The 143778-nt window shown below is 41.3% G+C and overlaps 7 protein-coding genes across 8 annotated transcripts; 4 read left to right on the top strand and 3 right to left on the bottom strand.

Moving 5' to 3' along the window:
• Nucleotides 1-14284: 14284 nt before the first annotated feature.
• Nucleotides 14285-18149, top strand: LOC139657230 (actin CyI, cytoplasmic). Its single transcript, XM_071534996.1, has 8 exons — nucleotides 14285-14386; nucleotides 14782-14904; nucleotides 15018-15146; nucleotides 15226-15418; nucleotides 15828-15952; nucleotides 16482-16672; nucleotides 17213-17346; nucleotides 17917-18149. The coding sequence occupies exons 1-8, from the start codon at nucleotides 14330-14332 to the stop codon at nucleotides 18147-18149; spliced, it is 1185 nt and encodes a 394-aa protein (XP_071391097.1). The 5' UTR covers nucleotides 14285-14329.
• A 3254-nt stretch (nucleotides 18150-21403) lies between these two features.
• Nucleotides 21404-29406, top strand: cfap206 (cilia and flagella associated protein 206). Its single transcript, XM_071535001.1, has 12 exons — nucleotides 21404-21511; nucleotides 22006-22089; nucleotides 22538-22628; nucleotides 23238-23426; nucleotides 23548-23706; nucleotides 23942-24156; nucleotides 24454-24573; nucleotides 25725-25923; nucleotides 26617-26757; nucleotides 27284-27477; nucleotides 28158-28301; nucleotides 29185-29406. Exons 1-12 carry the CDS (start codon nucleotides 21404-21406, stop codon nucleotides 29404-29406), a joined length of 1866 nt encoding a protein of 621 aa, XP_071391102.1.
• Nucleotides 29407-39067: 9661 nt separating this feature from the next.
• LOC139657225 (xaa-Arg dipeptidase-like) lies at nucleotides 39068-44461 on the top strand. The gene is made up of 7 exons (XM_071534989.1): nucleotides 39068-39472; nucleotides 40656-40804; nucleotides 41582-41724; nucleotides 41837-41991; nucleotides 42332-42467; nucleotides 43149-43256; nucleotides 44292-44461. The coding sequence occupies exons 1-7, from the start codon at nucleotides 39068-39070 to the stop codon at nucleotides 44459-44461; spliced, it is 1266 nt and encodes a 421-aa protein (XP_071391090.1).
• A 1371-nt stretch (nucleotides 44462-45832) lies between these two features.
• LOC139657232 (xaa-Arg dipeptidase-like) lies at nucleotides 45833-52054 on the top strand. Its single transcript, XM_071534998.1, has 7 exons — nucleotides 45833-46362; nucleotides 47527-47675; nucleotides 48519-48661; nucleotides 48774-48928; nucleotides 49262-49397; nucleotides 49575-49682; nucleotides 51033-52054. The coding sequence occupies exons 1-7, from the start codon at nucleotides 45958-45960 to the stop codon at nucleotides 51215-51217; spliced, it is 1281 nt and encodes a 426-aa protein (XP_071391099.1). The 5' UTR covers nucleotides 45833-45957; the 3' UTR covers nucleotides 51218-52054.
• Nucleotides 52055-53429: 1375 nt separating this feature from the next.
• Nucleotides 53430-68780, bottom strand: LOC139657228 (gamma-aminobutyric acid receptor subunit rho-1-like). Its single transcript, XM_071534993.1, has 10 exons — nucleotides 68677-68780; nucleotides 61768-61818; nucleotides 60928-61034; nucleotides 59407-59474; nucleotides 59001-59224; nucleotides 56709-56791; nucleotides 56044-56184; nucleotides 55066-55218; nucleotides 54225-54421; nucleotides 53430-53717 (listed from the first exon to the last, which is right to left on the bottom strand). The coding sequence occupies exons 1-10, from the start codon at nucleotides 68778-68780 to the stop codon at nucleotides 53430-53432; spliced, it is 1416 nt and encodes a 471-aa protein (XP_071391094.1).
• An 11379-nt stretch (nucleotides 68781-80159) lies between these two features.
• Nucleotides 80160-93063, bottom strand: LOC139657237 (gamma-aminobutyric acid receptor subunit rho-2-like). Its single transcript, XM_071535003.1, has 9 exons — nucleotides 92942-93063; nucleotides 91621-91727; nucleotides 85565-85632; nucleotides 83596-83819; nucleotides 83278-83360; nucleotides 82705-82845; nucleotides 81787-81939; nucleotides 81057-81265; nucleotides 80160-80474 (listed from the first exon to the last, which is right to left on the bottom strand). Exons 1-9 carry the CDS (start codon nucleotides 93061-93063, stop codon nucleotides 80160-80162), a joined length of 1422 nt encoding a protein of 473 aa, XP_071391104.1.
• Nucleotides 93064-95140: 2077 nt separating this feature from the next.
• Nucleotides 95141-119673, bottom strand: ube2j1 (ubiquitin-conjugating enzyme E2, J1). Of its 2 annotated transcripts, XM_071534995.1 has the most exons (8): nucleotides 119308-119673; nucleotides 108952-109025; nucleotides 107982-108113; nucleotides 107368-107452; nucleotides 104819-104924; nucleotides 100771-100900; nucleotides 100414-100542; nucleotides 95141-97223 (listed from the first exon to the last, which is right to left on the bottom strand). In XM_071534995.1, the coding sequence occupies exons 1-8, from the start codon at nucleotides 119336-119338 to the stop codon at nucleotides 96915-96917; spliced, it is 996 nt and encodes a 331-aa protein (XP_071391096.1). In that variant the 5' UTR covers nucleotides 119339-119673; the 3' UTR covers nucleotides 95141-96914. The 2 variants fall into 2 exon arrangements, with proteins under 2 accessions (XP_071391096.1, XP_071391095.1); XM_071534994.1 differs by lacking the exon at nucleotides 107982-108113.
• Nucleotides 119674-143778: the final 24105 nt, after the last annotated feature.

Below are 143778 nucleotides of genomic sequence, written 5' to 3'. Positions count from 1 at the left end.
GAAGTTATATTGACATTTAATAAAGTGAAATGTATTGAATTGGTCTCTTAGTGCAGTTTTAGACTAAAATAATGAAGTGAAATGTACTGAATTAATCTGCCAGTGCAGTTTTTAGGCTAAAATTATAAAGTGAAATGTATTGAATTAGTCTGCCAGTGCAGTTTGGACTAAAACAATAAAGTGAAATGTACTGAATTAGCAGTTTTGGACTAAAATCATAAAATGAAATGTGTTGAATTAGTCTGCCAGTGCAGTTTTTGGACTAAAACATCCAGAACTAAGGTTGGTAAGGCTGAATTCAAGATAAAACAGCTTGCCAAACGTGTCATTTTTTGCAGTGTGGACTATAAATGTTAGATAACCTGTGTGTTTTGTGTGTGTGTTCAGGTGCTTTTGATCAGCACGGCTGCCCTCTGATCGTGTTCCCAGCGGACGCACAAGCCAAACTCTCCTCCGATCTCAGCAAAGCAGAAGTGGTGGACTTCATAAACTACTTTCTGTATCTGCACAAGTAAGTTTTTGAGTCAAAGAGGCTTATTGTCTGCGGGGGTATGAGAGCGAGAGAGAATGTGAAATGCTTACATAATGTTATATAAGCACGAGATGTATCGACCGGGGCCGATAACTGTTCCTCTCCTCATGACAGTAAGAAGCAGGAGAAGGCCGGCCTGGTCTCGGTCGTGGCCGATTTGAGGAACGCCTCGCTCTCCGCCTCCAGGTTCATCGCCGAGACTCTTCTTCTCCTGGAGGTATCATGTCATTTTACACTGCCTGGTTCTGCTCTGGATAACTGGCCTGTGGCAAGTTCCCATGATTCTCCTGAAACTAAATATCCAGAAAGTGACACCCAGATTTCCAAAATACTGGCACAAAACAAATTGTGGGGCTTTGTAAGGGACTGTGGGTAATTTATGCCCTTTAAGGAAATGGAAACACTTTAACAGGCTGGATCCTCAATATCTGAGAGACTGGATGATGAACTAGTGGGTTTTTTTTCTTTGGAAATTAACTCCTCCTATTCAGTCCTGTTGCTGTCTTTGTCTTCTAGTATTAGGGGGGCGAAACAGTATACGATTTTTTGGGGGAATATATATGGACAACACTCCAGCAACAAGCAACAAAATGAGACATCTTGTTAGCAGAAACATTTGGATAGATTTCTAAGTGATTAAAGTGATAATGTCCAGGCAACTCCTTTGGGTGCTGATGTCCACTAAAATTGTGTCACTACCCTTTTTTGAAGTACCTTTCTTTAAAGCTGCACTAGGTAACTTTGCATGTTGGCAGCCCCAAAATGGCAGCAAGAGGTAACGGTTTGAAAAATTGGCACTTCAATATCCAGAAATCGAGTGATGCAAAGTCTGTAAACTGCACACATCAATGTCATCTTTCACCAACCCGGCCGGTCTGTGACTCTTTATACCAAAGGAAACCAAAGAGACGAGAGAGGAAAGCTTTTCTATTGCAGCCCCACTTTGTGGTTATTTAGGCAGATAGGACGGGTGTATTTTTACATAAGTCTTGCTCAGTGCTGCTTTAACTGTAAGTTGAGCTGTAAACTGTAGCTGTAAGTTTCTGTAAGTTCAGTTTAGAAACATTTGGTTACCGAACTGTCTGCTTGTCATAGTTTGATGTATGGCTTTAGCTGCAGCACCTGGCCATTTCTGCAGCTGGTTATTCTTCAAGGTAGTGAAATGAACAAGAGACACAACGTTTGGCTTGTGATTGGCCTCTCGGCTACCAAAGCTCTTTTCTTTCAACATAACGCTATGCAGCTTTCACATTAGCCATTTAAAGCGCTCACGTCAGAGTTGATCTTCAAAGTATAATGCCACATGCGTCACTTCCTGGGTCCGCGGCGGTCATAGTGGAATTCCTCACGGGGGGAGAAAATAGCGGAGCTGTCAAGAGAGAGGCGGTCACATGGGTTGTCGGTCACACGCTTACAGTTATTCAATAGATCAGCCTCAGCGAAATTACATTAAATGAGCAGAATTATCTTGATGGATTTTGGCATTCAAATCAATTCTTTGCTTCTCAGAAATGAGCTTTTACAGTTTTTGTGGTTCGAATTGCTGGCTGATGACAGCAAGTATGCAGAGAGTTTATACATTTCATTTTGTAATTGGAAACTGCTGTGATGGAAAAAGTTCAATTCAAAATGTACACCCTCTCTTCTTATTCAGGCTGCTGGTGCTGCATTTAAACTTGAAATGATCTTTGGTGTCATTTGACTGAATTTGACTTGGAAGGATGGTTCATTTTTGGAAGGATTCTGCTTAATTTTTTTGTCACTATCTCTCTCTCTCTAGCTGCATAAGCGGACTGTCCACACCGTTTACATGATTCAACCCAAAAAGAAAGACGTGGTCAAGCTCCTGCTGAAACTCCTGGCTCCATCCAAGTCGTACACCGCTTCTTTCAAGGTGAACGAAACACCACATGCATAAAATATTTCATTTAGACGTCACTTGTTTCCATAAGTAACACGGCTCTCTCGCTCTGCAGAAAGTTCTTCTGAAAGAAGTGTCGGAGCTCTGCAACTACATCGACCGCAGCCAGCTCACTGCGTCTCTGGGCGGATACTTCATTTACTGTCATCAGAGCTGGGTTGCTTTCATTAAGGTACTTTTTTTTTAATACATACACATAATATGTCCGTACATCCACACGTGTACAAATCAACAAATCCTGACCAGTTCTGTGTATCCAAGTCAGCAGAGTGTGTGATATTATTGTAAAGGATTTGTTGATTTTGTCTTGTTGGCTGCAGTGTGATTCAAAGGGCAATTTATGAAAGAGTCTTATGATCAGCCATATCTCCGGTAGAGGGTTTAACACAAAGTAACATTGTCCTGCTCTCCTTAGCAGCAACACACACACACACACACACACACACACACACACACCCACACCCACACCCACACACACACACTGTGGCTCTTCCTCATCTCCGCACTAGTACACAAACACATGTTCTGCTCATCTGTGACGTACGTTACTGAGGGAACATTGCACCGAAAATATTTATTCCAACCAAATATTGTCATGGGCGATTGTGATGGAAAGCGTGCTGCTGTTGAGCCGAGCAGTCGGCGAGGAGATGTTTTCATTTGTGAATCCATTCATGAGATCCGTCGAAGCGGCCTGCGTCTATTGTTCGTTACCTTGGTGAAGCTTGTGCAAATGCCTCGCGTAATCAGCTGACCTTATTAGCAAGTGAAAGGGGCCCCACTTTCCATTAGATTATATCCAGTCATGTTCAACTGGGGCATTCGGCCATGTTGACAGTATTCATTAACCCCGGAGCTCTGATGGGAGCGTTGTAGTAAAGCTGTTTAGGATGCAGAGTTGGCAGCAGAAGCTTCTATAGACCTAGATCTAGATTGTGGGCATTTGGCAATCGCCGCAACTTCAAATGAGTTGCTTTGTGTTTTGTTGAGCACTATTCAGAGCAACCTTACAATGAGTGCAACAGAATGAGCTTAAATTGATCATGAAACATTACAATTAGAGCAAGGAACAGTGCCTGGTTAGAGAAGCAAAAAAGAAGCAAATTCTGGTCCTGAAATATCTACTTTATTGTCAATAATTAAAGACTGCTAGAAATGAAAGGTGAGCAGAAAGTTTTTCTGAATGATGATGTAAGAAACCTGTAGGTTAAAGTTAGTTTTCCTCAGCCAAAAAAAAACAAACTTGTTTAGCAAAGACAGAAATCCAAGCTGTTTTTCATAATCCTTTACTTTCAGACTTTAATTTCTCAATTTTTAAGTTGAGCCGAACTTGTTTATATGAATTCTGAGAGAATACATATCTGAGAGCGGACATATTTGTTTAAACAAATATTTGTCAAGTAATATGAAAATTTGTCAAATAAATAATACATGGAAAATATATCTATATGACATTTTGATACAATTCCATATCTTCATAACTAAAAGTTTGAATGAGTTTCTAGAGGATAAAACAAATTCTTACTTTTTAAAATATATTTTTGAATCCTTATTCAGCACTAACCTACAGTATTTGTAAAGTGATCTGTCATATGCTGTACACTGTTGCTTCACATGTGATGCCCTGTTGTACCACGTGTCTCAGTGTGTGTTGTTGTTGTTTGGTTGATACAGTCAGGCTGGTGGACTGGGTTTCAGTGTATCAGAAAACTTGCTTTTTACTTTTACAACACAACCAAACGTCAGTGTAACAGTATATGTAAACGCAAAAGATGCAGCACCATACATACATACATATATTATACAAACAGCTTCACTGAATCACACATGTATATATTCAGTTACTCTACAGTTTAAAGTGACTCTGGTTCTGTCTCTCTGTAGGAGATCGATGCGTTCGTCCAGGACTTCCTCTCTGTGGTGCAGCGGCTGCCGTCCTGCATCTCCACCCTGCAGGCTCTGTCCCGGCTGCCGCTGCCCGCCTCCCGCCCCGAGCTGCAGCTCTTCTGCTCCACCAACGAAGCCAAGTTCCAGCAGCTCAGGAGGTCAGGCTTTCCCGCTCTGGAGTATTTCAACTGAGTTTACTCTAGCCAAAATGACAATCTTGATTTATATTTTTTAGCCACATATCATCAGGACTAGTAATTGTAATCACAATATCTAGTGAAATAATCAAGATCATTTTGCCTCCCAGTTTAAGGAATGTAAATTATGTAATTATGGCTAAAATTATAGTCTTGATTATTTCTCTAGATATTATGATTACAGTTATTAGTCTTGGCGATTTGAGGATCAAAATTATTTTACTGCTCTTTTTGCACTTTCCATTAATATCTTGACCATTTTCAGCAACAGCAAACATACTTTTTATTTTTTTAAATTGTGGAAACTAAAATTGCAATATTACAAAAAATGATTATGTGACTAATTGTGCAGTCCTTACATTCCTTTATTTGCTTTGACAAACCTTTTCAATTTCAACATTCAAAGATGACACAACCCTAATTTTCTGCATTTTTCTCCTTTGCTCCAAAGTTGTTTTTTTCACCCCAGGTTTTAAGAGTGTGTGACCTTATAATTCCCATTCATTTCTGGAGGGGATGTCCTACTTTTTAATGTTATGAGAGCATTTCCCCTGAGTTTTTGTCCAAGATGAGCCTCCCCTTGAGCAAACAGGATTTCAGTTTCAGGTAGAGCAGCATTCTTACTGTAGGGATTAAATTACTTCCATCTAACTTCCAAGCCAGGTCTGTCCACATTGGCGCTCACCCTAAATAACAAAAGATGAATCCTGTCCTGTGTATTGGAAAATGTCTCAAGTTTTAGAGTGTATTGAAAAACCTTATCCTGAAGTCTTCCTTGAATCTTGTGATTTTTGTGGGTGTGAAGATGTGTGGGGTGTCATGTGAACAAATGGCCTTAGAGTATAAACTTTTGCTTGTTGCTTGCAGTCAGTTTTGCTTATTCTGTCTACGTAAGCATACTTTGTATTTCTCCAGGGTAATGAATCCTGTCCTAGTTGATAAATGCCTTGTGAATAAAGTTATCTTCTGTTTGTCCACTGGGGATCTTGGTTTTATAGGAGTGTAGCTAAACCACTCCTCCTTTAGTATTTTTTTTCTTTACTGAGACAGTAGAAATGGAGAGAGGGATACAACAGAGGAGAAACAGGAGAGAGGATTCAGATGGGCTTTGTTCCCATGCCAACAGGGAATACAGGACATTTTTCCAGAGGCAGTTACAGACCTTAAAGGAAAAATCCACTCTTGGATACTCTTACAAGTGTTGTAATTTAACTTTTTTGGTGAACCCACTTTCCCTCAACCTGCCTCGTCTGCTTCTACTTCAGTTAGTGGTTTCCTACATTTCCCAGAATGCCTTTTGACAACCTCAGAACAGGCGTGAGCTTGTAGCTTTCAGTCAAAGGTGGACATATGTTCGCTAGCTATCTAGCTCAAACACTGGGGCATGTCTATGATCGCAGCCACGCCCCTTACTCAAAACACATGTCTTGTTGCTGCATTGCATTCTGGTCTATTGAGGCTCCTGTGGGTGGAGAAATTGGTCTCTCTCCTCTTCTACGATGGAGTTCTCCCTGTATGATTGTTGAATGTTGGTACAAAATGGTGGCTCTAGAAAGAAGCCCTCGCTGAACCTGATGTTTACCACTGATATTTTAGATGGCTGGAAAAAAAAAATAGATCAAACTCCATTGAACCTGCACTGTAAATACCTTAACGTAATGTCACATTGTCTACATTTGGCCAGTTATCCTTGGGAATAAGAAAAATAAACCACTAAACAACAAAATAGGTTAAAATGTTTTAGGGGTGGACTTCTCCTTTTAACCTCTACACCATCTCTGAACACAATGTTATTTATATATGTTATACCTGTTCTCTGCAGGGAGCTGGGCCTGGACGAGCTGCTGAGGCACTGTGAGTGTGTGGTGGGGAAACTCCGGCACCCGGAGCAGGAGCCGTGCTACCAGGCGATGGCCGGCACCGCCCTCTTCACACACACCGCCTTCGACATGCTGCAGAACTACAGCAGGTACCGGGGGGTCGCCGACATAGAAAGAAACATTGTGCTCAAATATGTTTTTCTTAAACCTCTAATAATTCACGGTATGTCTGAAAGTGTGATTAGAGTTATGTTGCAATGATCCTGTGTTGCACAACAGGTAGAGCATGGTGCTAATACTAGGGTTTGAACAATATGGGTTTTTGAAGACATTTATGTATTGAAATGATGGCCAATATTTTGTGCTGATCAATATCTTTTAAATTTGTCAATTTTTATGGCCAAAAATTATTAAGTATTCAGGGTTAGGGTTTCCTCTAGAATTTTGTCAGGGTGGAAAAGCCTCTGAAACACCATTTAGACTATAATGGGACACTAAAACTCTCCATTGAAATAATAAATGTAATTGCATTTTTAACTATTTTTATGTAGCTGTGGTCAGGGCGGAGCGACACCAACTGGCAAACATCCAATATTTAACAAAAAAAAGCCCAATATTGACCACCCTATATTGGTCTAATCGTAGCTGCCAGGATACTAAAAATTGCTGTGTTTATATTACTGAAACACATTTTGAATAAAAGTATCCACTAAATAGCACATGTTGTAAAATGACAATTGATGATTCCAGTTCTGTAGTTCCAAGTCTTTTTTTTTCTTATTTAAAGGATAACTGCAGCTGTGGAGAAGGTGGAGCTGCTGTGGCAGCAGGCCTTCTCTAAGGCCCGTGTCCAGCTGCAGGTCTTCCAGCTGCGTGAGGAAGCGCTGCAGGTGGGTCAGAGGGGAACGGCTGGGGAATGTGAGCAGTCTGCCCAAGCAGATCTGTTTCCAAATTGGGGATACTGTGACAGAGGAAACGTCCTTATCTTTAGTGCCTTCTCTTTAGCCCTTTGGTCCTTGTGTCTACTCCAAAGCTCTGCGAGTTGTAGCTTGAGAAGAGTCAACGCAATTTACTGAAACACAGCTGCTGCGCAAATCAGATGTATTGACAACAAAACGGTGATGGTTGTTGTTTAGAAATGTAGAACTTGTTCACATTTCCTCTTGTGGACAAAAGTGTTGAAATGTTTACCTCTGCTTACAGATCACAGAACAGATTGACACTCTTCTAAAAGAAAAGCTCCAGCCTTACAGAATGGAGATCGCCAAGGATGCTGCAAAGGCGGGAATGCTGGCATCAGAATTTGAGGCGTCCATTTACACCCCTGCTATGGTACTTGTTTATGTTTTATTGTACTCCTTTCACAGATAGGCACAGTGCATTGGTGAGGAATACAAATTTGATGAATTCATTATGTGCATTGAATTTGATTTCCCTTATTTGTCATTCGGGCATTTTGTTTGCTTTTGCACACTTTACCTCCTTGTTGGGTTGTGATGTCATTGTCCAATTCACTTGTCTTTTGATTTCTTTCTTTCTTTCTTTGTGGCAAGAAGCTACCTTTGCACACCTGTACAGTTCATTTGTACCTGCAAATAACCTCAACCACAGCTGAACTATAGCCTGTGTAATGGTAAAATGTTTCCTGTCAACCCCAACCCCCCTCTCCAGGCGCTGGTCCGCTGTGCTGAGGATGTGATCCACACACTGGTGGAGATTCTGCCGTTTGGTGACGGTCAGACCAGAGAGAGCTGGGTCCTGGATTTGGAGAGGCTGAAGGAGAAGCTCCACTCTGCGGTGAAGTTCCCTCAACAAACCCTCAGAGCCGTTTCCAACTACTATCACTACTACAACAAGGCAAGTTCTGGGCATTTGAGGAAATTTAAAGTAGATTACCTCGTCTCTCTTGTTAAAATTTTGGTGATATCTTTTTAATTAAAACAAATCAGGACAAACAATTTTAATTGAAAGTTCCATTCCAAACAAGTGCTATCTTATCTTATCTTACAAATGAGAAATGTACCTTTGAGGGGGAGTCATCTACAGGGATTAAACGATATGCTTATCTCCCGTTATGATGCGATATGGTGTTCACAATTCGATGAATTAGATTCAATGACAACAAAGTATGACTGTGCATAATAATGTTAATGTCTGAGTCACAAATCTTTTGTATTGTGAATTTATAGAATTTTGATATATATTGTCCCATCCCTAGTAATCTACTATTACAAAATAAATGATAATACAAAGTTAAAACAAATTATATTGCCTTTTTTAAAGAACAAATAAAGAATTTAAAGAATGTAATTTGTTTGAATGGTTGACCAAATTGCACTTAAACAGTCTCCATTCTCTACTTGTGTACTGCCCCCCCTCTCCCACACACAAACACACAGGCCAACAGCTGGTACAATCTCGTCCTGTGTGAGAACGTCCTCCAGCAGCTCCTGTCAGGTGTTAAAGGAGACGTCGCCCCCAGGCAGCGGCAGGGGAGGAGCGGTGGGACGATCCCAGTGTGGAGGCAGAAACTGTCCGCCTTCCTGAAGAGGAATCCCTCCCCAGATATGGAGGAGCTGGTTCATCTGACTCATCTCTCTAACGTCATCCCAGACGGCCGGGCTCAGCAGGCAGGCAAGCAGCTGTCCCACCGGTGAGGAAGCAGTGGCGAAGGTTGCATTTCACAAAGAACTTAAAAACTGAAACCATGAGCATTTTTGGAATGGTCTCAATTATATGTAAAACATTAGTACCATTTTAAAAGCACAATACATCTTCAATGGATCGCTGAAACTTTAACTACAACAGGTTTTTGTCAGGCTTTACTCTTTATTTTCATTTTGGGTATTCCATCATGCTCTAAACCTTTTACTGACCACTGTCCTAATAAAGAAATAACAAATCCTTTACTTTCAGTTGATGAAAAAGGCCCTTCCTACAGCTAATTTATGCCCCTACTATTAAACATTTGATTTAATTCATTTGGAGATGGTGTCATGTAGAGCTGCAACTAACGATTATTTTCATTGTCGATTTAATCTGTTGATTATTTTCTCAATTAACCGATTAGTTGTTTGGTCTATAAAATGTCAGAAAATGGTGAAAAATGTGGATCAGTGTTTCCCAAAGCTCAAGATGACGTCCTCAAATGTCTTGTTTTGTCCACAACCCAAAGATATTCAGTTTACTGTCATAGAGGAGTAAAGAAACCAGAAAATATTCACATTTAAGAAGCTGGAATCAGAGAATTTTGATTTATTTCTCGTAAAAAATTACTCAAACCAATTAATCGATTATCAAAATAGTTGGCGTTTAATTTAATAGTTGACAATTAATTGATTAATCATTGCAGCTCTAGTGTCATGAGTGAATGCAACACATTGCCACCATGTTGGCTGCATCATCTTCAAGTTTCAACTTCTACTACAGACACAGAGAGATTAAGCTAGGCAGGATCTATTATTAGCAGGGTAAATACTACTTGCCCAACACTCATAGACACATTCCTGTCCAAACAATGTATTTTTAGATGATAGGTGAACCAAATATTGTTGTGCAGCCATTTTTACAGTAGCTTTGCTTTCCCACCAGGTGCATGACCCTCAGGAACCTTCTCAGCTCATCGGGGTCCGTGGCTGTCGGTGACCTCCAGCTGGCTTTACAGTGGCAGTATGAGCTGCTGAGGAGCAGCCACGTAAATCGGTCCCACGCTGACAAGGCCGCAAGCAGAGCAACCGAGAACGTTCAGGACGGCCCTGATCCCTCCACAAAACCTGCTCCCAGATCAGAGCACCACATTAAGGATAACGCAAATGGCCACGGTTCTGTTTCTAACCTCACTAAATGGGGAACTGGAAAGGAAGCGACCCACCAGCAAGCCCTTCTTGGAACGTCCCCTTCCGCTGCAGTACCTGGGACGGTGTCGGCTGAGGGCAAGCCCCCCTCGCTCAGCTCATTCGACTCGGGATTCGACGGAGCGGGGAGCAGCCACCTGGAGGCTGGGGGAGGCAGAGAGGGATGGGAAGGACTGTCCAGATCAGCCGGGACCAGGGACTCGGTCAGACCTGCCGCCAGCCAGCCTCAGATCCACGAAGAAAACATCTCTAGCGTTTCCGATTCCGAAGACCACAGAGAGGAGTTTGACTTCGGCTCGGTGGGAAACTCCTCCAGGGCCAGCATCCAGATAATCCCCAAAGTAACTGTGGATTCCCTCAACTTCGAGATCAAAGTAAAGCGATCCGCTACGCTACCCACAAATCCATGGCTTAGCCTGCCGGTGGATGATCTGGAAAACTCGTACACTGTTACCATCACGCCGAACCCACCAACACAACAGAAAGACCCAAAATGCTCTGATCCGTCAGACCCGTACCTAAACATCGACCAGTCCAACCGGTCTCGAGACCAGCCCACGCAAACGGAGGGATCGACCAAAGGGCCACGGACCAGGGACTGGATATTGCAGTCACAAAGCAGCTTTGAGGATCCAGAATTGAGCCCCATATGTCACGTCCTGTCCAGCACTATTACCGATGGAAGAGACAAGTCCATCTGCACCACAGAGGGGATTCCCACTCTTCTCTGGGACTCTTACGACCTCCATGATCAAAATCAGGATGCTTGTGATGGGTAATGTATTATCTGTTTCAGGGCTGGGTTTAATACAATTAGGCTTCAAATCAAATTACTTTAAACTGCATTGTGTCACAGTCAGGGTAGGAAACCTTTTTTCCTTGAAGCCACATTAGTTCATGGATTCCAAAAAATCAGACACTTGATTTTCCTTGAGAATGTAGTAGCCACAGCCAGAATATACCAGTATACTGCTGGTGTATTATGTTAACATCTTCTTGTTTTTGATTTCCATGTTTTAACTTTAACTGGAGGATCACATGGTGAAAAAATTCTATAACCTCTTATGAAACCTTTTCAAAACCTACTGGACTCAAAAACTCAAAAATGCAATCTGAAAGTAAGGCTGTTTTTCTTAGTTTCTGAAAAGTTTACATTTGGGAGATACAAGGTTTTCACTCGACAGCGACAATCTAGAAAGCAAGCAGAGATTAAAAGTATTATCAGTCACAAAACCACAAGTGAGTACCAAGCACCACGCAAGAACACTTAACGCTGCAAAAAAAATGCAGCAACAGCATTCACACAAGTAGGAGAGTGTTGGAAGTGTTTTTATATTTTTACAAATTCTCTTCCCTCTTTCCAGCATGAGCAGTTCGATGATGGATGTCTCCCTAAAGGACTGGGATCTAAAGGAGCAGGAGGGTTTGAGGGAGGTGGAGGAGATCCTGGACAGGGCTGATGTAATACTGGAGGTGAGATATCAGCCATTTGAGTGGGCGAAAAAACGACTATTCTGGTGAAATAATTGCTGGCATGACAGGAAAACACATTATGGAAACACATGTATTGGCAGTTTCAAGACTTGTGTTTAGAAAATGGTAACTTTGTTTGAGAATGGCATCATCTATGTTTGTTAAATATCGAGTGATTAAGTTGAGGTAAGTTCTCAAAATGGGTATAAATTAAAGACTAAAGACTTCACTTATTGCCAAATGTTTACGGCAGTTTTGACGTTCTATTCTTTGATATTCTGTTTAGTTCTAGACTAATCTCATTGTGGTTTAGTGTACAACCTCCACCATGACGGTCATCCCCTTTTCCTGTTGTGTCCTTTGTTGCAATTTTATGAGTCTTTGTTGTTATTTTTATGATTTATCAAAAGGGCTTTATTAATTTAACTTGTTCTTTTGTCTTTTGTACTCCAGGAAGAAGAGAATGTTCTGGCTCAGGAGGCCATGCTGGATGTTCTCATGAGGTCAGAGGGAAGGCAGAACCAGTGGGCATTGTGGGACAGCGAAGACCAGCTTGGTGCGGTACGTTAAGCATTATGTATAGATTTTTATTCTTCTTCTTCTTCTGTGGTGTTTTTGCACTGCACTTCCCAGAGATCTTTTGGCAATACAGCAATGTGGCCAGTACTGTTACATCTTTTTCCCTGGATTTTCTGTTGATGAAGTTTGACTTTCGGAGAACTACCCAGTTCTTCTTCTGTTTATTCCAAAGTAGACACACAATGCACTTCCTGTGTTACATAATACACTGCCCTACAAACCTCTGGTTTCATTTCACACAAGGCCAGTGCAATAACTGAACATACCTGTTTTAGCACAGAGGAACTATTGTTTGACTTTGGGTGAGGAGTTGCCAAATGGGAGTAAATATTGACTGGCTGGTAGGTTAGTCTATTGTGGGTAGGAAACCAACAATCATTCAGGAGTCCTAGTGTAAAAATTAGTGTAATTTGTAAAATAGTGGAAGTGGTTGAGCTTTGTTATTTACCAGCCAGTGTGACCAGCCGACGAAAAATTTCCTGCCCTTGTTAAACTACACAGTTTGTTCATACATACAGTTGAAACCTTTTACCTTGACTATGTCCATTATCCTTGTCTTTTCTGTTTGTTTTTTTGTTTTAAAGATGTCATCCAGTGAATTGGCTGAAGCTGGTGTACTTGGCCTTGAAGACTGTCTCGTCTCAGCAGAGTCGGAGAACATCATTGAACGGAAATCACCGGGTTCTGCAAGTGAAACCAAGGCCTCTGATGACAACGAGCGCTACGTTGAAGGTGTGACTGCGGCAAGTACGGTGGTACCCTCCAGCAGGCCAGACCTGCTGACTGAGCTAAGGAAAGTCAACATCCTGGACGAGCTGATCATGGAGGAGAACCTGAAGATCCATGAGCTCAGACGGTGCGACGAAAACCCGGAGGAGGATCTCCCAGCGAAGAAACCTCCTGACGCAAACGGGTCGCCAAGTACAAGCAAGGAGAGGCAGGTTTTCCGGCTACAGCTGGAAAAGGAGAAAAGGGAGGTGGAGAGGATGGAAAAGAGTTTGAATAAAGAGCGCAAAGTCAAGAAGCACGGGAGCAGAGTCAGGAAGGTTGTGAAATGTTCTGTAATGGACAAGACGAGAACTGAGAACCTGGAGGACCGAGCGCTCTGGGATGAGCTTTTATCCGGAAGTCGGAACCGAAGCCAGAGCGCACAGCATTTGACATCGATGGTCCAGCATGATTCTCTGGCTCAGGATACATCTAAAACCAGCAACACTCAAGCAGAATTGGGTCCAGACATTGCCGAAGAGACTGTGCCACCAGATTTGGGTCCATCTGTAGATTCCCAGTGTCAAGAAGATACTGGAACAAACTGTAATCTGAAGGATGGTTCTGTTGCTAAACCCACGGTTCCCACTATAACTCCACTAAGTACTACCTCTGATCTTAAGGAACCTTCTGAAGAGGCGGGAATCCAACCTCAGGGATGTATGGATGAGAAGGAATTAGATGGAGAATCTGAGGAAAACTCTAGAACTTGTAAACCAGAACCTTCCTTGACTCTTGAAATGAGGCCGGACGATGGAGCGTTTGACCCAGGTGGTAAGTCGAACCTTCCTCCTGTGCCTAAACCAAGAAAGGCCTCGCTTTCCGTGAACGGCAGCCTCGCAGAACACAAAACTCCTCATTCCACAGAGTTGATGAACGCAGCAGTATCCTCAGTCGCTCGAGATCCAGATCTAGCACAACTTGATCCACAAGATGCTCCGCCAAAGCCCAAAGAGCGAAAAAACAAGACCCTGGCCAACGGTCACACCTGCAGTATCAGTCCGAATGTCAGTGAACACAGCAGCAGCAACAACAACAACAACCACTCCCTACTTGAGAAGTGCATGGTGTCACCTGATGACCGCAATGACTCTTCTGAAATATCTACAGAAAACAGAGAGAACTCAACAGATTTACAACAAGAAGAAATCCAGACTCAGTCTCCTGCAGATGAATCCCCAAATCTACAGTCACCACCCCAAGTGCCTCCTGACTTGCCTGTAGCATGTGACCCATGTGGAGCAGATGAGATGTGTGAATTTGTGCCTGATGGTCTTCATTGCTTTGAAGCCACAAGGATGTCTGCCTCTAGGTCACCTGTAAACCAGGTCCAGCTTAACATCGACACCAGACAGGTATCTAATGTAATATACCCAGTGTTTTAGTTTTTCAGTTGTGTTCTTGTAAACCCCTTGAGTTTAGCTCACTTAACCAAATTAAATGAATTATTAATTCTTAAAGTAAAAACAAAAAGTGTAAAAAATCTAAGTAAAAAATATCAAAAGCAAGTTTTTTGAGGAATACCTTGAATATGAAAAGATGATATGTTTTTATTGTGAAAATATTGCATAAAAAAAACACCCAGGTCATTTGCATCTAAGCGTTAAATGAAGGATTTTAGCCTTGACACAATTGAGATATGTGTTGGTGGTGCAAAAAGGGCTGTTATCCAATATTGGTTAATATTCACAGTGTTCTTGTTCTTTTGGTTCATTAGGATTTGTTTCTTTTTTCACAATTTTGCTTGCAGATGACAGACTTTAAGACCCCCATCGTCTTGGACACGGGGTCTGGTTTGATGAAAGCAGGATTTGCAGATCAAGACCTCCCATCAATTATATTCCCAACCATTATTGGGCTGCCCAAATATGAGGTAACAGCCTAGCTGGACTTTAGTATGCCAGGTTTCTACAAAAAATACAGTCAAAATAGTAACACCGCTTTCCTTTCGGGAATGCCTTTCTGATCAGCAGTTTGTCTTGGTAGGAAATAATGAATGGCAGCCTTGAAAGGGAGAGCTACATCGGACATGAAGCTCAACACATGAGAGGCGTTCTGGCTCTGAAGCATCCCATGAAGAACGGAATAATTCGTAACTGGGATGAAATGGAAAAGGTAAGCAGATATGCAAATGCAACCTTCCAGTCACAAGCCGACTTCTCCACACAACCTAATGAGATTCAGTTGTTTTCAGATTTGGCATCACACCTTCCAGCAGCTGAGTGTGGATCCAGAGGATCACCCAGTTCTGCTGACGGAGGCAGCCATGAACCCCCTGGAGAACCGGTCCCGAATGGTGGAGGTCATGTTCGAGTGCTTCAACGTTCCCTTCGCCTATGTGGCCATGCAGGCAGTGCTGGCTCTCTACGCATCAGGCAGATCCACTGGTAATGTTGTCATTTTATGCATTGTTTTATGCATTATTTACACCATTTTTGGTAGTTCATTGATGGTCCAAGTCTTATCAACACCTGGAGAAAGGCTGGGACATATGAGATTGATTTAAAGGTTTTCATAATTTACTTTTTATTGAGGTTAAATTGGTGGATAGCTTCATAGAGGTATGACAATGGATCGATTGTTTCATAGATATATTCACATGGATGAATGAATAATTTGTTATAATCCCTATGAGACTTAACACTTTTTTATGGCTTGGACTTCTGTCTCATCTTTTCATGTACTGTATATTTACTAGCTGCTGTGACAACCACGTTTTCCCTCAGATCAATGTCTTTTTCTTCTATTCAATCTAAGATTTTATTATTTTATTCTAATCACTGTATCTCACTGTAGGTGTGGTGTTTGACTCTGGGGACGGAGTGAGCCACAGTGTGCCTGTGTTTGAGGGATACTGTCTACCTCATGCTGTGCAGCGCTTTCCTCTGGCTGGGGTTGATGTTACCATGCATCTTAAAAAGGTATTCAGCGATGCATTACTTGTTCTTTAGATGGGAGTTTATAGGCCGTGATGTGAATTTTTTGGGCAATGTAGATGAATAATGCTTCCACCAACAGGCAACACAAGGCCAAATCTTCTATTAAAATATTTTCTGGTAACTAGATGTTTCTATATGACTAAAGCAGTAATGCTGAGGGAACACCTTATGCACTGTTCCACAAATTTATCAAAATGATCTTATCGTATATCACTGCCTTAGGTTACTTGTCCACTGGCAACCTCTCTTCACAGCAATGGCTTCTTTTTCTTATTTTGAGTGTAAAGGAAACATTGTACATTCCTGACAACGCTGAGAGCTTAACATGTTCTTAGCGTGTCCTGTTTTGCTGTGAAATGTAGGTAAAAAAAAAGATGAAACATGTCTAATTTATGCAGTGAACCCTGTATGTGCCGTGTCTATTTTTGTGCACTCTTATGTGCAAGCTTTTATTCTATAGGTATAGGTGCACTAAATTGAACATTTGGTCTTCCTGTGTGTCTTTTGAAAGCTTCTTCAGGAGCAGGGGGTCTGCATGCGCACCACTGCAGAGATGGAGATTGTAAGGGAGATGAAGGAGAAGTGCTGCTGTGTGGCTCTGAACTACGAAGCGGAGCTGGCGCAGGGGGGCCCGTCCAGCAGGGAGATGGGTTACAGCATGCCTGACGGCCAGTTTGTCTGCCTGGGCACCGAGAGGTTCAGGTAACAGTCTGCCCATCACATGCTGCTTTAAATGGACACTTAACCTAATGAGCAGGGGCCATCGAGGGCTGCATTACCACTGGAACTGTAATGAACTTGAGGTTTAGTTTGCATGTTTTTGAATAAATCTCACTTGCTGCTCTCAGGATGGGAAATTAACACTAACCACCAGCTAAATGGCAGTGTATTTTAGCTGTAGGTGGTAAGTCTGCCTACTCTACTTGGCTGGTAAATTATTAAGCATTATACTTCTTTCTCAGTATCTACCTGTTTGGTTTTTGTCCTATGCACCTGTCACTCAGACTTTTAGATGTGCAAAAGTTTATTTTTCTAAATTTTGAATCTGCCAGCCACCATGACCAAAGGACAAAAGAAGTTAATTTCCTGCCCTCCTGGCTGTGTACAACTAGATATAGAGTGACTCTTTATTATGTTGTACCATGTCTAAATACTGCTTGTTTAAAGCCATCTAGTACCAAACAACCCTGATTCATAGCAGACTGTTCAGACGGGCCAACTGCTCCCCTCTCTTTCATCCAGGGCCCCTGAGATTCTCTTTAAACCTGAGCTGATTGGACGAGACCATTACGGGATGCACGAGAGCGTTTTCAAGTCGATCCTCAGCTCAGACATCGACCTGCGGCGGGGCTTCCTGGGGAACATCGTCCTGTCAGGTAACAGTTGGTTTTGGTTAAGGTGTTACGCAACGGGTTGTTCTCTGCCAAGCGGTCTGATTGGTCAGAGACGCACTGCAGCTGTGCCAATAAACCCCAGAAGAAAAGAAAATGTCCAGAATCACTTGGTGGTAGAATATGGAGTCCTTTTATTATGATAAATAATATGATTGTTTTTTTTATTACTTGCAATTTTTATTTATTTTTGTATATTTTCAACATCAAAAACACCAATATAAAAAGATTACGACATTAATAAAGATCACATACCAAAAAATTAACTAAATGAATAAATAAAGGGAAAAAAAATTATAAATAATGACTTATGATGAATCCCATAAAGCACTGCTTCCCTGCTTTATCTAAACAGAACTTCTGGCAACCAGGGAACTAGTTGATCTTGTTTCTCCTGTTTTTCGTTTTATTTCCAAGAAAGCGTTTCAGACAGTACACACGCATTCATAAGTATTGCGTAAAAGCCATAACACAATAGCATTTCTGCAATATTACATTCTGTTCCAGTTAATTTGATAAACCGCCCTGAATGAGTTTTTCATTTCCTTTGCGGAGGTGGAAACACCCTGCTGCCCGGCCTGCCCGAGCGGCTGCAGGCTGAGATCGAGGGCATGGTGCCCCCCGACATGGCGGAGTGCGTCCGGGTCACCAGCCCCAGAGACAGAGACTTCTCGGTGTGGAGCGGAGGAGCGGTGCTGGCCAACCTGCCCACCTTCACCTCCGCCTGGATCGCTCGAGAAGAGTACGAGGAGTTCGGACCACAGATCGTCTTCAGGAAGTGCTTCTGAGCTGGACTCGGGTCTGCGGCGCTGGACTGGACTCTGTGTGACGCGCGGCTTAAGTTCTCACACCCAAGTGCAATATACATACAGCTCTTCTACAGTGCCATGCTTCTGTTCTGAGCCGTTATAATCTTTTATCAGTGTTTGTCTTTGTCTTCTATGGAAGCCGATTTCTGCCAGTGTGATGAAAAAAAAAAAGATCCTGTAAGTCATTATGAGAAACTTTCTCAAAATAATGAGTTAGTATCTCAAAATAATGACTTAGTATCTCAAAGATACTAACTCATTATTTTGAGAAGGTTTCTCATTATTTTGAGATACTAACTCATTATTTTGAGATACTAACTCATTATTTTGAGAAAGTTTCTCATTATAATGACTTACAGGACCGTTTTTTTTCATCACACTGGCGGAAATGGGCTTCCATAGTCTTCTTTTTAAGTATTGGTCATTTTTTTTCTGTGGAGTTAATTTTATCCTCGTCATCCCGCTGCATCTTGACTTGTGCTCTCCAGATGGAAGCTCTTACTTGACACTAGCGGGTGAATCTTGACCCGCCGCTGAGTTTACACCTTGACATTTTCTTTATCAAGATCTGCCAGCTTGGCAAGGATGAAATTGCTGTTTTTGTTGTCAAATCCTGGTCAGTTTGATGGCATCGTCCTCAATAATCTCTGGCTGCGTTTCCTTAAATTTCCCATCTTGGGAATGTATTCCTGTGTCCCAATTCTTGATCCTTTTTATGCTGGATCACAGGGTTACTAATCTGTATTTAAATGTTTCTGGAGTATTCCCTACCGATTAGTGTGATTTTAAGGCACTAGAACTATTATAAGTAGGTAAATTGGAGCTGCGAAGGTGGCCTTAATTTAATATTTTATGGTTGCCTGCTATCTTCTCATTTCCAGAATACCCAGTTTAGAGACATACAGAAGAAACACAGTCAGTGTACTGACCCAAATTAAATTTAAATATAATTCTAATATGAAGTTATATGAAATTTTTAAGTAAATTTTGGAAAAACAAATTCTAATCTTGTCTTTTCCATGTAGACGTGGTGAAAGTTGCAGCAACTTTGAAACTTGCATCAGTACAGATAGTGCAGTGTGTTTACCACACTGGATTTTTTTGTTTTTATTTAGAGTTGAAAGATCCGGACTCACAATTTAAAAAAATAAAATAAAAAAAATCACTTAAAATGGACAAGTCATCTGTGGTTTACATCACTTCAAATCACTGCAAATAGAGCTGTAATGCATGCAGTATGAATTCTGTATTTGAGAAAACCCCTAATAGTCATGTTATCTCGCCTTCAGTTTTCCCTCTTAATCACTGATTCTCTACTTGAACCGATCTAGTTTTTGTAAAGGTTTGTATATAGTCGGTAAAAAAAAAAAGTAAAAGTGTAGTATTGGCCTGGTAATGCCTGTCACTTTGATTCAGTCTGGTATGTAAACAGACGATGCCAACTACAACTGCTGCAGGTTCAATATTTGTCCACTGAATTCTGAGTTTTGTCTTTTTGTTTTGTTAATATTTGCTATAATTTTGAGTGCAGTTTCTTTCAGACTAATTTCATTCTTTTTTTTTTCCTTACACCGCTGAATCTCAGAGTATTGTGTGTGTGTGTGGATTTTTTTTAAATACCTGTACAGTAGTGTTTGTTGCTCAGCATTGTGAAAGGTGTTCAATGGTGCCAAAACTGCTGCATTTGCCTTGTTACCTTGAAATGAGAGAATTTGGAAAAAAAAACCTTTGTCAACCCCATGCATTTCCTCTTAGCCTAAATTTTTGAACTCACGTTTCCTTTGTATGAAGTTTATTTTGTTGCACCTTTTTGCATGTTCTCATTTGTTTGTGTGTGTGTGTGTGTGTGTGTGTGTGTGTGTGTATGGGGTTTTTGTCTTTTTTTGTAAACTGACACTCTAAAGGCGTGGGATTGTCATGTGATCCAAACCTCAGGTCTTAAGTGGAAATCGCCATGCAATATGAATATGAGGAACTGTGAGCCTTATGTAAGGGCAGAAATAAGAAACCGCTCAGTAAAAGTCGCCTATTAACTGGTAATTTGAAGTGAAAAGGCTCCCTGCCTTGTCCTCCTCCTCTAAATGTACTGTACCAGTCTGGACTGAGTCTTGCAATGTTTCACCTAAACCATGCTATTTATGTCATGTCTGTTTTTATAATAAATATTTTAATCTACAGTTTGTTGTTGTTCCCTTAGTTCAAAAGTCACATATTTTTGGATGTAAGGGGGTTAAGTATTCGGGAACTCCAGTGGCAGACAAGTAAATTCTTTACTTAAGCATGAAGTAAAGAAGAAATGCAACAGTTGGGACAAAATGTCTTCAGTCCACTGGCCAATTTTTATGTGAGTAACAGTATTAAAGTAGTTGATATGCATCTGCTATCAAACTCAAAGTTTAAAATGCAAAACTGCACATTCATTGCAGTGTTCAAGACTTAATCTGCTCTCCACCTTCAGTGCATTCAAACTGCTGTATATGGATTAAGCCAAAATTGTCAGAGGTCTAGATCAGATGAAAAACTGTTCTTAAGTACTGTGCTTGAGTAAAATAAAAGTACTTAGTTACTACTGTTCGTAGCCTATACATGCACTCAAGATGTCCCAAGTAAGAATAGAGTGGTGAAGTTAAAATGGAAAACCTAAATTTAGCATTTTACTGCATATTTTGTCAAGACAAAAAAAGTTGAGGTACATTGCAGGATAATAGCAGGTATTTTTGACCCCCCAAAATGTATGGCTATTGATCTTACTGTATTCAAGACTAAGCAACTTACTTTTCAAAGAAAAAGTTAAAAAAAAAAAAAAAGCAGGGAGAATTTATCTCCATGGTCATAACATGAATTATACATTGTTTCTGACCAGGCATTGTTATTAGACGCGAGGCAACCGCAGTACACTAACTTTCACCTACAGTATCACTCCGCCTTGTTTGTATCGAAATGAAATGAAGTAAGCAAAGATTACTGCTTGGCAATGGCGGACCAAAATAAAATTATTAAATGAAAACCCAAAGCTCGTTTCTTTGTTTTAATGTTTGTTATTGTTGTAAAAATGCTTTTAGTTTGTATCCAAAGAGTTACAGCACACTCTAGCGGACAGAGTATGAAGTGTTACTATGGCAACCGGTTATCAACAAGGTGATGGGGTGCCGTGGTGAATGCAGCTCTGTCCTAACGTTAACTAAGTAGGTTAACTAACTGTGGCTAAATTAGCATACTAGCTATCGTTAGAAATGTCCCGGGCTCAAGCAGAAGGTGTGATTAAAAACATTATCCGTGAGATAGTCCAAGAATGTGCAGTGAAGGGCAATGCTGTGTCGGAGACACTGGTGGCGTTTATGGTAAGTTAACGTAACTAACGCTAATGTGTTGCTTGCTAAGATAGTTAGCTAGGTTAGCTGTTTACGTTGATGAGTCATGTTTAGTGAATGCATGGTTTAGGTTAGTGATTCCCCAACTTATTCATGTCTAATAACCCCAAATAGACGCCTTAGACCAAGGACACACATTTGATTAAATTTGGATAAAATCCCATTTGATAAAATCCTGAGGAACCCCATCTGAGAGGAGATTTGTTGTTAGTTTATATATTTATATGTTAGATATGACTTGGCATACTAAAACAGGGAGGTAACTGTGGGATAGTGAAACCAATGACCAAAACAGCCAGCCTTCTGTCATTGGGTTACCTTCTAGGGACTGTAATAACAGTGAAATTATAGGCTACTATTCCTCATTTTTGCTGGGGGATCTTCCTGGAACCCCCTCAAGGACTCCAGAGGTCCCCAGACCTCGCTTTGGGAACCACTGCTCCAGGTTTCTGTTTTGCTCTCAGGTGAAAGCTGTTGTGCTGGACCCAACAAATGAGTTCAACGTTGATCGGACACTGACCAAGCAAGATGTCCAAAAACTTGAGGAGGTGAGTTAGTCTGCTGGATTTTTAAACTGGGATAAACCCCACTAACCCCCCTCAACTCAGTTTACCCACCATTTTACTTTTGGAAATTTACCCATCCTTTCAAGCTGATATAAATCTTTATGATATGCATTCATATACTGAGGTAAGATATTGAAAATATGATCTTTAAAACAAGTTAATACTATACTGATGATATTTTGTTATTTGAGTTATCCAATACAGTTATCATTATTTTGTATTCAGTTATTATTCATTTAGTTTGGAGATTGTTCAGTCTCATCGTTATCACCGACTGGAGTTATAGTTGAATGTTTCCCACATTTTTATTTACCACTCACTGATTTTATTTGTCTCTTCAAACCAACACAGTATGAACATTGTCCTTGAAAACCTCAAATTATTCATGTTTATGTTTATGTCTCTCTCCAATATTTCCTTTTCTTTACAGCTGTGTGTGGATAAACTTATGGAAAAGTGTAGCCCGACCCTTGACACTATCAAAATGCAAGTCTATTTTGATATGAATTACACATCTCGACGTAAGTGAATCTTTATGAAATGACATACTAATATCTTCTGTTTATAATAGACTGTTTGTCAGCCTGGGACCCAAATTGAGTAAATTGACTCTCACATCAATTAAAGCATGTTCGTACTCTTTCCATTTGGGGACCCGCCAGAAACGGCAGCTTTATTTGGGGTCCTGAAAAGTTAGTTCATATGGGTGCTATGACTCTGACTCTTGCACTCCTTACTGTTGTTGGTGATCTAGGAATTTAAGCCTATTCTACTGTTGCATGCATTGTTAGTCACCTAAATGCCTAAAATGTAATAGTTTTTAGGATTTCTGCTCTATGAGCTACTAAATGCCTGAGTGTCTGTCTTGTGCCTGCTTTCAATTAAACTGCATTCATCAGGGTAAAAAATTACCCTTTAATTCACCAGCTGCTTTACCTTTTTTTCACTAGCCAGCTACATTTCTAGAACAGAACAGGACCTCTAAAAAACCCAAACAGTTGCCAAAGTGGCTGGTAGTTGGCAAGCTTACTGTAGCAGCCAGAGCCAAAATTAGCCAACATTCATCTGGTTGCTGATGCTATCGTCCCAATCTGTACTATGGCTTGTGCTACTTTGTTTATTTGACACAGGCGAGTTCATCGAGGAGCACCGCCGGGTGCTTCAGTCCAGGCTGAGCCCAGTGAGCAGAGAGATCACTGACAGCAGGGCGAAGACACGGGACGAGGTGGAGGCTGTTTATCGCAAGGTCATCGATTATGTCCTGCTGCGCTCCGGCATAGGCTCGCCCACTGATGTCAGCACATTGCGAGAGGCTACAGGTTTGACATTAACTGATTCTTTCACTGTTTTCAGTCGTTCAGCTCAACGGTCTCTAGGCTAGCAGCACCCCAGGTTATGAGTGAGTTGTGACCTGCTTCTCCTCCTCCTTCCCTCTCCCAGCTGCCTTACAGAGCGTCTTCCCTCCGCCTGAACTGGGAGCCTTCATGTCGCTCATGAGGAAGGAGAAGGAGCAGCAGCTCAGTGAGCTGACCATGGTCGTTACAGGGATCCGACTCTTCAACAAATTCACCAAGAAGGGAGGAGAGGGCATTGATGACTGTGAGTTCTCCACGCACCACATATAGCTGCTGACTGACATTCACAGCACCTGGTCTTCATCATCCAATATCTCAAAATATAAAGATCCAGTCCACAGAGGTGGTATCTTTTTTTCTAACCACAGGCTTTAGGTTTTTATTTTGTGTTATCAGTTACTTTGTCAGAGTAGGTTTCACTCCTTCACAAATGATGGATATCAACTATGACACTCCCTTTTCCATTCTCCCTTGTACAGTACCTGCGATTCTTAATAAAGCTCTTCCAGCCGCCAGTGAAGGCATAGAAAATGAACTGAGTCTATCGCAGAGTTTGGCGTGGAAATACACGGCTCTACTGGAGAAGCTAACGGACTCTGACAGACAGACCGGGGAAAGAGACGTGTCCCTCGACTTGCTGAGACAGGCTCTCTACAATGTCAGACAGCATGAAGTTTTCCTGAAAGTCATATTGGTGAGTTAAGAGGAAAAAATAGTAATTGTTTGTGGTTGTATTTCTCAGTACATGACTGATGAAATTGTAAATTAGTAGGCAGCGATACAGCTTGTTGTTGTCCAAATAATTTTTTATTTAGCTTTCCCTTGAAATGACCATACTTTTATGACCATTATGTATACTATGAATTTATGTCATAAAGATTTGGATCAGCTTAAAATGGTGGGCAAAATATTTTACAAAATACCCTCCATTATGTCCCTGAATGAAATGTTTGGAAAAATAAATTTCCCAGTGTCTCCCATTTGTTGCCAGGCTGATGTATGTTTGTGTGCCAAGCAAGTTGAACTGCTGCAGACTCAGCTGGTGTTGCAGATGAAGCTGCTGAAAGAAACGGTGCATTCAAAGACAGCTGTACCCACTTCACAGGTTTTTGTAAGTGTCTTGGTTTTTGTAATATCTTGGTTGCTGCTTCTACAGTATATATATATATGTACTTTTTGTATTACTTAAACGCACCTACTGTACAGTACATTACACATGTTGACAGAAAATCCCACAAGTTATGGACAGGTTTATGACACAAGGGCAGCGAAGAGGAGAGGGAGAAGACAAAGAAAGAAATATACAGGGAGAAAATCAGTGTTGAATGAGTCTATGGAGGCGTAATGTGGAGAGGAAGGAGGAGAAAAATTTGGGAGGATGAGATCATGGCGACGAAAAAAAGGTTGCTTTATATGATAATGATGAGAAGTGGTTTTGCATTTTGTTTTTTTGGTTGAATAATATGACAGCGACATCATTTATTTTACAGTGTTTAAAAAAAGTGTTAACTTGTGCTTATCAGGGTTCCCACTGGTCATGGAATTTCTGGAATATCATGAAATTCTGAGAGGTTGTATCCGAGACAGGGAAAGTCAGGGAATTTGATGAATTCTGTGGGGAAGTCAGGGAATGAACATGGAGACGAGGCACGACTCTTGCTCAGTCTAAAAATAGTGTACTGTAGCTTTATAAAACTTTCATTACAAGGTTCTCCTGTTGTGTCCTTGTTTCTCCCTTTTCCACCCACTGCCCTACATAAAAAGGGGAGTCAGGGAATATCAGGGAATTTTACAAATGGATCACTTGTATTCACTTTAAAGGAAATACATTGTATATAAATAGAGGTTTTACAGCTTGATTGCATTACATGGTGGTTTCAGCTGTTTTTCTCCACAGCAAACACAGTTGTAGTGGAAACGTGATCATTCACCCTTATAGAGCTTTTCTGAGTTGAAAAACAAATTTAATAAACTACGAAGGAATACAATTTTTAGGTCATGGAAGTGCTCTGACTTAGTTATGGGAAGTCATGGTAAAGTCATGGAATTTTACATGATGGCCATGGTAGGATCTCTGCCTCACGGTTAAGACCAGGATACCTTGTTTAGCAGGTTATCTGAAACACTCTTCCCCTAAAGAAAATGCAGTTTCTTGCAAATTGGAAATTGTATTAGTCAATATCGCAATATTCAACACTTTGAGTACTTTTTCTGATTTGTACGGCTTTACTCATCTCTCATTCCACACATATTTTCTCTCAGCCACACTTCACGGCTCTAGCAGAGCTGTGGTCTGGACTCCAGGATGAGATGGGGCTGCTGAACATCCTTGACAGCATGGTGGTGAACCTGCAGCCCTTCCTCGCTGCTCAGTCGGAGATTTTCACCGAGGCCCAGCTGGACGAGCTGCTGGACGGGGCGGAGGTGAAGACGGACGAACAGAGAATGGCCGAGTCTGCAGGTACGGCTGAACATCTCCATCAGAAATTATTATTTGGGGGTTCACGATTCGATACAACCACGATACGATGTAATAAATAAAAGTTCAGTGACAGCAAAGTCTGACTGTGCAGAATTATGTTTATTTCTGAGACACAGATCTTTCTAGCGATGACATGGGCTTACTAGAATGTAAACAACAATTTAGAAATGTCATTACAAAGTGCAAATAATATATTTCGATGGAGAGTTTGTGAAACTGTAATGGGCAAGCCGTCTCATTTGTGATTACTACAGCAGAATGAAATATAACTAATTTCGTGATTCATTTTTCTGCCCCACGATATGTATTGTCACATTTTTGTATTGCGATATATTGAATTTCGATATATCGTCCCATCCCTAATAGAGGATGGCATTAACGCTGACAGAGGTGGGTTTTCTGGACTCCAACAAACTGAACCACACTCAGGCTCATTCCATTCAATCAGGTTTAATTTATTTCACCGTGTCAAAGTGAGGAACTGATGCCATAGCTTGATGTTTCGGCCACTATATTACATGCCAGATAAGGTTACTTTTCAGTCACGCATCTCGATATGAAAGAAACCATGTTGGATGAGCTGAGTTGTCTGGTTTTCTTGAACTGAGTTTTTAGAAATAAATGAGTGTTGTAGCTTAAAACGCGGTCATTGTGCTTTATCGTGCGTTTCAGACGACCGTATCGATCCGTTTGAGATTAAGACTCAGGAGTGGCTTCTGCCTGAAACAACAGCCAACTTTGAGAAGCTGCCGCTGCAGTATAACGGAGTCTGTGGCTTTACGCTTGTGAATAAGGATGGACTGTTACTGCCAGGTACTGTATGTAATCTGAGGGTACAGGAGCACACTGTTCTCATGCTTGTCTTCGGACCTATATTGAAATGAGAAGTATGTAGGCTAGATGTTCCTTTTATGTCAAGTATGGGAATATATACTATGTAAAAATGTGCAAATGTGTGCCATATATGTCAGAGTTTTAAATTCATTCTACCACAAATATTTATCTATTTCCACTTCATTATACTGGTGTCTGGTCTGATTGTGTCTGCACGTTATAGAGTGGCAAAATAAAAATGTATTGAAACCTGCCACTTCAATCTATTTCAGTTTTTTTTTCAAATAATAGCCTCCAGATATTAAAAGTGGAAATAATGTTGCATTCCTCCAAACGAATGTCAATATTTTTCAATCAGTACATTCTGTTTAGGAAGATATGATCATCACAAAGATTGTATTTGCGATGATTTCTACAAACTGAGGACCACTGGTGCCTCAAGTCCTGACTGGCCTGCATTTGTCCATTTCAAATTGTGGGAATATTTTTACCTTTCTTGCGACAGCTAATCCGAGCATCGGAGTCTTGAAGCACAGGGAGAGGTTCTACATTTTTAGCTCCAAAGAAGCCGCCTTGAAATTTGCCTCCGCTGCAGACGAGTTCATTGCGCAAGTGGCAGAGAAAACCAAGCGCTCCCCTGAGCTGATTCAACTCCTCGAACTCCACCAGCAGTTTGCCTGTGTCACTCCGTACTCTGAGGTCAGTAGCCTCTTCTGGTTGACATTAGTCCATGTTGATTATACTCAAAGCACATACTTAAGTGATATAGCAATGGCTTTATCACATCTGAACTGACTTTTTGGATTCATACTGCTTGAATAGATATTGTTTATCTCTCTCCATATGTGTAAATAGGGGAAAGTACACACTCAAAATTATAATAAAAAATTGAAGCTTGCTTTCTCTTATCTACACATATCAGTCGCTCAGTTTTGGGATTTTAGTACCGCAGAAATAATAATGTTTTTTTGGCTGCAAAGACTCAATTAATCTCTCTCTCTCTCGCTCTCTCTCTCTCTCTCTCGCTCTCTCCCTCCCTCTCTCTCTCTCTCTCTCTCTCTGTCTCTCTCTATACACACACAAACAGAGTGTATCAGAGGTGTGTTGATGTCTGTGACAATAGAAATGTATGGATCGGGTAGGCCTAAGATAGTGAAGTGTGTGAGCGCATATGTGTGTATCTGTGAGTGTGTGTGTGTGTGTGTGTGTGTGTGTGTGTATGCCCAACACTTCTACAGCTGATTTTTCCCTTTTGGCTTAGCACCATAATTTAGCTGTTTCTGTCTGTTTTTTCTTGGTGCTGGAACTCTTGTTTTCATGACATTCAAAGCTCAAAGGGAGTTTCGTCCAAACTAATTTTTTGCGTTCTGACTTTGCAGATGCAGTCAGGAGAGCGTTTCCTGGTGAAGCCCATCACCAAGTGTGACAGCTGCACCCAGACTGAGACCCACCCGCTGGAGACAAACATCGTCAAGTCGTACGAGTGGAACGAGTGGGAGCTCAGGCGGAAAGCAATCAAACTGGTCAGCGAGATGATTTTTGTTGGTTAAACCAGAATCACTATGTAGTTTAGGGAAGAAAAAAAAATGATTTCAAGGGTTAGGCTTTTCACGCGGATTTATTGGCACATACACAATACTGCTGATGCGTTTCGGCTTTTATCAGAGAATATAGGCCGAAACCTGTCAGCAGTATTGTGTATGTGCCAATTAATTCAAGTGAAAAGTGAGTACTCTGCCATACTACGTTTATTTTTATTTTTTTCTCTACAGTTTAATGTTTTTGGTTAAGCACTCCAATCAAGTCTTTTGGTTGACGCGCACTTCTACCTCCACTCTCCCTTCTTAAATTATTCTTTTCCTCAACGTTTTGTCTTAAATTCACAGTAGCAGATTAAATATTGAAGCTATATATAGCTAGATTGTATGACTGTTGTTTTTAAAAATGCACTGCTTAGGTGCTAGATGTTGGGTTTTGGACACATATGACAATACAATGACTGCCATAAGGTTTAGAAAATCACAGGAAAGTCAAGTTAGTATTCTATATTTATTTAACTTATCTGACACTACCAGAATTCCCCTGATGCAGAAAACCTCGACCATTTATCACTCCATGCAGATTAGCCTGAGCACAAAGAACGATTTACAAATGAATAAGACAAGATATGCATCTTACAGTATGATGGACAGAACAGAATTGAAACAAATTATAGTACTCTTTAAAGAACAGTAGATAACATCCTTGGTTGACAAAATAATAACCCTCAAGTTATGATTTTGTTTTACAAAATGGATCTATCTGGAAAATTGATCTATTCAAAAACTGCTTGTCCTGGGTCTGACACAGAGAAACTTGTTATTATAATGCCAAATATAGACATTTCTTTTTGTTTAATAATTCCAGGCCAATCTTCGGACCAAAGTGACGCACTCGATGCAGACTGATCTGAGTCATATGAGACGGGACAACGCCACTCAGACCTTCCTCCCCAGGGACGCCGCTTGTCAAAGCAAGAGGGACGGCGAGACAAACGTGCCGCGGCCTCAGGTCTACCTGGCCGGTCTGCGAGGAGACAAAACTGGACATGTGATCAAAACAAACCTGACCAGGTCTATTGATGAATAATTAAGTGTTACTGTTGATGAGAAGTTTGCCTCAAAATTAAAGTTGAATCAAACTATTTTGCTTTTGAGTTACTGCACACAAATTTAGATGAAAGACCATGAAACAAAGAAGAATGTAAGAGGAGGCTGGATAATGCATTGATTTAAAGGATAGTTTCACACAAATATACAGTATGTTTTCAACAACATTTCTTTAATTGAATGAATATGTACAGTTTACAGTCTGTTTTTCCTTCAGATCTTTCTCAGTTTTCCTACTGAAAGTATACATTCCCATTAACAGCTTAGAAAGTTATTCTGGCTGGAAAATAAGTAAATCACATTGTTGCTGTTGGCCTTCTAGAAACGCTGAATATAATATTCAATATCCTCTTCCTGGCAGTAATGACAGTGCTGGCCTTGAGATACACAGAACTCATTTCATCAGCATATCTGTCAGCGTTAAAAGCTCCAGATGAAGACTAAATTTACAATCGTCATTTCCAAGTGGCTCCAAATGGCAGGGTGGGTAAGTGGTTGGATAGCCTGTCTCATCCCTGAAAGGTCAGAGGTTAAATCCCCACAACCACCAATGTGTCCATCAACAGACATTTGCCCTGACAAAGTATTTTCTAGGACAGGCGATCAACATGAAACAAGCCTACTAATTATTATTTTGAATTAATGATTTTGGTAGTAAAATGTATGAATGGGCTTATGGGGCAAAACTGCTGCTTTGGGAGCAAGACTGGAGTTTAATGAAAAATTACTATAATATTCCTATAATATTCTTATAGGGGCTTAGTGTGTCTGTGGTACTCAATACTGCAGCTTATAACATATGGTGTCACTATAGTAAACCTATAATATACCTATATGGACTGATAGGTTCGCTGTTGTATTTATATAGTATCCTTCTAAGATTTATTATAGGATTATTATGGTTCTAGTGTTTTCCATTACTGCTATGTTGATCAGAGGTAGGGCTGACTTTCTGTGCTTGTAGTTACCCTGTAACTAAATGTAACAAGGGGGGAACTAATTGTGCTTTAGATTACAGCCCACACACCCTGTAGGTACCCTGTAAGTACATGTAACTAGGGGAGAACTACCACCGCATATATATAACTTACTCTGTAACTACAGAGAACAATGTGAGAACAGTTTGTTTCGATTTTACTTGCCTCAAAACATGGAAGAACAAACTAAATTAACTGCACAGTTTGCTGTCAGAAGAGCATATTAACCATATATAGCCTATGCGTTGTGATTCATACGTTGTGTTTTATCTTGCTATATTTGTATTTATTTCCTGGCATGAAAGGAGGCCATGCACAGAGCTGAAAAAAAGGTAAGCTTGCACCTTGAGGAGCCGTAATGCCGGTCGACCACAATTGTCAAGCATGGGCAGCATAGTACAGAATTAGCAAAACAAAACATTGGCGTGCTCTCATAATTGAACTTGCCCTGTTTAAGAATTTATATATATATTGGCCTATTTACAAAGGAGCTAAGGGAAGTGGAGGAGAGGAGAGGTGAAAAAAAGGAAATAAAGGGAATAAAAAAGGAAAGTTCGGGGAGATAACTATGCCAGAAATCTATATACATCTCTTCCAGAAGGTTTTGAGCAGAAATAAATACTTAATAAATAATAATAAAAGATAGTTTGTTCCTTGTATTTCTCTCTTGTGCACGCATATAATCCTAAAAGCATGAAGTTTCTTGGGACTGCCAACTCCCATACACTGAAGCGGGAGGCCAACACCAGCCTTATAATCAGCAAGGCCCATCACAGACTTTTCTTCCTGCGTCAGCTCAGTAAATTTGCTGTGACCCTGGAAGCTATGGTTCACTTCTACAGGACTGTCACTGAGAGTGTGCTAACCCTCTCCATCACAATACATGGTATGTCAGTACAACAGGTCAAGAGAGGAAGCAGCTGGAGAGAGTTACAAGCACATCATCTAAGATCACTGGCTGTGAGCTCCATATGCCTCCTGTATTCACAGGGAGAAACTGTCCACCAACCCATCACACCCTGCCAGGTCTTTCCTCAAACCCCTTCCTTCTAGGAAGAGGTACCAGAGCATTAGCTGTCCAACCTCATGCCTCCATATGGCTCCTACACAGAGACTGTTTGTCACCTGAATGTGCAGGCTAGGTGATTTTTAATGGAAGCATTAGAAGTCAGGTAAATGAAGGGCCTTTGTGAAGGGCATTAGGTCACTTTATTAAAGGGTGGGCGCTCTTATTTTACTCAGTGGTTCATATGTTTTTGTATGTATAGTATGCTGTATGACTGTTATCTCATGTACTTAATTGTCATCTGTGTCTGTGTCTTTGTTTTTAATGGAGCGGCATCAAGGCAAATCCTCTGCCTCCACTGACCCCACCTATTGTTTTCCCTGTTCCTCCAAGCTGCCAGCATGGACTGGCCCAGAAATAAAATAAAATACAATAAAATACAATAAAATAAATACACTGAGCAATAAAAAATAGAGCATTTCCATTTTAGCAGCATCTCTTCACCATTGAACTGTGATGTCACAGGGCACAATGGAGAGTTGTAGAGTTTAGAATCTATGGAATCAGAGTTTCAGGTCCAAGATGCGCCTTGTGTGTCAGTTTACACGGATTCCCTCTGCGTACACACCACGTCTTCACGACTGCGATTGACTGTGTTTTCACCTTGTTGTCTGCTGTTGCTTTGAGCGTGCATTCACCACTGACTTATCAGTAACCACCTTCTCCAAGACCCTGCAAAGGTATGATTTTTTTCACTCACTTATCTAATTTCACTGCTTAAACTGTAGCATCCTAAGTGTCAGTGAAATGTTACATGTTACAGTTTGTTATATTGTCACCAAATGAAACACGATGGCTAGACTTACACTACAAAGCTCAAATTTTACACTTTTCCCTCTTGTAACACAAATTTGATGTTGTAAGAGGGAAAAACAGGTGAAATCGGATAATTCTCTGTGTAGATAGCAATGTGTTGGGATCAGGATCCCAAAAGGATCCTAGCAGCAAGATGCTCTTGGTTAATACTAAAATGCTTTTGGGAAACCAGGCCCTGATCAGCCTCACATGGGGGAGTTAAATATGAGTCTGTCTGCTGTCAAGGCTCCTGCTGCATTTCTTTAATTTCTACAAACATTTCACTGAGCTATTGGTGTCTTTGTCTGTAGTGATATTGTACTATAAATGAATAACTTGAATAAATGCTGTATCATACCATGCTGTATGTTATTTTCCATGGTGTTCAGGTTGCCTTGTCGAGATCATGGACTCCTGTCCCTCTGAGGTGGAGAAAGCTGAGGCCCAGACCCACACCAGGATCCAGACCTGGACGGAGCTGGTCCACAGCTACTCCCTCAAACAGGTCATCTCCCAGCTGGCAGTTCAGGTACATTATCATGGATGTGTGCTCAATGTGATATGAAATGAGAACCTTTGAATCCAAAGATAATCACAAGATGCTCCAGTAGTTACAGTTCAGGCTTCTGCAGAATTATTTTATTACGTTATTCTCCAACTATTAAAGTTATTGACTTATATTACATGTATAGTTGATCAAATCTCACCTTATGTTTTTGCTCCCTCCCTTGGTGAGTTACACAGTACATGCATGCTTCCCCTTCATTAAATCTTCATGGTTGAAACTCAAGTTGTCTCATGTTGGTCTTCTGTGCTCTCCAGATCAGCCCTTGTGCCCCTGAGCCTGTGGATTGTCTGCAGGCCCATGGCTCTCTGAACACACAGCGCCTCCTCTCTCCCTCCTTCCCCTGGGTCCAGGTGACGGAGGAGAAGCAGGAGGCCAACTGTCTGCTCCAGCCCACTGCGCACTACCAGGTGACTACTATACTGCCAACATGTTTAAATGCTGCAAGTGCAGGAGGAATCCCCTTTAATGTGTTGAAAATATTATGTCAAAATACATTGAATGACTTGTTAACACAAAAATAAAATGCATTGCAGTGTAAGATCAGCAGTAGGCCTATATGTTACCATCATATTATATCTAAGGTGTATATTTGCAGGTGGCCAAGTGCGTCCTGGGCAGCTTGGAGGAGGTTTTAGGGCCCAGAGCCGTGCTGGAGAAAGCTCTGTTGGTCTCTTCACCCATCCTCCAGCAGTATGTTGCTCACCTGGTGGCTCTGAACATAGCCCAGCTGGTCCCAGATCAGCTGTCACCTAACCAGGACAGACTGGTGAGTGAGACGAGTTAAACTTACTTTCAATTAAACTTAATCCTGTCTAGATTCGTTTATGTTTTTATTGTGTTCTATTTTCATTTTAAAATGCATGACATGAATAACATAAAACGGTCAAGTATGATGACAAAAATGATTCAGAATTGTTTTCAGAGTGACAGTTTTGCAGTGGAAGCACTGTGTTTGCAGTCACGTATAATTTCAGTAAAGTTCATATACAAAAAAAAAACAGTAGGTAACATTTACATTTTTAGACATTTTCAAGACTTAAAGTGTTTGCAACAGTAACATAAGCTTAAATTCCTACATCACCAACAAGCAACCAATAGTGAGAGTTCAAAGGTCAGAGCCTTGGTGTCCTGACAATGGCTATCAAACTATTCCTGTGATCTTAGAATGATGATCTAAGACAGAGAAGAGGGAGGAAAGCTATGAAAAGAAATCAGAGAAATGCAAGCTGAGGAGAAAAGTTGAAAAGATTTTGAAGTCAGTTAGTTCTAACATAAAAGCTGATGAATTAAATGCAAACACTTACCAGCTTGTGATTTGACAGAGTCTGTCAGCAGCAGACTGCCTCCCTCTCCCTGCTACACTCACTGTCAGCAGTGAGCTAGTGGAGGATCTGCTCATCCAGCTGATGCTGAAGCTCCACCCACTGAACGGCTTTGGTGTCAGACGGCTGGATCAGCAACAACTGCTGGCCTTGTGCCTCCATGTAGGTGTACTACTAATACTACTATTATTACTACTACCACTAATACTGCTGCTGCTACTGCTACTACTACTAGCCTTACTACAACTACTACTATCTAACTTTTCTCTTCTCTTCTCTTCTCTTCTCTTCTCTTCTCTTCTCTTCTCTTCTCTTCTTCATTGTGATCACCTCTCCTCTCCTTGTCCAGATGAGTGCTGTGACTCTGGAGACCCTGCGGAGAGTTCCAGGCGTTGCCGTGGATACCACTCTCCCTCCTCCACTGGGTAACACCAGGAGAGCCGCTGTGTTGCTCCAGAGCCGCCTCATGAAAAGTTTTGGATCATCTATTCAGGTACAACTGGATATCAGTGACAATCGCATCCCATTTGTTGAATATGTTTTTCATGCAGTACTGTGAGCACATGCATTTTCAGAATGGATTGTCCCAGTGGGAGTTGAACCCCTAACGCCCTATCTTGACAAAATACTCCTAAAAATTGTCTTTGGTTCAAATCTTTCTGGACTGCCTCTCACAAAAATGCCTGGTCTGTTGATGTAGGTGAAGAAACTGCTGGCGATGAGAGACCCTGCTCTCCTCTGCTCAATCCCGCATGTCATCATCGAGGCCGTCCTGACTATGTACCAGCCAGCCAGGCAGGCCGAGCTGTCAGGTGCTTCGAACCAAGGTGATGAAATGGAAGAAGCTATGGTCATTTATTGCTGTACATCCCACAATACCTTGCACTTCATGCAATAGGTGTTCTCGACACTACCAGATTCATGTTGCGGGGAGTAATGGAGGTCTGGCCGGTCCCATGATTTTTTTTTTACTTTAGAAATACTCTCTACTATGACACTGCTTCACCCCTCCTTGTTCTCTGCTCCCAGTATTATGACACTGCTTTACTGATCCTTCTTTTCTGCTCTTAGCACCCAGGGAGAGAGATGAGATGGAGACCAGGCTGTTCTCTCAGCTTCTCCCTGAATCTCTGCGGGAGAAAATGTTCCAGCAGTATGGAACGTGGATCCGGCGCTCCAAGGTCTTCCAGAAGGCTCTGCACAGGATCACTGACCAGGACATCCTGGAATACAGGAGCAGAGTCACCAAGCCCCGCTCGTCCAACAGGGATGTGGTGTGGGTGGACGGCACCTTCTTTGTTGGTGACGACTATGAGGAGGTGAAGACGCCGACCAGCTCGCTAGCCAAGAACCCTCTGGCCCTCGACTGCAGCCTGGCTGCCTTCATGAAGCAGTTCCCTGAGACAGAACTGTTTGCAGAGACCAAGCCTGTCACTGACGGGCTAGACGGTCGGTCTTTGCTCAGTGTCCAGGGAACTGCAGGAGGGAGAGGACACCAGGGGGTTGTGTACGGCTTCAGAGCTCTCCAGTCTTCTCCTCCCCAACCACGGGCTGGTGACTCTGCTGCTGTCCAACCACTTCTGACTACAGTAGGTTTACTTCAGCTAAATAAAACAGTGTGTAAGAAAGTGTTTGTGAAACTATAGGTTGGGACCCCAAACTTGAACCCTTAAATTACAGGCCTGTTTCTACTGGCTCCTCACATGCCAACAGTACCAGCAAATTTATATTAGTCCAGGTCAAAGATTACAAACCCCTAACTACCTAAGCTCCATCTGCACTGGGTTCAGGTGAGCCAACCAAAATCTTATGTTCTAACACAGGAAATAGCTGTGGTGCAGGAGTCTACCATCAGATGCATCCTGGTGGAACTTCTCCGAGGCAAAGACAAGACTCTGTACCGGCCGCAGCACCTGCAGAACCGGACCTTCGAGAAGGAGCTGGTGCAGCACATCCACTCCCTGCTGCAGAAGGATGCGGCCAAGTACCAACGCAACAGAGTCTTCCTCCGAAACCTCGAACGCCTCACCGACCCCGAGCAGGAGGTTTGTTTTGATTTCATTTGGGGTTAAAACAAAAACATCAAATTTTAAAAGGAACATGAATTCACTTCAAACTCACTTCACTGACATAACGCAACTCAATATCAGGAAGATGTCCCCAATATTTTGTACATTCAGTGTATAAATTCAGTGTATAAACTCACTCACTTTCTCCTCTCGCAGATCAAACTGAGCCTGGATCTGTCCTGGCCCCTAAAAGTCGCTCTGAATCAGGCCCTTCCTTACGTCTGGCTGAGCAGACAGGGGCTGATGGAGGATCCTCAGATCGCCTTGCTGGCCTGCAGCCTCATAGCCACAGAGATCCTCAACCACCTCAAGCCCTCTGTGAGCTTTGCTGAAGGCACCAAGAGCGGAGATGAAACCCCGTTCAGTGTCAACATCCCAGTCCGGCGAGAGGAGGGGGAGACAGAGAGAGCCCAGACCCTGCTGGAGCTGCGTCTGCAGAAGGAGCGCAAGGAGAGCAGGGAGGAGTTCTGGAGCACAGAGCTGGAGGTGAGCCGCCATTCAAAGCAACATGTTTTCAAAGTCACAGTCTGCAGCACATGGTTAGTGTTAAACCTAAGGCATGGTGAAAGCCATTATCCCTTATTGATTTCCATCATTAAATCTATAGCAAGCACAAATTGACGTGTGGATTGTGGGGCTGCAACTCAATATCAGGAAGATGTCCCTAATATTTCCTACATTCAGTGCAGTTTTACTGCAAAGTTAAAACTCCTTAACCATGGTACTGTATAAACTGTAACTTTCCTGAAACACAGGCCATTTCCTACTGCTATGGTATGAACATGATGCTCAGAAACAATGCAAAAGGAAATATCAGTTTTAGCTTTTCATATCATTTTACCTCAGAGGAGAACAGGTACAAATAAGATCTGACATTTTGTTTTACTCCACAGGTTGCTCCAGCGACAACAGAGCTGAAAGAGAAGAAGAAGAAGAAAAAGTGGGTCTCTTGGCTCTGTGGCCTCTTCAGGCGCAAGAGGACATAGACAGACACACAGACACATCTTATTGTTTTATTATTGTATTGTAACGTTGTATCCCAACGATTCCCTTGGCCAACTGAGAAACCTCGCAGGATGAGGAGCCATGATTTGCCTCCATATAGTGCTTGGCTGTGGCATATCACCATATCACCAGCTGGATGGCTGTTTTGTGTATTCTGACAGATGACTTATTATGCAGAATAAGCCTGATTTGCTGATGCTGCTAATTGCTGGTGATATATCAGTAGAACATTGTTTTTTTATTCTTGTAATATTGTATTGTATAATTGTGTAATTGTTCACAAGATTGTAAACATTATCAGTGAATATACTTCCACCTTAACATGTCAAGTGATATGATGATTCTTCTTTTTTATATACTTCTTCAATTCAAAGCTTTATTTCTTTAAATAAAATGATTCCTGAATATCTGCTGTGCCTTCAACTTTTCTGTGATGTTTTGGTCAAATTGGACCATTTTCATGTTTACTGTGTAATAACTACCAGATTATTTATCATGTTTACAAAAGGCTTCATGATAGTTTCAGCATAGGGTTTTTAAACACAAAAACCCACTGTCACCATTCTGCTTGGGTTTAGAAAATAAATAAGCCACATTCCATATATACATGAGTCTCTATCACTCAACTTTGACCCAGAGCTTTTATTTGCAATGCAATAAGGGGGGGGGCAATCTTTCGAAACTTAAAAACGCATTGTTTTGCGTCTATAATTTGCACAAGTGATTTCAATGCATATTATTTAAAATTATATAGTTATGTTTACAATGATATATTGAGGGGGACAACTCTCTGTTTTTCCCAGGAAGGGGGTTCCGGACCCCCCTGTCCCCCCAGTAATTTCCGCCCATGACTTGATTAGGTTTTGAGAACTAAGCTCATCCAATGAAAATAAATGTTATGGAGTTGATTATGTTAAAATATGGATGAAGGTATTTTTATTTTATTTTAGGTTAAGTCAATCTGCTTTCAGAGTTGTTTTCTTTGTCACTTTTCAGTTTGAGTTTGAATAAGACTACCTTCTATTTTTGTAAATATTGGCTATGGTGAGAAGTCTGACTGGATTAGGTTTTAATTTTATTTGACAACTAAACTCATCCAATGAAAATAAATGTTATGGAGTTGATTATGTTAAAATCTGGACGATGGAATTTTTTTTATTTTAGGGTAAGTCAATCTGCCCTCCACTGACTCAAATCATAGGGTAGCAGCAAACTTAGAAATGCTGCTTCACTACCTCCCAATTTCCCTGCTTCAAATTGTTCTTTATAGATTAGAATAGAATACTACTTTATTAATCCCCATGGGGAAATTAATCTTCTGCATTTAACCTATCCAATCACACAGCCATAAACTGGAGAGGCCTGAGGGCACAATGGCAGGAGCTTGCTTCTGATCTTGACTCCCTGACAACGCTCCGGTTGCCATCTGTCATTTTGCCAGATTTTTGTGCCATCGGGCCAGGGATTCAAACCGGCAACCTTCGGACTACTAGTCTGCTTCAGCCCACCCTAATATAGTAGGCTAAAACCGGCCCTGCAACAGTTTACATTTAAACAAGATTAATTGACTGATTTGAAAACATGTACTGTTCATGAACAGTACATAATAGCCAGTATTTAGCCTATATATAAATAACATTTTCCCCTATATTTATTTTACCTTAACTGTCGCTGGAGGCGCTATTGCTGCAGAACAACAACATAACTGTAAACCTTTTTTTTTTTTTTTACAGTCTATGATTTAAACAAGAAGAAAAGCTGGAGCATATATCTTCACGTCCCATCAAGCTGAACAGAAGTGAAAACTTTTCAGAACAACAACATAACTGCATGTAAACAATGTCGCAGCGAACAGACCCGCTGGTGGAGCTGAAGCAGAAAGTTGGCCGCTGCATTGACGAAGCCAAAGAAAAGCTGCACCGCCTCAGTCAGGACATATGGAGCTGTCCGGAGCTGGCTTACGAGGAGAGGAAGGCTCATGACCGGCTGGTAGCGTTTTTCTCTCAGGAGGAAGGCTGGAAGGTCGACGGTCACTTCAAACTTGAGACCGCGTTTCGTGCCACATGGGGACCCGGCGGCGGGCAGGGCGCCGTGGTCAGCGTCGGGTTCCTGTGCGAGTATGACGCCTTGCCCGGTATCGGACACGCATGTGGACACAACCTGATCGCTGAGGTTGGAGCGGCTTCGGCTCTCGGGCTGAAAGCTTTGGTGGAGAGCACGGCCAACTTCCCTGGCCGGGTGCAGGTAGGACAGGATCTTATAAGACATCAGTACAGGCTCTGTCATAGGGGAGACCGGGGCTGGTTGTCACACCTTTTACGGGCGTCATGTTTGGAGTGGTTTATTCAAACTCTGGGGTGTAATTTGGTTTGTTTGGGCAGGTGAGAATGATGCTATTTAAACGCAAGTGGCACCAATAACCAATCGCATCATAAAAAAGAAAAAGATTCTCAGATATTACACTATCATCCTGCCTTATTCCCCATGCTTTACAAATGAAGCCAGCAATATAGCTACCCTTCCCAAAACTTAAGGTTTTTCATAATCATCATCCAAAGAAATTCATAAAGACAAAAGTCATTTTGTTATACAACAAATTTCTTCTTTGGTTCATCTCATTCTCAATTTCTCCCAAATCACAAAGTAGACATTCTTTCATCTCCAGGAGTATTTCTGAACCTACCAAACTGCAGTCCAGTTTAAGATTGAGAAGTGATTGTACCAACTACAGGAAATGACCCCAAAACATGTTATTGGTAAAAAGAGACAGATATTGACATCTGATAGCCAGCAGTTACATGCTTGGAAAGTCATAACAAAATGAACTGAGGGCAAAACGCAGTCTTGACTGATCAATGCTCATATTCAGCTATTTATTCATGTGTTCTTAACTGATATGAACATCAAAGAAGGTACATTTCAGCAAAAAGTGCAGAGAAGTCCATCTTGCTTAGCTAAAGATACAGGAACTGGAACTGTATTTAGTTTAACCCCCACCCCACTGCCAAAATCAACCTGGCAGGATGACAGGTTACCAAAACTCTGTTCAGTAAATTAGCTTCTTCTGAGTCCATGTGACTTGTTTACAAGCCCTGGCTTGTAATCGGATAGTGTGAGCCGCAACGAACAAACACAAAAATTCAACAAACTTTTCCACTATGATTTAAATACCAAAGAAAATGACCTGTAGGTGTGATCACACCCTTACCGTCAACAACCCTGAGCAATAGTTTTTTTTTATATGTACAGAAAGCAGGATATATTGGGTCGAATTCATTCATTGTCAAATACCGGTTGTGTACTTTTAATTTGTCCACGTTGCTTGCGGTGTTACACACAACCCATGTGACAATCATCCCTGTTCTCCCCTTCTATTCTTCTATCCTAAGGTGACATGACATTAATGAGTTAATAATTGTCTCCACAGGTGACGGTGCTGGGGACCCCAGCCGAGGAGGATGGTGGAGGTAAAATCGACATGGTGAGGGAGGGTGCGTTTGAGGGCCTGGATGTGGTGTTCATGGCCCACCCCTCTCAGGAGGACGCCCCCTACCTGCCCTGTGTGGCTGAACATGAGTAAGGTTTATCTGAGCTCACACATCTTGTATATATGAGTAAGTTTGGTTTCCAGTGCTTGTTGTTGTGTTCTTGGAAATGCACAAGATCCTTTACTGGAGGCCAGGTAATGTGATACAGCACATTGTGCCAGCTAATATAAGGTTACTGCATATGTCATTAGTTTGGTGCCCCAGTCCCAGAATAGATAAAATGGAAGAGGCTCTGAGTACCAACACTCTCCAAAACAACATTGTTTATTGGGCTATAAACAATCCCAACCTATAGGTCAATAAAAATGCACTTTTGAAATTAGAAATTGTTGTACCGTTTTGGACTCTTTCATATTTTATTTATAAGGTACCCCTTCTCCTCAACAGATTAGCTTTTCTCTATTGTCAGAATAGACCAGAATAATATTTGTCTGTGGTTTCTGATTTAGTTTCCAGTGTCACTATATAAACAATGAACACTGTGTTTCATATACAGCTTCTTCAGGTTCACTCTACAGGGAATCTCAGCCTCCTTGTCTGCAGTGAATAATGAGTACGGTTTATTTTGGCTCACACAGGCTTAGTTTAAATGTCATTTTTGCAGTAAATGGTGTACTTGGAAAAGCTTTGGTCTAAGCCCTTTGGGGTTTCTTACCTCTCCTGCACAATCCCTGCTATGTTTGTTTTTGTATACTTTTGTTTTATCACTTCCTTTGTGCTAATAAGTAAACTAAAAAAAAAAACGAACTTACTTCCAGAGCATACCAGAGTGATATGTGACTGTGGTTTCTCTCATCATTTCCAGTGTTATTGTAAAGTACCACGGCAAGGCCTCTCATGCCTCAGCTTACCCCTGGGAGGGAGTCAATGCGCTCGATGCAGCGGTGCTTTGCTACAACAACCTGTCTGTCCTCAGACAGCAGATCAAGCCAGACTGGAGGATCCATGGTGAGGAACAACACTTGAACAGCTGATACACCTAACACTGATCTGTTATTCTGAGGAGCTGAGCGAGCCCATATGCATAAGTCACAGTGTTTCGTCCTGTGGTCTTGTGCAGGTGTCATAAAGCATGGTGGAGTGAAACCAAACATCATCCCTGCCTACACTGAGCTGGAGTACTACCTGCGGACCCCCACACGCTCCGAGCTTCCCATCATCAAGGCAAAAGCTGAGATGTGTTTTAGATCGGCCGCCATGGCAACTGGCTGTGAGGTAAGACAAGTCACAAAGGCACAATGGAGGGAAATAGGGACATGCTTGTGATGTTTGAAGTGGCAATAAGTAGTTATGATCTTTGTCAACCTCTATTGGCGACCAGTAGGAATTGTAACAACATTGACTCTAACCCAATAGAAAGGAGTAAGCTAGCTAATAAAAGCATAGATCCAACAGAAATACCTAGTGAAGAAGTATTATATCACCATGCAAAATATGTAATAATAATACTGCTTTGTTATGTACTATTTTGGCTTACTTATTGCCCCTTTAAATGATCAGTTTAGTTTATATTTTATTCAAAAGGCAGGTCAACCTAAAACAATCTCCTCCTCAGGTTGAAGTTGAGTTTGCGAGAAATACATTTGACAACATCTTGCGAAATGCCAGACTGGAGGAGCTGTACGAGAAAAACGGCAAAACACTGGGGATGGAGTTCACCACAGATGAAGAAGTTCTCACTAACGGATCCGGTAAGAGAACATCCTCTCTGTGGTTTGTTAAAACAGCAACCTTCTTATGGACATAAGAGAGCAGATGCAGGAGATTTTCATTTCTGCTCATGAGGTATCTAATCCGGACAAATTGAGGAGGGAAGCTAGGGAGTTTCAGGCTTGTTATACACAAATTTACACAGTCCCTCCCTTGCCCAGCAAACATTTGACAGATGGTGACATGCAGGAGGAGGCCAAGTTCAACATCAGTCCTAACAAGCTCAAAATTATCACAATATGATGTTATGGCACAGTAAATAATCATATTAAAAAAGATTTGGAAACTGTTTTGAAGTGATGTCAGAAAGATATTTAGATCCCAGTTTCACGAAACGATGCAGGTAGCAGCTATGGGCGACTACAGACGTCTCAACTTTCATTTTGATGCTATATTTACACAGTTTTTATGGTCGGTGGAGGTCGGGCTGGGTGTTGTTTACGTTGGGACACCCTCTTCTGCAACCACATGTCCCCAGCTGGCCTCCTCTGTCTCCCTCTGTCTGTACTACCACCCACTCTCCTATGAAATAATAATGAAAAAAGCATAGGGAAGCAGCACTTCCCCTCTAGCACCAATCTAACCAGATTACAAACCAGCAACTCTACAGCTGTGTAATATGTCATCAAATTAAGATAGTGTGTTGTCTCTGATATCCACAGGCTCCACAGACTTTGGCAATGTGTCTTTTGTAGTTCCTGGGATCCATCCTTACTTCTACATTGGCTCTAACGCTCTGAACCACACTGAAGAATACACTGTCGCTGCCGGTAAGACCCCCCACACCCCCCCAAAAAATATAAATGCTACTGCTCATACTACATATTTGTGACATTGTCACTTTGGATCCAGCTCTCATTTGCTTTCAGTTACATTCAGTCTCCTGTTATTTCTGTTTTTCCTCTGCTGCTGTTTCATAAAGCAGAAATGCCACAAAGATCATGTTAAGTGTCAGTGTCATCCACTTCTGATGTGATGGATATGATGCAGTTTGTTTGATTACATATTATAGAATTTATCAATTCTACACTATTTGTCTATGGGGAGCTCTTAACCCGAATTGATTCTAATGCAACATTTTGATTTCATTTCACACAAGTATCCATGAATATGTTATCATTATTGTGATTATTATTAGTAGTATTAGTATCATTCTGGGTTTCAGTGGAGAATTTTAGTGTCCCATGGTCTAAAAATATTGTTTCGGAGGCTTTTACACTCCGCTAGGGCTGAACAATTAATCGTAATTTTATCGAAATCGCAATATGGCCTTCTGCAATTTTCAAATCGCAGTAAGCGCAATATTTGTTAAAGGCGAAATGTGTGTCAAAATACCATTTTTATTAAATATTGTCGTGCTGCAGAGATGTCCTGGCCTACAAATCATATTCTACAGACTTAAGAAAACATCTTTGTTTGGTACAGATCCCTGCAAAAATCACACTATAATCATTTTAATACGTTTTTCAATAAAATTGAGAATAATGATGTAAAAATTATCATTCCCTCTAATATCGCAAATCATATCGCAATTGCAATATCAGTCAAAATAATCGCAATTAGATATTTTTTCAAAATCGTTCAGCCCTACACTCTGCCAAGAATAAAAATCTAGGGGAAACACTGAATTTTTTGGCTTGAAAATCAGTCAGATTTAAAGATATTGAAAATCAGCACAGAATATTACCTGTTGGTGGTTTTAGTTCAAAAATATACGTATTGGCCTTAAACCAATATGGGTTTTTGAAGGCTGACACCAATATTTTGATGTGTGTGTGTGTGTGTGTGTGTCTAACTCCCTGCAGGCGATGAGAAAGCCCAGTCTTACACCCTGCGGGCAGCAAAGGCTCTGGCCATGACGGCCCTGGATGTGCTGCTGTGTCCGGAGCTGCTGCAGAGGGTGAAGGAGGAGTTCGCTGAGGCCAAACTGAAGGAGGACAGGATGCTGAAGACAGGAACTTCAAAAAACATTTAAAAAAGACAGACAGGTGGAGGAGCTGCTGCACACAAACTGCATACTAGCCTCCAAAAGACTGAATCTGTGTAGTCAAATGCAACAAGTGGTGAGAAATACTTTCCTGTATTTGAGCAATGAAATGTTTACCAAAGGTATGATAGTTGATTTATCCATGGATGATGTCATTTGGCACTATGCACTATACATTTATAATTTGTATGTGTTGTGATGGCAGACAGCTGCTTTTGACATTATTATATTACACTTGCAAAAAAATGTATTCATTTTGTTGCCATGTTTGAAATGTATTTTTCACTTACAGGTGTAACGTGTTAAAGAATACACCCCCATGCTGCAATATTTTATGAAGACTTTCCTATCTGGATTGAATATTATATTGAAATATTGCTTAACTGTGTGTTGTCTGCCTGTTTATTAGCCATGATGAGGTTGTTTGAATGATATGCTCATGACGTTTTATGGGCACTAACACTGTCCGGGTCAGAGGTTCAGTTCCCATTTGAACCACCCATACTAAAAATGTACGCACTTTGAAGTACCGCAAGATACTTTGGATACAAGCAACCACCCAAATATATGTTAGGTGAAAGGTGTGAAGATAGGCAGGGAGAAGGAATGAAAAACATCAGATGACTTTTTTAAACATCTTATCTGTCAGGACAGTCCAGACTGCTCGCTCCCTGTCTTTCAGTGCCTATAAGAGGATTCTGCTGATTCAGGGAAGCTGGAGGTGTTTGTGAGGCTCGGAGATTGCCGTGTCACATGACCAGAATGAAAAATGAGAAAGTAAATTAAAGTAACAGTTGCTAATGTAAATATTTACCTGAGTAAAACAAGTCGTCTTGCTTGCATATGACGGTGGTAATCGTCATGGAAACATAACATAACATAACATAACATAACATAACATAACATAACATAACATAACAGAGAATAGATAAGGGGATATAGCAGGTCGAAACGAAAAAGAACTATGGTAAAATCTAAATTTTAGAGTTATTAAACAGATATAGGAGCAAAACTATGAATCCCTATACACTGTTAATATTATAGTGATGCTGGAGGAGATAGAAAAATACCTTAAAGCATGATAAGGTCACTATAAACTCATGATTTAGTACCACAGAAGCACAGCAAGCCTCTATAGGAATATATAAAGGGTTTTTTTTCGTTAGGGTTATTTTCATTTTGAATAAGGGATTCATATCATTTTAGACCCAGATGTCTAAATTCTTGTATGTTTTTGCCCCCTTTATTTTAATAAGTCAATTTACAAAACATGCACTAGGTGGCAGTAATGCAGTACCATTGGATAGCAACTATTGGAAAAGACATCAGAAGAGGAAGAAGAAAAGCAGGAGGAACAACAACAAATGACAGTTTGTCAAGTCGTGATTTTGCGCCAGGCAAACAGCTGGAGCATATCTTCACGTCCTATCAAGCTGAACAGAAGTGAAAACTTTGCAGAACAACAGCATAACTGCATGTAAACAATGTCGCAGCGAACAGACTCGCTGGTGGAGCTGAAGCAGAAAGTTGGCCGCTGCATTGATGAAGCCAAAGAAAAGCTGCACCGCCTCAGTCAGGACATATGGAGCTGTCCGGAGCTGGCTTACGAGGAGAGGAAGGCTCATGACCGGCTGGTAGCGTTTTTCTCTCAGGAGGAAGGCTGGAAGGTCGACGGTCACTTCAAACTTGAGACTGCGTTTCGTGCCACATGGGGACCCGGCGGCGGGCAGGGCGCCGTGGTCAGCGTCGGGTTCCTGTGCGAGTATGACGCCTTGCCCGGTATCGGACACGCATGTGGACACAACCTGATCGCTGAGGTTGGAGCGGCTTCGGCTCTGGGGCTGAAAGCTTTGGTGGAGAGCACGGCCGACTTCCCAGTCCGGGTGCAGGTATAAAATCACCGGTGTCAATGCTTAAACTGCACAGCCTCTGCAGTACGGGAGGCCGGGGCTGGTTGTCACACTTTTTGCTCTCAGCAAAATTCCTGAAAACATACTATACAGCAGTCACAGTGAAATCAAAAATCACTTTTTCACTTGTTAGGTAATTCTCAATATCATTTCCTCCACATAGAAATGCCCCCAAAATACAAACTTTAACAGCTTTCAAGGTGACACAAGTGGCAACATCCATATAGGTGCACTTTTGGGTGTTCACCCCAAAAACCCTGCTTCCTTAGACCTGCTAGCTGGATTTTTTTCATTTTGGCGAATCAGAGATTTCTGGCAGCTCAAGATCAGGTGTGGGAGGAGCTGAGCTGTCCAGTACAATATAAGCTACTGCAAGCATCCAGTTCTTCTGCATAACTTACCGTTTGTTATGGTCCAACATGCCCACTTTTGAACATTCGATCCCTGCGTTATGTCCTATTTCAACCAGAAAATGAAATCATTGAAATGCTGTTTCCTTTAATTTTGATATGTATAAAAAGCTTAAGATGTTGGGTTTAAATTTAACTCCCTTTCACTCATTTATTCTGATAAAAAAAAGGTTATTACAAATACAGGTTTGGGATTTGTGACAATCTCATGACAAAGTAGGTTGTGACAGTGTAGAATTGGTTGCTTCCAATTCTTTTAGCATGATGAATAAGCAGAATAAAATAGCGTAACTCAAGGTTAATTTGAACGTTAGGTGGAGCTAACATCATTCAATCAATCAGCCTTAAAAAAACAAAATCAGAAATTATTGCAGATTCTTAAAGTAGATTTACTCTCATATCATTTAGTCATATTCAAAATCAAGAATTGCTAAATCTAAAAATGGCTGTGAACTTAAGACAGCTCTTTGAAAACATGAATTAACATGAAACCTTTTAAAAACTCTTTTAAACATCTTTGCTTAGCAAAACTGCAGTGAACATACATGAAAAGACACGATGAATGGCCTCTGACCCCAAATGACAATATTTTGACATTCATTTTTTTAGACGGCACAGAGCAAGATATAAGCAGTGTGACAACCAACACATTTTACAACCAGCCCCGGTCTCCCCTTCTATTCATCTATCCTAAGGTTACATTACATTGATGAGTTGATTATTGTCTCCACAGGTGACGGTGCTGGGGACTCCAGCTGAGGAGGATGGTGGAGGTAAAATAGACATGATAAGGGAGGGTGCGTTCGAGGGTCTGGATGTGGTGTTCATGGCCCACCCCCTGCAGGACGACGCTCCATATCTGCCAGATGTGGCTGAACATGAGTAAGGTTTAAGGCCAGTGCGTACTTTCCTCAAAACAGGAGATATCCGGTATTCAGCAGAAGAAACCACCACACACATGGAGGCGGAGATGATTGGTTCTGTAATTAATTATGTGTACAAACACAATAAAACAGTAAATAACACGTTAGGCTATATGTACAACTTCAGGTTTGCTCTACAGAGCTCAGCCTCCTTGTCTGCAGCAGTTGTTGTCTCAGGCTGAATAATGAGTACGGTTTATTTTAGCTGACAAAGGCTTAGTTTAAATGTGATGACTGTCCCAGCTCGAGGTGGCAGTAATCCAATGGCAGATTGAACTTTTATTTGTACAAATAGGCAGAGCTGATCTGGAGGCAGAAATAATCCCATTTGTTGAGTTAAGGCAGAGTCAAAAACACAGTACAAGTTAACTGCAAACTAAATAGCAAAGAAAGACCTCTGGCCAAAAAACTGTATGTAAAATAAATAAAAGTGATAGCGACTTCTTTTTTCATTAATTCATGATCATGATATTCATGATCTTGGAAGGCCAGCAGCTTACTAGTTTACCTAGATAACTTAGTATGACTAGATTCCTTTTTTTTCAGTTAGTGCTAGGCCTCACAATATTACCTAACTCCTCTCTTACCCCTCTTGCCTTTGGGCTTCAATCTGAAGTTATTCAGCCAGTGAAACTAGTTCTTTGGATCCACCCATCAATATTTAACTCAACCAATGAGATTGTTTCTGCCGCTAAGAAATGTTTAACTAAAACTCCTATCTGCAGGGCTATTTAAGTTAAAGGCTTTATGAGTTTCCAGAGCAATAGTAATATGTGACTGTGGTTTCTCTCATCATTTCCAGTGTTACTATAAAGTACCACGGCAAGGCCTCTCATGCCTCAGCTTACCCCTGGGAGGGAGTCAATGCGCTCGATGCAGCGGTGCTTTGCTACAACAACCTGTCTGTCCTCAGACAGCAGATCAAGCCAGACTGGAGGATCCATGGTGAGGAACAACACTTGAACAGCTGATACACCTAACACTGATCTGTTATTCTGAGGAGCTGACCAAGCCCATATGCATAAGTCACGGTGTTTCGTCCTGTGGTCTTGTGCAGGTGTCATAAAGCATGGTGGAGTGAAACCAAACATCATCCCTGCCTACACTGAGTTGGAGTACTACCTGCGGACCCCCACACGCTCCGAGCTTCCCATCATCAAGGCAAAAGCTGAGATGTGTTTTAGATCGGCCGCCATGGCAACTGGCTGTGAGGTAAGAAGAATCACAGAACCACAATTAAGAAGAAAATTGGGACATTTGCTGAGACTGTTTTTTGATGTTTAAATTAACCAGTGGAGTTGTCGGCTTTATCCAGAAGTCTTGCAGGTCAACATTTGAACTTTTTAACATTTTAACAAGACAATTTCCCCCTCAGGTTGAAGTCGAGTTTGCGAGAAATGCTTTTGACAACATCTTGCGAAACAAGACACTTGAGACTGTTTTTTGATGTTTAAATTAACCAGTGGAGTTGTCGGCTTTATCCAGAATTCTTGCAGGTCAACATTTTAACTTTTTAACATTTTAACAAGACAATTTCCCCCTCAGGTTGAAGTCGAGTTTGCGAGAAATGCTTTTGACAACATCTTGCGAAACAAGACACTTGAGGATCTGTATGAGGAAAATGGCAAAGCTTTGGGGATTGAATTCACGACAGATGAAGAAGTGCTTACCAATGCTTCCGGTAAGAGTACACCCTCTTTGGCACCTCTATACACACAAATCTGCAACATATTCCTGTGTGTTAATAGTTTGCATTGACGTATGAGTAAACGGCACCCTGTTTGTTTAGTATAACCAGAATTACACTCTGACCACTCTATATATAACCCTGTGATTGTCTTGTGGTTTATATCCACAGGCTCCACAGATTTCGGTAATGTGTCTTTTGTGGTTCCTGGGATCCATCCTTACTTCTACATTGGCTCAAAGGCTCTTAACCACACTGAAGAATACACCGTCGCTTCCGGTAAGTCAAACAGGCAAACCCTTACTTCTTGTTTGTGTAAACTAAAATCTCATTATTAAATAGGGGGAAGCCACCACTATAGGGTTACACTGACATCAGTTTGCCAGTATATCAACCTTTTATTAAATATCGATATCAGCCATTGAGGCTCCTCCCTGACTACAACTACATAAAATCAGTCTGTGAAATCTAGACTGAGATTTTATTGTTGTTGCGTGTTATTTTTCATTAAGGGCAGTAAGTATCCCCTGCCATTGAATAGGGTGGGTCACCCTGCCTTAAAGCTGCAATAAGTGAGATTTTCTGACCACTAGAGGGTGACTGTTACAACCTGGCTCAAGGTTAGCAACAAAGTGGGAGACCACACACAGAATCAAAACGCAAAAGACGTTAAATCCAAATTAACCAAACCCAACACATAAGGATGAGGTATGAATATGTATATATATGGGCATTGCATGTAATGTGTGGATCAGTGAGAATATAGTGTGGGGGTGTTGAATGGAATAAAAGTAAAATAATAGAAGGAACCACAGGGGGGTTGGTTGGACAAGCACCAGCGGGCTGAGTGGTAGAGAGAGACTGACTGCCAGGTAGACCAGCCCTTTATACCCTGGCAGCTCTAGCCCAGGTGCTACCAACTAAAGGAAACGACCCACTCAGCCTATCAGCAACCTGTAAAAGAAAGCACAGCAGAACAGCAAGACAGGCCTACAGAGTGGATGGATTTGTCACAGTGACAGAAACCGCAACACATTTGTAAATAAAACGCAGCAAAGCCACTGCACTACGGAGGCCTAAAGGCTAATAACTAAGGTAACTCTCGCCGGTTACCAGTCTCGCTTTGACAGATCATTCTCCCGCTGAAGGTTACATGTTCCACAATGACTAGTGAAGAGGTAGGTAGCAAGTTTAGTAGTTTAACAAGTTTACTCGCTCACTCTCGCCCCCTCCCATTCCTTTTCAGGAATGGGAGGGGGTGAGAGCCGTTTTTAAACAGCGAGGGAGGAGACAAGCTAGTGTTAAAGGAATGAAAAGCTACTGAATGGACCAGAAGGAGTTTAGGAGCGGAATTTGACTTTAGAAAAGACGTGAAAACAGCAACACAGCTGGTCTGTGTGTGTGGATATTGGTTTATATTGTTATGTCTCAATGAAATCTCCACATAGCACACATTAGTTTCAGGATTGGTTATAAGGTCTGAAATCACTTATTGCAGGTTTATAACACAAAAAAATTGGTTGGTGGTTTCAATTAAAAAATATCAGTATTTTACTTTACAACTGATGCAGGTTTTTGAAGGCTGATACCAATATTTTGATTCGTGCATGTGTGTCTGACTCCCCGCAGGCGATGAGAAAGCCCAGTTCTACACCCTGCGGGCAGCGAAGGCTCTGGCCATGACGGCCCTGGATGTGCTGCTGTGTCCGGAGCTGCTGCAGAGGGTGAAGGAGGAGTTCGCTGAGGCCAAACTGAAGGAGGACAGGATGCTGAAGGGCGGACAGCCTGACAACACTCCAAAAAACAACAAATAAGGCAGGTGGAGGAGCTGCTGCCCAGCACTGAGCTCCCTTCACACAAACTAAACAAATTTTACAATAAATCCTCAAATGGTGCTACTCCCAAAAACACTACTTCACTATCTCTGGCGTGCCCAGGGATAGTGAGGTGGTTCAAGTCCACCGCTGCTGAAACCCTACTGGCCTAGGATTGAATCCTGCTAGAGGTTTCTCACCTGTACCTCCCTCACTCTTTCTCCCTATTGAAACTAAATGGACCACCCACTCGCCTTTCAAAAAAAAAAAAGCCTCAGTTATGTCAGATTTTCATTGATAGCCAAATCAGTCTGATGCTTTTTGGCAAAAGTATTCATCAGATCATCATAAGCAAGATTTTTAGTGTTTGTAGATAATTACAGATTACTCATGCGAGTGTAGGCAATGTTGTGCATTTAAAATCAGTTACATCATAATTATACCTAATTATACTATGGCTTTTGCATGTTTTTCATGATCTACTTATGATTTAATCTGTAGTTCTTGGCTGATTACAAGGCCTGAAAACTTTAAGAACAAATACCCACATGTGCTATATGTTCTTCACAGATACTTGAGTCACTTTGGTCAAATGAATCAATGTTTAATTTGAGATGCTGTACTGTACTGGAATATTTAAAAAAAAATGTTCACATGCTGATAGGGGCATCTAATAGGAGGAAGATCTTGTTAAAATAGATTTTCAGATGTTATCATCACTTTTATATGCAGAACTGTGAAAAGATATTGCTTGTGCACTATAACTGTCATGTTTCCAAGTCATATTTCCGCTTCCTTCATGACTGCGTCTTAAATACATGAACAGTTTTTTATGTTATGGTCACATGATTTATCCATTCTTTGTATTAGAAGCATGTTAATGTGTAATTCTCAGTATTTTGTCAAAATTAGTTTGTCTACTGTGAAAAAATCATCAAATTTTGCAAAGCTCTGTTTTTGTCCACTACTTTGGCTTTGTCACAAATTTGGTGTAATCCACAACAGATGTTGCATCGACATTGCATAAGAATAAAAGCAACAGAAGGACACATTTCAAAGCTACACTCAGAGTAAAACCTCCTGAAATGTATTGATGCTGATCTCGAGAGATACGCTTCCTTTTATCTGTTGATCAAGCAGATTTAATTTTACCCAGACATTTCAGATGTGTTTTGATGTAAGTTGTGTACCCCAGTGACAATATTTCAAGGTTGCACATTTCCCAAAATAATTCAGAGATGTTTTTGCAGAAAAGAGTTTGAGAACAATCTCTAGAAGAAAAACATTTTAATCAAGAAACCTGTACGTCAAAGACTGACCACAGACAGTGTTAATAAAGAATGTCAATATGCAACTATGTGGGTAGATGAGGATAGTTAAAAGAAATGTAGAAGGTGAAAGTAAAAAAAGGTCCTGTTTCATTTGAGGTGTACACTAATGTCTGTGACAATTACCATACAAGTACTAGTTCAAGCATATCCAGAAACCGGTCAAATGATCAAACGGTGACATTAAACCATGAATGTTGCCCTGAAGTTTTGACTCAGCACATACAGTTCATTGCACACTTAGCTGCTCTTTAACTGCAAACTCCCCATGGACAAAATCTGAACATGATCAAGTCCAATCTATGTATTTGTCACTGCATTGACTGAATTCTAAATCTAATGATATTGTACATTTTTGTACAATTGTATATAAATAATTACAGTTTACAAAAAACGGTTTAACACAATAACCAACACAATGTCCTACCCCCCCCCCACTCCCCCCCCCCCCAAAAAAAAATCTTTTGGTATAGCTTTATCCACACCTACACAAGTTCACAAAAACAGAATCCAGATGCTCTCAATGTCCATCAGACACCTTGTGTCAAAATATAGGATTTTCTGACAAGAGTCATACATAATTACCTACTTTGAATGCCCTTTTCCCATTAAACATAAAGATAGCCCTATGAAACGGCATGGTTTCAAAATGTCATATGTTCCTACATCGAGTATGATCAGAAGTATCACTGCAACTTATGACTTCTATCTGTTAACATACAATTTGAGGACAGAAAACCTCTGAATCTGTGAGTTCAGTGCATGGTTTCCCCTCTACTGCAGTACATCTCGTCACTACTTTGATGAGCGAGGCGGCAGATTTTTCACACTTCTTGAAGCGTTCAAACCTCGGTTACTCTTTTAGTCTGTTTCAGTCCCATGCGTTAGCAGTAGATAGACCAGTAGATGATGTTGAAGAGTATGTACGCCGCAGGAAAGATGACCCGCGAGTATTTGTCTATGGCGTGCGTGTCGATCCAGACGTTGCTGTAGGCGCTGGAGCCAACGTGGCCGGTGATCTGGTCGCTCTCCATTGCCAGCTGCACCAGCATCCTCTCTCTTTTCACCCCGTTCTCCTCCGGCAAGCCGTAGGTCCCCGTGGTGTTGAAGTCCACCTCGCTGTAGCTGTCCGACATCATGCCAGGATGGGCCATACCGCAGGTACAGGGCAGCTGCAGATGGACAAAAGTACTTGAAGCGTTTCATTCTAAAACACTGTATATCCATCCTGGAGAAAAAACAATTGTGCCCTGCATTTGAAATATAAACCTAAAGATGTATTGTGCAATGCAAATCAATCAATTTCTTGACTGGATTTGTCATTTTCTTGATACTAGTAGAGCGATTTGTCTAGTGATTCTACCTTGTTTATAGTGATAGTGACACTTGTTTCTAGAGAATTCCTGAAACAAGTGAAACTGCATTGGAAACAAATGTAGAATTATTTCACCCCATTGTTGGAATTAAAAAAACAAGAGACTATTTTGTCAAGATAGCTAACTTCAATAATATTCAGTCTTCAGCTTTACTTTCATGCCAGCAATTTGTCAACTCTTCTTCACTTATTTTAGAACAGTTTCACTTCTCACACATCAATGGGAAGTCAGTTTCAAGTTCAAAATATAAATTACACCATATACAGTGCTTGAGAAGTGTTGAGTGAACTGATTGGCACCAACCCGTTCTCGTAGTTTCCTCTCCTTGCGTTCTTGTAGCGTAGACAGGTAGTTCACAGCGGCGTACTCTATCACCGATAGGAACACAAAGACAAAACTGACCCAGAGGTAAATGTCCACAGCTTTGATGTAGGAGACCCTGGGCATGGAGGCGTTAACTCCAGTGATGATGGTGGACATGGTGAGCACCGTAGTTATACCTGAAGCACAGACACACAGGACAGCTGGTGAGAGCTGTTAAAACCAGGCCTAAAATCAGATGCTTAGGTCATGTGCTGCACTTGGCAAGATTTCTATGTAAAAATACACCCATCTTATCAGCTTCAATCACAAAGTGATGCTGCAATTGAGAAGAGCATTGAATCCTCTCTAATTGAGACCCCAAAGATTTACCCTGTTTGAAATTCTGGTGTAAGGTATGAACATTTCTCCGCCCACATGAGATGACAAATCAAAACTGTGAAATCCAAACTCCTAAACAGCAGTGAGCAGCGCTCCGTCCAGCGAAAGCTGGACTCACCAACATTAGATCTTTTTCCTATCTCGTCTTTTTGGTTTCCTTTGGTGTAAAGCATCACAGACCGGCCGGGTTGGTAAACATGAGCGTGCTGTGTGCAGTTTACTGACATCAACTTTCATGATATCTGGGTATTGAAGTTCAAACAGTTACCTCTCACTGCCATTTGGAACTGGCAACGTGCAAAATTGTCTGGTGCAGCTTTAACTAACAATCTGTCAAGCTATCTAACTAACCAACCCACATACAAACCAACTAGCTAACCAGGCAATCAGCTAACTAACCATCCTGCAATCAGCTAACTAGCAACAAGCCAAGGACTCTCACCGAGTGGCACTCTGGCGGGGACGGCCCTGCGGTCAATCCAGAAGGACACCCAGGACAGCATGACCATCAGAGTAGCAGGGAAGTAGGTCTGTAGCAGGAAAAAGAAGATGTGACGCCGCAGGGTGAAGTTGATGTACAGACGGTTGTACCAGCCTGGAAAGGAGATGGAATCAGATGTTGACATCAAAGTTGCATCAGAAATATGCAAGATTTTATAAGGTTTTACCCTTTGTTGTCTTTTATATTCTGTCTCCATTTTTATTTGATTATTTGATTTGATTATTTATTTGATTTATTTATTAAAGGTCAGGTTTGGCATAATGTTTTCAAAAGGCCATAAAAGTTCAGAGCGGTTCGTATAGACATTGCACCGAGACATCTGAAAATGTCTTGATCCTCCTCAAAGTCAACTGCAGTGCTGTTCATTAGGAGTAAGAACATAATCCAAACCAACTGCAGGAAACAACCCCAAAATCCAAGGATTTATGGGTATAAGGAGATGGATGTTGCCATCTGATATCCAGCACACATGCTTGGAAAGCCTAGCATAACAACTTCGCCCTGGGCTCAGTTGAGTCAAGATGATACTCTTCTTCAGTTTCCATACCTTATTTTGGTACCTTGGAATGACATGAAGCTGCACTCTTGATGCTCATATTCAGCTATTTCTTCATGTGTTCTTAACTAGTATGAACACCAGAGAAGGTTAATTACGGCAAAGAGCGCAGACAAGTCCATCATGCCTAGCTAAAGTTACAGTCAGATTTTTTCTGATTGTCTGAATCTCTAACCTGACCTGCAGGATGACAAGTTACCAAAACTCTGTCCAATAAACAAGCTTCTTGTGAGTCCATGTGACTTAAGCCCTGGACACTTGGACGAATTTGAAATTGCAACAAAGTAAACTTTTCCACTATGGTTCGGACCAAAGAAAACAAGGTGTGATCGCACCCTATAACTGAAACTGCCTATCAGTACCTGTGCTGCTGTAGAAGGCCAGCTTGGTGGTGGTATGAAACTCCTGGATGAGGAACTGGGAGAGGGAAATTCGTTCATCTGTGTTTAATGACTGGTTCCCTTCCTTCCAATACAGCATCAGGTCATCATCCGTATAAGCATCTGGTAGACAAAGAACATGGACTAACCATCTGCAGGACAAAATCCTAAACCATCACCAAAACTATTTGTATAAGTGATTTAGTACAGAGTTCTAAACCTGTCTGCTGTAGCTGGAGAGAGCAATAACTATGAATTTAACAATCTTTTGTTGGGGACCCCTGGTACCCTTTCAAGGACCCCCTGGGAGTCCTTGTACACTTTTGGAACTCTAGCTAGACTCTAGCAATCATACTTGAGAGCACGGTGTTTACAGTGATTACAGGTAGGCTATAACAGTGAAGCATTTACCAAAACAAGCTCTGAAAAGTTTTCTTTTTCGATGTAGTGTAGGTATATAGAAATAAAAAAGCAGGAAACAAGAAGACTCTCAAACTACTTCCCCAATTACCACAAGAATTTGTATAGCAATGACCATGGGAATTGTCAGATTTATCTTATCTGTCTGAAACTCTCCATCACATAATAGGGTGCAACTGCACAGCAGAGGAAAGACCACATGGGACTTGATCACATCAGTCACTTACAGCTCTCTATCTCCAAGGAGCACGTCTGCGTATCGAGAGGAAAGCGACTCAAGTCCATGCTGCACATGGCGGTGACTGTGACCCTGCATTGCAAGACAAAACAATTAATATAATGCACTGCGTGATGAAAAAACATTGTCATCAGAGGTAGAATTATTTCATTGACATGCAACTGTAGGAATGTGAGAGTGAGCAAAGTCATATTTTTATTTAAAGGTGCAATAAGTATGATTTTCAAAGCTCTCCGGCCCTACTCCAATTTTCTAATTTTCTGACCTCCATTGGCATTTCAAGATACTGCAAATCCCAATGCTTTTGGGGAATGTTCAGTGGGAGCATTGACAGTGGCTCTTGATGGATGGGAGATAATTGCTCATTAACTTCTTAGACCAACATTTTTCTAGTTTGCCTGGGGAGAAATAAAACGTGCCTGGTGATCTTTTAGTGATGAGCATGCTTGTCTAACCTTCAGGATAGCACCACCTCATCATCATATTCACAGGCAAGTACACCGTGGGTCAGGGGTTTTGGCAGAGATTTGGATCCCAGCACAGAGATGATAAATGAAAATAGTGGCCATAATCCTCCAGCTCACTGGAGTAGAGAAGGCTACACGGTCTGCGAGCGAGGTCTACAAACTCATCCTCGCTCGCCAATCTGCCTCAGTCTGGAAACTCTCCAACCAGCGCCAACCCCAGAGAGATTAGCCCATGCCATGTGATGAACCTGTTTGTGTCCTCTGTTTACCATGAACTCTTCTTCCCTACCGCGAATTATATTAATTCACAAACTAGCAAATACTCGCAAAGATCAGGATCTCTGACTGCCATGAGGCACCAACCAGATGACGGTTTAGATTTTGTTGCACAGTTTGCATTTTGTTTGATTTCATTGTGCAGGTATGGCTTTATCTGACCGTTTTGACTGTTCTACTGCACTTTGACCATGAAAGACAGAGTTTGTAGGTATTTCAGTGTAGAGGTTTGGGGCAAATGTTGTCTCCAATAATGTTGTATTTTAAACAGGTTGCGCAGAAGTTGTGTGATCATGATTAATTCTGTCTCTCTGAGACAGGGATTAGGTGTTTCGAGAGGAATTTTTGTTCTTGGACCTACACGCCAGATTTTGAAAGCAAAACAAAATTTCCATTTTAGCCATTTAGCAAGCGCTTTTATTCAGCGACTTACAAACTCTAAGCCGGTCAGAGTCTTCTGTTTTAGGGCAGTCTCTGATCATTAGGCCACCTTATCATCAATCAATTCACTTATCTATCCCTATCTATTAGTGGTAATTTTTTACATATTTCAAAGCAATACTGCTTAAAATAATGACTATGGATGCATTGGTGATGACAATGCATCCATATCTCTATCTGAATTTTGTATATGCCAAGTGTGAAGTTTTTATTTAAGGCAGTGTATGCTAATGGCCACAACAGGAGGCAGATAGCCAGCTGTTACTCACTGCCAAGCTCTCTAATGTGGATTACAAAATCAAGTATCTTGGCATTAGGCCTCCGATTGCTCACCCAAATTACAAGGGTGTTCTCAGTAGGATTAAGGCTCGTAATTGGCAGAACAGTATCTCACTAAACACATATTGATCAGTGGCGGCTGGCGCCACTTTGTCTAGATGGGACAATCAATGGCAATTAGATCCCTGACCACGCACCACCACCACATCCTCCCCAATGCATAACCCAGAAAAACTGATTATATGTAAACAGTACAGTACAGAAGGTCTTCGTTTCTGAGTGTTGTTTAAATCTTCCAGCATTCACAAACATCAATAAAATTTTAAGATTGCAGTGCCTTTATTTGCTAGTTAAAGGTACACACAGCTCAAAGGCATAAGCACATGCTGCCACCTTGTGACCAACAAGCATACAAAGTTTATTTCTGGTAAATCAGTTGTGCTTTCTTTCACTCGTAGCTTATCAGCCAGTGCTTGCCTCTCGACTGTTGTTTGCTTCAGTTATTTCATATAATTTTGTTTCTTCTCTGTCTCATCAGAATATTGTTCAATTGCTGTATGTTGCTGTGCACCAACAGCATTCGACTGTTTGTTTTAATAGACACAAACTGTTTAGTCATTTGCTCACTCACAGGGAAAACAAAATATATGAATTCCGTCCAACTTGGAAGTAATGTGATTTCCTTGTTGAAATCGAGTTGGGACATGGCCAAAATGCTCCCCGTTTGTGTTAAACCGTCCCTAACAAAACAGTCACAGTCGGTAGTTTCATACAGAGATGAGCACTCAGTGTCGGGCTTTGCCAACATAGGGAATTACCTGAGGCTGTAGAGGACTTTGCCATCTGGGTAGACCCGCAGCATGACGTTATCGGTGGTGGTGTCGTGGGTGAAGGACTTTTTAGAGTGGACAAAAAACATGTCCGGTACCCAGATTTTCTTCACCAGGCGGCCATCGAAGGTCATGCTCTGGTTGTTGTTGCTCCGGAAGGACAGGCGATCGTCTTTCCAGTAGTGCCTCAGATACAGGGTCATTGTAAAGTCCTGCAAAAAATCAAAAAGATATGTTTGTTTTCAATACCATCTCAGCTGAGAACATTCTCAGATAGACATAGAAGAAAACATGAAGGGGTTTGGTCCAAAATTAGAAAAAAATGAGACCTACACCTGACAAAATGATTCCTGATAAGACATTAAAAGCATAATAAGAGGAAAAACATACATACCATGTCAACCTCTGAAATTGTATCCAGACTTTCAACCTGAACATCAACTCCAACTGGGACTGCAGGACCTAGAAATATTTAGTGCAGTTTACAGTGATCCATTAACCTCTAATTTACAGTTTACAATTTACAAGCACTGCTGACAGGAGTGTTATCCGGTGGTACAACCAGGACAACAAGAGCACAGATGTATCATTGGCAATGTGTCTTTTTCTGAACTGTCTGGATTATCTATCATTATTCTGAGGTCGCGACTCGTTTTTATTCCAACCTTTCTGTTTCAAACAATGACTTCTGCTCCCCTTAATCCAAATCCCTATAAAAGCAGTTTGGGGGCAGATTTCCCCCAAATGGCACAAGGCCAGTAGAGTGAATACTCTAATCCTAATTGACATTATGGTGCAGGCAGTTGAGGTTTCTTTGTTTTTTTTCAGGGTTCCAGATTTAATAAGAGAAACAAACAGCAAAAATCCTGACTCATAGCTTGGATTTTCTTTAGGCACATACAGACAATTCCTGATGAAGTATTACACATCTAAATGACTTTTCCGTGCAAAGTAAAGGTTTTAGCAGACTTTACTTTGGAAAAGATGCATGGTATTTCTATTTTATGGTACTTTATTATGGAATTTTGTAAATTGGAGAGGTTTGACTGAACAAAGACTAAAGTCGACAAAATTAAACTTACAACAACAAACTTGCAACTCTTTGTTCACTGGATTGAGCCAAAGTTAAAGACTACACATCACTTGCTTAAGAACCAGGAAACCTGCACATTATCAAAAATAAATTGTTGTTTCATTGTATGCACTGAAGAGGGTTGTTTGATTGGAACATTTGTTGCACCACATCTTGCACTTTTGCCCTTTTGCCCTTTCGATAGTGTGCAGGTTTTGTATTGTGTGCTATACTACTACTGCTACACACCTAAAAAAAGAGACACAGTGAGTTTCCGCTAAGTGTTGAGACCCAGTTGCACTTCATTTCCACAGTGTTCTTAAGAGCAACAGAGAATGAGCAAATCTGCTGTTGCAATTCGTTACACTTAACCGAGCAAAGGCTTTTAAAGAAGTCTTAATGCGGTGGGATTCCATGTGAGCTTTCTAACTTGTAGAGGAAATGCAAGCGTCAGAATTTAGAGAGCACACAGATTCGGGCTTTGGGCCTTGCTAATGTTGTAGATTAGACAGGCGTTATTGAAACCTAAAGCTACAGACTGGGGCTGCTTGGTAATTAATCACTGGCCCACAGCAGCATGGCTCAGACATAATCCTAGTCTGGTTATGTCATCTATTCAAGCCAATGTGCTGGACACTCCCGCTTCCCACATTTAGCATATAAATTGGGTGGGAGTTGGTGTAAAGTCTGCAAGATCTCATTGCAACTAATGAACACTGAATTAACACCAAAGTATCTTTGAAAAAAAGGTCTGGGTCTAGATGAACGCTGAAACACTGAAACACTGGCTGCCTGCCTGATTTGTCGCTGCTAGATTCCTTTCAGAAAGTTGAACTCTCTTACCTCCAAAGCCTGGTCGCATTGTAAAGTCATGGTCATCGATCCTCAGGAGCTGCTCCGACTTGGTAACCGAGGCTTTCGTTACATCAGGACTTCTCTTGTATATGGGACTGTTGGAAGGCAGTTGGAGTTAATTTCCAAACCACTACAAAAAAATCATTCAATGTCTCTAAAATATAGATGAACCACTCTGTGTTGGCATTTTGTCAGTTATGGACTTGAGTTACTTAATATTTTTAAATGCTCCATAATTTGTTTTAAATTAGTGCTATTGATCATTTTGTAAAAGTAGCTGTCAGTGTGGATAGGGCATTTTTTAACTAAACTCAAAGTTAGTTAATAATAATACAAAAAAATGATCATCATCATTATAACCAGCGTTTGTCTATCACCCCTATCCTTTGCCGCTGTGTTTTTAATCCTCTTTCAAAGCAGTTTTTAACACTATTTTAATAAATGGTCAATAGAAATGCTTACCAAGGGTAACCAAAATCTTATTGTATTCATCAGCAGCTATTTAAGGGTTAATTGATCATAAGCCTTTCAAACTATACCCGATATTTTATGATAGATTTATGCATTGTAGCTTGTTGACATCTCAAGATGGGTTTATGCAGCACAGGCGAATAATCTTGTGAACTTCCTAATTCTTAAGGTTAAGAATGGATTATATTGGGTTTAGTAAGATACTGAGAAGCAGCCAATCCCCCTAACTGGATACTTAAAACAATGGCATGATTAAAATGTTGACCATGCGCTTCTAAGCTGTTTTAATTTTCACTGTCAGATCCTCCTGTCTGGTCTCTGTTATCATTCTGTTCGGACCAATAACAAAAAACCCACCTGCCAATCTTGCGACTGAATCCCACTGTCAGAGGCATTTCTCTTGTCGTTCTGAAAGAAAAAAAAAAAAAAAACATCATGCGCTTTTACTCAAGGATTATGTAATGTCAGACAGCACTGACTCAGCGTAAGATTATCAAAATCTTCAAGTAAGAGTAACATGTTGAGAAACACAGAATGAAGACTTAATATCATTCAGTGTTGCATTAGCTTTGTGTTTGTGCTGTCATGTCTGCCTTTGATCCCATGTATGGCTTTGACCATAAACTGCTTTCTGTGCTGTGATGTGATTCCTTTCATGCTCGAGAACCCAAACTGTTCAAAACAGTGATCAAACGTGGAAAAATAATCCTGAGAGGGTCATTTCAACAAGAAAACTTCTGAAATGTCTGTGTTTTGTAGATGTAGAGGCAACTGTCAGCTCCATTAAGACCCATTTACATTTGGCTAGCAGAGCTTTTATGCAAATGCTTATAAGCAGAGCAAGCTGATTTTACTTGACCTGAGGAAACTGGCATCTCTCTCTTTTCAACCAAACTAATATTTCCCTTATAGATTTATCTGGTTTTGTGACATACCTACTGACTAGGGCTGGGCGATAATTCAGTACTATCGTTTATCGTCTTTCAGTGGAATTATATTGTGATGATATGTTGATTTTAGAAAATTGTGACACACAATTCTGCTGTCGAAATTGATGCAAGCAAAACAAAAAAACAAGCAAATTTTATTTAAAAACTGACCAAATGAGGTATAAAACATTTTAAGGAAAATTTCAGTCACACCCAACATTACCATCATGCTCAATGAGATAAACATTCATTTGATTATTTAACATGTGATTTTGCCGTTGTCTGCCATATCGTGATATAGTTTGATATCAAAAAGATTCCTTATGATTATCATGATATTGATTTCATCCATATGGCCCAGTCCTACACCTGATCCTTCCTGTGAAATCAGATTCATAGGTGTGTTTTGACTCTAAGGTCATGAAGAGGTAATCTCTACACTTGGACATTATCAATCAACATCAGAGTTTACAGCACTTGAGAAAATCATTTTCTACAAATCATGTCTATTCTTTACTGAGCCGTGTCTGATTCATAAAAGTAAGTTGTATTATTCTCAAAATTTAACTTATGGATCTGCACACCTTAGCTGCAAATTTTCCCACAATTCCTGCAATCCGCTTCTGATATTCAGAAGAATAAGTGAATGCTCTGTAGGACTGTCCAGAGTCTACATGTTCATTAATAGTTTGAAAAAAGAAATTAAAACGTTATAAGGAAGTATGAACAACCTTGGATCCACTTGGACTTTAGTCTCATGATGTGTCTGGTGATTTTAACCAATATCCAACTGAAAACAATCTTGTTTGTGGAGATATTTTGACAAAAGTTTTTGATATCACCATCCACTAAGCCCTGAATTCAAAACTAACGCCACATACACACTTATCAAACAGTCCTTCTAGATTTATGAATCAAAGTATGAGCGGGGACCCATGATGGCAATGGCAGGAGTGACGCTATGGAGAGGTGGCTGACGTTCAAATCTCCTGTCATTACATAAACAGTTACAAAAACACATCAGTGCTGAAAATAAAGATTCTGGGTCATTTTCCTCTCAAAACCAATGTTGACAAAACTCCCCTATCAGTAAGCAAAGAAGGTTGCTCTAAAAATCCACAGAGTAGATGGAGCCAGGTGGTGTGTATGTGTGTGTGGGGGGGGGTTGGGGGGCGGGGGTGATGCTTAAAATAAACCTCAGAAAGAAAGATAAGCTCAAATCTCTCAGCAGATGCCTTTGGGATATTAGATAACATTATCACCATCGTTGTGTTGATTGTTATAGCCAAACACTCGGAGAGTCACATCTCTTGAAAAATAATGGACTGATGAGTAAGGGACGATATATCGAAATTCAATATATCGCAATACAAAAATGTGATAATATGTATCGTGGGGCTGAAAATTTTATTCTGCTGTAGTAATCACAAATGCAACGGCTTGTCCATCAGAATTTCACAAGCTCTCCATCCAAATCACAAGATTTGTGTCTCAGAAACTGCACATAGCTTTTATGTATTACATCGTATCGTGGTTGTATCGAATCGTGAACATATCGTAGATCGGATCCTATCGTGAGATAAGCGTATCGTCCCACATCTACTGTTGAGTTATCATTTCCCTCCACTGAGCTACCTTACCATTCACTTAGTTTTTAGGAGACAGTGTGTATTTTGCTCTTAAGATTTTCGATTCGTCACTGCCTGTGCATGGAGAAGATTTCCTGCCAGTGTACATACCCGACACCAGAATTTAATTTGGGCGAATACGACAAATCTATGGTGTCTCAATTAGGGGGGATGGGACGCATTTCTCTGTTGCAGCCCCACTCTCTGACTTAGGCTGATACGACATGTAGTTTTACATCAAAATCTTTGGTGCACAACTGTACATCCAACTGTCAGACATTTTTCAGATGCTTGACAATACTTCTTCAAGAGAGGACATTCAGAACTTTAGGTCATCAGCCATTACTTCTCAGCTTTTTCGCCCGAAGCAGGAATTTCCCTTTCCAGTCACATTTTGTCCATATGTCCAGTCAGTCATGAGTAGATGGGAACAAATTTCCTATCCAGGAGGAACTCCTGCATTTGATATTTCATTTGCCAAATGCTACATGGATCTGCATGTTCCATATGTTCACTGATAAGCCACAAATGGACTTGCTGGCACCACGCTCTGGCCGACAATCCCCTGCCATGTAGAACAGACTACATGAACGTTGTAGCACACGTGAACACTGAAGCTGATACGAGACAGACAATATTCCTGAAAGCGTCATGTAACCATCATGTAGACACAAGAATTTGTTGATAGGCCAGCTGGGTCTCACATAAAGTGTTACTGCAAAATGACTGCTTTAATAGTACAAAATTACAACAAACAATTAACTTGAAGTATTCAAAAGTAGTTTTGGTCCAGATTGACGCTACTGCATCTGTCCAATGTCCCATAACGTGCACTGAGCTTGCGCAATCTCCGGCAGATGTTGGGCGAGAGTTACGAAGGTTAACTCTTCAGGACCAGACGGGCCGGCTAAATTTAGACCAACCTCTTCTTCGCTATAGTGCATTTACCTTAACTCACCCGCTCGGATGCAGCCAAACTGAGAGTGATTAAGCATCTCATTGAGGATCGAATGCGGAGGGGTCAAAGTGCGTAAGAGCTGTCTGGGCAGCGTCTGGTTTGCTTAACGGCACTTAAACCAAGAGCTAAGCTGACTTGAGGATAGATTATGAGTATTTCAACTGCAGACTGCCTTGACAACATACATGTAACAGGGCGGTTCAGGATTTTCTGAGGGATACCTGATCATCAACAAAGACAGTGTAGTGAAAATGTTTTCACACCATTCTTCTAATTTTGGAGAAAATGACTGCAGCCTCTGGTTAGCACATGTTAACAAATGAGAGATCTTCATTGCCTTCATTACGATTTAAAGCTGCACTAGGCATAACATTTTATGTAAAAACACACCCATCTTACAACTGCCGCAAAGTGCCACAAAGTGGGGCTACAACAGAGAAGAGCGTCCCATCCCCACTAATTGATTCGCTCTATTTGCTCAAATGAAATTCTGCTGTCAAAACTTAAGAGCAAAATACAAAACTGTCTCCTAAATAGCACTTTGTCCAGAGAAAACTGGACTCACCAATGACGACTGAACCTCTTCACCACCTCCACCAGACAATAAGAAGTATAAATTCAGTTTACTGATGCCACATTACATGAATTCTGGGTAATTCTGGGTATATCTCCTGCTGCCACTTGAGTCCACCAAAGTGTGAAGTTGCGTAATGCAGCTTTAAAGAGCAGATTTTATTTATTTCCTGAATCAGATATACAAGTGAACAGCACAGCGTCAGTCTGCAAATGAACTGTTCAAGCACACTAAAGTAGTCATTTCTGCATTCCAGTCCTGTGAAAGTTTTGTCCTTGTGTGCGAGTGCCAGATATTTCCGAGCGTCCATCAATAGTGTTGTACAGTAGAAACCAATGCTCATCTCAGGAATAAAACACTTCCCAAACCCAACCCATTTCTATCAAAATGAAATGTAAACACTTGATGAACATGTCATGAATTAAAAAATTTAAAAGTTATACAGTGATATTTGGCAATACAGGTTCTGCTGCCTGTTTAGCATGCTAAAGATTCAGCAGGGAGCACAATCAACCCCCCCAGGTGTAAACAGAGCAGAACCCAGCAGGCAGATACCACTGAGATATGGAATATACATCATTTCAAGAGACAAGCCTAGAGAAACATACCATTGCGAGTATATTTGGATTAATAAGGAAGCAGGTGGAGGGTTATGGTTAGGGTTAGATAGTTTGATTAACATGATTATCTGTGCAGTCCTGTTGTTTTTTTTATTTATTTTGTCTCCATCTTTGTCTCTAAGCGCTCATTGCTGTGGTGTTTCTGCACTGCACTTCCCACAGATCACCTGTCAATCAAACAGTGTGGGCGGGGCCTTGATTTTCTGTTGATGCAGTTTGAGTTTCTGTAGGTGCCGCTCTTTTCTTTGTCAGCCATGAAAATGTCACTGATTATCACTTTAAATTGTGTTAGATTTGCTAAGAACAGGAAAGCCTGTGCCAAAATGATGAAACCATAACAACAACTTGCCAGGAAATAAGAGGTGACAGGGCTTTTGGATGTGACTTAAAAAAGAGTCTTGAGCAATGACCAATCAGATAGGCTAAGCTTCTCAAATCCCAAATATTACATTTAGAAAGACACACAGCCAAAAGAGAGAACCTGAGGCAAAACAAAACAAAAATCAACTTCAACTGTAATTCAACATGACCTATCTATGTCACCAAAATATATCTGAACAGATAATATTGTAAGTTCAGGTGTATAAAAAAAATACATTTAATCATGTTGTGATTTTGCCAGCCTGTTTTCCGCCCGGATAACCTTTCCCAAAGCCACAACAATAGCAATAATTCAGAAAGCACATTAACACACTCAGATTACAGGTTACGTAATGTGATTTTTTTCTAACCAAGCACATGTCACCTTTTGATGCTGTCAGCTAAACAAAGCCTTTATTACCAAGCATGTAAGCAGAGGCAGGGTGTGTGCTGATTTCAGGTTTGTAGTTTAGACCACTTCAACTAAGAATAAAACGTTTGGAAAAAAAAAGCTTGGAGACCAATACTAGGAACAAGTCAAGTCTTCTCAGACTCAGACAAAAATAATGTGCACAGAAAATATTTTAAATTTACAATAATGTATTTGTTAGTGTCATTGTTCTTGTACTGGAAATTGTTGATGTGCGTTGCGTTGTAAAAGTATAATATTGGCAATATATTTAAATGACATGCATCTCTTAAATTTTCTATTCAAAATGAAGGTGTAACCAGCAATTATTTGGTATTTTTACTTGATAAATGACTAAAACAATTAATCTATTATCAAAATTCAAATCACTTTTCTGTCAATTGACTAATCAGTTAATCAGCTAATTGTTTCAGCACTAATCAAAAGTATCATAAGTAGCAATAACGCTTTCAAGTATTGCACTGCAGCTGTTCAATTATAAATTCTCCGTCTTTGCTAAAAACCTTTTTATTGCTGATATGTTTTACCATGTTTAGTCTACATTTTGCTCGTCATTTGCTCTTTATTTCAATGTACAGAGTTCCTGATGGAGGCTTTTGGGCTGTTAAAAGAGAATCCACCACAACTACAACCACCAAAAACCACACTGTTTCATTCTGATGCAATCCCCAAATCAGAATAAATAGCATTACATCATCATTAAATTGGCTGGTGCACACAAGTGGGAAAATCCTTCTGCTTACACTCACAATGTGCTAATTTCACATCCAGTCCATGAGCTGTCAAAAGGTATTTCTGGATTTTTATTTTTTTTTCAAAATTTTCAGAGTGGCTGACAACTTTTCAGTGAAACAGACTGCTGAACCAATCATCAGGATTATTTTGTTGATGGGAAAATGGAAACAACATGTTGCTGTTACAGGCTGTACAAAAGTAAATTTAGACATGAGAGAATAAGTTCAATTACCAACTAAATGTTAATGGATATCTGAAATGCCCTATTTCAGCATAACCTGTAAAAAGAGAAGGTACTGAGGTGGAGCCATGTTTGTGATAGTGGCAGCATACAGAACAACAGACATTATAGCAGCATCTTGTATTGTGTGCAACACTGATTAATTGGACTGTAGTTACACATGGCATACAGTCAGCAGACTTCTCTCTCTCTCCTCTAGAGTCTTTTATAATCCATATTATGAACACATGCCAGGGGAGTCACTAGTATCAAGCAGAAAATTAAAATACCAAATACAAATAGTATGCCAAATACCAATACTAGAACTTCCAGCAGACCTCATCTCCATTACACAGCAAAAAAAAAAAAAACATTCATCTTAACAAGTCATTTAATACTGTATTTAGTCTTAAAATCCTATTTTCCCTTAAAACAAGTGGGGGGGAAAATCTGTCACTGCGGCGAGATAATTTCAGTTTTTCCCGATACAAATCAGTTTGTTTCAAGAATTATCTTGATACTATAGCGGAGTGATCTGCTCTTTCTGCCTTGTTTCAACACATTGACGGCTGAATCCCTTAAACAAGTGAAGCTGTATTGGAAAGAAATGGCATTATCTCACACCATTGGCAGGATTTGCCATTCGATTTGAGAAAAATTGGATTTTAAAACCCCATACAAGATTTGTTAAGATGTCCTTTTTTTTTGCAGTGTAGCGCGCAATTACGCATGGCGCAATTAGAAGTCAGCCAAGGCTCTAACACTGTGAACATCATATTTCATTTCACACATTTTGTATTTTATAACCTGACCTGATGTGTCTGTATGGCTGGAGCATTTGTCCTCTCGGAGGTGTTTTCCCGGACGCACCGAGCATCCAAAGCAGCAGCGCGAGCAGCACGACATCCGTGTGCATGGTGCCCGAAGTCTCAGCGATTCTCCAAAAGTCTCAAAACTGCAGGCTAAAACCCCCAGACCTTTTTGCGCACAATAGCCATATTCCCGACATGATTCGTGCCAAACAGTGTCAGATACTATACATTTAGCCCGCATCCCACGGTAGTTAATCTCACAGAGGGGGAAAGCAATTTCGCCTAAACCTATAAATCCTCCACGTCAGATGGCTCGGATTTGCTCTCCGTCCGCTCGGTGGAGTATGAACATGAACACGGGGCACGTTTTTCCGGCCGGGAAGAGCGGATTCATTCACTCGCCACATGCACAGGTTAAAGGTGACAGCAAGCAGCCTGCAGGTCGGACAAATGAGAAATCCGCATGCCCACTTATAATGTTTTTTTTTTCTTCCATATATATATATCTAGGTCTGTAATATTGAATCATCGCCTTTCTAAAAGTGGATGAGAAATTAGGCATTACATCAGTCAGTACATCAATAGTTTTCTCACCTGTGTATTAAGTTAATAAATAATTTTGCGCGCTTTTGAATCTGGGGAGTTTGCGATTATTATAGGAGTTGATTTTTAAAAATGTTATATTAAGAGTGACGTTTGGTTAATGAATTTGAATAACGTTATTACACGTTGTTTTTGTTTCTAAAATACACTTTAATGTAGGTGTACAGATATAAATAATAGCCAACACCTTCCCAATTACCAATTATGCATAGGAACTTATGTAACTGTCCCTCTTACCATAATCCAGGGTGAGCACCCACGTATAAACCGTGTTGGGTGTTAGAGGGAGAGGCTGAGTGCAGGCAGGGCATTGGGGTTATAAACTCCCATCACCAAATTCTTTTTTTTTTTTTTTTTTTAAATAGTCCCATAACACTGTATTATTGATCAACAGTGAGACCCAATGTCCTGTAATAGCTCTCTAAGTGACATTAGCATCAGCTTGCTTATCAGTGACATTGATTCCCTCCTTTGGTCCAACAGTTGTTATCATTTCTTTTCCACCTGAGCTGTGAAGCTGACTTTATAACACAACCCTTATTGATTTTGCCACAAATCTGCTTGGCTTGACCGATATATTGGTTAACCAATATATCCAATCGATATTGGCCTTTGACTAAATATTGGATATAGGCCAGTCAGTGTCATTCACCACCGATACTATCTAGGTTCCTCCCTGACCACTGAAAACAGTCTGTAAAACCTACAGTGAAAACGTATTGCCTTTTATTCCCTATTGCAATTTTATTTTTGTAAATGAATTCTTTAGAGTTTGCCCCTTCCATTGAAAGGGTGAGGTGGGCCACTCCTTAACACCTTAAAGAGCTGCTAACACTAAAAGAAATTAATTACTCTGGGTTTCAATGGAGAGTTTTAGTGTCCCATGATGGTCTAAATGCTGCTTCAGAGGAAAGATTTTGAATATCGGCATAAAATATCAGCTCCCGACTGGGTACCTTCAACACAAAAATATCGGCTTCCAAAAACCCATATCAGTCAAACTGTACATCCAACCTCTATGGTCCACACCCAGGCTGTCAACCCTCACACCTCACCACTTATTGGGGTTTGAACATTTAGGCAACAGTATCTGTGTCTACCAGTCAATCATCTCAGCCTGTTTTCTCCTATGAGCCTGTTAAACTGCTGCTCGGGTGCCATTGTGTCCATGGGGCAGTGGGCCTTGGCCTGCTCCGCTTTGTTGTCAGATCTGATTTCAGCAGGATTTTCATTTTCCTTTCCTGCCTAAGATTATTTCTTGAGCCTTTATACTGTTTTGATAGATTAGTAAATATAAGCGTGACAGCAGTGAATGCAGGACAGCGTGGCTATCGTGTTTGTTTTCGAGGCAATCTGTCCAGTCGAAGCTTCATGAGGTGTGGCCTATATCTGACTGACAGCATGTGGCCTACATCTGTCCTCAGATCAGCAGTATAGACACCTACCTGACAAACAAACAGGACGATGTCCAGAGAGAGCTCAGACACGCCTGTCCACTAAGGATACAGAAGTGTCTTCTCCATCCTCATGGCTGATAATTAAACAGTAAGTCACAGTACGTAAAGGTAATTAACAATAATTTCACAGCTTTGTTGAATACTCAGTTCTGATTGGCCGCATTCTGTCTGTTACTGTCTGTTAATTATTACTTTTAATTTGTTCAACAGCACAAAACTTTCAATTGCTGCTTACAGGCTGAACAGCAATCTTACTGGATTTGTTGCTATGGTTACAGTCCTGCTACAGTGTAGCCCATGGATGTTAGCTTGGATGCTAGCTACAGACGTTTCTTTGGTTTTAGCTCTGCTGAACCGTTTTTCTTTTGGTGGAAGTAAATTACTTTAGCTTGTAATAAAGTCATTTTAAATCAATATTACATGTCAAATGGTTGTCTTTGTGTGTGTAACAACAGGGTGTGGGTCGGAATCCAGCCTCCGACCTTTGTCGATGTCATCCCCCTCTCTTTCCCCCAATCTTTGAGTCGAGTTGAGTTTACTATATTCTTGCTCACAGTTAAAAACTGGGTAAAAGCAGAATTAACATAAAAATAGTCTATATAAAATACATGCAGATAAATATGTAAAACTTAAAAACACATTATACATGTCAAGAAATAGTGACCATTTTTGTCGTTTTTTTTTATTTTTTTTTTTTATAGTTGGGCGTTATACAGCCTGACCCCGCTGGCAGGGTTGCTGCTTTAAAGCGGTCTCTCCTGGCCTGGAAGCATGTGAGCTTATTGCTATTCTGCAGCGCGCAGTTTGTGCAGTGAGCTGTGTTTAGTCATGCAGCAGAGCGGGTGTTGTGAGCAGGTCACACCCTTGACCTGCTGTACCGCTGCCACCCTGTAGGGATGAGTGTTGTGGCTGTGCTGTGCCGCCTCTGGTGATGATTTCGAGGACTCTATTTTTTTTTTTTTTTGTACCCGTTCCAGCATCTCCCCCTGCCTCTTATTGCATCCCACCAGCAGGACTCCACTGTATTCCAGACACGGTGTGACCAGGGAGGTGTTGACGGGTACCAGGTCCTCGCAGGGTCAGCCGTGTCTGGCTAGAACAGGCAGGAGGTGCGGTCTTTTAGAGGCTGCTGAGGTCAGAGTAAGTAAGTAAGTGAGTAAGTAAAGTTTATTTATTTAGCACCTTTCACAGAGCAAAGTCACACCGTGCTTCACGAGAGAAAAATAGCTAATAAGACCACATTAATAAGAAACACACAGAGGCTAAACAAAGGCCAGTCTGAACAGATGAGTCTTGAGCTGATTTTTGAAGGTGTCAACAGAGTCTGCAGATCTCAAGTCTAATGGAAGAGCGTTCCACAGTTTAGGAGCCACAGTTTCAGAGGCTTCATCACCTTTAGTTTTAAGTCTTAGTCTTAGTTTTAAGTGAGGGACAACCAGTAAGCCTGGTCAGAAGACCTGAGTGACCTGCTTGTAATGTAGGGATGGAGCACATCACAGGTGACTGACCATGCAGGACTCTATATGTGATTACAAGAACTTTAAATTGAATCCTAAATTTGATGGGAAGCCAGTGTAGAGAAAATGGGTGTGATATATGAGATGTTCTGCTGGACCTGATCAAAAGCCTTGCAGCAGCATTCTGGACCATTTGTAGACTGAGTCTGGATGATGGTGAAGACGAAGCTCTCCATCCAAATTATATTATTTGCACTTTGTAATGACATTTTTAAATTGTTTACATTCTAGCAAGCCAGTGCGATTGCTAGAAAGATTTGTGGCTGAGAAATGAACATAAATTTGCACAGTCAGACTTTGTTGTTATTGAACTTTTATTTATTTCATTCGTATCATGGTTGTATTGAATCGTGAACTGCATATTGCGTATCAAATCGTGTCAAGAGAGAAGCATATTGTCCCATCCCTATCGGTCAGTGTGATGGCCCAGGACAGCCCACGTCATCAGCGGACCATATGTCCAGAGTGTCATCGAAAGTTGTTTTTCGAGCAGACATATGAAGGAGGAGTAGGTATGAGGAGATCACACCGCCTTGACATGACTTCTGCCCAGGTGCCAAAAAGGTATCCAACCAACCAGGTATCCAACCATTAGCCAGGAGCCTTTCCTCTCTTTTTCCACTGTATCTGTCAAATAAAGGCAAAAAGTTCCCCAAAAATGAATGTCGATTAATGTCTTTGATAAGTAGCCGTGTAAAATACGTACAGTACATATAAGACAAAACACTGAGATTGAGTTTTTCCCAACAGTTGTAGACAGGCTCACAGGAGTAAAATAATGTTTTTTCGTTCTTCTCTTTTTCTACCGTATCTGTCAAATAAAGGCAAAAAATGAAGTATCTAATAAAAGATTAATGTCTTTGGTGAGTAGCCGTGTAATAAGTGGGACAATGTACAGGGAGCCGGTCATTGTAATAATAATAATAGTAACTTTATTTGTATAGCACCTTTCATGCAGAGAAGCAACTCAAAGTGTTTCCCAACACACAGTCGACATCGCAGAAGGCAAAGCAATGATGAAACCATAAGATAAAAGAAAATAAAAACAATAGTAGCAGTAATAAATAAATAAAACAGTAGTGACATCATTACTTAATTAAACAAAATAATAAAACTGAGAATAAAAAAAAGTCTTGAATCAGCCTGTTGGGGCTTGCTTTGCAATTATAACCAGCTCACCGTTTATTATCCCTCCCTTAACACTAGCCACAAATATTTTACTGTGCATATAAACCTCTTGTTTTCTTTGTAAGAGATTGTAAAACAGCTGCACGCTGTTGTGACTGGTCGTGACTGGGTATTATGGGTTCAGTCTCTGTTGTGAAAGGTTTGAATCCTATCACTGTATTCAGGTCTGATACCATCAGACGTCCATTTCTGATATTAAAAAACGTATATTAGAATATAGCATGACCTATGCCATTAATCCGGCCAGGATTGTGCTGCTTTTTATCAGATTGCCTATACCTTCATCAGGGCTGACAGCCTATTGAGGCCTACGTCTGTCCATATCAGCACTATACTGACAATCTATAAAGACCCACTGTAGAACAATTACCAACACAACATATAGAAGCCTACACCTTTGACTGTACGGTGTTATCAGCCTCCCTATCTACAAAAAGGATCAATGGTCACCAAATGTCTAAAGCTCAGGGTCCATAATCCTGTATTCCAGACTGAACTGACAGATTACATGTTATATGAGATCCTGCCACTAAAAGGCGAATCAAAAAAACAGGTTTTGTTGATTGGTTGTCAGTATCTCAAAGGTAAATGAAGCTGTATAAATGAAGATACCACTTGATGATATGGTGTAATACTTGATTTATCCTGTAGGGGGAGCTACAGAACAGCTGGTAGGGATTCAGTGTGTTTTTTAACAGACCCTCTTACCCAGAGTGACTTCAGGGACGGTTTTAGTGTCTTGCTCGAGGGCACTTCAACAACCACACGGCTGTTCCAGTGGTCCGATATACAGCAATACTTCCATGGGTCCAGCTGGGAAAAACCAGGGAAGAAACATGGTGTGAGATTGTGTGAGATAGTGGTAAAACCAAATCTGAAGTGCAATCCAGCAGTATAGCTTTAGTTTATTTATTGAGAAAAATAAGTGCATTAGAGGTGTAATCAAGTCAAAATTAAAATGCATACGCAAGTGTTTACCACAATACTAAAGAAAAAGGGTGTCAGGAAAGCAAAATACATAAATTACACAAAAGAAAAAAGTATACTTCCAATTTCTCTCACTGAATAATTCCTGGTATAAGTATAGTTTAAAAGTTAACATTTTCTAATTGTTAACCGTTTGTAAAGAAATTAAGATGTGCAATTCTATTAAAAGATTTTGGTAACTTCTTTAAAACTTCTGCCTTTGAACAAACATTTTAGCACCAAGAATAATACAACTTTTGCATTTCAATGGACTTACTTTCAATAATACCAGATGACAACTTTCAGTGAGAAATATATATGACTAAACACTGAGATTGATTTTTTCCCAAAAGTTGTAGACAGGCTCACAGGAGGAGAGAAATAACTGTTTTAGACTTTTTTTATATTCATAAAAACACATAAATCGTGAATGAAATGCATACAAAATAGCTAGGAGTACTGGTACATAACATAATTACAAGAAAATTCCCAAGGCATATTTATCAATTTCATAGCTGTCTTATTGTCATGTCTGGCTGAGAGTCGACCTGTTACTGAATATTGTCCCTCTCTTTTGTATTTTATCACTCCAACCAGTAGAGGGCAGCACAGACTAAACTGTGATATATGAAGTAACTCAGGCATAATATTAGGTGATGATGATCTACCACATAAAAAAAACCCCCAAAAAACAGCATTTTTAATGACCGAATGATCTGAGCCAGATGTGTAGTGTTGTGAATTTATTCATTTATTGTCATCAAACACAGAGTGGTAACAAATACTCATCACTGATAAATATTTGTATGAAAGAAACATGGTTTGGTTGTCAGCTTAAAGTCAAGACTTAAATCCCACAGTATTGACTAATAATTCGCATAAAACGTCTGGCAGTTTTTCTTTACAAATGACAGATCCACCCCTCCTCGTCCCCAGTTGCCCCCCCCCCCCCTCCCCCCTCCACCCCCACCCCACCCTGCCACCCACGCACATGCACACACACAACCAGAATTAATCTGGATTTGGTGGGTGGAAGATTGCAGCACTTGATGGAGAGCCAACCTCATGACATTACATAAAGCTTTTTTTTTTTTTTTTTTTTTTTTCAATCTCCCTTCATTAGAGGTTAATCTGCACAAACCAACTGTCAGCTGATGATATGGCCTATGTAGACGTGTGAAAATGAAATACCAAAGTCCCTTAAAACGATGCTGCAAAGGTGTTAACGGAGATATTTAAATCATGCGCTCGCAGACTGTTGCGGTATGTGAGGAGCCGTTGAAGTTCATTAAGTTGATTTTCATAACTTTTGTAGATTTATTAATTAAATGAAGTGGCAGAGAGAGCAATCTTCACTGTGAAAGCCTAATTAATGGGACTGGGAGGATGAGCCAAGTCACTGAAAAAAATAATTTTGCTAATTGTAAAAGTAGAGGGAACTTGTCTTTTTTTTTTTTGCCTTTTGTTTATTATTTTGACTGAAAGCTTTGTGCAAAAACAATACTCTTATCGCTACATTATGGCTCGACTAATGGGTTTTTAATTTTAAATTTGAAGTATTCAGTGTTGTCAGCAGATTTTTATTCTTATGAGGGTGGAAAGTTTAGACCATCATGGGACACTAAAAACTCTTCATTAAAACACAAGTCAATGAAATTCTTCAAGGTCGCCCACCACATGTTCAATGGCAGGTGAAAGTCTGGGATACATTAGGCGTTTAAATGAAGAACTAACTTACCAAAACAATATTTGAACAATCAAATGAATAAGTAAAATGTGCAAAAATCATATCAGCAGTGGACAACACTGGCTGTTATACGATTTTTAATAAAAGCTCAATATATTTGAAAATCGATAGATCAGTCTAACTCTACACTACATCAGGAGCTGTGGGTGATCAGCTCACATTTATCAATGATGACAGTGACATTATATCTTTCACATTTTCAGTCAAATCTTCTGTATATTTACCATGGGGAAATATAGATTTGACTTATAGTTTGTGCCGACAAGAGTGTGCTATCCCCATCAATTACCCTTTAATTATGACTGTTGAATATTCAAACTCATTCAAGTAGTAGTCAAATCACGTTTACTTCCCAAAGCACCCACACACCAACCCACACACACACACACACACACACACACACACACCATCAAAAGAAGAAATGAGGTGCTTCTATCATACCTCCTGGGCTAATTGAAGTATCTAATTCCAAAACGACAATGTGCTTCACTTTGATGCCAGTAATAATTTTGTAACAGTTGGCGTGAATTGTTCCAAATGGTGGATATCTCATTTTTGGAATTAAAAAAAAACTCACTTCAATTTCCGAGAAGCGGGCTCACAGGAGGCTTTTGGGTGTATTTATAGTGAGGATTGCCCCGGGTGTCCCTCACCCTCTCTGCCCTATAGGTGACACAGCAGTCTGTGGCTGTGGTGAACATCAACCTGCAGACAGATTATACACTGCTACACTGCTACAGAGCTACAGAGCTGAGCATACTGCATGAAAAAGACAGGGTAACACTTGACTTTACAGTGGCCTTATTGCAGTGTATTAACCTACTGAAAAGTATTGTAAGTACACAATATTACAGTGTAGGTACCTAATGAAAATCTCCCTAATACATAATGTCCTTACAACAGTATAACACACCATTCAAATGGCTTCATTAAAATGTTATACCATACATTATGTATTAGGGAGATTTCCATCAAGTGCATACACTGTAATATTGTGTACTTACAGTACTTTTCCATTGGTTAATACTGGCGGCTGACCGATAGGGTTGAAATCAATATCACGATAATCATATAACGATATCGATATATATATCGCGATATGGCTCACGTATGCAAAATCACATTAAATAATCAAATTGATGTTCATTGCCTTGAATTGCATGGTAATGTTAGGTGTGATGTCTAAACTCGAAACTCGAAAATGAAAATGTTCCATACCTCATTTTGTCAGAGTTTTTAAATAACATTTGCCTGTTATCACCAATTTAGGCAACAGAATTGTGTATCACGATATCGCAATATCATCATATCCTCACCATATGATTGCACTGAAAGACAATAAACGATAACATTGAATTATCGCCCAGCCCTAGTTAATACACAGGTTAATACACAGGAATAAGGCCTTTGTAAACTAGTTACCTGAGCCAGTTATCAGGCAGGGAATGACAGGGATTTTTTGGCAAAGCATATTAAAATTATTTTGTTGACAGACGTGAAGTTGAAGGCTGTCTCTCACTGACACCTTGCTGACGGCTTAATATTCCAGTTGAATTCCCCAGTTGTCGGGGGCTGTATTTGTACGGGGGGCATCAAAAAAGGATTTTTACCTCTGCAGCCCAGATCTGATGCTTTTTTGATGTCTACTGAGCAGTGATATAAAAAAAACGGACTCAAAAACCTAGATCTGGGTCAAATGCGGTTCAAATCAGATCCTTTCCTTCCTGTTCAAATCCAGCCAAAATGCCCACTATCATCGGCTTTGCACACATTTTTTTAGAACTATTTTTTTTCACCATACTGGGCTTTCAAAGAAATGTAAATATTATCAACTATTCTATCATTATCCAAGGCACAGCAAGCCACAGACGTCCTTTTTGGACAATAAATACTGAAGGATGTGCCAGTGGGCATAAATTCATAGCCAAATGCAATTTTATACGGCATGAATCACTGCATTACTTTAAATCAGTGCATGCATTAATAAACAACATAGATGAAAGTATGGGATCAGTTGCCTTATTGCTGTGTATCCTAAGTAGTGGTAGCATAGGCAAATCTGACATGATTTGTTTATTTGGGGATTAGATGTGCCCAGAGTGCTCTCTAAAATCTGGATTAGAGACGGATGTGCGTCACACAGGAAGATTGTGTCTGATAGATAATTCTTGGAAGTTGCGGCTGCGTTTTCAGTAAAGTTGTTCCTCAGCCTTTGCTGTCAGGAAAACGCTGAGTGGAAGAACTCGGCGGCATTGTGGGAATCCTCGCCGCTTTAACTGGTTTTCAGAAATGTAAAATCTTCAAAGGGCATAAATCAGGACTCCTTTAAATGTGTGAAAGAAAGACTTTATTTATTAAATCTGCTCCGAAAGCATACATTCTGAACATTTTGTGAAGATGCAGTTACAACCGATATTGGCTTGGAAGCTGGTGGACCAACATCTGCATGTTTGTTTGTTTTTGTTGTTTTTTTCCCTCTGACTTGCTGATATGAGTTTCATTCCAAAATGAGATATGCACCATTTGGAAAAAATTGACACCTACTCTTGCAATTCATCATTTCACGCTAGCAATTGATTGCTAGCATGAAACTAAAGCACATTATTGGTTGCTGAAAAGATTATGAGTCAGCTGGAGACATTAGCCAGCAAAATGGTTCTGCTTTTGAGGGTAAAATTGCCTTTGTTTTTGAAATATTGACTTGTAAATTTCAGGTTTTTAGGTTTTTTTCCTAAATGGATATCCAGTATTGTGGAATGAAACTGTCCACATGTCGACAGTAATGCTTGTGATGGAGAAACCACATCACAGCCTGGTCAGTCCAAGTCCAAGTCTAGCTTCTGACGGTCTTCAGTTCCCATTATTTAACTTATATGATTTAATGCTAGCTGGATTGAAAACTGCATAGAAAATCCCAACAGAACTATGCAGTCACTCATGGTATCCAAGCAAACAACAACAAAAAAAAAAAAAATACAGCCATGAAACCATGGTGGTATATAAAAAAAAAAAAAGAATGTTCACTTAAGGCGGTTCAAGTTCATTACATCACTGATAAAGCTTTATATGTTTGTTTTTTTTAAATCCCCTTCTAAGAAATATACAACTGGAAACACATCTCTGTCTTGCTGTGTGCGTCAGCAGCTCACGCAAGTGTTCTTCACCGTTTACCACACACACACCATGCTGTCTGTGTCATCCAATAGAAATGTTACCCAATGTCAAGCGGTTTTATACAAGCCCTGTCCTTTCAACATTGCCAACTTAAGGTGTAATGGCATATGGATCTATTGGTGCATCCAAAAAAAAGTAAATAAATACTAAATAAAATAGATTTAATGAGTGAACAAGCCAGTACATACATGAATAAATCAATTCTTTGCTCAGTAACAGTGATGTATTATGCTTTAAAGCATAAAATCATGGTAATTATTTACTGTATAGTCCCGCTTTTGAGTGTTGCTTGATTGAGTCCATGAGTAGCGAGGGGCGGCATTTACTGTCACATTAATTGAAACCTTGCCAGTATCGCCGACGTGTTGTTAAGGGAAGTAAGCCTGGTATTTAGTTCACATGTTGCCTCATTAGCCATCTGCTCAGGACAACATTCATTTGTGTGACTCAGTCAGTTCCAAAGTTTACAACGGCAACAGCAACAAAGTTCATGTCCCCCCATTTGACAGTTTGTTCGTGATGATAGAAAGCTTCAGCGACTACGTTACTTAAGGGAAATCAAGTCAGGACAGATGGATGTTGGATTCGGGGAGGGGGAGAAATGTGGAGCTCATGTGATAAAGTGACAGAAAGGGTGAAAGCTGTACAAGCGGGTTGAGTTCTGCGGTGAGAGAGATGCCAGAGATGCAGATGTTCACACCCAGAAGCCCGTGATATCTTCTGTTGGCTCGGCCGTCTGGTGTAACTTCACCTCGGTGTGCAGGACGGAAACGATTCTCTCTCAGCTCAGGTTCCATAAGTTTGTCCCTTCATCACGAAAAACAGAGACGCTCAGCAGTACACAGACCAGTAGATCAGGTTAAAGAAGATGTAGGCGCCGGGGAAGATCATGCGGGAGTAGGTGTCGATGGCGTGGGTGTTCTGGATGATCCGGAAGCCGCGGATGCCCTTCTTCTTGGTCCCCGTGGACTCGTTGTCCAGGGAGAGGTGCACCACCATCCGCTCCTGTTTCTCCGACGAGTCCTCGGCCACCATGGGGGCCCGGGTGTACCCCGCCAGGCTGTTGGCGTCCGCCTCGCTGTACGTCCCGTCCAGCATCATGGACCTGGCGTGGGACATGCCGCAGGTGCAGGGGAGCGTCTGGGACTGGAGGGAAACAGATCGAGGAAACGAATCAGTTCACAAAACAGTTTCTGAAGAGCAATCAGTCAAGTAGTCATTAGTGACTTTGTCTCTCTCTTTCTTTCTCTATTTCCTTCTTTTCTTTTCTTATACCAGGTTATCTCCTTTTTTTTTTTTTTTGGTACTATCTGTCTTATGTTGACAATGTCCTTTTGTGTGTGTATTCTATCTCTGTTTTATTGTATATCTGTTTTAACAGTGTTTTTTTGTTTTTTTTGTTTTTTTTGTTTTTTTAAACTTATTTTTTATTTGGTTATTTCTCACATCCCCTTTTACATCAAAAATATTTCAACATAGGTTGACAGTTTCCTTTTCAAGAACAGTGTTTTTACAAAAGCCCATCTAGGGACAAACATTGCAAATTAGCTTAGGCTATAAATGTTGCGATATGTGACATCAGACTATTTTCGTTTAAATATTCTATGTCTATGTATCTGTCCCTATTCAAATAAACATTGAAATGAAATGAAATCAAGATCGAGTAAAAGTAAAAAGTTGAAAGAATAGTGTGTGTGTGTGTGTAAGTTCTGGAAGGGTTCCCCATACCTGTTCCCTGACTTTCTCTCTGAGCTTCCGGTCTTTGCCGTCCCTCACGGTCGTCAGGTAGTTGACGGCGGCGTATTCAAGCACCGACAGGAACACAAAGACGAAACTGACCCAGAGGTAAATGTCCACGGCTTTGATGTAGGAGACCCTGGGCATGGAGGCGTTGACTCCAGTGATGATGGTGGACATGGTGAGCACCGTGGTTATACCTGAAGCACAGAAAACATACAACCATGAGTAACCATGGCAGTCATGGAGCCTTTGATAATAATATAATAATAATAATAATAACCTTTAGTTGTATAGCACCTTTCATACACAACATGCAGCTCAAAGTGCTTTACATCAATAGAAGGCAGATAAAAGACAGATAAAAAGATAAAATTCATATAAAAGAACAAACAAAATAGAAAGATAAAAGAACACAACAAATACTCCCACTTTTAGATGCACATTGTGAGTGAATCCATATGTTTCTCTTTAATTTTCTTTTCCCCTGTCCTTCCTGATTCTGATTCATGATTAATGACCTGTTTGAGTGTATTACTGTTTGTATTAAACCCATGGGAAAATAAAGTAAATACACAACAATACTGCTTTGATTCCTTCTGGTTGTCACCCATGCTAAAATCATATGCTGTTATACTGTATGGTGCTTTGGATACAAGTGCCCACTAAATGAAATATTGGCAGACAGGCAGAGCCGTCATTGTGTCGTACGTCCTCTTACCTAATGAGACTCTGGCGGGGACGGCCCGGCGGTCGATCCAGAAGGACACCCAGGACAGCATGACCATCAGAGTAGCAGGGAAGTAGGTCTGCAGCAGGAAAAAGAAGATGTGACGCCGCAGGGTGAAGTTGATGTACAGACGGTTGTACCAGCCTGGAAAGACGAGAAGAAATAAAACACAAGGGATATTTGCAAATAGTTTAGTTGATTTGTGCAGTGATAAAACACAAAAGTGATGTGATAAAGAAGCGCTAAATGGCAATGGTAAACAAAAAGAAGAGATGGAAATTACTAATCTGTGCGGGGGAAATAAAAACAAGCCCAAGGGGCTTAAAAAACCATCTCACCTCAATGCAAACCAATGAATGAACAAAACAACAAACAATCAAAATGAAAAGCAAAGAGAGATCTGAATTGGATCACAAAAATGTAAATGACAACGGAGCACAACATGGTGGAAAACGACTGAGCAGCAATAAGGTGTCTAAAATGAAAAGAGAAATAAAAAAATATATTGTGAAATTGTAGGGGAAATGAGTGTTTTAATGGTTGGGAGCGTGTGTGTGTGTGTGTGTGTGTGTGTGTGTGTGTGTGAGTGTGTAAATAAATAGAACAATGTTTCTTTTCCCTCCTAAACAGTTTCAAAGTGATGAGAATCGTCTTCACTGGAAAGACCTTGTGGATACATTGAAAACATGAACATTTATACTAATCCCTCTAGTTCTGTGTTGTCCATTTATCCAAACAAATGAGTGGACAAATGACTTAAGTTTTAGTTATACAAACTTTTTTTCTCATTGGTTGAGTTAAACCTCAATGGATGGTTCTTCGGCTCCACAGATTGAGATTTAACTCAGTCAATGAGAAGAAATGGTTGTATAGCTAAAACTCCATTCAGCCTCTGTCTTGCCGCTGTACCTGTGCTGCTGTAGAAAGCCAGTCTGGAGGTAGTGTGGAACTTCTGGATGAGGAACTGAGACAGGGAAATCCTGTCGTCGGTGCTCAGGGACTCATCTCCACTTTTCCAATACAGCATCAGGTCCTCATCCGTGTAAGCATCTAAAGGACAGAAAGCATGAATTTACAGGATGAAGATACAGTCCAGAATTGTATTAGTAGAGGCAGTACCATCATCAGCAGTGACAGCATCACTACTATACTGTAGCAGTAGTAGCAGTGGCAGTACTAGTCAGTAGTACTACATTAGTATATTCACAGTACATTAGTAGGAGTACATACTCATCTGAAGTACAAATATAAGTCTGTTTCACAGCAGTGTTTTGTGTCGAGCTGGCCAATAACTTTCAGTGAAAAAAGTCTTGAATCCGATAAATCACAGTATAAACAAAGACATTATAGAAGCAGCAGTGTTTCAGAGGGGGGAATATTGCAATAATGCATTGGACTATTAACAGTTTGTCGCACAGGTTTTTCATACTTTTATTCTCTCCATAGCAAAAGTAGGGAATGCGGGGAAACTTGAGCACTTACAGCTCTCCAGCTCCAACGTGCAAGTCTGCGAATCCAAAGGGAAACGACTGAAATCCATGTTGCAGGCAGCAGTGACTGTAACCCTGGGGAAATAAAAAAAACAGTGTGAACCGTGCCAGCTCTAATATGCTACACCAGGACCTGCCAAGTCTCATCTCGCTGTGATCTACCGCAGGACGGACTTTATGGGGAAAACCCTGTGAGGGCATGATGGTTTCTCTGCTGCCCGGATGTCTCTCGGGCAAATCTTTGTTGTGCATCACCGAGGGGGAAACAGTAAATAAAGAGCTTGTGTGCGGGGAAGCGTTATCTCCTCACCTCAGGCTGTAGAGGACGTGGCCGTCGGGGAACACCCGCAGCATGATGTTGTCGGTGGTGGTGTCGTGGATGAAGGACCTCTTGGAGTGGACGAAGAACACGTCGGGCACCCAGATCTTCTTCACCAGGCGCCCGTCAAAGGTCATGCTCTTGTTGGTGGAGCTCGGGAAGGCCAGCCTCTCGTCCTTCCAGTAGTGCCTCAGATACAGGGTCATGGTGAAGTCCTGAGGGAGCAGGGAGCAGGGAGCAGGGGGCAGGGGGGAGGGGTGATGATGAACAGAAGCAGCCTCTGGATTAGGAGAGAGGGCCTCTACTTGGCCACTGGTTCATTGAATGCTGCTGGGATTACGCTGCTTTGACCCATAGTCGATGGATTATATGGATTGTTTATGATCAAGAGCACGCTGCCAACAGAAGCGAGGAACATATGTTTACTAAGTACAGTCCGGAGCTTGTATTGGTCCTAGATTACCCGCTTCTTCCCGTCTCTTTCCCCCCGTTGCTATGCAAACAGAGCGGCCCTACCGCTGCACTCCTTCCCCTCGCCACAGGAGATCAGCCTCTATCCCGTTCCCCTCCTGGTATTACATAAGACCAGATCAGTTTGGAAATAATGGCGGCGGCAACAACACATTGTACTCTTGGCACCCACCATAAAAGCACCTTTGATGTTGCGTAAGATGAGTTCAGGGGAAAATATTCGAATCCCTCAGATGAGTAACTACTTTAATCTCTTGTAAATTTACTAATGAGAGATGTTTTCAAATCTTGCGATCAAAAGTCTGTATGCTTGAGCGTAGTCTACGCTCATTTTTAAAGACTTTAGTGGTTGTTTACTCCAAACACATCGGCTGCTTAAAAATTTACCAAATGGACTCATATAGTCCTTAAGGCTTCGTCTCTTAAAAGCTCCTTTTTGGTGATCTTGACAACTTCTAAATGGTATAGCGACACCATTTGCTGTATGCCCTTTGATCATCCTGCAGTCCTGTGATATGACATAATGTCATTAAGAACAGCCATCATCTGGAATCATTTATTTTGCCCCCTCTGTTCCAATACAATTAAATACAAAAACCCTGCGATCCAAATGAAATGTAATCCGTGGTTGTCCTCGCACACAGAGCTTACACAACGTCAGGATGGCAGTTTTGAATCCAATTTATGGCTCAGAACAGAAGGCTCATTTAATTACATTACTACACAACATGAATGCAGTCGGAGTTTGAGCAAAATAAATAATTCCTACCACTGAGCTTTCATCATCTTATTCTGCTTATCCAGCTGGAAACAATAGGTAAATGTCTACAACTAAAAGGATGCGTTCGTCTTTGCTGAGGACCTCCCAGAAAATGCCACTGGCAAAAACACACTTCTGCTGATATCTGGTAAGTGCAAATTGACTGCTTGCTCTGGGTACCATGAAAATGGCGGGCAGAGGGAGCGTTAGTCATTTCGAAACTCGTGCGGTGTCCACTTTCATGCTGTTAATGAAGAATGTTCATGTACTGCCTCATTAGCTGCCCGCTCTGTAAAAAGCTGCTTCCCCATGTGTTCGTTAGAGCAGTAGGAGTTTGCAGTCATCAATATCCAAAGGCTCGAGTGCTTCAAAATGTATTCCATCACAGATTGCTGATTGCTTTCTAGTGAAATTTGTAACATAATCCACTGGAATAGTCTCATTACTACTGAGATTATATTACTCCTAGTTGTATAATCTCATTACTTTAAGTTATTTTCGGATGCCTTTGATAGATAGAACATGAAGTTAAAGAGACAGCATAATCCGAGTAATCCCTATTTTTTTTTTTCCAAAGTAAGGCCATTTTAATTAGGTTTTTCAGTAACTGAAACCGATTTCAGTTACTATTTTTGCAGTAAGATTACCGTTATGCTGTTATATATAATTAATTTTTCCCCAACCTTACTGTGTCTACTGTATGGCGTTTGAGATGTTGGAGCCACTTACCATGTCGACCTCTGATATGCTGTCCAGGCTCTCCACCTGCACGTCTACTCCGACAGGGACGGCTGGACCTGCAGATCCATATCGATCAAATATATTAGAGTTTGCATTCATATCTTCATTGAGAAGCTGCATGTAATGGGTTTTAGTGTCTCAGTGTGTATAGGTCACGGCTTCACCCAATAGACTTATGGTTCAAGTGGACAGACCCCATCCTATGTCAGACCTATAAACCTTATTCATACGGCAGCCATTTTGAACATACGTACGTCACAGTCAGGGTGGGAAACTCTATCTGGAAGAACAAGTACAGAAATGTCCTGCTGTTGTATACCAAGATTGAAAAATGCATTAGAAAATGTATTGGAAACAAATGGATCTTAAGAATCTGGAGGGATATAGGTTCACAGTTTACCTCACTTTACCTCACTAACTTTAAATTCAAGTTGTTCCTGAGATTTCCAGCCAATTTGATAACTGTTAGGTCTTACTGATGCCTTGAAGTAAGGCTATCTTTATATGGATGCCATGAATCTGGAGTTTCAAGTTCAAAATAGCTGCAGTGGGAAGGTCAATTAACACAATTTAGTCTCGGTAGATTTATCCTTGAGCTTAATGGATAAATGGGATGAGCAGTTGGTTATTCTTCTCTCCTCCATGAGTGGGAAAGGATTCTTCTACATTTTGTCCTTCAGTTTCTCTCAAATGGTTTATTAGCATGTTTGCCAGTGGCAGAGCTGTCTAATGATGCACAATGTCAACCAACTAAAATTCAAAAGGTGTCCTTTCAGTAGAGATGAGAGTGTGAGTCATTCACTCCTTTCCTTTGTGATCTATTTTCCTTTTATCAGCTCCAATTCTCCACCCAGCCCCCCCCCCCAACCCCCAAAACAAAAACAAAACAAAAAGAAAAAAAAAAACACAAGATGAGGTAGCCTGCTAATCCATGACTAATATCTGAAGTCATTTAGTATGACAACTGGAGTTAAACATAACACAGCATTCTCATATTTGCTGGTCTATGCATTATTCAGCTGATTGAAAGGATTACATTTAAGCTCAGTTTGGGATTTAGAAAGGATATGGAGTAGCATCTAATCGTCGATACCAAAATAAATTCACACACCCTTTTTTTTCATTTGTGCATTAGGCATAAAGTCACCACATCGCCTGCTATAGTATTGTTTAATCTGTGCAGCGGTAGTGATGCCAGACTTACGTAATCGGTGGCAAAGCTGCTACCTGGAAGAGGGGATATTAACTCATGCCAAGTGCCAGCTGTCAGCGGTGTGCCCTCCCTTCACTTCACTCACGCCATATGCCACCTATCACATGCCAGACTCGGTGAAGCCTGAGCTCCTCCTGGGCCGCCGCCGCCGCCGCATCTGGGGACGGCGCACCGGGCACCTGCTGAGAAGAAAGCTTGTGCCCCAGCGGCGTCTGAGAGCACAGAGCCAGTTCTGCTGCCCTGTTATTTACGAAGCATTTTCTCTTTTGTTTGGGCCTCAGTCTGTCAGCTCTCTCCACAGTCGGGTCAAAGGAGGCCACGCGCTGCAAAAAATGACAAGTTGTCCAGTGATTTTTATCTTGTTTCCAGACCTATCAAGCTTACTTTATGATATTTTTAGTCAAATTACCTCACTGCACTGGCAGATAATCTTGCTGGTTTTTGATCAATTTCACTTAATACATGCCAATATGACTTCTTCTAGAAATCATCATAAAACAATGAAGATAATCCTGAAACTTTCTCCAAGACAATTTAACTTTTACCAAGTAAATGTCCTGAAACAAGTTACATTATACTGAAGAACAGTCAAATTTGATGAAATCGGTAAAATTATCTGCCAGTGCAAGATGATTTCACAAAAAAAAAAATCCTAAAATAAGCTTGATAAGTCTGGACACAAGATAAAAAAAACTGAACATGTCTGTCAGTTTTTGCAGTGCAGTGAGAATCCATTACGAGCTGCACTATTGTGAGGAGACAGAGTGGCAAAAAGGCCTATACTATCCAGAGGACAGATAGCTGTGCATTTACCCTCAAATTACAGGGGACGGGATCCTGTTGGTTCTGTTTCAGTGCTGGCCAGAAACCTGGGCTAGAAGAGTCAGGCTGTGTTTGTAAACCACACTCAGAGGAGACTATCAGGCGCAGATGAAATGTACTGCGTGCCGTTTGGCCAGAAGATTCCCTTTCGCTATTTTCAGCTGACAGCATCAGCATATTATTCTACGTCACTGATTATCAGATGCGACCCACGGATGCGTCATATCAATGCTCCACTGCGTTAGCCCCTCTTTAGCCCCCTGTAGCCCTCGCTGGCACTTCCGTGTGGGCTGTTTCAAATGGGGCATGAAGCGGGGCTGCGTCACCCTGTGCTTTCCCCATTCCCCCTGCAAACCTATGAATACTAAACATCACAACATAGAGGAGTCAACACTGCAATCACAGAGGAGAGAGAGCAAACATTATAATAAGTCAGTAAGTCATCCATTTACATATCAGCCCAAATGCACTGTGAAAACATCACGGCCATGTAGCTGCTGCACATATAGCCTTGCAGAACCGGCATAGTAATTGTTTCATGGTTCTGCTTTCTTCAGAGGACCAATGAACCCCAGCGGCTTAATTTCATACAAACTGTTGCTCTTTCAAATAGAATTATCATCAAAGCATGAGAGCGAAAACAAAAGCACAATCTTTATGATTTCGCGTGCACAAAAACAAACTTTATATTAGCTGCGTTGTGGGGATTTATCCAGCTACTGAATTTTTTATCAGGTTAAATATTTGAGTCACTATGCATGCCCTTTCATTACTCCCCATGGTTGAAAATTCATTATGTCTGTAATTATCTCTAATTAATATAGTTATGCTTGTAGGCTACATAATGATCATTATTCTAGGGAATGCAGCACATGGGTGTGAAGAGGGACTTTTATTTTGACGTGTGCCAGCAGGGGCAATGGGGGAATAATTCACTTCTGGAGGAGGCGTCTTTGTTTTTTGCAGGTGCTTTCTAAAATGTACGAGTTCTCCCTCTCGTCTGTATTGTTGTGTTCATCTAGTAGTCTAATGGAACATGGTGTGACCATTTTTCTAAAAGCTAGCATCTTGCGTGAGATAGAAAGTATTTTAAGGGGGACTTGTGCTGCAAGGAGAATGCCTCCAGCTTTGCCTCCACTCCAAATATGAGGTTAGAATGGTACTTTGCAAGGATGCTCACTTATTCATGTACTCAGCTGTCAAGGATTGAGTCATGATCATGCAGTGTCTAAAGATGTGTGGAGAACAGGGGGGGGAAAGCCTGTATCCTTTTCACCTAATGACGCCGGACTGCTCCTCTTTTCATGGATTAGCAGCTGTAAATCCACTGTTGGGTTAGCTGCGGCTAGATGAGACAGCTAGGCCGATGCATTAGACTCCGCTGCTGAGGCCAGAAAGAAATCCCACTGAAAGGATGCATTTGGTGGAGGGTTCTTCAGACTCGCATGGGGGGAAATGAAAGGAAAATGCAAATATGACTAATGCATGACAGATCTATCCTCTCTGTCAGATGTTTCTTAAAGGAATAGTTCACCCAAAAATTAAAATTCTGTCATCATCTAGCCAGTTGAAACACAGGTGAAGTTTGTCCGTATAACACACAGGGAGGCTGCCAGCACAACTCCATAGCAGCCTTCTCCAAAACAACTGAAGTCAGTGGGGACCAGTTCTTCAGAGTTCCAAAAAGACCTACAGTATATTTACACCATCATTTAGTGCAAATCTTAACTACAGCCGATTGATTTGCAACAAATAATGGTGAATAGGTCTTTCTATTCACAGTGTGATTGTTTGGCTGTTTTTGTTTTGGAACTCTAAAGAACAGGTCCCCATTGACTTCAGTTGTTTTGGAGAAGGCTGCTACGAAGCTGTGCTGGCAACCTCCCTGTGTGTTATATGAACTAACAAATTTCACCTGTGTTTCATTTGGCATGAGGGTGAGTAGATAATGACAGAATTTTCATTTTTGGGTGAACTATTCCTTTAAACCTGAGGGAGGCAGGGAGGGCCTGAGACGGGCCTCCAGACATAGTTGCACCAAGGAAATCAGAAGTTGATGACAAATATTCAGCCCAAACAAATGTCCTGTGGCTTTCGCATCCTGCACATGCTAAAATTGTCTTGCCACTGTGGTGCACCTACTGGGAATTGTGAAACTGCTCTAATTGGGGGAACCGAAACCTTATCAACATTCACAGCTCCACCTGCACACAATTGATAATGCAAACCTCATCTACTGTTAGTCGCTCTCGGAGGGAAACTGCAGAAGCAGAGGAATCTTAACCAAAAAGTTAACTTTTTTCTCTTCTAAATTTATGTTCTTCGGGATAAGAAAATCACTACAAAGCTGTTTATTGTGTGCATTTGGACAATAACATTCTTTCCTATAACAATTCCTGTTTTTTTACACTCTTACACTGAGACCCCCATTGGCACGTAACAATGTCGTCCTTGCTATCATTCCTCCAGCGAACAGGAAGCGGCCGTGTAAGAGGCTTTCATTAGTAACACTGCGGTCGTTCCTTTTGAAGCCAGAAGGAACCACAGAAACGGCTGCACACCCACACACACACACACACACACACACACACACACACACACTTTCCTCAGCCAAATTAACGCAGACAGTCTCGCAGGCAGCAGGGTGCTCACACAAGTCAGCTTTTCATAATGTTTGAATAAGACAATCACATTCTGTGGAGCTCCCTGCGTCGAGAAACAAAGCCGCGTGCTTCACTGACAAACACAACACAAAAAGTGATTCTCAGTGGGAGCCGCACCCCCCATCTGTAGTCCCACAGCAGCATGAAATTCACTGTGGGGCGTTTCATTTAGTTCACCACCTCCTCCTGTGCTTAAAGAGCGCCCGTTTATGCAAAATATGAGAGTATGAGATGCTTTAGTTCCACAAATAAGCTTCTTATTTTTAATTGCCTTTCTAAATCCCAGCAGCAGTGTCATTCAAGGTGCAAAGCAAGGATGCACAATGCTCGCTAATAAGGGCAGCAGTCAAGTTGATTTGGGCTCGGGCCCGACACTTGATTGATCAGAGTCGGTGCAGAGAAATGTAAGTGGCCAATCAGAGGTGACAATGGCTTTTTGCACTCAAGCAGAAAAAGCTGTTAGAGAAATAAACTTGCCTCTGCCTGTTTAATTCTGGAGCTACATAGGGGGCAAGTAGGGATTTTTCACTTCTGGAGGTGGCATCTTGGTTTACTTTCTACAAGGTGCTGCAGGATTACTTCCTCTCCGCTCTATTTCTGTATTTATTTATAGTCTAATGAAACTCGCTGACTATTTCTCTGAGCTCGTCGTTTCTTGTGTTTCTTACTGTCTTCTGCTCGGGGCTGCAAGCTCTCCCGTCTCCCCTATTTCTGTCCTCTCTGTGTGTGTGTGTTTTTTTTTTCTTTTGCAGTCGAGTGAAAAAGATTGGTGGGAAAAAAATAAACCTGCCTCGGCTCTATCCAGCTGTCATGGTATCATCACTCACTTCACACTCAGCGCAGAGTGAATCTGGACGCATGAGTTGAGCTCTTAACTCTGGAAAAGGCCAAGCCAGTGTCTAACCGAGTGCTGAACTGAAATATCTTGGCATTCAAAATCTCCCAGCAGGACTTCTTGGACTAACATTCTGCACAAACCAGTGTTGTGGTTTTCAAAAAATCAGGCAAGTAAATAGCAGGTAGAATTATATTTACCTCCTTCATCTGGCGGCTTGTTGGCCTTCTCTTAGACCGCCCAAATCCACCGGCCTTTCAAGAGTTAAATCACTCAATAAAGGCTTCTATGTAACATTTCTATTCAAATAGCACAGATTAGAATGATACTCCGCAATGACGCCGACTTAGAGTCCATGCATATGCTTACAGACCTAAGAAGATTGGACAAATGAGCGATATGGCGCCCAGATGCCCACATCGCCATCAACAAGATTATCTGTGCATCGACTCCATGCGGGGATTTGGGCTCTGAAGGTGGATTTACAGCCGAGTGTCGGTTCTTTCTTTACCTGCGAAGGCGGGCCTCATGGTGAAGTCGTGGTCATCGACGCGCAGCAGGTGGTCGGTCTTCACCTTGCGAGTTTTGGTTCCATCCGCCACCTTCTTGGCCAGCGGACTGGCGACAACAAGCAAAACCAGACATGTTTTTTCTTTTTTCTTTCGTTAGAGCGATGCAGCTATTTGACTTTTTTTGTGTCTTAGAGGGTGGAGGGAGGGGAAGGAGATTAGGGGATGGGAGTTAAATCCCTTTTTTTTTTTTTTCTTGTTCTGTGAATTGTGGTATAATTAGCTGGTGTAATCTTCTTGAAAAATGAAGCAAACATGAATATTTAAAGTGATACATTGGAAGATCTTGATTACATGCACAAAACTCCATAGATATATGCTGTATTGTTTGGTGCTATGGTTTCATATCCGTCATACTGAAGCAGCTGGTGAGGAGATGCATTGTACTTGATATTGGCTGCAGAAGATGGAGATATTAGAATAGGGATACAGAGAAAATACCATCCAGTAATACAATATACTTTCCAATCTTGAGCTTTCCTGAAATTCATCTACTTTGTAACCTCTCTCTTCTGAGTCACGCCTCTCACCCACAACCCAATCCTAATGATGAATCTGTCTTTAACCGAAAAAAAAAAAAAAATCCAAGATATCTCTACGATGCCATGAAACCCTCGAGAGATTGATTTTGCATTTACTTTCGCACATCTTCGCTGCTGTAAATGGAAAAGATTGTAGGCTACGTGCGCAGTGGAGATTGAGCAGCGCTGCGCTCTGGGTTCGCCACTTTTTACGCACGGTTTGGTTCCGAGACAGATTTGGGCAACCCCGACAAAAATAGCGGCGTGACGGGTGACATTACTAACTACAACCTTATAAAATAATGTTTCGGACCGGGAATCCACAGGAAACCGTGATCCGTGACAGTTTCCATCAAAAGGAACGCACGTCACTAACGTTAAAATGACCTTCTTGGAGGTTTAGTAGAGGGAAAACCAGCTAAACTCACCTCACTTCACCTCTGTTTGTTTAAGGCTGACCTGAATCTGTATGAGGTAAATGAATCGTATAGCGCATGCTAAGTAGAATCAAACTGATGCAAGTTATCGAAAAGGTGCGTTCTTTGAGGTTTATGCTCTATAAGGAAAAATATAAATGCTTTTCTGAAATATCATGACAGATTTTTCGTTATATGCTGGTGGATGTTTGCCATGTGATAATCACCCGACTGGGGCTCATAGTTTCTTTTAATTTATCACCACATCGCTTGGTAGCCTACAGATGAGGTTAAAAAAAAGAAAATCAAAAGGTTTCCACACTTACGAGCCTTGTTTGTGGGAATCCGCCGGCGCAGACCAGCGCTTTTTCCGACTTTTGTGTTTCCTGCACTCTCCGATGAGGATCAAACAAAAAAGTAAAAACAGAAACCTGGTATAATGTGGCATTATGGGCGCGCACTCAAAAGTCCAGTAACCCCTTCGGTCCGTGTCCAGGACGGTTTGAGCATGGTACCATCCTCCGGTCCGAGGCTGCGGAAGGTGTGATAATCGCGGGATGTGGTGAACAAGTGCGCCGGGGCTGCTCGCGGAGAAGCGGGATGATAACTCTGATAAGCGCTCTGATTGGTCTTCAGGCTCTAACGGGCTTTTCTCTGGCTCGGGACCGCAGCATCAGGACCACATCCAGCACACTGCAAAAAATGTCCACACTGACAAGTCATTCAGTGTTAAAAATTGTGTTTTTTCCTCCAAATTAATAAAGATTCTGTCAATGGGGGAATGGAGGGAGATGATTTAACTTATTTCTGATGCAGCTTTGCTTATTTGAGTAGTTTGTTTTTTTACAAATAGATGATAAATCTTTGAAATTAGGCAGATCACTCCACTGATATCAAAATAGGAATATCACTTGATTCAACAATATTCCTGAAAAAAGCTGATTCGCACTGGATACAAGTGGAATTATCTCATCCCATTGGCAGTTTTAGTTTTAATAAAAAATAAGAAGTGAAGGCTCAACACTAGTTACATGACTTGTTATGATGGGTATTTTTTGCAGTGTGGGACAAGGGCATCCTCTTGAACTGACGTAACACTTGGATGTGCACATCTGTCTCACTCATCAGCTCACTCAGACTCTTTAAGTACAGGAAAATATTCCAGACTTAATTTCATTTGTTTCCAAAGCAAAATCGACTTGTCTTTAGAGAATAATTCTTTGATCACTTGTCTTTTACTTATAACTTATTCTGTTTTGCTTCAAGTCAAGATATCGATGCTTGGTTCTGGAAAGATTCCTGAAAGAAGTGACACTGTGGAATTGTCTCTCCCTATTGCCAGAATTTCTCACTTGTTAAAAGAAATACCATTTAAAGAATATGAGGCTAAATTACTTGTTAAGATGGACATTTTTTTTTGCAGTGTATCTCATATATCATTTGCCAAGAAAACTTGCCAAACCTGCTTTTATCAATTCGATTTCTGGGGACAACGTGAGACAAGATATTATTTGTCATAAATTATTAGATCACCAAACTATTACACAACCGCCCACAGTTTAGAGGGAACATTCCTCCTGAATGCTCTCCTGATATGATTTTTTTTATTTTTAGATATGGCTTTCAAATAGATTTCTGGTGATTTCTGCTTGATCTTTGCCCTCCATTATACTGATAACTACAATGCTCACGGTGCATGAGCCGGCTCTCAGTTCTCATGTGAATCTTGGCTTTAGGAGGTTAAAATGCACTTTGCCCCAGTCGGTGAAAGTGTGTTGTTAAGAGCAGAGGCTTCTGCGGAGAGCTGAGGAACATTACCATTAGGCTTTAGGCCTACTTTCCTCCCAAATGCCATTTCAGTTCTCCCCAACATGAAACAGTATATTTGATCTCGAGGGATTAAAAAGGTATTATCCGGTCAAAATCATGTTTTCTAGACTATTGAGTCTAGTGTGATAAATGTCATTTGAAAGAAGAGCTGACAAAGTATAAAAAAAAATGAGGCTTCAAAGAGTGTGGAGTTATGACAAAAGGTTTCCCCATCTCTGGTTTAAACATGCAGACCTTTTCCTCATTAATAAAATGACACTGTCACTGACTGAAAGTCCTAGTCAGGAGAAGAGAAGTTTCCTCATTTGGTTAGCTATAGTTAAAGTGAACATAGAGGTGCTCATTGAAGTGCTCAGCCTGGGATTTTTCAAAATCAAATACTAATAGATTTGGTCCAGCACAGCACAGCACTGAGCTAAAGCTAAATTCAAATCCAAATCCAAATTCTACTGACTGTGTGTCTGTAGAACCAGATGTGAGAATCCTGCATTTCCTATTGGTGAAAAGAGACAATCATTTTGATAAACAACCATACAACCATTTGAAATTGAAGCAGATTCAATTTCAAAATCTCATACTTTTTCCCAAACTTTAATTTCTTGATTTGAAGATTTCGGTGCTTCATATGATTTACGCAGATAGTCGTCACCCTATGGATGAAAGTTATTCTTCACAGTGACAAATATCAGAACATATGTGATGACGGGGGTCTAAAATCACCAAAATATGTAGTCTTATGTATATCAAACTTATATCAATACCTGGAAATACCAAATTCTTCACCAGTATTTTTTTTTTAATAGAATGATTGTCTTTTCCCTGTAGGATCCCAAAGTCTAATAATCTGAAACGCCCTCAAGACACTATAAAATGTGACACATTAAAAGTGTTTTTTTATTCAAGTGATTTATTTTCTGTTTATATCCCATTATATAGGCCTTGGGCACAACAACTGAAGAGGCAGATATTATGAAGATCTTCAGAGAATACGGATGTTTGCAGAGGATTTCTCCTGACCTGAAGTAACACCTGGACACATACAGGTATTAGACGTGGCTCAAATATGAAAAAAAAAAACTACCAAGTGTGGGTCCGTTGCAGGCAGATTTGTTCCCCTCAACAGGTAGAGTGCTATGACTACCTCTAGGCTATTTGTATGCTGCCGAGTTGTTGCACATGTCTAACTGAAGTGAGAGCCGCTGGCTGCAAAGAAAAAAATTAAATTCCCAGTTCCTCTCGAGTGGAGTCTCATCGGAATGATAAACCCAACTCAAGGTGTAAAAAAAAAAAAAAAAAAAAAAAAAAAAAAAGGGGCAAATGTTAGACAGTGTTTGGGTCTCTTTACACTGGTAGGAAAAAAAAAACGTGGCTGTTTGTATCCGGCTTCAGACAACGCAAGCCAAACAAGAGATTAATGCCCAGGAGAAGGAGGAAAGCTGTAAATAAATGGTACAGAATATGATTTCCTGGAAAAAAAAAAATCAGAAAAATAGTATTAAAACCAGAATCAGACTGAGAATCTAATGAGTCATGCTTGTGTTGCTAGTAGCCGGACAACTGGCTGATTCTGCCGGTTTACACTACAAAAGAAATCTCTGTTTGGCTCGAGCGCTTTTTGAAGACCGATGTGAAACGCCACATTAATTTTTTTTTTTTTACGAGCGCAAATAATCCCTCTGATCGTCACACTATTGAGCGCCGCTGTGTCGATAACAGTTCAAAGCACACCGCCCTCCTTGTTGTACTTCAGTAAGCATATTTAGCGGGCGCTGAATCGGTCAGGCGGGCTCTTTCCCTTCACAGGATTGGTGGGAACATCTTTACTGTGACACCCAACTGTTGTGAAGTGAGCTGACCCAACACATCAGCAAGGTAGAGCGCATGAGGAGCAGCAGATAACCTGCACATACAGCATGTGCGGATGCTTCCACAATTAAATAATCACTTTGAGACAAAAATCCCCTAAAATTCCATGTACTTTACATGTTATATTACAGTTTTAATTAAATAATGTGCAAGCGGCAGCCCTAGGATAGACAACAGTCTAAAAAATTAAAAGAAAAAAAAAAGGGGAAGCGCAGTGTGTGAATGCGTTTGTTGAACGATCACAAACACAACAAAGCTTCCCGTTCTTAAAAATGCGTTAACACCCTAGAGAGCAAAATTCACATCGATTAAAAGACGCCCCGAGGTGCTGTGGTGAGTCGACCGCCTCCTCCGCAGGAATGAAAAGTTACCCCTCGCTGTAAACTAAGGCCTCTGCTCACAGGCGGGAGGGGGAGAGTGTCAGCGGTGTCAGCTACTGCCTCGCTCGGCGTGCCGGGCTGCGGGCCGACTGCGGGTGAAAGCGAGGCTGTTCGTAGTCCGGCCGGGGCAGCGGGCGGCAGGAGGAGCGGCGGTTGACTCGGCGCTCGGCGGGGGAAGGGGGGGGGAGCGTGTCGGGGGAAAAGGTGGAGCGGGCCGGCGCCGTCACAGCTCGTAGTCGAACTTGTACTCGTTAGCCAGGTAGATCCTGCGGAAGATGAGCGCCGCCAAGGCCAGAGTGAGCACCACGATGAGCACGGCCGAGCCGGCGCGGCTGGCGTCCTGAGGAGGGCGGGCGGCGGCGGCGAAGACGGGGAAGGTGGGCCGGCTGGCGGGCTCCCGGACGTCCCGCTGGCCCTGCTGCTGCTGGCTGTGCTGCTGAGCGCGACGCTGCCGGGGGCTGAGGGGGCGACCGCTGCCGGGGGACGGGGAGGGCCGGGGTCCCTCCTCCTCGTCGGCTGGAGACGCCTCTGCCTGCAGGAGAGGACAGAGAATGGATACAGTGAATATGTTGAGGGACGTCCTGATCTTTGTCCTGACCCTCAAAGCATACAAGGAAAAACTTCCAGGAAACCTTGTTAGGAAAAAAAGAAATGGAGGAGGGCCGAGTCACAGAGGGATCCCCCACTGGGACGGCTGAGCGTGCAATAGGAGCCGAGACAATCTGATCCGAGTCGATTAATACTGAGTATCTGCCGATACAGAGTCCCGATCCGATATTTTTTTTTTTTAAACAAACAACTGTGTACTACAAACATCACTCTTATCGGTCTAAAAATCAGTAAAACCAAACCAAGCAAGGAAAGACAAGCTTAGGACTCAATTAAACAACAACATTAAAAATAAATAGCCTACAGCCTGGCTGCGTGTCTTTTATATTTAATATCGTTGCCATGTTCAAAAAAAGTAAAGTATAAGAACAAAAGGCCCATGTGAGTTTTATTTATTTTACCAAGCTTTTGGTCTAGTTGGCCTTCTTCAGGGAAAACGGGGTTGACTAGACCGAAAGCTCGGTGAAATAAAGAGACTCCCATGGACCAAAGAGTGCAGAAGTTTTGTTTCTACTTTATTTTTTTTCTTGTACTTTGATTTGTTTTGACCAGTGTGTGGGGATCTCTCTATAGAATGAAAACTACAGTATGAAAATAAAGACCTTTCCATTACACGAACACCGAGAGCAGCTCTGTTGCTGCCGCCCCTCGACATATTTCCATTGCAAGCATCAAAGTTAGCCGTTGGGCTTCTTTCTCCCTGCAGTTTAAAATTATTCCACACTGCATTTGGTTCAACTCACTTCACTTCCAAACCTTCACCACTTAAGAGCCTCACTGCCATAAATGGTGGTGGATAATGCCCATTTACGGCACATAAATTTTTTACCACAGTTGGCGTAAATGGAGCAGAGAGGGAGAAATTAAATACATAAATGGATCGGGATTTGGTCTGGTGTCATGTAGCCAATACTGATCAATCAAAATACACCTTGAGACATCCCTAAATATGTTAGATATTGTGTTTTGTGCAAACAGATGCACCGACTCATTAATGTATGCACACACCTACACACACACACACACACACATACACAAATAGTTGCAAACATGCACAGACAAAATGAACGCTGTGAGCGATTTTCCCAACCACCCATCTGTTTGCCCACCATCAGAGACCTGCTTTTGCTTTTATGGTAGTTCACAGCAATAATTATGCGCAATTCATGAACGTCTTAGATCAGCATATTAAAAAGTACTCAAATTTTTCCAACTTCATCCTTTAAAAACTTTCTGTTGAAGTTAGTTAAGGATAAGAAATAAAGTTATGATGATCCTGTTCATTTATAGTAGCCAAAGCAGATAAAATTAGTCTGCTCTCTGGAGGACAGGAGGCTATCAGGGGAGATGGCTAACCAGCGAGCGATGCTGTTGGGCTCAGGCTTTACAAAGAAAGCACACACTTCACCCAATTAGAGAATGGCTGGAGGCTGGAGGAGGGAGGCCTGTCGAGGTAAGAGAAACCGAGGAGTGAGCCGGAAGCAGTAAACAATAAGAAGTCATTCTGCATTCCTCTGTGCATGTACTTCTCTGAGTCTAGCAGCACCCCGTCTCGTCCGGGACAAGTTTTTAAATCTCTTCCTTGCGACTTCTATGGCAGATGGCGAGTCCTATTTTTTGACGCCGCCCTCCTCAGTTCATCCAAATTCAGACAGAGGGACTCAACTCTAATCTAAGTTGACCCTCCCCTCTGCTCCTTCAGTATTGTCGCTTTGACTCTGTGGGGAGCAGCTGGCGCCAAAATCAATCCTCTTAGGCGACGACTCTGTCGCCCGTATCGTCTGAACCGGTGAAAATAACCCGTGGAAACATCCGCTACGATCTCACCAGAGAGCGCCGATGTCTGGCTGCTTGATTTCACACATTTAACTTGGTGCGACCAATAGCTGGCTGGCATGGTCCTGCCTGTGCAGTCAGCATGCAGAACGATTTTCCTCCGTACCGATTAAAAATTATTAAACAGCACAGTGGGATGTCAGCAGGTGATGAAGCGTGCCACCAATTAAAAAGAACACCATGAAAGACATAATTAGCCGGATAACGACAGCACCGTATATAATCCTTTTGATTATGCGTTGTGGAGCTCGGGGACGCCCGCCGCTCTGCCCAGTACCTCTCATAATGGGGGAACATTTAACCGCATCGAAAAAACAGACCTGAGAAGAATTATGCGAAGACATTCCAACCAGGCAGAAGAATTAACGCTCCGGTATAGCAAAGCGTAAATAGCCTAATGCTTAGCATGAATAATGTCCCATGTCGGTGACAGAGATAGCTCATTAAAGGAAGGAGGAAGGAGGAAAAATCCACCCTAAAACACTTCTAACACTGTTAAAAAACTGCTGTTGGTGATGTATCACGTATTCCTGGATCCATTTTGTTGTTTAAAAGGTGTATTTTTCTTCTTTCTTTTTATTCTCACGGATAACGGCCCAAATGTGGACGCTGTGATATCGTGTTGAGATAGTTCCAGCACAGCTACAATATTTTTTTTCATCTATCTAAACCATCAACGGTAAACGTCAGGTTTTCATGTCAGTTCCTCAGAATCAAAGAGCGAGGGCTTTCTCCCTAGAGCTGCCATTTTGCACCGGCGTTAAACAATCAAACGGGGAGAATTCCATCACAGAAGACGCAGAGAGACCAATTTCTCCACCGACAGCAGCCTCAATAGACCAGAACCCAATGCAGCCACAAGACCTGTTAAGTTTTTCAGTAAGGGGTGCGATTCTCAACTGGAAAAACTCGTACTATGTTATCAATATTGCTCTCTCTCCTCCTACACATTTAACCTGCAGCTTAATGCAACAAGTTCACGCCCGTTATCTGGGGTCTAGTCAAGTCTAGTCTAGTCATGTTTATTTATAAAGTCATTCTAAAAAATGTAGGAAATTACTAGCTGAAGAAGTAGACGACGCAGATTTAGGGAAAGTGGTCCACCAAAAAAGTAAATTACAACTCTTCACCAAACTCCTGGAATGCTCTGAACATCACAAATAGCTGATATACTACAGTGTATTGAGTATCCAAGGGCGGACTTTTCCTTTAAGTAGGTGATGGACGGGCTGCAGGCGGGTTTGCTACACAGTTATGTTCCATCCTGTCCTGCCTACCTGTTCAGCCTGGGGCTCGTCAGCATCCTCCTGTTCCCCAGAGGCGGAGCTTTCTCCCTGGGCGAGCGTGGACGGCTCGCTCTCCGCCCCTCCGCTCTCGCTGGCCTGTCTGGACGAGCTGGACTCTGCCTGCGTTGACACGAGAAATTACTGTCATCCACAATGTACCTCGGCCCTTGTCACAACGCTGAGCAAACACTTGCTGAAATGTCTGCCTTTTGTGGCCCTGTCTGCTCAGAGAGAGAGAAAGAAAATAGCTTAAGACGTTCCTTTTTATCCTGTGCTGTCAGCAGCTCAGTGGCTCTCTGGGTTAAATCGCTGACCTGACTGTGAATCGATCGTGACGAGTGTTTGTACCTTGAAGTTGATCTGCTGGGCTAGTTCTTTGGCCTTGTGGTCCTCGGGGCTGGGGTTGCTGTTGGGGGAGAGAGCCAGGAGGGCCGAACGCATCGAGCAGCCGCACGTCTCACAGCAGAAGTCCTGGGACCTGTAAGAGCACAGGCAGCAGATTATACTCTTCAGATTTCCACACTTTTTGTTTTACACCTTCATTTCTTGACTGGATTTTACAATTTTAGTCTGTGCCCAGTGATAGTGTCTGGGCAATATGATATTTAAAACACACAAAGCTTATAAACAGTGCCCGAAATTATGTTTTCGGCTCACCTGCCAAGGGCTGGCAAACTGAAAAAAAATTACCTGCCAAGATCAATTTTTACAAGTCAAAATCATCAAATAGTTTCCAAATTTTCCTCAAAATATTTCACCCTACCCATTTTCAATGCTATTTTGTATTCAGAATCAGGTACTGTGTGTTAATTTAAAAGTTGCTCACTAACATACACAACGGATCAATTCTGTAATTCATCATGAAATGCGACAGAATTCAAAATACATTACATGCATTTTGACAAACCCCCCAAAACACACACACCCCACCCCCATTTTGTCATATGTCACATTTTGATATACACACAGCATAGGCATATGTCAAAGAAATCCATAAAGCGAAGATGCTTTCAAAACTAATGAAATGAAAAGTTTCTGAATATCAAAAATTTACAATAAACAGCAGTCTACTGACACACTAACGCAGAAAACAAATAAACATCGAAGACTTCTGAGAAATTTATATAAAAAATCTAGGGTGCCTAATACTTTTGCACAGTACTGTATATCCTTAAGAAATGTTAGGCTAATTAACCATCCAGAAGTAACAGGTGGTACAGTGGCCAACAAGGACACTGTACACAAACACTGTATGTAACTTTCAAATGTTTACTTCTCAACGACCCTAATTGATTTATCCGCCAAGGACAAATTTTACCAGCATTGGGGCGAGTGTGAATTTCAGACCCTGATTATCAAGTTTTCAAGCCCTTGAAAATTTCAAATTCAACTCCCATACTTCCGACTTTCCAGACCAGCGTATGAAGCCTGTAAACAAACTGGCAGAATCCCCAGCTTCAAACGCTGTGTGCATCTGTGTCGGAGTGTGTTTGTGTACATCTGTGTTTATGGCCTGGCCTGTCTATTTGTACTTAGCTGGCTGCCTCGCTGTGTATAGTCAAATGACAGGTTTGCTTTGCCTTCACCACCTGTGGCATATTTACATGCCAGCTTGCCGCGAACTGCCCAGACTGTCATGTGCCCCTCAGTCCTGCATGTCTGTCCTCACACCAGGCCTCAGTCCAAATCTGTCACCCTCCAACATCGCTGAGAGTAGGATCAACACAGCCGCAGAGCGCAGTGATATATATAAAAAAAAAAATTTTTAAAAAAAAGTGAAAATGTAACAAATAAAAAGAGGCTTCTGTGGATTTGTCTCAGAAAACATAATCGTTCCTTGCGGTGGCTAATGGATTGATGTTAAAGCTGCGTTGAAAAGGGATGAATCACACTCTGAGGAATACCAGATCGTCACTGTGAGGCTCCTGAGGCTAAAGGAGGCATGGATAGATTTGGATACATTAGGGGGTATTAAGCAATCCAAATCAGTGTCTCCCTCTATAGTGAAAGTATGGCAGTTGGTTTCCCATTCAAGTGAAGTTAGATGGAGATGGGGCAGAAGCCGGGCTTATCGGGCACCAGGCATTTTGTGATGCATGATTGATGTTCTCCTAAGCCTCCAGACAGCAAGTCACTGGACTATGACGGCTTACACAGCCAATCTATATATGTTCAAAAGTGGGAACCACACAGAAAGGCGCCATGGTTGGTTGGCGGCTGCTCACATGACTTGGGCATTAAGCACTGTTCATAAAGAAAACATTCAAACTCAAAAAGAAATTAAAAAACTTTGGATTTGGTTTGTAAAACTTAACTGGAGACTGCATACTAAGAGAATAGAGTTATTGTTTGATTTACTGATACAAAAAACATCAAATTTGAAGTCGTTCAAGTCAGTCGTGACTTATGTATTGTTCCTGCAATTTGATTTCCAATTCAGTATCATCCTCTGGCAGAGAGGTACAACACTAAAATGTCATTAAGATTCTGCGACACATGAAATGCATGAAATATATTGAGCATCAGAAATTACAAAAAGGTTAGACCACAGTGTTCCTGCCAGGGTCAGAATTTAATGAGGGCTCAAGGCAAAAAAGCCTTTTAAAATTTATTCAAAACGAGGGAGCAAAAAATGCACCTGATAACTAGGAGTACCCTTTTTTTTTGCATTTCACCCTGTTTCACCCACATTTTATTTGTCCAGTTGTCAAATATTCACGCCGATTCACAATTTACGGGAGCCTATGACAGGATGATTCTTTCCAGTGTGTTGTGGGCGAGAAAACCTGACCTTTTTTTTTTTTTTTTTTTTTTTAAAATCAGAAAACAAGTGAGTACGCAGCCTGCAGCAGTAGAAAATGTTGGCACCATGCAGCCAGCAGTAAAAGAAAATGCCGACCCCACACAGGCCACTGCGCCAACAGAAAATAGAACAACCAATTTTGTAAAAAAAAAACTGAGCAATTGGGGGGTGGAAGATGGACTGGTTGGGGACAGAGAGTGGGGAAAACAGCTTCATCCTCTTCTGTAGGGCCTGCCATGTAGGACGCATGGTATATTTTGATTTAAAATAAGACAAATCTTAGTGGTACATAGTAAGTTTTGTTTGTCAATATGCAATGCAAATGTTTTATTTCATAGTTTAACAATATTGCTCCAGAAAAGGACTAAATGCCCCTTAAAATATTAATTAAGGAGGGCAATAATATACAGTATATAAATAATAATAATTTCTTACAGTCATTCCTACAGACGTTTCAAAATTCTGTAGTTTTTCATTAGGTTTTTGACTCTATTTGAAGATGTTGGTCTGTAATCAACATGATTTATGCTGATAAAGGCTAGGCAATATGGCTGTCAGTTAGGCAGTTAGGCCACTACACTCTTTAACTGAACATTATTCTTAACAACAAATATCACAATATGTTAAATGACAGCAGGTCTGCAGCTACAGCAATGAGCAGTCATGTGTATCAGAATACTATGACATTTTTGTTATCCATATTTTCCCACACTTTCCAGACCTGTGTAGGGACCTTATGTTTGTTTTGCCAGATCACAAGCTGGCCAACTTCTTTGGCAGTTTACTTGTCAGTCATAAACACACAGCAAACTCTGAAAATATTGGACGGGAGACATTTCCTGGTGTGCTGGGGCCCATCGCTGACTGACAGCTCTCACAATCACCAGGGGCACAAAAACAGGAGATGAGAACCAAAGCGAAGTGCTGCCTCAGCTGTAGCCTGGGTGGAAAAAAAAGGCTTTCCATCAGGGATCAGATAAGCAGCCACGTATTTATAGACGAGAGCGTGTTCCCATCTATCTCATCTCCATGTGCTAATGAAACAGCCGGCTGATCAAGACCCCCGCCTCATCTGCTAATAGAACGCCGACTTAGCTGGATCCTCGCTCTCTCCTTTTCCTGGCTTTGTACCATTTTCTCTGAGGGGAATGCAGTGTTAAATAAAGAGCACCATGCCCACACATGCCGCAGCCAGAGACAGAGAGTATTTTGGCGGTAATGAATTTGTAAAAAAAAAAGCAGGACATGCTCGGGCACTCGCTCTTTCCCTTTGTGACCAGAAAATTATTTGTAGGAGGCACATCCGCTGTGGCTCAGGTGTTAATTTCTTTACACACTCGCCTTGTATGGGCATTGCCCTGTGCTCGAGTTTGTTGTTGTGTTGTTTGTTGTGCGTGTAAAGCCGGTACTGATCATATTCTCAAATTCTGTGTAGGTGGTAATGATGCATGCATATCATCTATACGATAGGGTTTGTTCCACACTGTGTCCCACACTCACTTCATTATCATTCTCTATCCAATCCACTGTGTACACAACAACATGCTCCGCAGAGAGAAAACATTGGAAAGGTTTTCATCTACCAAATCTTACTTTTTGGCAAGGGCTCTCCTCTCTTCTGGGGTATAATCAAGGGATCCTATGGCACCTTCTCCTTTGGTTGGCATGAATCCGATAATAGCTATTAGGGCAGTCCGAACTGAAAGAGAAACAGACAAGAGGAGAGAAAACAAAAAAAACAAAAAAAATGAGAAAAAAATACCTAAAACGGAGAAGGTTAAATCACACGATAGACAGTGCGTTCTGTCAGGTTCAGCACCATAACCATGTTACATAAGAGGGAGTAATGCTTTGTTTTCTGTGCGTAAGCCTGGATTTACCCCGGGCCTCGGTGAGGACATCCACCACGCGCTCCGCTCACGTATTCTCCAGCTGGCACGGGACACGTTTGACAATATGGTCGGGGTCAGGGGGTTGTCAGTGTCGATGTTATGACTGTGTGGCTGTGTTTCGTCTGTTCACCGGTCGATCCAATCTACACTAAATAAAACATCTGGATCCCCCATTATGTGTCTCCGTCTTTGCAGGATAAGCCTACTTTGACCGTTGTCCATGGTGGATTTTCTCTTAATAATTGTCAAACATTTTATGATAATGGCCATCAAAACTGTGTTTTATCATCATCCTGAGCTGCTTCCAGTCAACATATTTTGTTATTTCCCTACTGTAAGTCTACTGGAATGGGTTTCTTAAATTTCATATGAAATCAAGGCAAGGATTCCCAAACTGGGTCAAATGAAAAGAGGAAAGATACTTTTGCCAACAGCAATACTAATGTTATTTTACCAGAATACTAGCATTTGAATGCATTCTTGCTGATCACAACTTATTCCACGGCTAATTTTACAACTCCTTTCACAGTGAAATACTGGGTAACTTAAACACCTAACATCTTTATACCCCCAGTCAGACTCCCCCTGTTGAAACACCACTTTTTTTCCACTCTTAAACGGAGTGACTGAGCTCTTGATATGCATGACAGTACAGTGGCTTTCAATAGTCTCGACACCTTGTCAAATTATGCAGTTGCACTGAAGCCTGAGACAAAGACCCAATAAATAAGCCTTTTCTTACTTTCATTTGGATTTAGCAATGAGCAAAATCAAAGTAAAAGCAAAAAGCAACTCATTACTACCATAAAAAATGGAACTGAAACACCTTGGCTGCGTTAAGTGGGTGCCGGCTTGAATTAATACTAGAAGTAGAAGCACATTTTGCGTTGGTAACAGCAGTAAATCTGTTTGGATAAGTCTACCAACTTACCAACTTTTGAGTCACAATGGGTTATGAAAGCTTTTATGTACAATTCCAACTCTTCAAAAATCTATGTGAATGTACCTAAAATTTGTATAGCCAAATGTATTCTGGACTAGACCTTAAAATAGCACTTATTTGCAGATAGAAACGGTGGCAACTGCAGACAGAAATACAGCTACTGTAAAAACAGCTTGAGGGAAAAACGAAAAGGGACTAGAGCAAGCGTTACATCCCGAGAAAAATATACATCTTCTCCAAAATTACATCAGAGGGAGTGTTTGAATTACTTCGCCACACTTTATTAAATATGTAGGCGTAGCGTACAAACCAAACCATCCCACAACGCTAGGAAGTGTAACCCTGGAATCAATACAGCTGGCCTGCTTGTCACATTTTTCTCACTGAAACTTATTATCCCGCCCGGCCTCCTGCGAGTCATTCTAAACAGGCTGGGAGACAACTTGTACTCGAGACATCAAGAACCCAGCAGGGGAGCTCAAATCTCTGCACCGTGGCCCGCCATGTGACATATAGAGGCAAAAAGAGGTTTAGCACAACCTTTGTCTATGATTAAATTCTGTTATTGACTTAAACCCTTAATATGGACTAAGCGTTTTTTTTTTGTTTTTTTTGTCATAGAAGGAAAACGGTAGGAAAAGGAAAATGCTTTGAGGAAGATGCACCGTCTCCCACTGAGTTCCCTGTGATTAAAATCCCATGCTGGGAAAGTAACATGAAAGGACTACTCAGCAATAGGATGGATTACCAATAGAAAACTGAAATGAGTTCTTGGTAGAACGTCTTGACCAGTCGAATTACAAGTCTTGACCTCTGGAGGTATAAAGGTAGTGCACTGTTGTTTGGAGGGCCACATTTCAGGGGTTTCTGTACATTTTCCACTACAAAATTCCATACTTTTTCCTAACTTTAACCATTTTGTGGCTGGATTTCAGGTTTTTAGTTGCTTCATTTGGATGTAAGCTAATAGTGGATGGGCAATATCACTGTAAACCAGGCCTCTGTCACTGAAGATTACTCTTCGCAACACAATAGGTGAAATGACAGTGGGCCTACAGATACATAAAATGTGCAAACCTGTGTACATCAGGACTGAATGTCAGTATTTTTCCATACTTTTCCTAGACAGTTTGTGTGATTCCCAAATTTTTCCAGCCCAAAAAAATCTAAATTCATTTTTCATACTTTTTCAGACTCTCCAGACTATGTAGGAACCCTGATGTTTAACTGAAAGAAGGACTAGTTTGGGGAAGTTTGTGAATGAGGTGCATGCAGGGAGCTGTCTACGTGTTTCTGAGGATACATACTGCTCCAAGAAGGCTGCCAGGTCTCCGGATGGTGGCCAGAGATGCTCAGACAAATCTTTTTCCCGACTTCGAATCTTCCATTTGGCTAGAAAAAGAGAGTGTGGGTGGGTACGTGGGTGGAGATAAATATATAAAAGATACATTTTCAAGCAGACTGAAGTTGAGTGAGAAAAGAGCTGCTAGTCAGCAAAGAAAGAAAGTAAGAGCCTTCAAAGAACAAATGCAAACTTGCCAAAGAGTCAAAAAAAACAAAAAAACAACAAAAAGGTAGCTGGACATATAATAAAAGCATCTGTCACAACAATTCAGAATAGACTGGCTTTTATCAGGCTGTCATTAGTGCAGGTCTCATACGGCTGCCTGAATATAATAAGACAATCTCATATTCTCACGAAACCATTGCAATTCTGTCTGACAGCGTGGTGACAGGCCTGACTTTGTTCTGACAATTGTGTCTATGTGTGATGCAACCAGAAATGGCTGAGGGTTAAATGACATGTTGTCCATTTTCCACTCTTTGATCATCTGACTTGATGCCTTTCTGCATCGCCTCAGCGGGCGACTAATCGGATGTGATTGAGACGTGGCTTTCGTCAGCGACGGCGGCGCCTTACTGTGAGCAGGATGATGCTCGGGGGCTTCATGGGGTACTCCGGGGGAAGCACGATCCTGCCGTGGTAAACCCCGCCGTCGAAGTCGGAGTCTGGGGGCCCGCGAACGGAGAAGTGCCACTCAAAGAGATTATCCTGCGGGGTGTGGGAAATGTCACATTGAGCGAAAACTACCGACACGTTCGTCAGGAAAACACTGAACCCAGTAACTTCTCGTGTCTCTCCGAGGTGACAACGGTGACAGACGGTGATGTGTCCTGTGGAGTGTTCCCCCCCCTACAGTTTTTTGCAGTGGTGTTTGGTGGTAATTCTGATTTAGATCGGTCTCAAAGTCTGTCTTATTTTGGTTTTGCGCATCCCTGTTTTGGTCCCAGTTTTGGTTCTAAAGATTACAGTCCTAAAACTGTTCTCATTTGCACACTTCATTGTGATTAAAGCTGCAGTTGTAAACACTGAGCTTAAACTTTGGGAGTTGGAAAGTGGGTTCATTTATAGGACTTCATTTCCAAAATGATATACAGTATGTCCATTTTGGCCTTAAGTGCATTATTCAATACCCGTAAAATATAGGGGATGAAATATGTAAAAGTATTACCATTTTGTCAACCAGAAATTTAAGTTACCTGAGTCACCTACCATATCTTTCAAAAAGTACACCAATTTCTATTAATATTATTTTATTCAATCATTTTCTAAGAGCAGTTATCACTCTTACAGAATTAAGTGGTGGATATCTCCTTTTGGAACAAAAATACTGTTAAGTTTTCACACAAATCCTCTTCTTCTTCTTGTATTCAAAATGAACTGTACATCATCGCCGCAAATGCTCTGTGGGACTGTACAGAATGTGTACTCGTTTCATTTCACGTTTTACCTAGCAGCGGTGGAAATGTTCTTCTTCGTCCTCCTCAATTGCTGGAGGAATATAGCAGAACTACTGTTACTGTACTGTAGTGTACAGTGGTGAACTTACTTCCAGCGGCTGGGCATGGTAATGCTCTGTGGGGTCCCTCAGTTCAGCTGCCTCTTTCATCAGCCTCTTTACCGCTAGGAGTAAACAAAGAAACACACAAACAAACACAGAGGTTAGTGCCTGCAAGGTAAAACAGTCGACAGCCTCTCCATGGTCATTACAGCTGACATCCTCAGTGTTTGAAGTCCCCCGCCCCCCAGAGGAACCACGTGCGAGACCCCCCGCTTCCACCCGAATGTCTCGATGGATTCCCATCTGCAGCAGTTTCAGTGGCCAAGATTCCTGATTTGAGCCGCAGAGGGCTGGAAATGTGCTGCTGCCCTCGGTAAGGGGGACGCTAACTCAGACAGACAGACAAGAGCACGCAAAGGGACGGGGCTCTGCATACTTTGCAGTGCACAAAGTCTCTGCTAAAAATCACACTGACTGTCACACTGATTCAAGCTGCCACAGTAAAGGCTGCAACAAGAATGCTCCTTCAAATGTGCAATCCAGAATATGGATAAAACACCACCTATGGCACTGCTGTTGCTCCACAACTATTCATCTCTTCTCCCAGTGAGCCCTTGATGTGTGGACTATGGTAGCTGATCATGAGTTTTAAATGCCATAAATGGTTTATTTAGCAGAGAGAAAAAAGGACATCCATACTGAGTTACAGTGGGAACTGAAAGTTAAATGATTTTCTATGCAGAATTAATATATGAATGTATATATCAATATATATCAATGAAAAAAAAATCCTAATTGGGACTTCAAACATTTCGCAAATGTATGGATGCTTGCCAATGCAGCACCCGCTGTTAAGATCTCTTCAAGTTAAAAGACTGCTGAAACTTAGTTGCCATGATGGGCAGATGATTAGCATAGGATTTTTCTTGATAGCAGGAGCCATGCTGGGGAGCAGGAGGCAAGCTGCTGCTGCCACTGCACAAAACAAACGCAGCTGAACTTGTAACTCGGGCTCAAGGCAGGATGGAAGTAAACAAGTTTTCAGTTGTGTTTAAGGGGTCAATTACTACCCATGGCGGGGTTTTGGAAGTTGATGTGCAGACACAACATGTTCCGAGAATCAGGCGCCACAGAAACATCTGCTGGCATTAACCCTTGTGACACGGCCCAGCCCACAACACATTCAGGCCTGCTATGTTAATCTGAATAGAGACAACCTCATCACTCTGGGAGGGTGGTTACACAAGTATGGCTGATGATAGTGGTGACGATAATGATGGAGGGTGGGAGGGGAGGGGGTGGGTTCGGTATGGGGGTGTTTACTCACTGCCCTGGCAGGAAAGGACACAAGGACGCTCCTTGATGTAATGCTGACTACCAGGCTGCAGCCTTCTGGCATTTGCTGCCAGCTACTCCAGTAGGCAAGGCTTCACTGGGTGGCCACATCAGAGCCAGTCCAGGGCTTCGCCTGGGGTTAAATCCTATCAACTCCAACCCATCATCCTTTAACACAAGGTCACAAGCCACATCAACAGGTGCTGATGTCACAGCCTCAGCCTCATGTTAACAAACTGCTCACTGCAAGGTCAAAGGAGCAGTTGAGCTGTCGGAAAGCAAGGTCAATTAGCTTTCTCTAACCATGCTCTTATGGGCTGCTACTGCTGCTATAAGCTAGCAGTCCACTGGAAGAGGAAGCAGGATAGAGCTGAAAATTGGAAAGTAATTGTAAAAAGAAAAGCGGAACTAAGAGGTATTCACGGAGCCAAAATTGGTTTGGAATCCAATCGAGTGCGGACTGCTAGGGTGTTGAGATAGAAATGGAGGCTGTGAAATGAACACAGGAGAAGAGGAGGGGCAGGAGCAAGGGGGTGGGGGGGGGCAAATAACAGGGATGGAAGGCAAGGCGAGCTGTGAGTATCTGCAGGCTGGGGGAGTGAAGCAGTGGAGCAGAGAGATGGCCTGACACCACGCGGCTTTCAGGGCACGTGTTCCGTCTGATTCAGCCCGAGGCCAGACACTCTTCACTGAAGACGTGAACCACCACAGTAATCCCTCATTGGATGCACAAGGAGAATGGGGGGACAGGCTGTGTGTGTCTGTGCTTTCACTGCTTCCCCCGCCTCTCCCTGTTTACAAGGGTGAAGAGGGTCACAGAGCGCTTAAACTCCTAATAAAGCTTAAAATTCTTAAAAAAAAATGGGGGGCAGATGAGAAACTGATCCCATAGAGAAATTCAAGCTCCACGTATTAGGCTGCCCAGAGCGTCTTGGCCCAAAAACAATCAACAACCACCTCATGTTTTGACAGTTTTGCATTGCAAAAGCCTTCCAGGGGAATGTATCCCAGGGTAACCAAACTCAGCGATGTTTTCTAACTTTTGCAACAGGAATGGAGCCAATCTGCCTTCAATCTTAAACAAAGCAGTCCATTTCACTGAATAAGTACTCCACAACTGGGCCAACCGTATCCTCTTCTCAGAAGAGACCAAGCGTGAATGCTTCGCTACATCGGCTACTATGCAAAGAAGCAGAGATGCATAAAAAATTATGAAGGAAATTAGAGACCAATCAAAACAACACTAAGGTCATTATAACCAACATGATCAAAGATGGTGACAACAATAAATAGGATACTTTGCATATTTTGGAAATCTGTTAGTTGGATTTTCTGAAAATGCTAAGCTTCAACAGAAACCCAAAATGCGACAAAGCTGTTTGCCATGTGGGGCCGCCAACAGGAGCCAACAATTAAATAACAGGCAGGAAGCTTAACTGAGCAGTAATCTGTTAACAGCTAAACATGGGACTGCAGCACTCCACAGCTTGAGCTCCCTCAGTCACGAGAAGCCAACGTCACATTTCAAACTCCCAAATGTTGAGCCAACACCGGGCGGGGCGGCCTAGTAGTTAGACAGACTCCTGTAACCGGAAGGTCAGAAGTATGATCAGAACAGTCCAGTAACAGCCTGTCAAAGTTTCCTTGAGCAAGACGCTGAACCATCTACCTGGTCACTCACTGCAATGAGCTACATGCCTAAAATGTAGATAATGTGTGTTGTTGTTGCCATGTAGACCTTTCAAATTATGAAATAATCATTTTAAGCTTTTAGATGACAGAGTGTAACAGCAGAATGAGCTTTAAGGGAGAATATCATTTAGAGTTATAGCCCATTTACTACTGTCTATGTCTAGTTGACATTTCCCGCAACCGTTTTGCAATGCATGCTGTATGCCATTATTTTTTTTTTTAACATTTACTCATTTTTCGTTGTTGTGAAAATGCAAACTTTACAGTGTCAAACCTAGCTTGAAATTGACTGCTATTCCAGCTAATGAGGCACGGATGTGACAAAGTTTGCAAGGCGACATGTTTTTGAGGGATTATTTCCTGGCAGAGACTTCCACTTCCTCCTGTGGGTGTCAGGTGATTGACAGTAAGCAGAGTGTAACATAATCACAACGGATGTCAGCAATTGCTGAAAAGTTTTGTCTACATTCTTTGTTTACATTGTGACAGGCTCGCCCTGCGGCATCACTCATCCAGTCAAAGATGCAGAAGTATTATGTGGTCAAATGAAAGCGCTCTGAATGCGCGCAGGCATAAACTTGGCATAATGAACGATAAAAAAAACTATAAAACAGAGAAACTTTGACAAAACCAAATCAAGGCTTCATATTTACCTTGATGAATTATCTATCTTGGGCAATTTTCGAGAGTGTGAAAAATGTTTTTCATACTGGAGAAAAACGAATGGCAGCAAAAAATGAGCTCTGATACCTCCAACTACGCCGATTGTGTGGAGACAAAGCAGGGATAATGTGAAGGAGAGGGGCCAACCTAGATGACTGGTACGAACACCAGTATTATCCTTGAAGTCCTACATCACCAAAATTATAAGCAACCAATAATAATGAATGCAAGGATCAGGGCCATAGTGTCCTGACAAAATTCCTGTGACCACAGAATCATCATGCAAAAGAGAAGAGCTAGGAAAAAACAAAACAAGAGCTATAGAGAGAGAAATATTTTTGAGCACAATTAGAGTGAGTAGAGGAGAGAGGAGAGGATTCAGTGGGGAGAAGGTGACGTGAGCTACTTCTTGAAAAGGTGTTTTTAACCTACAACCGAAGATAGGGAGTGTTACTCTGCTGTTGTGACTGGAGTGGAAATGTCATTCCACCACTGGGGAGCCAGGAGGGAAACTTTGAAAAGTTTATTAAAATGCGAGTCTCTATTTCTATTCTGGATAAAGTTTGCCTGTGCTGCCAATGCAAAGTAAGCTACATCATGGAGATGGGGATTGGAGGACATGCACTGCATTGATGAGAGTGAGAGAGGGAGAGTGAGCGCTATGTAGGTCTAATCCCTGTGTGTGTGTCTGTCTGCTTTAGTTTGTCTTTGTAGGTGTGTTTCTTTTATTGTTGGGTTCCTACACATTTTCCATTTCATAATTCCACGATTTTTTCCCAAGACTTAAAATCCTTGACTGCATTTGAAGAATATCCTGTGCTGATGGTAGGTGGGTATTATGGCTTATAACTAGGCCATATCACACAGCGGATGAAGACTATTCTTCAAAACAATGGATATCTCAATTACGTGAAGGGCATTGGGTGTACAAAAAAATTGGTAGTTCCATGTGTATTGCAACAGAAAAGCAACATTTCTTCATGATTTTATAGACTTTGTGCAATATCCAGAACTTTTCAGCTTGGCACATTAATTCTCCCTACTTTTCTAGACTTTCCAAACCTGCGTAGGAACCTTGGAACATAAATGATGCAGAGGTAGGCCTACTACTAGACTATATTGTTTGTATGGCGCCCACGTATACACAACTTCAACCTTAATGTATGGGACATTATGCCTGACGCTGGAGGTGACAGTGAGGCTGACGTTTAGCGTAAGTTGTCCTGACAGCCTCTGTGAGTTAGCAGCCTTCTCCAAACTGGGACATGACTACCCAGCAGGCCTTGGCACAAGCCAGCAGTGCCAGGTCTTATCCCCATAGCAGCAGCAAATGAGGCATTTAGCTAAAACATTAAGGCTGTGTGGAGGAGGGCTGAGTGTGCAGAAAAGACAGACTCCAGAGAGTGATTTTGAGCAAAAAACTGTTTGTTCCCACCCCCCCCTCAATTCCCACAGCTATCTATCTACATGCATATATACTGTATAATCCCTTGTCTATATGGAGAAAGTGCAAGGCTTTCTCAGACGACCCATCTCTGTCTTTCTTCTGACCTCCTAAATCAAAAATAGGTTTTATTTTTTCTTTGGCCTCTGCTTCCAATAATCTTATTTTTTCCATGTAAAGGTTGTTACAGAATCTGAGAGTTTTAAACATCCCACCCTTCTGGAAAATGTTATACCCAAGAGTCAGAGAGAAAGAGAGAGAGAGACAGACACACAGATAAAGAGGACTGGAGAGACAGAGAGAGAACTATCTATCGTTAAAAGGTCTTCAGGTTAAAACTTCCTCCTCTATCCTCCTGTGCACCAGTCATGATTTCCCACTTGGGGAATCCATCAGCGCCGTGCAGTTTGGACTCGGGGGTGCGACGGAGGTGCGACAGACTATCAGGGTTGGACAGGCACACCGGGATGAGAGAAAAGCCACTCGGGAGTGTCAGCTCAATGCCTCATCCACCCAGATCTTCTGGGACGGTGGCTGGCGGCTCCAGCTTTGATGGCAGGGCCAACAGCTCAGACTCAGCCTGGGACTCTAAGCTCCTCGGGTCATGGACATGATATCCTGGCCACTGCAACTGCCGACGGGAGCCTGGCCCAGATCTCACTGGGCAAAGTTAGGTTCTCTTCTGTCAAGCATCCATCCACTCATCCATCCACTCATCTATCCATCCATCTACCCAGCCATCCATCCACAAAACTTCTGTAACATCTGTAAACTTATCCTGGCCGCAAACTGGCCAGTCATTTTTGAGACGATAACATTTGAATGTCTCCATAATGTACTGTTCAGTTTTAATGTTTGCCTGTTCTCAAACTTTGTCCCTGCTGGCCACCGTACACGCCCTCTGACTGTGAGCCAATCAAATCAAAGAAAAACAATGTCTCTGTATCAATCAGATTGATTGGCTGTCAGCTCTACACAAAGCAGCCGTGTCTAAACTTCCTGGGGCATTAGTAAGTTTGCTGCAGTGTACCAGTAATCTTGTCAGCTAGCCAGGGTCAGCGTAATCGTAGAAGTAAGGGAATGAGGTTATGAAGCTCTTGATTGAATAATCAATCATTTGGACACATCCTTTGTTGTCAATAGCTAATTATTGCATCGTCCAGCTTTGCAGAGAGAATTCTTAGATAGATCAGGCCCTGTAGTTTGCTCTAGCATGCACAATGAAGTTTGTATTGCCTTAATGGCCTCGCTGAGCGTACAGTAGGATTGGAGCACATGTGAAACTCGATAGAGCCTGACAAGAGTCCAAGGCAGCAGAGGTGGACTTGAAGGCCAGTGGCAATGGGGGATGGAGGGTGGGGGGGTGGGGGGTTATGGTGCATCCCAGATCCCAGCGCAACATCTTCTTAACGCCGCTGTCACCTCAGATGCCTGGATGCACTGCGACAAGCACTCCAGCGCTCAGCATCCCCCGTTGAGTTTCACATCCCCATGCCCATTTTTGGCTTTTCCTTCCGATAACAGTAAGCGGGAGTGACAAGGAAAAGCCCTTTCCCACACAAGTGCCTCCGGCCCCCCAGTGATTCGCAGAGGTCCGGTCACTGGCCCAAGGCGATAGGGTGATAATCCCTGTACGCAAAATCATCTTACGTAACACACATTTTGAGTGTTTGCTGCCGGGGATGATTCACAGCTGGTCCAGAGGGGAGCGGGGAGACACCATTGCATAATAACGAGCTAACTCCAAAGATACAAAATGCACAGAGCGTGGTAGACGGAGGAAAAGATCCTTGACACTCATTGCCACCTCCTCCAAAGTCTGAGTACTTTTCACTGCTCTTCTCCTGCTACTGCTTCTTTCAGCCCACTCAGCTGCAAGGTAAAGCCAGGAGTACAAAAGAGAGATAATCCCACTCTTTCATTCGGCTCCTGAATATGGTGAAAATAGCACGCTACTTTGGATAAGGTGGGGTAGGATAAGGTATGGTAGGGTACAGTTAAGTAAATCTTTGATATTCCTGAGGGGCATAACTTGTAGTTGGTAAAAGCAAACATATAGCCTATATCACAACAGCAAACTAGATGGCACTCAGTAGAGCGCATACCTCCGCCAACACTATGCAACTATCAAGATACAGCCTACCAGTTCCACATGTCAGAGGAGATGCACACATTTTCATGACTGTACCTGAAATGGGACATGAGATATGCCTGTTCAAATTCTTGCCACTTTTAAGAAGTTAAGCAGCAGTTACGCAGCTTTTTGGTTAAGGGGTTGCAAAAGTTTTTTGCAATCGTTGCACGAGGTGCTGATTGGCTCAATTGTTTCTGCGTGTGAGAACAAGCCATTGACTAGGCGGGCAACACCGGACTCTCTGAAACGCTCGACAAAATCTGAAAAGTGGGCGGGACGTGATTCAGGAGTCTGGAACCAGACTAGTCTAAAGTGGAAATGAGCTCTCCAGTGCCCCGATGTTGTTTGATTGAGCCAATAATGGAGGGTTTCCTCTTCTTATGTCTGCTGATAGGCCACAAAGTTTGATGGTGTTACGTGAATATGTTTGTACATTATATGCCTTTTTGTAAGAAGCCACGCCCACCACCACATCCCCCTTTGCCCAATTCGTATCACAAGTTAATCAGTTCTTCCTTGCCCCATGACCAATCTTTCCACAGAGTTTCGTGCAAATCAATTGATAATCTTTTGAGATATCCTGCTAACAGACAAACATAAGAATGGGGCAAAAACATAGGCTAACCCCTGTCCAACTCTGTTGGCGGAGTTAACAACAACGTCAATGTCAACGTCAATGTGGCCATCAGAGAAATAAACAGAAAAACAAGAGGCAAGGCTGAGTCAATACTGCAACAGCTGGCCCACTCAAGGTCTACTGTCAAGGGCAGAACATCAGCCATAGACTGTAATCAGCATAGCCTACATGTTTGTTTAAAAATGTAGCTGATGGTGTAGAAGATTTCCTCACCCTATTGGGGAAATTTCTTTTCATCACACCCAAAAATAAACCTGGTGTTAGGATAGTTTCTACTTTTACTTTTGTTCAAGCGTACATTGACACTGATGAGATCAGCTTTTAAAATTTCCAAGAGTTATAGAAATTCATGTTCTATTTTGAGAAGTATGCTATGATTTTGCAACCTCATTCCTCCATGTTTTGCATAAATTCAATTCTGTGTTAGAATTAAAGCAATACCTTGACATTTTGAAATGGAGTCTAACATTTAACAGTTAACATTCTTAGCATTTCTCTCAGAACCTAGTGGATGCTGCTGCTAGTTTCAAGCTACATTTGTGACTACCATATCCAAGGTTTGAATGAGGAATGCTAACAAAGTTTTCAGGTAATTGAAGGTGCCAATGGAGAAACCCTCTTACCACAATGTGGCAAGAGCCCAGTGAATAAAATAGGATATACATAGGATCTGATTTTGGATGTTGTCAAGGAATCCTTTTAACATCAGTATACAACACTGCAGTGATTAGCCTTACCTTACTACTTGCTATTACACAATTAACAGAATATGACAAGAGAAGAACTGGCTCAAAGCGATTTAACATTTGCAGGAAACAAAAACCCCAGCAGATTTAGGCCTAAAATACAATTTGAGCAATTCTGAAACATGTAATCTAAAAACTGAAAACCGAAAACTGAAATCACCCTTTCCAAACCACTGAGTCTAAACAAATCTAGTGTGGCAGGGGTCTACTGAGCACCTGTGTGTATGTGTGTGTGTGTGTGTATGTGTGTGTCCTTGGAGCAAGACAGATGAGGAGTGCAGAGCAAACATCAAGTTTCCATGACACACTTACACTTGGTGATACGTGGCATTAACTCAGTGCTAAGATTCTGTGTTATCTTGTTTTGGCTTTTGTGCCGTTTTCCCTGCCTTCTGTACTCTTAGGCAGCCAGCCCAAAGGTTTTTTTTTTCTGACCTAATAAATTCTGAGTTTCCATTTTCCCCAGAAAAGTTGTTATGCCTGGTAACACCTGCTTGTGAAGGAGGTCCGCTGTAAGCCCAGCGGCAAACTTAGCTGTGCAAGCATGATGACAGAATTGTGAAATACTCCACTGGGCCCTATATCAGTATAATGCTGAAATCTGGTAGGTGACTTGTACATTTGACTGTATAATAACATTTCTATATATGAAATGCTCAAGCCATGTTAGTGACATTAGATACTTTCTACTCATTTTTCCAATTTCCAAGCCAGGTGGGAAGACAAATTCTGGTAAACCTTGGCTGCATCATTTAGGCTAGAGATCCTATTATACTCTAAAAACTAAATGGCTGATTAAATAGTAAAAGAGTAGTGGCTTATATAAGAATTTATTAGGCTAACTATTGTGGCCTTAGAGAAAAACGTTTCCTGACTTAGTTCTGATTTAATTATTGTCATTTACTTGAATGGGTGTCCTGCATAGGTGTCATTATCATTTGCGAATAAATGTGCTCTGATATGAGCTCTTAGGGGGATGACAGGGCAACCTTTTGGGCTACTCTGTTAGACAACAATGTCCAAGAAGTCGCATATCATAGCACATGCCATTCGGTGGTTGCTTTTGTCCATAATGGCTTACAGGACCATGAGTGCATTTTAGCATGAGTTGCTCCCGGGGAAATCAAACCCCAAACCCTGGCAGTGTTAGTGCCATGCTCTAACTAAACTGGATAACCAGTTGCCTCACCATTGTTGATCTAATCACACAGGGACAGCTTGTTGCCACAAAAGATCTGGAGATTTGATACTGTGGAGCTTTGTTACTTGTTGCCTAACTTCCCTGTACAAAACATTCACTGCTCACACCCTCACATTGCTCACAAACAAACGTCTAACCACGTTGACCCAAACAAGGTATACTCAGCATCACATATTCCTAGTAAATGCCTTTTGGAGCTAAAGAAGAAAGCGGTAGAGGGGAATGCATCACTGCCATTCTTTAGGAAGTTGAATGATTTCTGAATACTGAACAGTACAAAACTACAAAGAGACAAGTAGACAGTAAGTAAAACAAAGAGCCAACTTATCACAAAAAAAATAGTATGTAGCTCATGTCACTGTAATGCTTTAATTTTGACAGAGGATGGACGCTATCAGACAATGTAATATGAGAATATTTTAGCCAACTGTTAGCTATTTAGGTCAATACGGAACTAGTGGATTTCAGCTGGTTCAGTCACATTAGCAAACTCGCTTTGAGACCTGCTATCTTCCAGAATGAGAGGACAATAATGTTTGCTTGTACGCTTACCTGGACTCTTGAGGTTATACTTATTCTCCATAATGAGAAACGTTATGCAGTCTATTTAGCGATGAAAGTCTTGTTGAGTTTCTGCGGCTAACTTAGCTAGCTAACAAGCTACCCAATGTTAGCTAGACTTCGCAACCTAGCTAGCTGGCTTCGGTCCTCAAAATCTGACCAAGACAGTCAAAACTGGGTGTCGTTCAGCCTCCTCGGTAATCCAGGATGTTGGTAAGAGAGAAGATATTCAAATGCCGGTGTGGCAAAAATATGTTGATAGTTGTTTCACAAGTTATCTGGTGTTCTGTTTGAAACTGAAATTAAATGGCAGCCGTGTGACGTCATCTGTGGAAACGTAAACAGGAAGTTGACTGACTGGCTGGTTTCTTTCATCTTCTTCGTCTTCCTCTTTTCGGGAGATTTGAGGTGGGCCAGGCGCATTGCTGCCCCACACACACACACACAGACACAGATGATGAAAAGGCATTCTGTACTGAACTTCAGGTAATGTAGTGCATAATGAGTCTCTTCACATGAAAAAAACAAAAACATTTTGCTGAATCCTTTAATTTCCTGTCTTGCACAGAGCAACCATCCTTTCAGTGAGCCCTCTTGACTAGGGTTCGACCTATCTGTTTTTTTTAAGGCTGATATTATTATTTCTTTGCATTGAAGCTGCCAATACCTGATATTATGTGCTGAAATTCAATATCTTTAAATGAAAAAAAGTAAAATAAAATAAAATAAATATAGGAAAATAAAAGAAAATGACAAGTGGTCTGTGTTTCCCTGAGAATTGTATTTGAGATAAGATGACACTTTATTAATCCCCATGTGGAAATTTAAGTATTATTGCAGCAGCAAACAGTAGCAGGATACAGCAACAGAAAATATAAATAAAAGATAGAGCAAATGGGAGTTATGTAAACATACTCAGCTGATAGTTTCAACAATAGGATATCAAGCAGAAATGTATGGAAAAAAGAAAGTATGAAAATGTCAGCCAAGTATGAAAGTATGAAAAAAAGTATGCATTACAGCATTAAGAGTAGTAGTAGTAGAGAAATTTGTATTTAAAAAAAAATAAAATCATTTTATATACAATATATAACAATTAGTAGTGCATTACTGGCAGTCAACCTTAACAAAACCTCAGATGTACAGTAGGTACCATGTACAGAAAAAGTGACAATGTGTCCTCATTATTAATATGATAATCAGAATATTTGTGGATGGAAGTGTGTACAGAAAAAGTGTTCAGAGACAAACTCCTTAATGTACTGTAATATATATACTGAAACATATAAACATATAAACTGTGCAACTGGTCTCACATGGTAACAAACAAGCTAGAAAATCTTGAGAAGTTCAAACATTAAATATGCCATTTGGCTGACACTTTTATCGAAAAGCATCTTACAATATCATGATATGTATAGATTGTGTATACATTTTTATGATGCAGGGCCTGGCTCCCACAGTGCTCTACACACAACATGTTTTACTCATATCTGATGTCATGTTTTTCAATATTTAAACACTTGCTGCCTCTTCAGGTTTCTGGGCGCTGGGTGAGGTCGGTGTCCCATCAGCCAGTCCTGTTTGAGCTGCTGTCAGGTGAAGTGAAAGAAAGCATATTCCGTATCCCAACAGCACTTTAATGTCCCCCCATGTTATTTTTTTTACCGATTCAAAGTGCAGTCAGTCACAGCCGTTCTACTTCATGTGACTTTCGCAGACTTGACATCTCCCAACTTTGTTTTTCAGCCGCTCCAACAACTTGTGAGGAGACAAGATAACACTGCTGACATTTTTCTCCACCGCTGTCAATCCCACTGGATATGACACACGTATATATGATTCCCCTCCTTTGATCTCTCTGTTCCTTGTGTGTTTAGACCACCTGTCTTCATCATTCGTGCCAAGCCTTCCTCTTCCATTCCTCCTTCTGCCACCAAATCTTCCAACTGTGAAGTTTTGAATATGAAAAAAAAAAACTCTACGTCTGGCTGCATGTCTCACTCTCTCTTTATCTCCTGATATGAATGCAAAGCAAATTCAAAAGGTGAAATGCTGAGTAAATGTAAATTTCAGGGATGAAGCAATATATGGCAATCTGCACTACTATAGACCAGTTTAGGTTTTTTAATTAAACTTTTTTTTTTTTTACAGAGATTTCATAGATGTTTTACAGATGTTTTAAAGAGGTTACCTTGGTCTTGACCTATTCATGATTTTGTATTGCAAATTTTAATGAAATTTTGAACCAACACCCAAATTCTATCCAAATGTATGAATGAAAAGCAGCTCACTAATAATCCTGCCAGTTTGACTATTCCCCAGAATTCACGTTGGCAGCATTGACAGACAATTGGACGGGCATACAAGTGGATATCCTGTATCAAGTCACAGAATAAGAAAATTCTGAGACAATTTAATCCCAATTTTGGATGTTTTCCCTCCATTTGGCCCATCACAGGGTACTTAAATTATTTGGAACTTTTCCTTGCCAAACACCCAGAGGCTTGATCATATTTTTATAGCTCTTTTAGCAGATTTTGTTTTTCTGTGAGACTATAAAACACTAATAATATTGACAGTAGGGTGGCCAGTAGGCAAAACTATGATAATGAATAAAATGAATAACTGCTTTTTAGCCTATAGCTGTCAGAAGAAGTGGTTCAATGAAGGTATTAGGCCTACATCGTAAAAGGCAAATATGTTTTCGTTCTGCAAAAAGATGATAAAGAAAAGGAAATTATACCTTTGGCTGGTTTTGCCTTTTCTGTGTCTATATTTCCTTGTGTTCAGAAATAAAGAGAGTGGAGAGATATATAAATAAGAAGTGTGCTGGAACAGCAGAATAACATATCATCATCGTTATGAAACATTAACCGTAGATGGTTGATTCCTTGAATGCAAAACAGCTGACATCATGATCTTGAACCAACAACTGTGTAAAGTCAGATCCAATCAACTTCAAATCTCCAGATCACATTGCAAAACAAAGGAATGGTCAATGACTGACTCATGTCTTACCACATCAAGTGCAATCTAGTTATTCTGCATGTGCGCCCGCACATTTCCCCCCATGCAGTCGGTTGCTTTAGTCATATACAGACACCGAGGGCATAGTGAAGCACTCTGCTGCAATGTCAAAGCCCATAGGAGCCAGGGCATTCCATGTAGACAAGTGACCTTTGACCTCTATCAGCACGGCTGCCCTTTTGCTGCATGTTCTGTACCCACAGAGCCGAGACTGGAGAAACTGTGGTGTAAAAACCTGCTTCCTCTCTTCTGCTCTGTAGCATCCTGCCTGATAGAGCAGGTCATAAGCAGAATTAGAATGGGTGCTGTGGGTGCCAGGCACCCACAGCACCCAAGTAGAGAGTCCCTTGGAATATAATAATATTGAATGAGCATATAAAGAACAGCCAATGACTATTCACTCTTATAACCTTTATCAACACAGTTATTTACAAATTTGCAAAGAAAAAATCTAGAACAATCAATTTGTAGGGCTTATGTAATATGGCAGACTTGGAACAAATTTTTGATGTTGCTGTGATATTGAGGCATTTACATGACTTAATGTGAATTGGTAAATAAATACACCAAATTTCAGCTGAATGCTCATGTTGTTTTGACAGCTCACTGGGATTTAGCGCTGGATTTTCTGTGGCATAATAAATAATACAATTTTAATTGTAATTTGCCCTGTTAGACTTATAACATGGTTGAGTAGACAGAGATGACTATCACTAACTATAGCTTGCACCCATATGCATGAAAGACAAGCTCCGCCCCTGGAGCAGGTGTAATGTAATGTAATTGTAATTGAATCCCCACACCCTAAATATCTAAATAAATAACTAAAATACGTTTTACTTATTCAACGTTTCTGTAGTCAGTAACATACTACATAAACCTACTTGGACCAGAGTCAACATGTTCCTTCCCTTGTTGGTGGTGTGATTCTTTATTAATCCCTGTAGGGAAATTCTCTTTCAGTTTCAATTTCAATACTTTATTGCCATGTCAACACAGTTGATAGGAATTTGCCTCAGTGCAGCTCTTAAGAACAGACAAAAAACACACACATAAGTAAATAAAATATCTAAAATAAGAACAGCAAAAACAGTTATCACATTTATACATTCAAACATACATAATATGATAAAGTCCTAAAGTGCTTTGTGCTGCTACATTCATTTTAAAGTGCTTGTTGCCTTGTGCTGCTACCTACCTACTTAAAGTGCATGTTGGCTAATGCTTGCTCTGCTACTACTAGTGCTTGTGCGTCAGAGTTCAAGTAACAAACAGCCTCAGGATATGAACTGATCCTGAGGCGAGATGTCCTACACCTAAAACTCTGTAATCTCCTTCCGGAGGGGAGGGGAGGGGAGGGGCGGGGTTTGAAGAGGGAGCTCGCAGGGTGAGAGGGGTCGGCGATCACCTTCTGCGTCTTGCGTCTGATACGTGCGGCATGTATGGAGGACACAGAGGGAAGGTCACAGCCAATGATCTTAGAGGCTGTGCGTACAACTCTTTCTAACTGTCCCCTCTCAAGGGCGGTTGTGTTGCTATACCACTCTGTGACTGAGAAGGCGAGGACACTCTCCACAGTCGCTCTGTAGAAGTGCAGCATCGCCTCCCCAGTCACGCCAAACTTTTTAAGCCGGGGCAGAAAGTGAAGCCTCTGGTGGGCCTTGTTAATTATGTGGCTGGTGTTGACTTCCCACTTCAGAGTGTGGCATATGGTGGTGCCAAGGAATTTAAAAGTGTCAACCCTCTCCACTATCTGGTCATTGATGACCAATGGAGGTTTGTTTGTTAACTTTTTCTCTTGCCCCCCTCCCTCCAGAGAGGTCAAAGGTCAGGGTCAGCTACAGAGCAGCAGCCTGGAGCTGGTAGGGATTCAGTGTCTTGCTCAAGGACACTTCAGCGGGGTGGATGATTGCCAACACAAAGTCTGGAACCCAAGTCTTCCAGTTGAAAGGCAGTTTCAGTGTTTCAGTGTATTACCAGCCACTTTCCAGTCTCCAGTTCACAGCTGGAACAGATCTTGTCATCGGTGGTGGGAATCGAACCAGCAACCCTCCGATTTTTTTCTGACTTGTGCTTCTGCGTTAACCTGCGACACCCTGCAGCAGAGGAAAGTGACTCATCTCAGTGTCACTACCAAACACGTATGCTTGTTAAGCATGGTTAAAGCGATCACTCACTCCAAATCCATCACATGCTAATGATTTGAATGGACGCCCTCTGACACACTCATGAGAAAATCTTTGCTGAGCTTAGTGCGTAACCTTTCTTCTTTTGACCCTACGTTTTATAGTGGCTTCTTAGTTGCGCATCATTTCCATAATTTCAAGGCAAATTAACATCACATTATTGCTGTCAGATGGCGACATGAACAAGTAAACTACTAAATCCTTGGGGAATTTGCAACATTCGTCAACAGTTGTTGTTTCTTTATTTTTTATAGTGTTTCCGCTTCCATAGAGAATATACAGTGGAGAGTGACAATAAATGTGGGGAGAAAGAAGGGGTGACATGCTTCAAAGGTAACGCTGGATAGAAAGCACAGACAATGAACTTATCAGACTGAAAACACATGGTAAACACATCAGCCTTCTGAGCCCCGGGTCATTCCAGTACAGTCGTTCATCATTTTGTAAAAGGTGTGAAATGTGCAGACAGCCATGTCACAGGCATGCAGGCACGCTCAAACACAACCTGAGGACTTCACACATCTCATCAGTGTTATGAACAAAATTAGATGTTGGCATCAAAGAGAGAAGACAAATTGGTGAGATGGATTGGATAGGAGATTGTTGTTCAACAACTGGTAGCAGTCAGTTTGCGAGCGTGTAGACTTTCATGTTGGCAAAATAATTATGCAAAATAATTATGAATGTAATGGCGCAAAGGATGTTTCCACCACATCCTGTGTAGCAGCAAACGCAGCAGATGTGTCTCCTGGAAACTACAGTTGGTGCGCAGATGGCGGCAGCCTAGCGCTGTGAGAGACGGTTCCATAACTGAAAGGTCACAGGTTTGATTCCCAGCCAATGTGTCTCCATCAACAACTGTGTGTGTCCTGTCCTTGAGCAGGACACTGAACCCCTGTCTGCTCAGCCACTGTAAGTCACTCCGGGTAAGAGCATCACCTAAATGCATGAATTTAATAAATGATTTGGCATTTTGCTGAGAGGACCGGAGTGTGACATTGCAAAATACTAAAACAACTCAGCCAGAATCCTTATGCTGCTTCACAGATTGTTAAATGCCACGTAGCTTTCTGCTGACATCTGCTGGTTTGTCTATATATGTATTACTGTAAAACCTCAGCATACTCTGCAAACCTGTACATCTGGTCTTAAAGGTCCTATATTATTCAGTTTTTGTGGGGGTTTTTTAACTACACTATGACTCAGGATACAAATAATGTTCTTAATGATATTTGCAAATAAATGTAGTTTAGTTAAAAGGGTAACATTGTCAAAATTTATTGAATGAATGTAAAAACTTACTCTATGTCCACACTGTGAGCAACATGATCAACAAGTAACCAGAAGTCCATCATATTTCCTACAGAGCTGAGCGACCAGGGAAACTCGGCTGATGTAAGGGCTGATGTGTGGATGGTCAACAAGCTTGTTAGCAGAAAGGCAACAGCGAATCAGATTTCTGCACTTCTTTGTTTCCCTACTGACATGATTTCATTTCATGAGCAATAGTTCTGCCTGGTAAGGGCAAAATGGACGATAAGTTAATTACAGCCATTCAAAGCTTCCCAGACTACAAGAATCTCAAAAATGTTGCATCACTGGGGTAGATGGTAAGCTCTGACATCATTATATTGATTTGTTTTCCTGTTTCTTTTCGATTGACACTATCTAATTAGCAATCGCCAACTGGTTAAAATGATGTAACATTATGAAATGAAATACCAAAGCAGTGAAAAAATACATGATTTGCCTGTTCAAAACTTTGTAGTAAATCGGAGCCTCTCACCTCGCCCAAAATCGGTCAGAATAGAGTGACACATCAACGAAGTGTCACTCTGTCATATGAGGTAAACCTGCTGACTGGAGGTTTTCCAGTGGGTGTGTCAGTTCGGATGTTGCAAACTTGCTTGTTTGGAAGGATTTGGGAAATTATCTAGTGAGGGGAGCCAATCAGGACCAAGTCCCGTTGTGATGCATTGACTGGAGTTACTGTTAAAAAGGATGGGTGTCTGAAAAAGCAACGACTTTAAATGTAACCACTCAAACAAAATCTAATTTTAACAATGTCTACGTAAAACATATTTGATCATATACTATAATTCCTATAATAGGGCCCCTTTAACGTGCATGTTATATTATCATCCCAAAACAGCATTTCCTTGAGTTAAGTTAATAATTTAAGAAAAGTACTATGGAGGACTGTGGAAAGGAAATGCAAAGAGAGAGGGTGAAACGTTTCCTTTTTGTGGAACACCACAGCTGACTGGAGGGGGATAGAGATACATTTCACTAACATTATGCTGACAGCCTCGCTGCCCTGGCGCATGTTTCTGTCACATAGAAAGCATAATGGGAAAATGCTGTCACTCTGCATCAAGCATCCAATCATTTACTGTGCAGGATACTCCGGCTGTGTTAGTGCTGCATGTGCTGAAAAACAACGGCAAGGAAGGAAGGATGCAGTGGAGTGATGCAGTGGAAACGGGCCTAACATTCAGTGGCAGTGACACAATGCACGAGCTCCATAGGTGCTATAAAATTACCCAGTAGATCATTATGTTCCCTCACTGAAACTCATCTACTTTAGTCAGATTATGATTACTATTTTCAGGTTTTATATCCTGAAAAGAAGATGAAACTCCCGCACAATGTCCTCTACATTTGCATAGGATACTTTATGAATAAAACAAATGTTTCGGCCCGCAAGACCTTTTTCAGGTTCTATAATTTGTTTCACATTTACACTTGTGGACCGAAACATTGCTTCATCAATAAAGTATCCTATGCGTGTGCAGGAGTTTCTTCTTCTTCTTCTTTTCTGGGCTACAGTTCACTTCTCCCCCGCAGCTGTCCCCTGCACTGCTGAACAAGAGCGAGTGCGATCAGCAGACTTTCCCCCCAGATAAATAAAGAGAAGCTTGAAAACCAAACAAAAATGGAATGACAAAATAAAAAATGCCAAGGGAGACTAACTTGGCAGGTCTGGTGATTCCTTTTTCATTTTGAGTTTGAATCCTCGGGCGCTCCGACTTATACACGACTGTGAAGCAATCTCAAGCTAGGATAGGATTCATCACAGCTATAGGCAGGCTTCCTCCATCGCCACTCCCTGGACAGTTTGAGAATTTGAACATGTTTATCTGCTGCTCATCAGCCAGTTATGACAGAGATGTCAGAGAAGTTAGAAAAATAGCAGAAAACTTCTTCTATAAAGTAATAAGCCTGTGTTTTCAGGGCCAGATACAATAAGCTGCAACCTAAGCAATTCCAGGATTCACACTATTAAATTTTGGATTTTGAAGTGCTTTACATAAATAAAAGAAAAATAAAGACATAGATATAAAAAAAAAAGTGTATTAAAATCACATTTAAAAAGACAGTGCAAAAAGATTAAAAAGATAAAAGTGAAAGTGCATTAAAATTTAAAAGGAAATGTACCTGGTGCTCACCATTTATAGTCTCTAAAATCTAGAAGATCCAGTCTGTCAAAGTGTTATCGCATTATCAGTGAGTGAGTTATGCTACCTGCTATCTTTTGAAATGTACCATAACAACTTTTCATCTTTGCACGATCAATCATTTTGTAAGAATGTGTCACTCTCTTTAAATGGTGGATATTTTGTTTTGGAATTCAAGTCTCTAGCTTATTCTTGCATAATATGAGAAGTGAGTGCTTAGTTGCTACAGGCAGAAAATATATTACTGGTGTTATTCAGTGAATTCACCACATGATGGCACCATATGGTCACCAAGCTCTTGAAGGCTGAGTACATTATGGTATATTCTCTGGTATGGTTATAACTCTAGCTTTGTGAATTATTTTAATGCTCTCAGTCATTTCTCATATTATTCATAAGGACATTAATCTGTTGAAAGAGACTTAGTTTCAAAGTTTAGTTTAGTATTTCTTTATTTGCACAGGAATATGTACACATGATAAAACAACAATAAAAAGTGAAGCATTCGTCTGTGTGCAGGTGAGAAATAAACAATACAGGCTTGTTCAAAACATAATGGACAGAGTCAATGTTGGTAAAATGACACAAATGTCTTTTTTTAACATGTTGTTTTAACAAACTCTTGTTGGCTGCCCAAAGACAAATATTGGTTAGATACGACTCCGATTTATGGGACCTTTGTTTGTGAGATTAAATTAAATTTGATTAGATTAAAGTGAAAATACAATCTTAAAAGGATGGGTCATTTTAAATACAACACACACGTCATACTGACACAACATATTACAACTTATTAATTTGTTGCATTAAAAAGTAACATAAACGTGTGTTGTATGTCAAACTAGATGAATAGATGCTGTCATTTTAAGAGTGTAGAAGCCCTTAAGACACTTCTTACAGTTCCATCAGTCTTATTTTCAGTGTTTCTGTGGCATAAACCCCTGAATATGGAATAAAGACATGCGGCTGTTTGCCCTCCTCAAGTTTCAAGCTTTCTCTAAACGTGTGAAAGAGTGTTGACCAACAGTATAGACAGCATGAAGTATCACATTCCACAAAGTTGAGGTTATTTATACTTAGTGGCAATTCACAGAGATTCACCGCAGACGTTTTCCTCTGGCAGAACTCAGGAGAAGAGCCAGAAGGTTATGCGGTAATGCAGAATCAGATTTCTGCTCTGGCATTTGAGACAAGACTAGAGAAATGTACTTCAGGCAAATGGCTTTTACCACTTTTGTGAAGGAGCCCTCTCTTGAACATCAAAGGTCAAAACCACAGAAGTGCGTTTACCTCAGCAAGGTTACTATGACTGCAGTAAAGCTGCTGACATGACCTGACAAATCACTTGGAGGTTAGAGTCTCAGTTCCAGGTCAAAAGATTATCGTTTGGCTCCCATAAAGACTTGTGCATCAGAGTTTGTAGGGAGAGAGAGATCAGGTTTCAATGATCTTTACTCCCAAATCTCTTTACTCCCAAATCACAAAGGCACTCCGCTCCTTTAGCATGCGCTCCTCCTCTCAAATTGCATTTGAGGAGTTTCTTTTTCCCCATACCTTCCTTCCACACTTTGGTTTTTGGGATCAAAAGGCTCTAGAGCAATCTTGTCCATCTCTTTTGCAAGTTTTTTTTATAGTGACTAATCATGGTCTCCGATAGAAAAGGTCTATTTTGTTTTTGTCTCGCCAAAGCTACCGGCTCGTCCGTCACATTCAGGTAATACTCAAGTCCCTCCTCTTCCCTGTTGTGACCATGTCCAGTGCAGCAGTAATGACAGACTTCATCTCTCACCTCTGACCCCCCCTTCAAACACACACACACACACACACACCACCCAACTGGAATGCTGGGATTGCAGTGCGGGAAGTCACTGGATATGGCTGTTGTGACTACGTTCAATTTATTCTGATGGATTTAGCGAAGTCAGTGGAGTTCTAGGATTCTTCTGAAACTTCGGGAGGGAGATTTTCTAAAGGCGTTGGGATTTACTAAACCAACAAACAGTAAGTAAGAGTAAACAGTAACAAGAGAATAAATCTGACAGGTATTGAATTTATAGGGTGAGAGGAACGTAAGGAATGTGGAGTGTCAGGTACAACAGGCTTTCTCTTTTATACAGAAAGTTATATCTGCATTTGGTACATATAGTATTAATCTTTTTTAAGTTTTTTATTGGTTATAATCTCCTGTTGCCTGTGTTTTGTATCTCTTTCACCTTGCCCATGTCTAGGAGGATTGTCTTAAATGGAAAAATGACAGACAATAAAGTTTTCTGAATCTCTATTTCCAGGATCTTCATTTTTCATCCTTACATATCCTTTTTTTCCCCCAATCTTTCATTGCTCTATCCTCTCACTGTGAAATCTACACCTGATGTGTGTTCAGCTGTGGGTCTTTGCATTGTGTCTGGATCAGGACAAGCCCTTAGGTTAACCCAACACAATTTGGAGAGGGTCCCATTCCTCTGACTCATTGGACGAGACAATGACTTCTCCACAGGTTTGAGAAAGTAGGTCTACGCTGGTGTTTTTGAGGAGGGAATTTACCACAGGCTTGTTAGTTGAAAGTCTCACGGCACATACAGTATACGCTCCAATATCAAATGCCGTTCTCGGGGAAGCTATTGTCTTAACCTGACAGCAGATGAAGAAGAAGCACAATGAGAAGAGGAATGAGACGTCCAGGTTGCTGCAGACACACCCTGCTTCCCCTGGACGGGCCCCGCTCTGGTCTCCATAGCTCGGGGGCTGGTATGATGCCGAGATAGTAAGGAAGATCCAGAGAGAAGGGACTTGCTCAGATGTCACCATTATGGTCACCTAATGCCTAATAATGGCTAATATTTAGCTGAGGAGTTTCGTCGCAAAGTGAGATATCCATCATTTGATAAAAGGGGCATTCTCACAAAATGATTGGCAGCAGCAAGTTAAAACAAATTATGGCATTTCTTGAAGGACAGTGTAGGTAACTTAAGTCCTTGATTGACAGTAGCACCTTTTTTTCCTCCCATCTGAGAAGAGTTTTGTGGTCTGTACTGTAGGAGGGTTGAGAGAAACCTGTCAGAATAATAATTTTCTGGGGCATCCTGGTGGCTCAGTGTGGTCTAAGTGTGGCGTATACCATGTAAACCCGATGTCCTGGGTTAGAGTCCGGACCAGGACCTTCGTCGCATGTCACCCCCCCTCTACCTCTTAGTCTTTCCTGTTTCTCTACTTTGAACAATCTAATAAAAGGTGGAAATGCCAGAAAAAGTATAGTCATTTTTTTTCATTCTCATATTTGGCTAATTAACTGACTAGTGAGTGAACTAACAGTGAAATTGAACTAATCCTAAGTTTAGCCTACTAGGAACCCACTGAAGGGGGGCTTGAAAGTAGAAAAGACAAATAAATATGCCAGGGATCTGGATGCAAATTATAACCTTATAATTTTTCAAGATAATTTCAAGATCAGATGAGAGAAAACAAGTGCAATCAAAAACAAAAAACAAGCAAACAAAACAACAACTAGTATTGGATAAGATAAGATAAGATATAAGAAATTTGTCTTGGGCAACAAAGTGCTGTTTCTCAGCCAAGTCCTAATAAATGCAAAGGTAAAAAAAATATATATATTTATTTATATAACTCATACAATTTCCTACATTGTGTAGACAACACTGACATGAAATGACTGTAATCTACTACATACAGACCACCTGACTGTGTTAGTTCAGTGTTTAGTTCATGACAGTGAAAAGGAAAGGGACAGAGGCAGAGAGTGGCAGTGGCAGCCAGGACCCAGGAGGAGGAGGGAAGCTGGACCGAAATGCGTTTCATCTGGGAAAAACTTGGACTGTAGTTGGACTGTAGTTGGACTGTAGTCTTCCTCTCGGTTCGCCGTATTGACAGAGTCTGTCACTGGCTCTATTGACATGCAAATTGGACAGAGGGGGAGGCGGCGGCGGCAGTACGAGAGACCGACGACAGAAGCGACTGTTTTTCTTCCACTTTTGTTGTTTCCTCAGCCGAACATTACATGGGATCTAACTAACTCGGACTAAACACCGCCTTTCGCCTGGAGTCGACACTTGTGGCCGTTTCTCTTCGAGGTTTGTCAGTTTTTTAAATTCTGTTTTTCTTTGGTTGTTTTTCTGGAATACAGCTGGGTTTACACGGTTGGTTTCTTTACTGCGTATTGGAGGCGACGAGGTCTGTGTAAAACGCAAAGCATGTGCACTAAATCTGGGTTTCTATTGAGTTGAAGTCACTCAGTCTGATTTCCCTAATGGAAATAAATCACTATAATATTCCTATAGTGTTACCATAGCGACTTATAGTGTGTCTATGATACTTAATAGTGAGTTAAATAGTGATTTTTGTCGTATTTTTGGCTATTTTTAATCACTAAAACTGTGTTTCTATTCAGTTGAAATGTCTTTCTCTCTGACCTCCCTAATGAAAAATCACTGTAGTATTTCTCTAGTGTGTCTGTCTGTGCTACTCAGCTGTGAGGTTATTGTGATTTTATCATAGCCTACTTTTTTTTTTTTTTAGCTGAAGTGTCTCTCTCTTTGATCTCCTTAATGAAAAATCACTATTACCTTAGTATTCCTATAATGTGTCTATGGTACTCAATAGTGAATAAGTGATACTTTTTGATATGTTGGTGTCTCTGATTTTCCTAATAGAAAATCACTACAGTGTTATAGTGTGCCTTTGGTGCTCAATAGTGTGTTTTTATAATGATGAAGTGCCTCTCTCTGTTCTCCTAAATGATAAATCACTGTAATATTTCTAGAATATTCCTATAGAAACTTTTAGTGTGTCTGTGGTGCCCAATAGTGAGTTTATTGTGACCTTATCCTGATAATATTCCTACAATATCCTCATAATATTCGTATAGGGTCTTACTGCTGTAATGTGGGCATAGTAGTCTTCTAAAATGTATTATAGGATTACTATTTGTTTTTTTTTGAACGGCTGACCTCTTGACCTGCTCTCAGAAAAGTTTCGTGTAACCACCTTAGTGAATGTGAGAGATGCTGGCACATAATCCTGAAAAACAGAAACATTAAAGGAACTCTAAGGAAAATGCAAATCGGAAATCCAGTGCAAATTGGCCTTATATCTGATGCAAATTAGGCTGCATATACTCAGAAATACTAAGGAAATGGGAAATCAAGCAAGCCGAAGTGAAATCCTCTCAGCAGCATGCAGCTTAGCCTAAGGCTTAACCTAAATATTTAAGACTACAAGGGTTCAAATCGAGGCTATTTAACTCTGTTAAGACTGGTGAGAAAGTATGAGTTAATTAATAGCAATACAGGCAGGACAGTAATGTGTTGGAACAGGCAGATTCTTTGGGATTGAGAACGTTAGACTGTAATCCAATGGTTCCCAAACTAGGGTCCAGGGGCCCCCAGGGGTCCAACAGCTAAACTAGGATTAGTTTAATTTCACTGTTACTTCATTCACTATTGATAACCTGGTTAAGATCGTACCTTAGTATGCTATTTGATTAGTTACTTTATTACTTTAACTTCAAAAGATAGAATTGGCCAGAAGTACAGTAGATAAGATAAGTTAAAATGACAGTTAATTCCATTTTAGAGACTGAATTTGAACAGTGCTATTATTTAAATCCATGTGAAATATTTTTAGCATTAATCTCAGAATGAGGACACAAATTTTTGTCTTTTAAACATGTTTGACATGATGTGACAAATGTGTTGTTTTTTTTTCCAGTAACTGACAGATTACCACCCATTGATTCAATTGATTCTGGGTTGATTCACTGTCAGTTTGCTGTCTGGGAATAACCATTTTTCCTAATTCCTAATCTCACCACATGTAATCTGGACTCTGTGCTGTGTGTGAGACTGATGAATGCATCCATGTGGATGCATGGATGCAGACGGGCATCCAAGCTCGCCCGTCTGTCCTTCTGCTGCGGTCCCTGGGGAGCTGATTAGCGGAGCACTATGCTGCCGAGGTCAGAGGTCACCAGGTGTATAATGGGCACATAATGAGCCTTAATGGGCTGCGGGGCAGCGGGGGCCCATTTTAAAGGCTCCGGAAACTAGACACTGTAGGAAGACTGATTATTAGATTTGTCTGTCAGATGGTGAGATGGTGCCCATTATGAGCGTTAGTAGTCAGGTGCAAGTACAGATGCTGATAATGGCTAATTCCCAGGATGCTCTGTGAGTCAAAATCAATGCTGTTAAAGCTATTACGGTGCTGTGTGCCACTTTAGCATGTATTAAATCTATGATATTAATGCTCCGCCGAATTTCCAAGAGATGATATCACTTTGGAATCAGATTTGCACATTTAAATTTTAAAATCAGCCTCGGGAGGCGATATAATTGGACAAATCCATGGATTAGTGGGCTATTTGTCATAGTGTTGAAGCCTAGTGAGGCATTGGAGGCGCAAGTGAATGGCTTGGTGGCATAAGAAAGGGAGCTTTCTTTAGTCTTTTGCCTTGCGGGGGCTCTGAAACCCCTTTATTGGTAGCTTGAAACAATGAACTCTTGTGGCGGTGCACGGCCCCTCGCTCTTTCACAGAGACTGCATCTGCTATCATTAAGTTTTCTCGAAGGATTAAAGAAGTGGGAAAAATATTGGTGTTTGGTTGTTTCTTTCAGGGGCAATGTGAAAAGAGACAAAGGGGTGGTGCAGTGGGACTACAGTGTGTGTGTGTGTGTGTGTGTGTGTGTGTGTGTGTGTGTGTGTGGCGGGGGGGGGGGGGGGGGGGGCAGGATGCTCTGCCCCTCAGATGACACTCTCACTTGGTTAGTCCTCTCCAGCTGGAGACTGTGGCAAGGCAAGCAGCTTCCCCTCCTCCTTGCTCTAATTTTAGTCTGTCTGTGTGTGTGTGTATGTGCTCTGTATACATTCCCAAGTGTGTGTGTGTGTGTGTTTTAGGTGAATTAATTTGCATTATTGCTGTGTGTGGGAGACAAACACAGAAAGAGACTAGCCTACTAAGAATAACTGTCTACCTGCCCACCTGCGTCTCTGTCTGACCACAAATACTCTGGATGTGTGTCAGAAAAGTGAGAGGAAATGTGTGAGTTTGTACACTTTATTTAATGTGGTATTATGGTGAGTGCACTCTGAAAAGGTTGTATGCCTACAACTGGCTGAATGTGAGTGTGTGCTTAACACAGCCCACGGGTGGTGAAGCTCATTGTGAGACAGCACTAAAAGGGTAGGCCTCTCTTTGAGGAACACAAGGAGCCTTTTCTGCCCAGCGCTCCTGGACAATGAACCCGGACCAGGCAGATGATTATGATTACTAGTTTGGCGAGGGTCTTCAAACGCGGCAGCATTCAGGAGGGTCTCCTCCTTCGCAGCAAGTTTAAGTTCACGTGGCAGCTGACAAGTCATCTGAAAAATGTGAGCATCACAAAAGTATTTAGTTTAAAAGGTCACACATCATGGTAAAAACTAAAAAATAATAAGTATTCACATAATAGACTGAGACTAACTTTGCACTGTGAAAAATGGCCATTTGAACAAGTGATTTACTGAGACTTAAAATATTAACTTGTGAAAATGGGTTTAGATATTTTTGTTTTCAATGCACTTTGATGAGTTTCAAGTGTCACAATCTTGAAATACCAAAGGTAGATCATTCCTCTCGTGTCAAGATAATGTCACGTGAAGCATAACTCAGCAATTTTCAACCTAGTCAACCTATTTTCCCATGTTCTTTCATCATACCGAGCAATTCTGACCAAAGTCTTGTGAAGCAATTGATGAGATTTTGATCAGAATTACTTAGTATGATGGAAAATTATGGGAAATTTAGGGGTCCGGGTCAAAAATGGACAGAGTTATGCTTTGAAAATGACTTGTTAAGATTGGTATTTTTGCAGTGTAAGCAAAGAAGGTGTCACAACCCCAGTTAGGCTATTCATAGGATGTGGCTTTGTTCTGAAATTTCTGGATTGGGGTGGTATACCTACAATGTCAGACTCAAAAATACAACCTGCGAGAGTCGACTCAAGAAAGACAGAGGGTAGCAGAGAAGATAGGAAAGAGATGAAATAGAAAATAGAAAGATGTAAGACATACATACTCACATCATCTTACCAAGTCCTCTCTGACAGCTGTGGCTCAGCTCTGTCTGTTTTATGGCTGGTTTAACATGTGATAAGATGTTCTCATCATGTACCTAAACACCATTTGTCCTCCAGACGTCAGACATCTTCAGCCTGGCCATGAGACTCTGAACCACAATATACTGCAGGTGGCCCTGGGAACATTTTATACAAGGCTATTTTACTTCTTCAAGTAACTTCAAAGTTACTTTCAGTGGCAGAAAATCTCTCTTCCTGCAAGACTTTGGGTTGATTCATAAAGGATTTCACTAATGATGAAAATGTAGATTTTGTTTGCAGAGGTTATGAATCTACAGGCCATAGAATACAAAACAATACCAACTTTGCATTACTAAAAAGTCTATCTTCATACTTTTAGCATAACGCTACTTGCCTACGATTACTTAACACACTGTATGCTAAGGTGTTAGCATGGGCACCGGACAGAGCTATCTACTGGAGACACAGAGATGATTTTGGTGTCAATCCTCTGGTGAGCAATGGGTCAAACTCCCAAAAAGTTGGTGTAGTCCTTAAACAGTCATTGATAAGAGAGACAGACCTACAGCCAGGCCTCTCTGATAGCACACAGGAGATTTACAATCCCAAGTAAACACGTGTGCCACCTGGGAGAGGAATAAGTTGTAAAACATACTGTATCTCTCAGCCTCGACATGGAGGCTCTGCTGCCAGATTGATGATGCAGTTCACAAACCATTGCTTCACTGATAAGTAGCAGCATGGTTAGGTTATCCTGAACTTTCTGGGGAAAATATGTTGCCATATACAGTATCTGGCAAAAGTCTAGAGGTGCACTCAGGCCATTTTTCACTTATTATTCATTTTAGATTTTATGTTTGGTTTGTTAAAAAAATAGTTTCTAGGCAAAAAAGACAATGCTGCTACCAAGTTTGGATTTATTATATATTTTTTAGTCTTGGTATGGCAGCATTATTAACAAACCAGATAGATTTACATGTTATTAATGTAATTTTGATATTGTAGTAATTCTTATACTGTTATGTAATTTGCCGTAACAACTTGAATGTTATATGATGTACAATGTAGATTGACCTAAAATGTGCCTAATTGATAACTGGGGTGTGTCCCAACCTGACTGGAAGTTGTGGCGGTGGTTTGTCTATTTATGGTCTCTCCTTTTGTTAAATAACCTGACAAAGGTTTTATTAATCAAGTATCCTGTGCAAGTAGGACAGTGTGCAGGAGTTTTTTCTTCTTTTGTGGTCGGTTTGTTGAACTCTGTTTTCCTGTTTCTTGTTATACTGAAAGTTATACTGAAAGGCATTACATGTTATATCCTTAGCATGACCTCTGTATTACCCTTTTTCACATCTGGTTCATCCATTACACGGACCACAGAAAATATTCATTACCAGCATTCACCCTCAGGATTAGCCAACAGCTTGTCAAACTCCTGCATCTTTGTCCAGAATGCACAGATGCTTGATAGTATTGTTGAAAACAGATCATTATACTGTAGTAAATGCTTGTATGACATTGTTTCCAGTATATTTACAGCCAGGTTTGTCAACAGTTAAGTGGATCTTTTCTGCTTCAGTCTGCATCAGATATTCTGCTGCAGTGAGCTAGCTAGCTAGCGCTGAAACAGATCTTGGGATTAGTGAGTGGGTCAAAGTATTGTTTTAATCTGGTTTTGGCTCTCGCTCCCTGACGGAGCTGGTGAAGGGAAAGACAGATGGCTGAGTTTGAGTGAAATCCCGGGTTGGAGGGAGGGATTGGGGGGGCAATCCCCTCTGTCCTGACTGCTTGTGTCACACATCATCCAGTCGCATCACTGATCCACACCAAGCGGACAGGGGAAGAGCCCTCCTGCAGGGAAGATGGCCACATTGTTAGGAGAAGTCGGGTCAAAGCTGCTGTTCATACGTCTTGTCTGTGCTGCTGGTCCCTCTGGGGTCAGAATCAGTTTTGTTTTTGGTAATTTGATTAGAGAAAACAATACTGCATGCCCAGCAGCAACAGACTCCAAACAGCATGGTACTCTATTATAAGGCTGGATTTGCACAAGAAGAGAAAATCAGATTTTTAACTCTTTGTGGCCCGGGGCCCGTAGTTACTAAGCCTCTCAAAGTGTGTGTACTGATCTGAAACCACTGATCACTATACATTCAGTATTATCTTGAAGGATTAACTGACCCTAGATCAGCACTCCTACTCTAAGATGCTTGATGACTACTAGCCCAGATGTGATCTTTTCACTGCTGTGTTAATGAGGAAAAATCAGTCTGAGGGACTGACACCAAAACCTGACGTTTACCGATTATGTTTTAGATCGCTGAAACATTTTCTGCTATTAAACTCCATTGTAGCTGAGGATTATCTCAGCGTGACATCACGTTGTTTAGATTCAAGATTCAAGATTCAAGACTTTATTATGCCATTTGCTCAGGTACAGGTGTACAAGGGCATTGGAATTGTTGTGCGGATCTCTCAGTCAAGTATGCATGCAAAAAGGTTTAGGTTTGGCCAGTTACACAACACAACACCAACACCAACAACTACAAAATGGACCCAGAAATGCAAAGTTAGTGTTTTAGGTTGGATTTTTCATTTAACATAACTGGGGTCTTATGTAATGCATTGCCTGCATCTAAAGCTTCATATATAAGATATGAGCTCTCCTCTAGAATTGCGGCTGGACCAGAGGAAGTTACTTGTGTGTTAAAAGCCCCAGAGCAGCATGGTACTGTATAGTAAGACAGGCTCATACAAACAGAGGGAAAGGATGACCCACATAATAGGGAATGTACAGCAGGCAGCGTTGTAGCTCAGAGCGCTCAAGTTAATTTTAGCGCATTCATGTCCTGCCTCATTGCACAGAGGTAATACTGTAGGTTTTGTTTTTAATGCCTCCATCCTGCATGTTAGTCTCAGGTGGAGGTGAGCATTGCTGTGGAAGTTGCTATATGAAGCTGGATTCGCAGGCTGTGTGTCCTCTCGCAGTTTCAGTCAGCTTCACACACAATCTGTGCTGCCAGGTGTCTGAACGCATTTAATGACCTCCTCGGGGGGAATTTTTTCATTTCTGTAAATAAGGACTATTTCAAAGCTACCTTTTGAAGTGTGCGAGTGTGCACAGGGCTTTATTTTTCACGATTAAGGGAAAACATATGATGCAATATAAGATGTGTAATCTTGTTTCCGGGAGGGGGAGAAGTTACAAGTCTTAACGTAAATCAAGGTGTATTATTCAGCTCCGTGCATAGTTTTTCTGAATGAATAGATACTTTAGCAACCCTAGGCGGGGGTGCTTAAGTATCCTATCAGATCAGGAAACAAACTTTCTGTCCCCAAAAGTTACCAGCTACTTTCATACTTTCTATTTTACCAGCCAACTAGGTTTTTTTTAAAACAGAATAGAACCTCCAAATGATGGCTGGTTAACCTGCCAAAGTGGGCGGTAGAGTCAAACTTTGACAGCATTTGGCTGGCGGCAGATGTTAATTTCCCACACTCTCCTCTGTTCCACAACTAATCATTATTAGACTGGGTTAATAAGTGAAAACTTGTCATCATGGGCCAGATTTTTTGAGGGGGGAAACTAATGGAAATCATGTGAAAAAGGCAACTGAGTCGACACAGCATTCCATTCCTGACATCCATTTTCTACACATTTTGGGGTATTTTTTGGGGTCAGTGAATGGGGCCACATCACTTCCCTCTTTTTCAGATCTGAAATTCTCACACCCACAAACACTTTAATGAAGTCTTTGCTGGCTGGATTCTTGAATGGGCCTCTGTGGTATATATTGACAGGGGGGGCACTGGCGGCTAAATTCCTGGCATACTTTGGATATCAAGTGTTGTGTGGTGTCTTAAAAGATGTGCAGTTGTCTCCTCACTTATCAGTCATGGCGACGGGCTCGACAGCTACCGAGTGACACTGACCTCAGCACTACGTTGTGAAAGTGTTGAACAGAACACATTGTGTGTGTCATCGACTCAGCATCTGCTCAGGATATATTACGCATCACTTAAATAGTGTTTTGAAAGGAGTAATTCATGGCTATCTTAGTCTTATGGTAGTTTTGCTTAGCTGGCACATTCGCTATGGAAAATCCCCTCTGCTGAAACTTCATCTTGCCAGAGAGTGAGAGTGTCTAATGGTGTGCTAGTTTTAGGCCTGATAATACATAATGTGCAATGACATTAACAAAGAATTGGTATGTATAGGCACATGCAGGGTTTATTGTTGCAGTGTTTGTAATGCCAGTATTTAGAGTGGGGTCTAGGGCTGCAACTAACGATTATTTTCATTGTCGATTAATCTGTTGATTATTTTCTCGATTAATCGATTAGTTGTTTGGTCTATAAAATACCAGAAAATGGTGAAAAATGTCGATCAGTGTTTCCCAAAGCCCAAGATGACGTTCTCCAATGTCTTGTTTTGTCCACAACCCAAAGATATTCAGTTTACTGTCATAGAGGAGTAAAGAAACCAGAAAATATTCACATTTAAGAAGCTGGAATCAGAGAATTTTGACTTATTTTTCTTAAAAAATTACTCAAACCGATTAATCGATTATCAAAATAGTTGGCGATTAATTTAGTAGTTGACAACTATTCGATTAATTGATTAATCGTTGCAGCTCTAGTGGGGTCATTTGGTGGGTTAAAATGGATAGATACCCCATCATCTCTGTTGAGGTACAGCTTTCTGTGCGTGTGATTATATACTGCAGGCTTAGGGATGCATCAAATATTAAAGTAGTTGTACTTGTAATAAAGTTTACCAATACACATGCCTGATGTAACTATCCCATGTGCTATGAAATTAAAGTGAACGCCTACGTAGAAACCTGGCTTACATGTGTCGTAGTTTTAGTTAGCCTATACAAACTTTTCTCAGAGGCAGAACTGCTTTTGAGGCAGAAATAATCTCATTGGTTGAGTTAAATGGGCGGAGCCAAATAGCAGCAGTTTTTCTAGCACAGTTAAAAAGGCAAAGGTACGAGAGAAGGTAGATTAAGAAGGCTACTAACTGAAAAATGCAATCTAGCCATATTAACTTTTGTCGGTTAGCTAATTAGCCTAGCTGACCTTCAGTTCAAACTAGCCATACTAGCCTATAGCTATCTAGGTAAGCGAGTTAGCTAGCTGCTGATCTTCCAACATCATGAATGAATGAAGAAAAGTCATTGCCATTCATATTTTGCACTCATATTTTGACCAGAGTTTCTTTTTTAATTCCAGTTTGTAAGTTAGCTGCGTTGCGCTCTGAAAAACTGTTATTCTTTGGCTCCGCCCACTGAGGTTTAACTCAACCGATGAGAATATTTGTGCCTCTAGAACAGATCTTCCTCTGAGAAATGTTTCTATTACTAAAACTCCAATCTGATTGGATGTGAGTGTAAAGTGTTGGGGGGGGTCACAGTAGTATGTCATCAGGGTTATCAAGTGGCCGCCTCCCATCACAGATGTTTTTCTGAATTAAGCCCATCACACCTCCAGTAGGCTCAACAGCAAGATGAAACATGTTGGCTGTTAGAGAGATTGCTCTGACCCAAACGTGAGGGAGCTTTAGCTGCATATTTCCCAGTGTCACTGAACCCCTGGCACCATACCAACGTCTGAACAAATGAATGAACTTACATGCATACAGTATGCATTATGTAACATTATTATGGACATGATATGATTGCCGCTTATGCTCTTAAACTAGGGTGAGTGGCTGTGCAGAAACGTGGCCTGGTTGTTAGAGGGAAGGGGTGTGGGGGTGTGGGTGAGAGCAGGTACATCATTGCGGTTATCAATTGGGCATTTCCAATCACAGATATTAGGTTGAGTTAGGCTGATGACACCTCCGGTAGGCTCTACAGCAGAACATTGCATCCGGGCCGCAGAATAAACTGGTTTTTATGCATGAAGAAACTAAATATTCTGAATATTACCATGGAAACCGAGCTTAGGCAGACAGACAAAACAACCAGTAAAATAGATAGGATGCATACTGACTTATCTGTCTTTGATAACATCCGTATAATCCTGGTATCTTATTCTGGTTCCCCATAAATAGGAATTGAGAATCTGGAATATGTTTAGTTTAGTTTAGTTTAGTTTAGTTTAGTTTAGTTTAGTTTTACAAATGAGCCAAAATTGAGACTCTGGAATAGCGGTTTCATATTTTTAAGTAGTGATGTCACTTCTTATAGTGGGTCTGAAAGGCTATGATGTTCTTTTTCAAGATCCAATGCAGCACGAAATGTAATAAAGACCTGATGTGATTTGAAAAAAGCCACAGGAATAAACAACAGCGAGTGTGCGGATGCATTCCAGTGAGGTCGGACCTGTCTGCCCAGGCTGCTGACCCCAGTCTGACCTGAGCCGCTCCCTTCAGTGGGGGGGGTGGGGGGTGAAGGGAGACATAAGGACCTGGGTGTGGACGAGCCATCCCATCCTACTATACTTGTGTGTAAACTCCCTGTGACACCTGGTTAGCCCTCAAGGCTTTAGTGGACGTCCCGATGCCAGTCCAAGCTCAGATCAGGCAACAGTTGAACTACACAGAGAAACCATACATTCCTACTGGGTGTGGGTGACAGATTTTTCATGGAGGACGATGGGGTGGTAAAATATTGGATCTCCTCACTTCTCCATTAAGATCTATATTATATAAATCTTACTCCATTAAGATCTATATTATATAGATCTTACTGGAGAAGTAATGGTACATGTCATGCTACATATCTGACTGTTTTTAGGGGTTTGTTACAGTGGAACGACCCCTTCAAAAACACTTTATCTGTACTTTTTCATAATAAACAACAATTTGCAAAGTAACAGGAAAAACATCTGAGTTGTAACATTGGTTGTATTTGTATTGACATGTACAAGTAAAATCACAGTTCTACTTGTAAAAGTAGTATAGTATAGTAGTTATCCTTATCCTTGAAACAGAGAATATCAGTATTTTTCAACAAATGATATGATCTATTAAATAACAGGGCAGAAATGTAATAATCGGTAATAACTGTAATTGTAATGCAGTTTTATAATTTTGGGAAAAATGTAAGAAAATTGATATATCGTCTGTTATTTTTTACAGTTATTTGTACAGTGTAACTCATATCAAGAGGTATCTCCCCCCCCCTCCGCCACACACACTCACACACACACACACTCTCAGATAGTCCCTAGTGCCAGGTAGGAAATAACACAGATATGAACCCGTGCGATTGCATGAGAAGCGAGCTGTTTTCCAGTGCCGGGCTCGTTAATAAGCCCGTCCCTGAGGCCTCCTCCTCCCTGAGCCATGTGAAAACAGCGAGGGCTTGGCATTTCTTGTTTTTGAACCGAGTCCTGAGTTCCCGAAGGTTCACACAAAAGCCCCGTTGCCTAGCTGCGGGTCTGTGTCTCCGACTGAACAGGACTCTTCTGGAGATTCAACAGGAATGCAGCGGGGGAGAGAGAATCCCCCCCCCCCCCCCCTCTCCCCTCTCCCCCTCCCGCTTAATCTTATTCAATTTTCAGCCGGCAGGAGGGAGTCATTCAAATGTTACCATAGTGCATTAGCACCCTTTTCAGCTCAAGTGAAATGACCTCAAGGACATAAAGCCTGTGCGGTTTCTACCACATTCTTCTTCAATTTGTGTGGTCTCATTTTTTTTATTTCTAGGACTGTTCAGTTTGTCTGTTGCAAACCTTCAGTCAACTTTT

The sequence above is a fragment of the Centroberyx affinis genome, unplaced genomic scaffold, assembly GCF_046629955.1.
Source record: "Centroberyx affinis isolate AG114_WGS23_722 - 3 ecotype Tasmania unplaced genomic scaffold, CSIRO-AGI_Caff_v1 ptg002643l_1, whole genome shotgun sequence".
Taxonomy (NCBI): Eukaryota; Metazoa; Chordata; class Actinopteri; order Beryciformes; family Berycidae; genus Centroberyx; species Centroberyx affinis.
The sequence above is the reverse complement of the archived record's forward strand: the minus strand, read 5'-3'. Positions and strand labels throughout refer to the sequence as shown.

What these genes read in the sequence shown, in the direction of transcription:
- ube2j1 (XM_071534995.1), bottom strand. Translation starts at nt 119,338, where the DNA reads ATGGAGAATAAGTATAACCTCAAGAGTCCAG. An exon ending in ACCATGCCCAGCCGCTGGAA is followed by an intron (nt 108,114 to 108,951) that starts GTAAGTTCACCA and finishes CACACCCCGCAG; the next exon opens with GATAATCTCTTTGAGTGGCA. An exon ending in CCCAGCAGATCAACTTCAAG is followed by an intron (nt 100,543 to 100,770) that starts GTACAAACACTC and finishes GTGTCAACGCAG; the next exon opens with GCAGAGTCCAGCTCGTCCAG.
- LOC139657230 (XM_071534996.1), top strand. Translation starts at nt 14,330, where the DNA reads ATGTCTGCCTCTAGGTCACCTGTAAACCAGGTCCAGCTTAACATCGAC. An exon ending in CGCATCAGGCAGATCCACTG is followed by an intron (nt 15,419 to 15,827) that starts GTAATGTTGTCA and finishes ATCTCACTGTAG; the next exon opens with GTGTGGTGTTTGACTCTGGG. An exon ending in CTGGGCACCGAGAGGTTCAG is followed by an intron (nt 16,673 to 17,212) that starts GTAACAGTCTGC and finishes TCTTTCATCCAG; the next exon opens with GGCCCCTGAGATTCTCTTTA.
- LOC139657225 (XM_071534989.1), top strand. Translation starts at nt 39,068, where the DNA reads ATGTCGCAGCGAACAGACCCGCTGGTGGAGCTGAAGCAGAAAGTTGGC. An exon ending in CCATGGCAACTGGCTGTGAG is followed by an intron (nt 41,992 to 42,331) that starts GTAAGACAAGTC and finishes TCTCCTCCTCAG; the next exon opens with GTTGAAGTTGAGTTTGCGAG. An exon ending in AGTTCTCACTAACGGATCCG is followed by an intron (nt 42,468 to 43,148) that starts GTAAGAGAACAT and finishes TGATATCCACAG; the next exon opens with GCTCCACAGACTTTGGCAAT.
- LOC139657237 (XM_071535003.1), bottom strand. Translation starts at nt 93,063, where the DNA reads ATGCCACATTATACCAGGTTTCTGTTTTTACTTTTTTGTTTGATCCTC. An exon ending in CACGTCCTCTACAGCCTGAG is followed by an intron (nt 83,361 to 83,595) that starts GTGAGGAGATAA and finishes TTATTTCCCCAG; the next exon opens with GGTTACAGTCACTGCTGCCT. An exon ending in GGCTTTCTACAGCAGCACAG is followed by an intron (nt 81,940 to 82,704) that starts GTACAGCGGCAA and finishes TCGTCTTTCCAG; the next exon opens with GCTGGTACAACCGTCTGTAC.
- LOC139657232 (XM_071534998.1), top strand. Translation starts at nt 45,958, where the DNA reads ATGTCGCAGCGAACAGACTCGCTGGTGGAGCTGAAGCAGAAAGTTGGC. An exon ending in CCAGATGTGGCTGAACATGA is followed by an intron (nt 47,676 to 48,518) that starts GTAAGGTTTAAG and finishes CATCATTTCCAG; the next exon opens with TGTTACTATAAAGTACCACG. An exon ending in AGTGCTTACCAATGCTTCCG is followed by an intron (nt 49,398 to 49,574) that starts GTAAGAGTACAC and finishes TTATATCCACAG; the next exon opens with GCTCCACAGATTTCGGTAAT.
- LOC139657228 (XM_071534993.1), bottom strand. Translation starts at nt 68,780, where the DNA reads ATGCACACGGATGTCGTGCTGCTCGCGCTGCTGCTTTGGATGCTCGGT. An exon ending in CTCCTTGGAGATAGAGAGCT is followed by an intron (nt 56,185 to 56,708) that starts GTAAGTGACTGA and finishes TTTGTCTACCAG; the next exon opens with ATGCTTATACGGATGATGAC. An exon ending in GGCCTTCTACAGCAGCACAG is followed by an intron (nt 55,219 to 56,043) that starts GTACTGATAGGC and finishes TCTCCTTTCCAG; the next exon opens with GCTGGTACAACCGTCTGTAC.
- cfap206 (XM_071535001.1), top strand. Translation starts at nt 21,404, where the DNA reads ATGTCCCGGGCTCAAGCAGAAGGTGTGATTAAAAACATTATCCGTGAG. An exon ending in AGACACTGGTGGCGTTTATG is followed by an intron (nt 21,512 to 22,005) that starts GTAAGTTAACGT and finishes TTTTGCTCTCAG; the next exon opens with GTGAAAGCTGTTGTGCTGGA. An exon ending in TACCCACTTCACAGGTTTTT is followed by an intron (nt 24,574 to 25,724) that starts GTAAGTGTCTTG and finishes ATTTTCTCTCAG; the next exon opens with CCACACTTCACGGCTCTAGC.